General features: G+C 38.7%; 15 protein-coding genes and 1 pseudogene across 28 annotated transcripts; 7 read left to right on the top strand and 9 right to left on the bottom strand.

Annotated features, from left to right (window-relative positions):
- The first annotated feature begins 7181 nt into the window (after positions 1 to 7181).
- LOC116215535 (probable cinnamyl alcohol dehydrogenase 6) lies at positions 7182 to 9535 on the top strand. Its single transcript, XM_031551278.1, has 6 exons — positions 7182 to 7413; positions 7533 to 7646; positions 7760 to 7987; positions 8228 to 8516; positions 8620 to 8773; positions 8951 to 9535. The coding sequence occupies exons 1-6, from the start codon at positions 7319 to 7321 to the stop codon at positions 9148 to 9150; spliced, it is 1080 nt and encodes a 359-aa protein (XP_031407138.1). The 5' UTR covers positions 7182 to 7318; the 3' UTR covers positions 9151 to 9535.
- A 3160-nt stretch (positions 9536 to 12695) lies between these two features.
- Positions 12696 to 14909, top strand: LOC116215054 (UPF0496 protein At1g20180-like). Its single transcript, XM_031550617.1, has one exon. It carries the CDS (start codon positions 13472 to 13474, stop codon positions 14657 to 14659), a length of 1188 nt encoding a protein of 395 aa, XP_031406477.1. The 5' UTR covers positions 12696 to 13471; the 3' UTR covers positions 14660 to 14909.
- Positions 14910 to 20010: 5101 nt separating this feature from the next.
- LOC116215227 (UPF0496 protein At1g20180-like) lies at positions 20011 to 21458 on the top strand. Its single transcript, XM_031550862.1, has one exon. It carries the CDS (start codon positions 20035 to 20037, stop codon positions 21133 to 21135), a length of 1101 nt encoding a protein of 366 aa, XP_031406722.1. The 5' UTR covers positions 20011 to 20034; the 3' UTR covers positions 21136 to 21458.
- A 3641-nt stretch (positions 21459 to 25099) lies between these two features.
- LOC116213198 (probable cinnamyl alcohol dehydrogenase 6) lies at positions 25100 to 27468 on the top strand. Its single transcript, XM_031548045.1, has 6 exons — positions 25100 to 25368; positions 25488 to 25601; positions 25714 to 25941; positions 26184 to 26472; positions 26577 to 26730; positions 26908 to 27468. The coding sequence occupies exons 1-6, from the start codon at positions 25115 to 25117 to the stop codon at positions 27108 to 27110; spliced, it is 1242 nt and encodes a 413-aa protein (XP_031403905.1). The 5' UTR covers positions 25100 to 25114; the 3' UTR covers positions 27111 to 27468.
- A 3241-nt stretch (positions 27469 to 30709) lies between these two features.
- On the top strand, positions 30710 to 33015 carry LOC116213164 (UPF0496 protein At1g20180-like). 3 transcript variants are annotated; one of them, XM_031548009.1, is made up of 3 exons: positions 30710 to 30761; positions 30884 to 31135; positions 31352 to 33015. In XM_031548009.1, exon 3 carries the CDS (start codon positions 31387 to 31389, stop codon positions 32503 to 32505), a length of 1119 nt encoding a protein of 372 aa, XP_031403869.1. In that variant the 5' UTR covers positions 30710 to 30761; positions 30884 to 31135; positions 31352 to 31386; the 3' UTR covers positions 32506 to 33015. The 3 variants fall into 3 exon arrangements, with proteins under 3 accessions (XP_031403869.1, XP_031403867.1, XP_031403868.1); XM_031548007.1 differs by lacking the exon at positions 30710 to 30761 and having other exon boundaries at positions 30768 to 30990; positions 31085 to 31135; XM_031548008.1 differs by lacking the exon at positions 30710 to 30761 and having other exon boundaries at positions 30768 to 30990.
- A 3077-nt stretch (positions 33016 to 36092) lies between these two features.
- Positions 36093 to 38197, top strand: LOC116215082 (UPF0496 protein At1g20180-like). The gene is made up of 2 exons (XM_031550651.1): positions 36093 to 36388; positions 36730 to 38197. Exon 2 carries the CDS (start codon positions 36765 to 36767, stop codon positions 37662 to 37664), a length of 900 nt encoding a protein of 299 aa, XP_031406511.1. The 5' UTR covers positions 36093 to 36388; positions 36730 to 36764; the 3' UTR covers positions 37665 to 38197.
- Positions 38198 to 46847: 8650 nt separating this feature from the next.
- LOC116215043 (protein Abitram) lies at positions 46848 to 50144 on the bottom strand. Of its 4 annotated transcripts, none has more exons than XM_031550602.1 (6): positions 48927 to 50136; positions 48603 to 48651; positions 48340 to 48466; positions 47663 to 47754; positions 47490 to 47562; positions 46848 to 47362 (listed from the first exon to the last, which is right to left on the bottom strand). In XM_031550602.1, exons 1-6 carry the CDS (start codon positions 49141 to 49143, stop codon positions 47231 to 47233), a joined length of 690 nt encoding a protein of 229 aa, XP_031406462.1. In that variant the 5' UTR covers positions 49144 to 50136; the 3' UTR covers positions 46848 to 47230. The 4 variants fall into 4 exon arrangements, with proteins under 4 accessions (XP_031406462.1, XP_031406463.1, XP_031406465.1 ...); XM_031550603.1 differs by having other exon boundaries at positions 47663 to 47733; positions 48927 to 50132; XM_031550605.1 differs by lacking the exon at positions 48603 to 48651 and having other exon boundaries at positions 48340 to 48452; positions 48927 to 50144.
- Positions 50145 to 51297: 1153 nt separating this feature from the next.
- LOC116215672 lies at positions 51298 to 58772 on the bottom strand. 6 transcript variants are annotated; one of them, XR_004158517.1, is made up of 17 exons: positions 58270 to 58771; positions 57375 to 58066; positions 55574 to 56863; positions 54909 to 55316; positions 54749 to 54820; positions 54545 to 54625; positions 54398 to 54435; positions 54228 to 54315; positions 54016 to 54150; positions 53597 to 53785; positions 53436 to 53515; positions 53271 to 53343; positions 53080 to 53181; positions 52772 to 52877; positions 52508 to 52595; positions 52032 to 52257; positions 51298 to 51736 (listed from the first exon to the last, which is right to left on the bottom strand). XR_004158517.1 is itself a non-coding variant. In XM_031551479.1 (17 exons), the coding sequence occupies exons 1-16, from the start codon at positions 58670 to 58672 to the stop codon at positions 52083 to 52085; spliced, it is 4020 nt and encodes a 1339-aa protein (XP_031407339.1). In that variant the 5' UTR covers positions 58673 to 58771; the 3' UTR covers positions 51298 to 51736; positions 52049 to 52082. The 6 variants fall into 6 exon arrangements, 3 of the variants coding, with proteins under 3 accessions (XP_031407339.1, XP_031407338.1, XP_031407340.1); XR_004158518.1 differs by having other exon boundaries at positions 51298 to 51669; XM_031551479.1 differs by having other exon boundaries at positions 52049 to 52257.
- Positions 58773 to 73289: 14517 nt separating this feature from the next.
- On the bottom strand, positions 73290 to 75612 carry LOC116212723 (peroxidase 64). Its single transcript, XM_031547379.1, has 4 exons — positions 75238 to 75612; positions 74665 to 74853; positions 74362 to 74524; positions 73290 to 74010 (listed from the first exon to the last, which is right to left on the bottom strand). The coding sequence occupies exons 1-4, from the start codon at positions 75448 to 75450 to the stop codon at positions 73616 to 73618; spliced, it is 960 nt and encodes a 319-aa protein (XP_031403239.1). The 5' UTR covers positions 75451 to 75612; the 3' UTR covers positions 73290 to 73615.
- Positions 75613 to 77375: 1763 nt separating this feature from the next.
- Positions 77376 to 79083, bottom strand: LOC116213163 (expansin-A11-like). Its single transcript, XM_031548006.1, has 3 exons — positions 78741 to 79083; positions 78315 to 78636; positions 77376 to 78162 (listed from the first exon to the last, which is right to left on the bottom strand). The coding sequence occupies exons 1-3, from the start codon at positions 78880 to 78882 to the stop codon at positions 77853 to 77855; spliced, it is 774 nt and encodes a 257-aa protein (XP_031403866.1). The 5' UTR covers positions 78883 to 79083; the 3' UTR covers positions 77376 to 77852.
- A 1523-nt stretch (positions 79084 to 80606) lies between these two features.
- On the bottom strand, positions 80607 to 85088 carry LOC116214720 (probable 26S proteasome non-ATPase regulatory subunit 3). Its single transcript, XM_031550155.1, has 9 exons — positions 84929 to 85088; positions 84745 to 84833; positions 84465 to 84655; positions 83576 to 83713; positions 83336 to 83472; positions 83059 to 83113; positions 82863 to 82973; positions 81612 to 81851; positions 80607 to 81357 (listed from the first exon to the last, which is right to left on the bottom strand). Exons 2-9 carry the CDS (start codon positions 84821 to 84823, stop codon positions 80845 to 80847), a joined length of 1464 nt encoding a protein of 487 aa, XP_031406015.1. The 5' UTR covers positions 84824 to 84833; positions 84929 to 85088; the 3' UTR covers positions 80607 to 80844.
- A 3185-nt stretch (positions 85089 to 88273) lies between these two features.
- LOC116214958 (ribonuclease P protein subunit p25-like protein) lies at positions 88274 to 91905 on the bottom strand. 4 transcript variants are annotated; one of them, XM_031550490.1, is made up of 10 exons: positions 91748 to 91905; positions 91458 to 91587; positions 90726 to 90806; positions 90513 to 90601; positions 90340 to 90414; positions 89818 to 89879; positions 89659 to 89718; positions 89371 to 89571; positions 88720 to 88815; positions 88274 to 88620 (listed from the first exon to the last, which is right to left on the bottom strand). In XM_031550490.1, exons 2-9 carry the CDS (start codon positions 91578 to 91580, stop codon positions 88733 to 88735), a joined length of 774 nt encoding a protein of 257 aa, XP_031406350.1. In that variant the 5' UTR covers positions 91581 to 91587; positions 91748 to 91905; the 3' UTR covers positions 88274 to 88620; positions 88720 to 88732. The 4 variants fall into 4 exon arrangements, with proteins under 4 accessions (XP_031406350.1, XP_031406351.1, XP_031406349.1 ...); XM_031550491.1 differs by having other exon boundaries at positions 88729 to 88815; XM_031550489.1 differs by having other exon boundaries at positions 88274 to 88815.
- A 318-nt stretch (positions 91906 to 92223) lies between these two features.
- Positions 92224 to 92583, bottom strand: LOC116214484. The gene has a single exon (XM_031549886.1). It carries the CDS (start codon positions 92581 to 92583, stop codon positions 92224 to 92226), a length of 360 nt encoding a protein of 119 aa, XP_031405746.1.
- Positions 92584 to 97900: 5317 nt separating this feature from the next.
- Positions 97901 to 99658, bottom strand: LOC116215541. The gene is made up of 4 exons (XM_031551282.1): positions 99228 to 99658; positions 98716 to 98818; positions 98439 to 98591; positions 97901 to 98293 (listed from the first exon to the last, which is right to left on the bottom strand). Exons 1-4 carry the CDS (start codon positions 99473 to 99475, stop codon positions 98156 to 98158), a joined length of 642 nt encoding a protein of 213 aa, XP_031407142.1. The 5' UTR covers positions 99476 to 99658; the 3' UTR covers positions 97901 to 98155.
- A 16031-nt stretch (positions 99659 to 115689) lies between these two features.
- LOC116214859 (E3 ubiquitin-protein ligase ATL23) lies at positions 115690 to 116416 on the top strand. The gene has a single exon (XM_031550339.1). The coding sequence runs from the start codon at positions 115799 to 115801 to the stop codon at positions 116204 to 116206; it is 408 nt and encodes a 135-aa protein (XP_031406199.1). The 5' UTR covers positions 115690 to 115798; the 3' UTR covers positions 116207 to 116416.
- A 344-nt stretch (positions 116417 to 116760) lies between these two features.
- Positions 116761 to 119583, bottom strand: LOC116213216 (annotated as a pseudogene).
- Positions 119584 to 128881: the final 9298 nt, after the last annotated feature.

The following is a 128881-nucleotide window of genomic DNA, read 5'->3' as shown; positions in this document are numbered from 1 at the left end:
ACTATAAACCCATCTCTAACGTGGGAATATAGGCTGATCCAAAAGCTAAGGTATGTGACATAATGCTCTTAAATTCAAAACAGTGGAATATGCACCTCTTGTTGAATCTCTTTGACTATGCCACTGTCTTGAACATTTTGAAAATCCATCTTCCTCAAGAAGATTATAGGGACTCGATCATCTGGACCTCAACTACCCATCGATCATCTGGACCTCAACTACCCCTAGTGCTCACTTGGTTAAATCATTCTATGAACTTGATCAAAAGCATCGTTTCAGGTTTGCTTCAAACATTAATTAGAAAGCTTTATGGCAATTGAAGTTGCATGACCTCTTAAAAATCCATCTTTGGAGAATGGCAAGTGAATGCCTTCTCTAGTTCGCACAAAGCAATGCCCTATGCCCGCTTTATCAAACCAACTCCGATAATTATGCACTTTTTTGAGGATTGCATCTTTTATCGTGTTACTTGAAGGGAATCACCATAGAATATTTTGTCTAATATTGTTCCGTGCACATCTATTACTGATTTATTGAGTTTTATTGTGAATCCCCTATCCCTTTGGCTAGCTTGTTACATGATTGCGCCTTTTTTACTTTGTATGGTTCTATAATTCTTTGTGAACTTTGGAGACTTAGAAATGATGTTTTGGCCACAGGTAAAAGAGTTGATCTTACTTCTTCCATCTGTCGGATCAAGCGAGCTTTCAAGGAACACACCAACAAGCAGGTGTCTAACGAACTTCTTAATCCTCCACTCAGTCCAACTAACAACAATGGGTAAACCAGCAGCTCCGAATAGGAATGGATACACATAAACACTGACACTGTTTTGATGACAAACAAATCTTGCTTGGTAGGAACCATGCGCATTATGAATAAGCCAACATCCTACTCTTGTTCTCTCCGACTGAGGTTGCCTCCCCTATACAAGTTGAAGCGAAAGTTGTGTTGTTGGCTATCTTTTTAGCACTTGATTGTGAATGGAAGAAAATTTGGATACACACTGATGCCCTTTTGTTAGTTGATGCTATCCATAGTCTATTCTCCCAATGGAAATTAGGAGTATTGTCCCAGACATAATTAATTCTTTTCTTCTTTTCTTGGATTGGAAATGAAGTGGATATCACATTTCGATAACCCTCTTGCCCATGATTTAGACCAGTGTGGCGTCAAATCAGATTTTGACTCATTTGTATGCTCGGGGGTTATTCGGTTACAAATATATCTTTATTTTCGTCGCAATGTTATCTTAAAAAGATGAAAATGCATACTATCATAAGTAGTTGAAACAAAATGAGCTCTTTTGCATCTGTGTTAAATTTCATATACTAATAGAGTTGAACATATATATTAACATTCGTAAATGAACAGATATATGGAAAGCACCTCCAAAACACGTGCCATTACACTAGTTGAAATAACAATAATCCACATCATCACACCGGATCTGTGATGGGATCGAAGACCGATGAAAAGAATTATGGACAAAAATTACATTTTATATAATGAACGGACAAGATCGTGATTTTTCAAGAATTTTTTGAAATTTTACAACTTATAAAGATGGACTGTCTAGATTACATTGAGGGAAATCTAATAGCCCAAATTAGTTATTATATGGTGTATAAAAATCCAAAATATACACTGTAGAATTTGTAAAAAATATATGTGTTGTAGAATTTTTTTTATATACACTTTAATATCCGAATGCTCAATGGTTATCATCAAATTTGATGACTTATAAAAGGGTTGACGGAGTTTACTCGAATCATTCCCCAGTCTCCCGCACTGCTCTTTTTTTGAAGAAAGGGAAATTAAAAACCAGTCAAGGTGCTATGTGGCGACTTGAGATTTGAAGAGTATTAGCATAGGTCAACGTTGTTGACAAGTCCTTGCTAAATGCAGACCTCTTTAGAATTCAAAGCATATATCATTTGATCAAGGAGTCCGATTTGGTGTATTTTCTATGAAAATCTTGGACAATTGCATTCGCTAAATATCTTTTTTACAAAATTCCATGTGTGATTCACATTTCTAATTTTTCATATATGTTTGACATATGATCGACTTTTCTGTGTAATGTGATTAAAAAGGCAGGATCTCCCCGCAGAAAAGAAAAACAAAAGGTCGCGTGGTCCTTGGGGGTCAGGAGGTTGGTGGTCGACTCGTAATCTGATCATCGATTCAACTATATTCAGTCCACTCCCGGGCAGGATGGTGGAGGACATTCACGGCCTAGGTCGGGATTGGAAGGTGTTTTTGACTCATTGCTATCGGGAATTGCCAACCTTTACGCAGATTGGATGGCCCGTTGGATGCTGCACTTTTCTACTTGCTGATTGTATTGGGGCTTCCTTACCCTGTTTTGGTATTTGTTAGTTTCATGACGCTGTAATCTTATCAGACTAGCGTAGCCTCCCTTCGTCACCGACCAAAAAAAAAAAAAAAAAAGAACTTCCGTGGTCCCCTTTGTTTGACAGCAGAAGCCCATGGACTTATGATCTCTTTGGGCCCGACAGTTCCTCCTGGGAACGATAGTGTCAGTTAGAAGCCCAATGAATCGGGCCATCAGATGGGTCCAAAAGTAATCATTCAAACCAGTTAAAAATCAAAGCTCCTTATTTACCCAAAAAATAAAAAATAAAAAATAAAAAAGAAAATCAAAGCTCTTTCACAATGAAGGGAAGTACGACATTGTACACGCGTGAGATTAATTAGAATCGCGAGCTCTAACACCACAAGATTGGACGAACTGAGTGCAATGTTATGTCATATCTCATGATATACAAAACGTCCGGTTCAAGGAGTAATGTCACCAAAGTTGATAGCAAAAAATAACCATTATTATTTTTATTTCCTTACGTAAATTCATGGCCATACACATGTCTTATATTTTTTGAGTTTATGATTTACCCCTCATAATTTATTTATTGAGATTTTCTGTCACGCATCTTTTCGTCGACGATCGATCTCACCAGAAAATAAGGCGGATTCTCTTTGATATTAACTGAATCAAATCACATCGGTTCAACCAAATAAAAAACAAACAGTTTAATTATTTACAAAATTTAAAAACATAAACGAAAATAACAAAGAAACTCCTTTTTTAATGTTTTTCTTCTCCAATTGAACAAGTACCAATTGAAGTCTCGAAGAATCCCTAGATTAGGTCGCGAAAATTTCAATCTCGTCGACGCTCGGCACCAGCCTTTGACTGCCCGCCCTTCCTTGGCTCTTCCTCCAACTCCGAGCCCGACTCCTCCCCTTCCTCCCCCTTCCCTCCAATTGATTATTAGACAGAAAAATGACACCTGGACACTAATTATTCAATTCGGCCATGGACACGCACGGATATTCATCCATTTCATCAAATTAATCCAATTTATACCCTAATTCTAACATGGCCGTGTATAAAACTACTGTTCAAACTTGATTATTCCATTCTTAAGGCCAAGTAGGACAATTAATCAATTTGGACAGACATTCCTAAGGAGCCAAGAGCTGTACAGCCGGATTCAAGCAATTTTGGGGATAATCAACACTTAGACCTTCTCGGTTCTCTCCTAATTACACGACCCAAGAGCTAATCCTATAGATTCAAGAAAATTCGACTGGATCTAAGCAATCTATTCGGCCAAGACTATACCTACATCATAGAATGCAATTTTCAATTTTAGAGTCCAAGTCAACAATTAATCCACTTTAGAGTACTTAAATTGTTTTTTATTTGGTCGAATCAGTGCGTTTTAATTCGGTTTAATATTGAAGAGGACTCAGCTCGTTCTCGGACCAGACCGATCGTTGATGAGAAGATGCGTGGCTGAAAATATTGATAGATGAACTATCTATGGTGAATCTTCAACTAAAAAATTATAGGATATGCGTACAGCTAGAATCTTATATAAAGAGATCCAATTACCAAAAAAAAAAGAAAAAAGAAACAACCATGGTGGTTCTTTTGTTCGAACCGCTGTAGCATCTCCACCGGTTCAGGCAATGTCCTCATGATCTTAAAACATAAGAAGTCAGGAAAGGCTTAGCTAGAGCAATGAACGACATGTCATCATTTGAAATCACAATGGAATGAAATAATTTCCTTATTCATTCGCAGTAGAAAGACCTAGCTATTTCGCCCGTGCGTTGCGCGCGATTGCTTATCATAGTAAAAATTTGTATATTTTTATTATAAAATATCTTTAAAAATATTAATTAGCTTATAATTATAAAATTAACTCTTTGATAATTGTCAAACTAATCATAAATAAAATTGTTAAATTTATCATAACATTACTTTGATTAAAACTAAGGTAATAATTAAAACTTTTAGTTTCTAAAAAGAATCTTACTTTTCAATATCGATATCATAAAAAATATTTAAAATATATATCTTTTGTATAAAAATAAATCACTCGTAGTTCACTGAAAAATAAACCACTTATAGAATTTAAATGTTTCAACTTTAAGTAAATTTAATAAAAATGAAAACTAAATTTATTCAGTTCGTTTTAATAACTTCTAAAGAAATCAATTCTCTTAACCAATATAATTTGATTCAAGCGGTTCGATACTTGTTCTGTTTAAATAAGGTATCGAGTTTGAATCTTTATAAATGCAGAAAATTTACATTGGGGGAGCTTTACCCCATAGTGGGCCAACTTAACTTGACTGGATTAGTCGAGGCCCAATTGAGCTTTCGGATATTATGGTCAACACCAAAAATAAAGAAGTCAATTCTCATACAGAGTAATTCTATTTCAAATCTGCCTATGATGTTCTTCCATACAATTAGTGATTGCTTGAATTGAAGGTTATGGAGGGTTATGAGAGTTTCTATGCAAATTCTCTTCCATAATCCGTATACCCAAACAAGCTATTGGAGTTGCTATGCATGCGAAGAACGAGTGGTCCCTTACTATTGCTTTTAGACCGCAAAATTTGCATTTTTGCAACCAAGTGATGAATAATCTTTTTACAGATAACGTGATTATGGCTAGTGAGTTTCACCATTTGTTTGCCTCAATAATATTTTTACAAGTCCTAAAAAAGTTTTTTTTTTAAGAAAAAGAGCAAACTTTTAGGTTATCCCTACTTATTAAGAGCGAATAACTTACGTAATTTTAATCAATGGGTTTTAAAATTTCGAATGTTAACTAGTAAAGCAATTTCCTTTACTGTTATAAAAATATTTCCTTACAATGGCTGAGAATATCTGAGGATCTTTTTAGCATTACTCGAAATTGCAATAATACGTATTAATATTTTCAATTCAAAGGGTTTAGTACTTCAATTCAAGTGTAAAGTTACTTTTAATAATTGTGATTACTGCATCATTTATTACTTTAATGTTTAGTATTTTAGTTCAAATATCTAGTATTTGGTATAATTCATCATAAATAGTAAAGTACTAAACACTTGAATTGATATACTACTATGACTCGAAATCATGTTAAAATTTTCCTACCTTTTAAATATAATGAATTTTCGGGTCCATTTACCATATCTTATACAGTATTTTTAATAAGTCATCTCAAAAGAAAACCGCCAAAGACTTGTTAAGGATAAAATGAGATAAATCTCATATATGGTTTTATTATCACTATTTATGAGCTTGACCTTTTAAGTGAAATTGGGCCGAAACCCGCATGAATCCATTGGATTTTTAATATGGTATTGAGATAAGTTGTCCCACACGGAAAAATTGAGAAAGAAATTACAAGTTTATATAGGGATTGGATCTAACAACCTATCAGTTTAAATTTTTGGGTTGCAAATAGGTTCAAATTCGTGTAGGTCTAAGAGAAAATTTTACAAGATTAAGTAAAACATCGTGACATGTCTCCGAGCGACTTTTTTGCCTCCCATCACATTCGGATAAGCAAGCACATAGGATAGCTCGACCTGCAAACTAATCCTGATAGACGAGTGGCTTTTCTGCCTCCCGTCACATTCGGATAAGCAAACACATATGACAACTTGACCTACAAGCTGGTTCCGATGGACGTATCGTGTCCCATAGGACAAATTATTGATTTTTTAAGGCTTATGACCTAGTACAACAGGCGATCTCTCGGTCAAGAGGCGAGAGCGTGTCTCGTTATGCTACATCCTTTATTGTTGGACAACTTTGCTTTTGTAATGGAACAAGCATCGATAACTGATAGATGGGATCCACATCCCACTTGAAACACACCCGCTGCGAAAATACACGCAGGTCTCGTGGCAAGTGAACCAAATCATTTTTAATTTCGCTCGTTCCCATTGACCGGACGACGTCGTCGTCGTCGTTTCTTCACTGAAGCTGCTCTTCACTTGGACAGTAGTTGGGTGGACCAAGCCGAATGACCCGTCGTTGGGATGCGAGGATTCCCTGCGCCCGTTCCCGCCCACCGAATATCCACCGACAACTACGGATACCGCATCCCCTCCGTAGATTCTGCCACGTAGAGTGATCTCACTCGTGGAACACGTGGTTTCCCACTGTAGTGCGGGCACGCGATCATCCAATCACTCGTTCCTTGCATCCAGACGACTGCTTCCTCGACCCTGGCTCCCTGCATTTGGAAATTGTTGTTCTTATATTGAAAAGTTCAAAGGAGGAGGAACTACTAGGATTTTTTTATTTATTTATTGAAAACTTAAAAGAACGAGGAAATGATGCAGAACATGTGATTTATACTGCACGTTGAGCGGGCTTTATTTGGGTTGTAAGAGTTTGAAATTCACCGGAAATATCTCGTGAATAAAGCCGAATCAATTTTCGAATGATAATTAATTTTAAAATATAGACTGTTCACATGGAAAATATCTATGGTGCAATCTCACTTCAGATGGATTGCACTATACAATCATAATATATTATTTCAATCTGTAGTGAATTACTTGAAATGAAGTAAATGACATAGATTTGTCGGACTAATTTATAGAGATTTCGAAACAAATTAATACAAAGTTTGGAATCGTACATATCTCAAAGAGTTATACTTAGTGTTTTTTTTATTAAAATACTTGACTTTTACTTAATCTTTAGAAATTTATATTGTATGGAGTAACTGTTTTTTTTTTTTTTCATTGTATCATAAAAATTCCTGGCACATGCCATGTGTTTAAAATAAAAAGAAAATGAGAGCAACCAATAGTTAAAACAGTTCGACTCTTGTTTCCTTGGACGGTGAGTTAAGTGATTGAAGGCAGTTCTATAAGAAGCCAAGGGCGATGCCAGAAGGATAGACAGCATCATCAGTTCAAACGAGCCATCTTTTGTTCTTCTTTTTGGCTCTTTAAGACCTCAGGAAATAAGTTCGCTAAGCCTCCTCCAATGGCTCAAGAAACTCCTAACCATACCCAGACAGTTGCTGGCTGGGCAGCATACGATTCCTCCGGCAAGATTGACCCCTTCATCTTCAAGCGCAGGTTGTTAAATTTCACTAGTATATTCTTACTCGGAAAAATGTGATTTATCGGTTAGTTTCTCATATTAGTCCGCATCGGAGCTGTTCCCTGATGTTCAGAATGTTTTTGCGCTCTACCAGGGAAAATGGAGTGAACGATGTGACGATCGAGATACTGTACTGCGGGATATGCCACACCGATCTCCACTTTGCCACGAACGACTGGGGCATCACCATGTATCCTTGCGTACCCGGGTACGTGCTCTTGCAAATCTCATCTTTTTTTCAAAACTTTTGATGGATATATATGGTAGCCGGATGATCTCTTCCATGAGTCATGACCCGATCGAACGTATGTGAATTGACAGGCATGAGATCACGGGGGTGGTCGTGAAGGTGGGAAGCAATGTGAGGAAATTTAGTGTGGGAGACAGAGTGGGAATCGGGTACTTGGCCGCATCGTGCCTAAAGTGTGAGTATTGTGCCAGCTCCCAGGAGAACTACTGCGACCAGCTGCAGCCCACCTATAATGGCGTCTTCTGGGACGGCAGTATCACTTATGGCGGCTACTCCAAGATGATCGTAGCTGATCATAGGTACTCGTTGCTGTATCTCTTGAGTCTTAGCAGTCAGCATCGAACAATATGAATCAGATTTGAATGGACTGGTTCCTCGTAAGTTCGACCATGTTTGGTAAAATGGAGATGAAACAATGTGATCCCATTAAAATATGCTTCTGCTATTTCGGTCTGCAACATAAAAGCGGTTTGTTTAATTCGTTTGTTGTATCATCATTCTGAGTTTGGGAAAATATTGATTATTCGAATTGATTGAAGGTACGTGGTGCGGATACCTGATAGCCTGCCAATGGATTCAGCTGCCCCGCTGCTATGTGCCGGAATAACAGTGTTCACCCCATTCAAGGACAACCAACTTCTCAATTCTCCACGGAAGAAGATCGGGATAGTCGGTCTAGGAGGTCTTGGCCACGTAGCGGTCAAATTCGGTAAGGCGTTTGGCCACCACGTCACAGTCATCAGCACCTCTCTATCTAAAGAGGCTGAGGCAAAGCAGCGGCTCGGCGCAGATGAGTTCATCATCAGCACCAGCGCTGACCAGATGAAGGTCCGTTTCTCATACCCTGCCTAGTATATATGTAGTTGTCCGATTTTGGATCACTGACCTCGTGATAATGCTTATATTGGTATATGGCTTTACGAAAGTACAGGCAGCAAGGAGAAGCCTAGATTTCATACTGGATACTGTCTCGGCAAAGCACTCACTTGGACCAGTCTTAGAATTGCTCAAAGTGAACGGCATTTTGACGATCGTCGGTGCACCTGATGCGCCGCTCGACCTGCCTGCTTTACCCCTCATTCTCGGTAAGCTTTCATGTAGTTTCAAACTTGCAAGTCCCACTCACTAGAGAGTTGCTAAATCATCGACACATCACAGTTTCTTGATTTGTTATGATTGATCTGATTTAGTGAACACCGGTACGAGTTTAGGCATTGACATGATTGGCCTTTAATTTCCTCTATATCTATGGATCTGCGCAGGCAAGAGAACAGTGAAAGGGAGCACTACAGGGGGCATACTTGAGACACAGGAGATGATGGATCTGTGCGGAAAGCACAACATCACTTCTGATATCGAGACGGTCACCCCAGACCAGATTAACCATGCCATGGACCGACTCGCCAGGAACGATGTCCGATATCGGTTTGTCATAGATATTGCAGGCAAGACATCTAATTAATCTCTAAAAACGGGTTGTATGAATCGCTTCACACGCAAACAAAGACAAATAATCGAGTCAGATTCGATGATCACGGATTCAAATGAATTCCAATGCACCTTGGAAGTACAAGGAGATTTTCACTGATATTTATCTCTCGGCTCTTCACTTCAACACCAATAGGTACTAGCACTCCTATAGAGAAGGAAATTCACTTGTCGACTCGCTTGCTAGGGAGTCGATAGGAACCAAGCTTCATGGCTTGGCTGTAGTTTCTAGTTGTTCCCTCAATCTGTCCATTTCTGTTTTTTGTTTTTTTCCTTCTCTTTTTCAACTTTCTCCTTCTGTATTGCTCCCGTTCTCTCATAAACTCTATACAATGCGTTTGTTTTCGGAGTTAAAGTCACGAATTTGTGATTACGAATTTGTGATTGTGATTGTGATTGTAGAAGAATACAAAAATATATGGGGCCCACCAGTTTGACTTTTGAAATATGAAATGAATGGAAGGTATAGATAATTAATTATAATGAGATTGTATTTTAATAATATATGGGGCTCACCAATTTGACTTTTGAAATGTGTATTTTGTTGTGTAGTGTTTTGAGTTAAAGTTAAAGTTAAAATTTTAAATCACGACTTTGAAAACAAACGGAGCTGTTTAACTTCTAATGAAATCTCATGAAGTTATTAAAACTAAAATAAAGACAGATGACTTGGAAATCAATAAATCTTGGTCTCTTTACTTTGGGCCTAATTAATTGACCACTGCCGCAGAGGTTTCAGAATACTGACATGACATTATGAATTTGATTCTCACCCCATGAAGCGTTTTCTTTGATTTCGCTTTATTTTTTTATCCTCATTATGAATCTTCTTATGCGGAGAAAGAATTCAATGGCCACTGTATGCTTATAGGCTACTGTTCCAAGTCATGCGTCCCTTTATTAAAAAAAAAATTGGCTAAAAATAATCTCGTGTTTGGTGTTTTCTTTATTTCAAATAAACAAAAGAGAAATTATATGAATTTTTATGGAAATTTGTATTATAAATTCATATATATATATATATATGTTTTGGTTAGGTTTTATTGAGAATTTCGTATTGATACTTATGGATCGAATTATGATTCTCCCATCGTTTTGTGTGCATAATGTATGGGACAGTAATGACGTGTCCCACACATGACGACAAATATAAAATATCCCATCTGAGAGACTGAGACGGGGTATCGAACAAAAATCAAGTGATCACGCACCTCATATATATATATATATATATATAGTAAATTGACAATTTCATCCCTGACTTACTCAAATTGCATCATTTAGGTTCCTGAAAAAAATATTATATCGAATTCGTCCATGTTTACTTCGAAGTCGTCCCTGATCACATTTTTTTCAGGGACGAATTAAATGTAACATTTTTTTCAGGGACTCAGATGATGCAATTTGCGTAAATCAGGAACGAAATTACCGATTTAATATATATATATATATATATATCATATTGTACGAATAAGTAACTCATGCTTGCTTGCTGAGAAAAAATTGTAAGCATTTTTTGTTTTTGTTTTGTTTTGTTTTCAACCGATATCATCATGAATCATGTCTTTTTACACGATCCGAATCGATAAATCAATCAAATATATCAATCCGTATTTCTCAAATACTCTGAAGAATATCAATCGGGACTTAACAACTTCTAAGTTCCTAAAATGGATGCAATCTCTCTCGCGTACATGACGCATTCTATATATATATATATATATATATGAAGTCCTCTGTTATACGTCCCAAGATTGTTTGAAGGAAATGCCTAATCGATACTATTAAGGAAGAAATTTAACAGGAATATTCAACAATGGAATTCATAAGTATTCCTCTTGTCAATTGTCACGAGTCATGCATGAAGGAGTATGACAAGGGACGGGGGGGCCTGATGACGTGGAAATTCTAACAAGCTAGGCAAGCATATTGGGTGTCAAACACGGGGCAACATGCCATCTCATATTTAGGCTGTGTTCGCGGCCAAGCTCTCTCGCGTATATGATGCATCTACGTATATCAAGTCCTCTATTACGTCCCAACATAACTTCAGGGGAAATCTCGGATGTTTTTAAGGAAGAAAAGTTTAAGAGGTTCATCATTCTGTCCGGTTCTGATAACACTGGTTATAGGTGGACATCTTTTGCAATTATGGATAATACTGACCGTTGCCAAATATTTGCACGTCTAATTCACTTCATCCCCTTCTTGATGAAATTTTATTCGCTATGATTAAAATAATGGTAAAATCTTTTATTCAACATATGAAGATAAGACACCATTTGGGTGTTTCTTTTTCATGGTTTCTTCCAGTCCTTTTGGCCATTGTTATCAGAACCGGACCGGACCGGCCGGTTCGACCGGTCGGACCGGGAACCGGCACCAAGTCCGGTCCGGTTCGCCTAAAAACCGAAATGGCAGCTTTGAACCGCCGGACCCATTGAACCGGCCGGTTTTAAGTAAAATTTCATTAAACCGGCCGGTTCTATGGGTTTTTATGGGTTTCCTATTTAATGTAAAAATTGGTTGGTTGTGTAAAGATTTGAACTCATGACCTCTTACTTTTCATATTAGCATACTACCAACCAAGCCACCACCACTTTTTTGTTCTTTTAACTCTACTTTTAAGTACTTATTAAAATAAAATATTTATTTTGAAGTAAGAAATATTAAATATAGATACTTTCTTATACTATTGTTATATTTCTTTAAAATCATCATACTTTTATCTTAATTATCATAATTTTTTTAATAATATGAATATTTATTTTATTTTAAATAAACGAGCGGTCCGACCCATCGAACCCCCGGTTGGACCCATAAACCCATGACCCCGTACCCCTTCCGGTTCATCATCCGGTCCGGTTCTGATAACACTGCTTTTGGCCTCCCCTGACAGCCATTTTTATCTCTTTTCTATTTATCGAAACCTCATAAGTTACATAACAGTTGTATGAATCTCTTTAGCCCACAAACGCTCAAGGGGAATTTCAACACTCATCACCTCCTCCCTCCACTACCTTTTCTTCTCGTGTATAACCAACCACAACTCACTGGAAAGGCAAATTATATCGTTAGCCATTTATTATTTAATGCATAAATTATTATAATAACACGCAAAATTACAAGAACTCCATATCAATCAAAAGTACCTGATAATATATTTTCAGCATAATCAGGTCCCGATAATCAGGGATGGATCTAGGAAATTTGTCAGGGAACGAAGTTCAAAAGAATTTTGAATCATAAAGTAAAGGGGTAAAATACAATAATTTCATTAAAAAAAATTCAACAAAGTTAATAAGAAATTTTGTAACTTTTTGAGTTCAAGCGGGCCGACCGTCCCCTGCACTCTCCTAAATCCATCCTTAGGGATAATATCTGAAATCGTTCAAATATATATTATGAAAAAACTATATGAATTTCTCAGAACACGAAGTATAAGATTGAATGGATATATTATTTTTTGAAATTTCGAGAGTGTGAATTAAAACTTAATAACATATAGATATTTTTTGGGACATCATTATTTTTTTTTGTGTGAACAGGACATTATTAACTTTTACAAAAAGAGGAGGGAGGGGGGAGAGCACACCGTGTGAAGAAGGGTTGTCGTGCGAGGAAAGACATTGTAACCAAATTTGAAGCGGTGCTGCATCCTCATGTGCACATATATATATATAAGCATCTCCCACAGCTGGTTTCTTAATTCAATCTTCATCTCTCCCTTGGCTACACTCTCTTTCTGTTCTCCTCTCTTTAAGGCATTAAACTCCCTCATGGCTTGATGCTCACATCATCAAATCATTGGATCTTTTGGAGAAGATCACCATTGAAAGCTTTCCCATTTTCAGGTTTCAAACCTCCGGTCGCTCGTCGTTCTACAATAGCATATTATCATCAGGTGATGAAGCTTGGCTGGCGTCACAAGCTCAAGCCTCCATCTCTGGGGCACAGTTAGTGCCTCCCCCATTCTTGTTGTCTCCGTCAGCAATTCCGGTTACTTAAATTCTTCCGATTAGAATATGGAATTCGAATAATTGTTTGCAGTATTCTTGCCTGTAGCTAAAAGCACTAACGCTAAATGGATCTATGGATATGGTAAGGGCGAGTTTTTGATCAACATGACCATATATCGTGAATTGCGCATCAATATTTATGATCTCAAATATATGTGGACTGGCATGTCGCGAATGCATTTAGTTTAATCTTTGTAATGGTAGATCGTACTATTGCTTATGTGTGAATGATTATAGAATAAATTAGCGTTGCTTCGTGCGGACTAATGTTGTGATATGTTTCTTTTCTGGTCTGTAGGACGAGGATCTTCCCCAAGGGAACGTGGGAATAGCATGGCTCATAACCGGCCGTCAAGCGTTAGCCAAGAGTACAAGGCAGCCCTCAGAACAGATTCGTACGTAGAACTCTGGAATAAAGTCCAGTCCCAGTTCATGAGATCGACGAGCATCGGTCTCCTCACCTCGGTGTCCTCAAGAAACCTCTTCATAGACCACTTCTCCGATACCCTGCTCGAACCGGGCAGAGAAACTTTGGCAAGCATGATCAAGAACCTGCGCCTCCATCACCTCCTCGTGGATTACTTCGAGGCGAGCTCCGAAGGGTGTGACGTTTGTGAGCTCCTTTTCATCGGGGTTTACCAGACTAGAGTGAACTACGAGCGGATTAGGAAGGTCATCAGGCTGACTCGCAGTGCCTACGACTGCTCAAGTAATTATACCGACTGTCAGTGCAAAGTCATCTCCCGAGAACTTGGAGCATTCTCGTCGCTAAGGAATCCATTATCAGTTGTCAGCCCAGTGCAGTTCCATGATATGAATGAAAGCTACACAATCCTCTTCCATGAGCTCATCGAGAAACGTGAGAGGATCAAGAGGAAAGCGAAGCTGGCTAGATTCTGTGAGCAAACCGGAAGTTGCTGCCTGGTTGTCTTGTGCGAGGTAATGGGAATCGCATCATTCGTGCTTGCGGCCCACGGGGTGCTTGTGGCAGTGGCTGTCCCAGGGCTAATGTCTTCGTGCTTCGGCTTACGGCTCTTCCCTAATAATAAGGAGAAACCGATCAATGACAGCCCATTGTCAACATTTTCACGTCCTAACCCTAAGAAACAGAATAAGAATAAGAGCCCCAAAAACAAGAGGCTGAGCGCACAGCTCGATGTGGCAGCGAAAGGGCTTTACATACTGCTCAACGACATGGGCACAATGGGCAGCCTCCTGGGGAGGCTGCGAGATGAGATCGAGCACACCCGAGAGTGGGCCGACATGGGAGCTAAGAATTCAAAGAGCGATGAGATTCTCAAGGAAGTCGTGAGGGAACTCGACTTGAACTGTCTGTGCATCATGGAGCGACTAGAGGAGCTCGAGGAACTCATCTACCTGTGCCTCCTCACCATTAACAAATCCAGAAGGTCTCTCCTTCAAGAGATAATGCTGTCCTCTCCAAGGCAAGAAGATGGCAAATGACAATTGCGAACATTGATTGATGTTCGGGGTTGCGCTGATACAATCTGCTGATTCGTGATTCACCAAAATTTGACATCAATTCGTTCCATTTCCATTAACATATTAGGTTGATCATACTCAGAGTCAATATTCTTCTCTGTGATTTGCATTAAACCTGAAACAACCGCTTCTTGTATCTGCTTCTATTGCCATGACTTGGGATCGTCGAGTTTAATTAAGCGAGGGGGACTCGATTGGGTCTGATGATGAGTTGGCCATGATCATACTATTCAGAAGAATCATATATTGATTCTTTGGCTATTCGGTTCATTAGCGTTCATTTGTCTTTTTTTTTTTTTCATTTTCAATGCAAATTAAAACGTGCCTTGGATGCATTTCCATCATGCGCGTTTGTGTGAACTGTGACGTAATGCTGTCAGCAAAGAGATATTTTATTTTACTTTTTTAGAATCAATTGGAGTAGTGCTTTGGCATGGTAGATATCATATCAATCTTAAGCAAATTTTTATTTTCAATTATCGAAGTGGTCTGCACGAGCCCTAATTTGTAGGCAAAGTTCATGAAAAAGATTACTATTTATTTTTTTCAATTTTCCCCACTTGGTATATGAAAACTCAATGGATCTTGACTAATTTACGTTCGAGTTTGATTCTGAATTAGTCGAAACTCATTGAATTTTAGGACACCAAGCGGTGCAATAACAAAGTCACTATTTTTTTGAATGGAAATAGCAAAGTTAATTTAGAATGTAGATCAAAGTTAGAAGCTAGAAGCTGCTTCATTGCAATCAAATATAAAATGACTATATGAAGGTGGACATGATTCAGATTGAACACCATGCTAATTATTATAGTTAAAAAAAACTTTATTTGGGCCAATATAGAATGAAGAAAATAACTAAATAGGAAAGAAAGAATAATTGCATTTACATTATTAATAGAAGGATATAAGGGCGCGCTCGATTTTGGTTTTCATTTGATGCATTTCCTAACCCAAATAAAAAAATCGATCTTTTTCGATTTTAAGACTAGGAATTATAGGGAAAAGTAAAACCAACTAGCTGCCGAACAAAATATTAGGATTAGTTTTAGTGCCTTTTTTGGTTATCTGGATTTTTTTTTTCTGTTTTTGCAGTTTAAAAAATGATATCGAATATCACATAAAATATAGGTAAGTTTAGTAAAAATATGAAATTTCTTCATCATAATACTATATTATCCGCGTTAATGTAAATAACAATCCTGCTATTGACATAGTGAAAATTTAAGTGTCATACTTCAAGCCAAATAATAATAATAATAATAATAATAATAAGTGTCAAACATTTTTTGATAAAATAACGGAATAAGTTCCTATTAGATGTGATATATGATGATGATATCCTGAAAATGGAATTTATCACATACATAGATTGTCAGCATATGCTCCCTATGAAGAAATTTCTAAATATTTACTTCCTCTTTTTAAATATTGATAAAAATAAGGATAATTTATTTTAAAAAAAAGGATTCAACATTCAAGAAAATTTCATAGGGAAATCTGTGCATTGAGAAGCTACTACCTAACCAGCCCCAACTATCGCTCTCCTTCCATATAGATATATTAGGTTATTTTTTTGGATAAGATATATATCTGGTAAATTAGTGCATGTATAGGTAATTATACGCTCAAACTTAATAATTCTAAAATCATGTGAACTTACTTAATATTTAAGTTCTCTACTAGAAATGCAGGTGATTTATTCATTATTCAAGTACTTTAATTGGTTACAATTACAAAAGAGGTCCATGAATCATATTCTTTTACATGATGCGATTGGATATATTTTATCAAAAAATTCCAAATATTGCGAATAGTTAAGATCAATGGAATGAGATTTAATAGCTTCTAAGCATCTGGAAACCGATGCAATCTCTCCCGCGTACATGATGCATCCATGTATATATCAAGTCCTCTGTTACGTCCTCAGATTTTCTCGAGGAAATCTCCTATGCTTTTAATTGGGAAGAAATTTATAAGTATATAGCTTTTGTCAGTTGTTACGAGTCACGTATGAAGGAGCAAGACATGGGAGAAGGGATTTAATGACTTGGAAATCCTAACAACCTATGCGAGGTTATTGGATGTCAGACATCCCAGATTTAAGTCTCGAAACTAAATTTGTGGCCAATCGGAGAGGCAGTTATTAAGGAGTGGAAGCAAATAACTAACTAATATCGTCAGCTTTTAGATTTTTTTTCCCCCTTCTCAGGCCAATGAATTCATAGCTGAGAAGCAATATATTATAATACGAATCCATGATTGGTTTTGTTAAAGCTTCTTTAGACGATTATTTCATCTATATCGATTGATACAAAATATATATATATATATATATACACACACACTTGAAAATAAGAAAATTATTTAATATATAATATGCCTTTTAGATTAAAAATATAAAATAGAATTATCTTTTGTGATAATAAACATCATTTTGTTTTTTTTCCCTTACCAGGAAATATTAAGATATATCATCCGCGCTTGAATATAATTTTACTTTTAAATCATGTTTGGAAGGTATTGTACCCATCACCGAAAAGTTGGGTAAATTGTACTATGGTCCAAAAAGTTTTATAAATATTTCAATATAATACAAAAAGTTTTTTTTACTACTTGATCGTACAAAATATTTCAAAGTTATTTCAATATAGTACAAACCGTCATCTCGTCATTGACGCTGTCAAGCGACTCTGATGTGGCTCACTACGTGTCAGTTCTTTCTGACGTGGCCGAAACAGTAAACTGATGTGGTCATCCAAATCATTTTGTTTTCATTCGGATCACTAGATTGGGTCGAATTGGGTCGGGCGAAACACAAAATGATCCGGGTCGAGTTCGAATTTCATCTTCCTCACTCGAAATCTGCTACCCCTCCCCGAAAACCCTAGCAGCCTCTCCCTTTCACGGAAACTCGAGCTCCGCCATGCCCGTCGGTCACGGCCGCCTCACACGACGACGACGACCGCGCCGCCGTTGGCCGCTAGCCGCGAGTCGCCTGAATCGAAAAGTTGAAGGCTCGGGATCGAGACAAAGACATGAGAGACTGAGAGCGGGGAAGTGATTGACTGGGTCGAGGCTCACGCAGTCGCAGTTGCTAGCGAGTCGGGACCAATGCATGAGCCATGTTTGGCATTGTGGGTCATCAGGTCTAGACCTACAGAGGTGGAATCGTGGCCTTGAGCCTCGACCCAGTCGATCCCTTCCTCGCTCGTGATCTCTCCTATCTTTGTCTCAATCCCGAGCCTTCAACTTTTCGATTCAGGTCGCAGCCAGCGGCGGCACGATCATCGTCGTCGTGGAAGGCGGCCGTGACCGACGGGCATGGCGGTGCTCGAGTTTTCGTGAGAGGGAGAGGCTGCTAGGGTTTTTGGGGAGGGGTAGCAGATTTCGGGTGAGGAAGATGAAACTCGAATCCGACCCGGATCATTTTGTTTTCGCCTGACCCAATTTGACCCAATCAGCTTAGCTTGATCGCGTTAACGGCGAGATGACGGTTTGTATTATATTAAAATAATTTTGAAATATTTTGTACCATTAAGTAGGAAAAAAAAACTTTTTTGTACCATATTGAAATATTTATAAAACTTTTTGAACTACTAATGCAATTTATCCCGAAAAGTTATATGGGAGGCTACTTTGATATAGTATTCGAGACATTCTAATATATATATAATTCACTTGGTAATTAATTACTTAAAGAGTAGAATACATTCATATATTTAGAGCAATCACAATTTGTGGTAGGAAGTGCAAATTATACATGCTTGCTGAAAATCATATACACGTGCAAAGCATGCAGACATAATTGATTAGGCACACGCTTTTTTTAGCAATACGGATAATCAGAAGTGTTGCCAATGCCAAATATTTGCTCGGCTAAATCATTTCATCTCCTTCTTGTGGAGATTTTATTCTCTATGATTGAAAAAGTGGTAAAATCTTTTAATTAACAAATGAAGATGTTCTTCACAAATTAGGACACGGCACTTCGATTTTTTCATTTTCATAGTCTCTCCCTGTCCTTTTGGCCTTCCCAAACACATGACAGCAATTTTTATCTCTTTTCTATTTATGGAAATCTTTTTAAGTTACATAAAATTGTATGGATCTCTTAGCCCACAAACGCGTCCCCATCACCTTTTCTTCTCATCTATAACGAACCTCAACTCACTAGAAAGGCGGACTACATAGTTAGCCATTTATTATTAATTTAATCAATGAATTATTAACAAGACAACACGCAACACTCCAGGAACTCCGTCTCAATCAAAAGTACTATGTAATATGTTCAGTAGATCACATTGCGATGTTATTTGAACTGCGTCAAATATAAATTCTCGAATAAAATCCAATCAAATGAATTTCTCAACACGCGAGACACAGGACTATTGTATATTTTTCGATGAAATCTCGAGCACTTGAACCAGAACCTAATAATATATATATATATATATATATTTCTTTAGGGACATTATTAATTTTTACGAAGAGGAGGGTGGAGGGGGAGAACACACCGTGTGAGGGAGGGTTGTCGTGCGAGGAAAGACATTGCAACCAAATTTGAGGCGGTGCTGCGTCCTCATGGGCACATATATATTCATATATATATAGCTATATATAGCTATATATAAGCATCTCCCACAGCTGGTTTCTTAATTCAATCTTCATCTCTCCCTGGCCACACTCTCTCTCTTTCTGTTCTCTTCTCTTCAAGGCATTAAACTCCCTCATGGCTTGATGCTCACATCATCAAATCATTGGATCTTTGGAGAAGATCACCATTGAAAGCTTTCCCACTTTCTGGTTTCAATCCTTGGCCGATTGTTTGTCGTTCTACGATAGCATATTGCATTATCATCAGCCATGATAAAGCTTGGGTGGTGCCACAAGTTCAAGTCTCCGTCTCTGGAGCACGGTTAGTCCCTCCCCCATTCTTGTTGTCTCAGTCAGCAATTCAGGTTACCTGACTCTTCCAATTAGATGGATGTTATTGGGTTTGTTTATTAGATGTGTGGATTCGATATAATTAATTTTTGCTGTACTCTTGCCTCGCTAAAACCACTAATGGTTAATAGATCTATGGATATGGTAATGGCGAGTTTTTAATCATCACGGCCATATAGTGAATTGCTCATCAACATTTATAAGCTCAAACAGACGTGGACTGGCGCTCCGAGAATACATTTAGTGTAATATCTTATGGTAGATCATACTGTCGATGTGTGAATGATTATAGAATAAATTAGCGTTGCTTTATGCGGACTAATGTCGTGCTATGTTTCTTTTTTCGGTCTGTAGGACAAGGATCCTCTCCAAGGGACCGTGAGAATAGCATGGCTCTAAGCAGGTCTTCGAGCGTTAACCAAGAGTACAAGGTAGCCCTCAGAACAAACTCGTATGTGGAACTTTGGAGTAAAGTCCAGTCCCAGCTAATGAGATCGACAAGCTTCGGTCTCCTCACCTCGGTGTCCTCGAGAAATCTATTCATAGCCCATCTCTCCGAGACCCTGCTTGAGCCAGGCAGAGAAACCCTGGCAGGCATGATCAAGAACCTGCATCTTCATCACCTTGTCATAGAATACTTAGGGGCGAGCTCGGGAGCATGTGACATCTGTGAGCTTCTCCTTGTCGGGGTCCACCAGACTCAAGTGAACTACGGGCGGATTAGGAAGGTCATCAGGTTGACTCAGAGGGCCTATGACTGCTCTAGCAATTATACCAACCGCCAGTGCGAAATCATCTCCCGAGAACTTGGAGCATTCTCATCTCTCAGGAATCCATTATTAGTTGTCAGCCGAGTGCAGTTCCATGACATTAATGAAAGCTACACAATCCTCCTCCATGAGCTCGTCAAGAAACGCGATAGGATTAAGAGGAAAGCAAGGCTGGCTAGGTTGTGCGAGCGAACTGGAAGTTGCTGCCTTGTTGCCTCATGCGGGGTAATGGGGATGGCATCTTTTGTGCATGCGGCCCATGGGGCACTTGTGGCAGTGTCTGCCCCAAGGCTAATATATCGGTGCTTCGGCTTAGGGCTCTTCCCTAATAATAAGGAGAAACCAATCAATGACAGCCCATCTACAACATTTTCATGCCCTAACCCTAAGAAATCGAATAAGCATAAGAGTCGCAAAAACAAGAGGCTGAGCTCGCAGCTTGATGTGGCGGGGAAAGGGCTTTACATACTGATCAATGACATGGGCACGATGGGCAGCCTTGTTGGGCGACTGCAGGATGAGGTTGAGCACACTCGAGAGTGGGCCGACATGGGAGCTAAGAATTCGAAGAGAGATAAGATTCTCAAGGAAGTCGTGAGGGAACTCGACTTGAACAGCCTGTGCTTCATGGAGCTGCTAGAGGAGCTCGAGGAACACATCTACTTGTGCCTCCTTGCCATAAACAAATCCAGAAGGTCTCTCCTTCAAGAGATACTGTAATGTTGTCCTTGAAGCAAGAGGATGGAAATAAATGACCATCGGGAACATTGATATGGCCATGGTTGTAGCAATACGGTCCATTGATTCATGATTCTCGGGGACTATATTTCATTGATTCGTTCCCGTTAACATATTCTTAGGTTAATACTCAGTATTCTTGTCTGGGAATTGCATAGAAATCGGAAATGACCCCGTTTCTTATCAGCATCTATTGCCAATGACTTGGTATCCTCAAGTTTTATTAGGCGAGGGGGACTCGATCAGTTCGGACGATGAGCTGGGCCTGATCATATTATTCAGAAGAAACCTAGATTCTTTGGCTACTTTGTTCGTTATTGTTGGTTTGTCTTGTTATTCATTTTCAATGCAAAAAAGCTGCCTTTGGATGCGTTTCCATCAGGCGCGTTTATGTGATGCAATCCTATCAGAGAGATTTTTTTATTATTAATATTTTGGAATTTTTCTTTGGCATGGTAGATATTTCAATCTTCAGCTAGTTTTAATTTTCCTTTTATTTTCAAGGCAAACCGTGAAATAGTTTGTACGTTCCCTAATTTGTACCCAAAGTTCATGAAAAAGAATACTTTCTATTTTTCGGTTACAAACGAGGTGTAAGGTCTAATACAATGAAAGATAAATCATAAATAACTAATAAAAGACACAAATAATCCTATTAAATAACTAATGAAAGAGAAATCCTCAATTCAATTTTTCCTTTAAGTGTGCACCACTTGATATCCAAAAAACTCAAGAAGTCCCAACTTAACCATGTTCATGCTTATATTTTGCTCAATTACTTTTGTCTTCATCTCCTCAAATCAAACTAAATTAAATTAAATCAAATTTAAAATATTAATTAGCAATCACTCGCCCAAAAATCAAGACAAAAACGGCTTAAATCAAACCACATATATACTACCAAACAGATTTCTATGCAAATAAAAGTACGTCACCTTCCCCCCAAAAAAAAAATTCAATTAAACATCTTCTCTCAATTCTGAGGCCAAAAATATAAAACATCGATCTTAGTTTGTGACCATAAATTGAACCTCCAAGTCAATTGTTGTTGACTTGGGAGCGAGAATCATCGTCTTCACAATTTGGATAATGGAGTTGACCACGGCTGAAACTATATAGTTCTTTCTCTAGCTATTACAAAGTGCTATTTCAATCCACGCTTGTTATACAGAATGCGTCCGAAAGGGTTTCAGACGGTGTTGAGTCTCTTATCCTTCAATGAACGCACATAGCTCACCCTCACTTGACCAGCGTATGAGTAATTCTTGAATCTCGAATCTGCCTATGATGCTCTTCCATACAATTAGCAATAGCTTGAATTGAAGATTATGGAGGATTATGAGAGTTTCTATGCAAATTCTCTTCCATAATCCTTACACCCGAACAAGCTATTAGAGTCACTATGCAGGCGAAGAACGAGTGGTCCCTTACTATTGCTTTTAGATCGCAAAATTTACATTTCTGCTACTAAGAGATGAATAATCTTCTTATAGATCACGTGATTATGGCTAGTGAGTTTTCCACTTGTTTGCTTCAATAATACTCTTACAAGTCCTAAGAAAGGTTTTTTTTTTTTTTTTAAAAGAGCAAACTTTTAGGTTATTCCTACTTATTAAGAGCGAATAACACACGTAATTCTAATCAATAGGTTTTAAAATTTTCAATGTTAACAAGTAAAACAATTTCCTTTTCTATTATAAAAATATTTCCTTACAAAAGTCATTGAGAATATCTGAGGATCTTTCTAGCATGACTCGAAGTTAGAATAATAGTATTATTATTTTAAATTCAAATATTTAGTATTTCAGTTTAAGTGTCTAGTTATTTTTAGAGATTGTGATTACTACAAGAGTTTATTCATTTAATATTTAGTATTTTAGTTCAAATGTCTAGTATTTGGTATAATTCATTAGAAATAGTAAAATACTAAATACTTGAACTGATGTACCATTATGACTCGAAATCATGTTAGAATTTTCCTATCTTTTAACTGTAATGAAATTTGGTTTATCTTGACATTTATTATTAGGTAAATATAATTTTACATATTATCTTGCCCCCTAAAATGAATTTTCGGATCCATTTACCATATCGTATACAATATTTTTAATAAGTCATCTCATAAGAAATCGACCAAAGATTTGTTGAGGATAAAATGAGATAAATCCCATATATGACTTTGATACCACCACTTATGAGTTTGATCTTTTAAGTGAAAATTGGCTCAAGCTCATATGAACCCATTGGTTTTTCAATATGGTATTGAGATAAGTTGTCCCACATGGGCTCAAGTCCATGTACGTCGAATTAAATGGTATCAGAGCGGGTTATACTTTCGCGCGCAACCAGATTTAGTTTCAAGGCAGCCAAGAGGTGCATCTCATGTTAGTATGTTCTTTCCTCGCTAAAGCACGGAAAAGGATGGCTCGTGGTCAATTATTGAAGGCGGGTGTTTAAGGGCACGTGGCACATGCTGAATCACAAGCTATCACGTGAGGGCGAGTATTGAGATTTGTTTTCCCACGCGAAAAAATTGAAAAAGAAGCCACAAGCTTATATGAGACTTGGGTCCAGTAACTTATCAACTTAAGCTTTTTGTGTTGCAGATGTACTCAAGTCCGTGTATGCCCAAGTTGGATTTTTACATGCTATCATGGTGGGTTACGTTTTTTCTCACACCACGCCAGATTCAGTTTCGAGGCAGCTAAGAGGTTCGCCTCATGTTATTTTGTCTCCCTTCTCGCTCGAGCACGGAAGAGGATGTCCGGCTCGTGATCAATTGTTGAAGGCGGGTGTTTAAGGGCAAGTGGCACATGCTGAACCATACACTACCACGTGAGGACAAGGGTTGAGGTATGTTGTCTCGTATGGAAAAATTGATAAAGAAACCACAAGTTTATATGAAATTTAAGTCCAGTAACCTATCAGCTTAAGTTTTTGGATTGCAGATAAATTCAAGTCCGCATGGTCCAAATGATAATTTTACAAGATTAAGTAAAACATCGTGACACATCTCCAAGTGACTTTTCTGTATCCCATCTCATTCGAATAAGCAAGCACATAGGACAACTTGACCTACAAACTGATCCCGATGGACATATCGTGTCTCGTAGAACGATTTTGCTTCCCTCCAAGTTCGATCTATGATCTAATATAATGTAAGATAAATCCTAAATAACTAATAAAGGAGTACGGATAGTCAAATTAGACATCAAACCTGTGATCTTTAGATTAACAAGCAAGATCATGCACTATTATACTAGATCGTTTTTTCATGAACAACTTTGCTTTTGTAATGGAACAGGCATTGATAACTGACAGATGGGGCCCCCATCCCACTTCAAACACATTGCTGCGAAAATACACGCAGATCTCGCGGCTCATTTTTAATTTCGTTCGTTCCCGTTGACCGGACGACGGCGTCATCGTCGTTTCTTCACTGAAGCTGCTCTTCACTTGGACAGTAGTTGGGCGGGCCAAGCCAAAATGACCCGTCGTCCGGATGCGAGGATTCCCTGCGCCCGTTCCCACCTACCAAATATCCTCCGACGACTAACGATACCGCATCCCCTCCGTAGATTCTGCCACGTGGAGTGATCTCACTCGTGGAACACGAGACTTCCCGCTGTCGTGGGGGCACGTGACCATCCAATCACTCGTTCCTTCCTTGCATCCAGACGACTACTTCCTCGACTCTGTCTCCCTGCCTTTTGAAATTGTTGTTCTCATATTGAAAAGTTCAAGGGAGGACGAAATGCTACGATTTTTTTATTTATTGAAAATTTAAAAGAACAAGGAAATGACGGAGTACATATGATTTAAACTACAAGTTGAGCGGGTTTTATTTGCAGTGTAAGAGTTTGAAATTCATCGGAAATATTTCGTGAACAAAACTGGAGAGAACTTTAATTATTAGTGAGTCAATTTGACTCGAACTGTATTAGTTGATGAGACCAAGGACATGGCGGTCAACGGTGAGTTAAGTGATGAAGGCAGCTCTATAAGAAGCCAAGGGCGATGCCAGAAGCACAGACAGCATCCTCAGTTCAAACAAACCGTCTTTTGTTCTTCTTTTCGGCTCTTTAAGACCTCAGGAAATAAGTTCGCCAAGTCTCCTCCAATGGCTCAAGAAACTCCTAACCATACACAGAGAGTTGCTGGCTGGGCAGCCTACGATTCCTCCGGCAAGATTGACCCCTTCATCTTCAAGCGCAGGTTGTTAAATTTCACTAGTATATTCTTACTTGGAAAAATGTAATTTATCGGTTAGTTTCTCGTATTAGTCCGCATTGGAGCTGTTCCCTGATGTTCAGAATGTTTTTGCGCTCTACCAGGGAAAATGGAGTGAACGATGTGACGATCAAGATACTGTACTGCGGGATATGCCACACCGATCTCCACTTCGCCAAGAACGCCTGGGGCATCACCATGTATCCTTGCGTACCCGGGTACGTGCTCTTGCAAATCTCTTCTTTTTTCAAAACTTTTGACGGATATATATGGTAGCCAGATGATCTCTTCCATGAGTCATGACTCGATCGAACTTATGTGAATTGACAGGCATGAGATCACGGGGGTGGTCGTGACGGTGGGAAGCAATGTGAGGAAATTTAGTGTGGGAGACAGAGTGGGAATCGGGTATTTGGCCGCATCGTGCCTAGAGTGCGAGTACTGTGCCAGCTCCCAGGAGAACTACTGCGACCAGCTGCAGTCCACCTATAACGGCGTCTTCTGGGACGGCAGTATCACTTATGGCGGCTACTCCAAGATGATCGTAGCTGATCATAGGTACTCGTTGCTTTACCTCTTGAGTCTTAGCAGTCAGCATCGAACAATACGAATCAGATTTGAATGGACTGGTTCCTCATAAGATCGATCATGTTTGGTAAAATGGAGATGAAACAATGTGATCCCATTGAAATATGCTGCTGCTATTTCGTTCTTGTAACATAAAAGCGGTTTGTTTAATTCGTTTGTTGTATCATCATTCTGATTTTGGGGGGAATATTGATTAGTCGAATTGACTGAAGGTACGTGGTGCGGATACCCGATAGCCTGCCAATGGATTCAGCTGCCCCGCTGCTATGTGCCGGAATAACAGTGTTCACCCCATTCAAGGACAACCAACTTCTTGATTCTCCGCGGAAGAAGATCGGGATAGTCGGTCTAGGAGGTCTTGGCCACGTAGCAGTCAAATTTGGTAAGGCGTTTGGCCACCACGTCACAGTCATCAGCACCTCCCCGTCCAAAGAGGCTGAGGCAAAGCAGCGGCTCGGCGCAGATGAGTTCATCATCAGCACCAGCGCTGACCAGATGAAGGTCCGTTTCTCGTACCCTGCCTAGTATATATGTAGTTGTCCGATTTTGGATCACTGACCTCGTGATAATGCTTATATTTGGTATATGGCTTTACGAAAGTACAGGCAGCAAAGAGGAGCCTAGATTTCATACTGGATACTGTCTCGGCAAAGCACTCACTTGGACCAGTCTTAGAACTGCTCAAAGTGAACGGCACTTTGTCAATCGTCAGTGCACCTGATGCGCCGCTCGACCTGCCCGCTTTCCCCCTCATTTTCGGTAAGCTTTCGTGTAGTTTCAAACTTGCGAGTCCCACTCAATAGAGAGTTATTAAATCGTCGACACATCACAGTCTCTTGATTTGTTGCTATTGATCTAATCTGGTGAACACCGGTACGAGTTTAGGCATCGACATGATTGGCCTTTAATTTCCTCTATATCTATGGATCTGCGCAGGCAAGAGAACAGTGAAAGGGAGCATTATAGGGGGCATACTTGAGACACAGGAGATGATGGATCTGTGCGGAAAGCACAACATCACTTCCGATATCGAGACGGTCACCCCTGACCAGATTAACCACGCCATGGACCGACTCGCCAGGAACGATGTCCGATATCGGTTCGTCATAGATATTGCGGGCAAGACATCTAAGCTTTAAAAACGGGTAGTATGAATCGCTTCACACACAAAGAAAGACAAGAAAATCGAGTCAGATTACATGATCAGTATTTGATGGATTCAAATGAATTCCAATTCACCTTGGAAGTACAAGGAGATTTTCACCGATATTTATCTCTCTGCTCTTCACTTCAACATCATTAGGTACTAGCACTCCTATATAGAGAAGGAAACTCACTTGTCGACTTGGTTGCTAGGGGGTCGGTAGGAACCAAGCTTCATTGCTTGGCTGTAGTTTCTAGTTGTTCCCTCAATTTGTCCATTTCTATTTTATTTTTTTTTGTGTTTTTTCCATCTCTTTTTCAACTTTCTCCTTCTGTATTGCTCGCCTTCTCTCATACACCCTATATGTTTTGAGCTTTAACTTCTAATGAAATTTCATTAAGTTATTAAAAAAAAAAGAGGACAGATAATTTGGAAATCAATAAATCTTGGTCTCTTTACTTTGGGCCTAATTTATTGACCACTGTGGGACGGGTTTCGGAATAGTGACATGAGATTGTGAATTCGATCCTCGCCCGTGAGAGTTACATGTCTCTTTTAATTTCGCTTTATTTTTTTTTATCCTCATTAGACTCATGAATCTTCTTATGCAAAGAAAGAATTCAATGACCACTGAATACTACTGTTCCAAGTCATACGTCCCTTTTTAAAAAAATATAAAATTGGCTGAAAATAATCTCGTGTTTGGTGTTTCCTTTATTTCAAATAAACAAAAGAGAAATTATATGAATCTTTTATGGAAATTTGTTTTACAAATTCATATATATATATATATGTGTGTGTGTGTGTGTGTGTGTTTTGCTTAGGTTTTATTGAGAATTTCATACTGATACATATGGATCGAATTATGATTCTCCCATCGTTTTGTTTGCATAATGTATGGGACAGTAATGACGTGTCCCACACATGACGAAATATATAAAATATCCCATCAGAGAAGCTGAGACGGGGTATCGAACAAAAATCAAGTGATCGCGCACCTCATATATATATATATATATATATATATATATCATATTGTACGAATAAGTAACTCATGCTTGCTTGAGGAGAAAAAGATTGTAAGCATTTTTTGTTTTTTTGTTTTTTTTGTTTTCGACCGATATCCCCATGAATCATGTCTTTTTACACTATCTGAATTGATACATCAATCAAATATATCAATCCGCATTTCTCAAATACTCTGAAGACTATTAATCGGAACTTAATAACTTGTAAGTTCCTAAAATGGATGCAATCTCTCTCGCGTACATGAAGCATTCTATACACACACACACACACACACATATATATATATATATGAAGTCCTCTATTATGCGTCCTAAGATTGTTTCAAGGAAATCCCTAATCAATACTATTAAGGAAGAAATTTAACAGGAATATCCATAAATGAAATTGATAAGTATTCCTCTTGCCAGTTGTCACGAGCCATACATGAAGGAGTAAGACAAGGGGTGGGGGAGGCCTGATGAAGTGGAAATTCTAACTAGCTAGGCAAGCATATCGGGTGTCGAACACGTGGCAACATGCCATCTCATTTTTAGGTTGCGAAACTAAATTCGTTGCCAACCTCTCTCGCGTATATGATGCATCTACGTATATCAAGTCCTCTATTACGTCCCAACATAGCTTCAGGGGAAATCTCGGATGCTTTTAAGGAAGAAAAGTTTAAGAGGATCATCTATTAATGGAATTAATAAGTATTCCTCTTGTCAGTTGTCACGATCCATTCACCAAGGCTATTGGGTGTAGGACACGTGGCAACATGCCATCCCAGATTTAAGTCGCGAAACTAAATTTGTGGTCTATCATAGAGGGAGTTGTTAAGGAGTGGAAGCAAAGAAAGAAGTTCATTAATAGTGTCAGCTTTTAGATCTTTTTTTCCTTCTCGACCCGATTAATTCATAGCTGAGAAGCAATATATCATAACTCGTGTCCGTGATTTGATCCTGGTACAGCTTCTTAGATGACGACAACATCTATATCCAATTAACACACAGTAATATATTTGAAAATTAAAGAACATATAATAATATAATATGCCTCTTCGAATTAAAAAATATAAGTTATAATTACCTTTCATGATAATAGACAGCTTTTAATTTTTCTTTTCTTTTTCCCCTCCCGGGAAACATGTAAGTGTATATAGGCGCTTGAATAAAATTAAATAAAAAAACAAATCATTTTTGAAGATATTGTATATATCTTTCAGCAAAAAGTTTGATGGGCGGCTATATGTTCATATGGCAATCGAGCGATTTATGGTAGACAACATGTGCTATGTAGGCGTAAATGCATACAGAAGAAATTCCGGCATTTTTTTTTTCCAGTTAAAAAGGAGGCACAAAACTTAATACAATGAAAGATAAATCATAAAGAATTAATAAAGGAACACGGATAATCCCACTAAATATCAAACATGTGACATTTAGGTCGAGCGATGACGTGCGCCACTGTGCTACACTTTCTTTTGATAATGCTTTTTCTTTTTTTAAATTTGGATTATAGATGGACATCTTTTTAATTTATGAATAATACTGACCGTTGCCAAATATTTGCACGGTTAATTCACTTTTTCCCCTTCTTGATGAAATTTTATTCGCTACGATTAAAATAATGGCAAAATCTTTTAATCAACAATGAAAATAAGGTTTACAAATTAGGACACACCATTTGGGTGTTTCTTTTTCATGGTTTCTTCCAGTCCTTTTGGCCTTCCCAAACACATGACAGCCATTTTTATCTCTTTTCTACTTATCGAAACCTTATAAGTTGCATAAAAGTTGTATGGACCTCTTTAGCCCACAAATGCGTTAGGGGAATTTCAACACTCATCACCCCCTCCCTCCGCCACCTTTTCTTCTCGTCTATAACCAACCACAACTCACTGGAAAGGCAAATTACATCGTTAGCCATTTATTATTTAATGAATAAATTATTATAATAACACACAAAACTGCAAAAACTCCATATCAATCAAAAGTACCTGACAAAATATATTTTCAGCTCAATCACATAGCGATAATCAGGGATGAATCTAGAAATTTTGTTAAGGGTACAAAGCTCAGAAGGATTTTGAATCATAAAATAAAGGGGTAAAATATGATAATTTCATTAAAAATAAATTCAACAAAGTTAATAAGAAATTTTGTAACTTTTTTAAGTTCAAGTGGGTTGACCATCCCCCGCACTCTCCTAAATTCACCCTTCGGATAATATTTGAAATCAGTCAAATATATATTATGAAATAACTATATGAATTTCTCATAACACGAAACATAGGATTGAATGGATATATTATTTTCCGAAATTTCGAGGGTGTGAATTAAAACGTAATAACATATAGATATTTTTTGGGACATCATTATTTTTTTATTTTTTTTATTTTTTTGTGAACGGGACAATATTAATTTTTACAAAAAGAGGAGGGAGGAGAGAGGACACACCGTGTGAGGAATGGTTATCGTGCAAGGAAAGACATTGTAACCAAATTTGAGGCGGTACTGTGTCTTCATGTGCACATATATATCTATATATATATATATATATGTATGTATGTATGTATGTATATAGGTATATATAAGCATCTGTGTGGGAGATTCTTAATTCGATCTTCATCTCTCCCTTGGTACACTCTCTTTGTGTTCTCTTCTCTTTTAGGCATTAAACTCCCTCATGGCTTGATGCTCACATCATCAAATCATTGGATCTTTTGGAGAAGATCACCATTGAAAGCTTTCCCATTTTCAGGTTTCAAACCTCCGGTCGCTCGTCGTTCTACAATAGCATATTGCCTAATCATCGGGTGATGAAGCTTGGCTGGCGCCACAAGCTCAAGCCTCCATCTCTGGGGCACAGTTAGTGCCTCCCCCATTCTTGTTGTCTCAGTCAGCAATTCCGGTTACTTAAATTCTTCCAATTAGAATATGGAATTCGTATAATTGTTTGCAGTATTCTTGCCTGTAGCTAAAAGCACTAACGCTAAATGGATCTATGGATATGGTAAGTGCGAGTTTTTGATCAACACGACCATATATCGTGAATCGTGCATCAATATTTATGATCTCAAATATATGTGGACTGGCACGTCGCGAATGCATTTAGTTTAATCTTTGTAATGGTAGATCGTACTATTGCTTATGTGTGAATGATTATAGAATAAATTAGCGTTGCTTCGTGCGGACTAATGTTGTGATATATTTCTTTTCTGGTCTGTAGGACGAGGATCTTCCCCAAGGGAACGTGGGAATAGCATGGCTCATAACCGGCCATCAAGCGTTAGCCAAGAGTACAAGGCAGCCCTCAGAACAGATTCGTACGTGGAACTCTGGAATAAAGTCCAGTCCCAGCTCATGAGATCGACGAGCATCGGTCTCCTCACCTCGGTGTCCTCAAGAAACCTCTTCATAGACCACTTCTCCAATACCCTGCTTGAGCCAGGCAGAGAAACTTTGGCAGGCATGATCAAGAACCTGCGCCTCCATCACCTCCTTGTGGAGTACTTCGAGGCGAGCTCCGAAGCGTGTGACGTTTGTCAGCTCCTTCTCATCGGGGTTTACCAGACTAGAGTGAACTACAAGCGGATTAGGAAGGTCATCAAGCTGACTCGCAGGGCCAACGACTGCTCAAGTAATTATACCGACTGTCAGTGCAAAGTCATCTCCCGAGAACTTGGAGCATTCTCATCGCTAAGGAATCCATTATCAGTTGTCAGCCCAGTGCAGTTCCATGATATGAATGAAAGCTCCACAATCCTCCTCCATGAGCTCATTGAGAAGCGTGAGAGGATCAAGAGGAAAGCGAAGCTGGCTAGATTCTGTGAGCAAACCGGAAGTTGCTGCCTGGTTGTCTCGTGCGGGGTAATGGCAATCGCATCATTCGTGCTTGCGGCCCACGGTGTGCTTCTGGCAGTGGCTGTCCCAGGGCTAATATCTTCGTGCTTCGGCTTAGGGCTCTTCCCTACTAATAAAAAGAAAGCGATCAATGACAGCCCACTGTCAACATTTTCAACGAAATGGAATAAGAATAAGAGCCACAAAAACAAGAGGCTGAGAGTACAGCTCGATGTGGCAGCGAAAGGGCTTTACGTACTGCTCAACGACATGGGCACAATGGGCAGCCTCCTGGGGAGGCTGCAAGATGAGATCGAGCACACCCTAGAGTGGGCTGACATGGGAGCTAAGAATTCAAAGAGCGATAAGATTCTCAGGGAAGTCATCAGGGAACTCGACTTGAACTGTCTATGCTTCATGGAGCGGCTAGAGGAGCTCGAGGAACACATCTACCTGTGCCTCCTCACCATTAACAAATCCAGAAGGTCTCTCCTTCAAGAGATAATGATGTCCTCTCCAAGGCAAGAGGATGGCAAATGACTATCGGGAACATTGATCGATGTTCGGGATTGCCCTGATACAATCTACTGATTCGTGATTCACTAAAATTTGACATCAATTCGTTCCTTTTCCATTAACATATTAGGTTGACCATACTCAGAGTCAATATTATTCTCTGTGACTTTCATTAAACCTGAAACTACCGCGTCTTGTATCTGCTTCTATTGCCATGACTTGGGATCGTCGAGTTTAATTAAGCGAGGGGGACTAAATTGGGTCTGATGATGAGTTGGCCCTAATCATACTATTCAGAAGAATCATATATTGATTCTTTGGCTATTCGGTTCATTAGCGTTGATTTGTCTTTTTATTCATTTTCAACGCAAAAAACGTGCCTTGGATGCATTTACATCATGCGCGTTTCTATGAACTGTGATGTAATGCTATCAGCAGAGAGACATTTTATTTTACTTTTTTAGAATTAATTGGATTAGTGCTTTGGCATGTTAGATATCATATCAATCTTAAGCAAATTTTTATTTTCAATTATTGAAGTGGTTTGCACGTGCCCTAATTTGTAGACAAAGTTCATGAAAAAGATTACTATCTATTTTTTCCAATGTGCACCGCCCGATATATCAAAACTCAATGGATCTTGACTAATTTAGGTTCAAGTTGGATTCCGAATTAGCCGGGCCCCATTGAATTTGAGCACACCACGTGGTGCAATAACAAAGTTATTCTTTTTTTGATAGAAATTACAAAGTTAATTTAGAATGTAGATCAAAGTTAGAAGCTAGAAGCTGCTTCGTTACAATCAAATATAAAATGACTATATGAAGGTGGACATGATTGAGAGTCAATACCATGCTAATTATTATAGTTAAAAAACTTTTTTTGGGCCAATATAGAACGAAGAAAATAATTAAATAGGAAAGAAAGAATAATTGCATTTACACTATTAATAGAGGGATATAAGGGTGCTCGATTTTGGTTTTCATTTGATGCATGTCCTAACCCAAACAAAAAATTCGGTCTCTTTCGATTTTAAGACTAGGAATTTTAGGGAAAACCAACTAGCTGTCTAACAAAATATTCGGATTAGTTTTAGTGCCTTTTTTGGTTATCTGGATCTTTTTTTCTGCTTTTTGCATTTTGAAAAATGATATCGAATATCATCTAAAATATTGGGAAGTTTAGTAGAAATATGAAATTTCTTCATCATAATACTATATTATCCGCGTTCATGTAAATAAAAATCTTGCTATTGAGATAGTGAAAATTTAAGTGTCATACTTTAAGCAAAAACAAAGCAAAACAAAACAAAAAATAATAAGTGCCATACATTTTTTGATAAAATAACGGAAGAAGTTCCAATCAGATGTGATATATGATATATAAATATATATATATAATATATCCTAAAAATGAAATGTATCACAAACATAAATTGTCAGCATATGCTTCCAATGATCAAGAATTTATGAATATTTACTTCCTCTTTTTAAATATTGATAAAAAATAAGGATAATATATTTTAAAAAATAATTCAACATTTAAGAAAGTTTCATAGAGAAATCCGGGCATTGAGAAGTTACTACCAAACCAGCCCCAAGTATCGCTCTCCTTCTATATAGATATATTAAGTAAAAAAAAAATTGGATAAGATATATATCTGGTAAATTAGTCCATGTTTACGTAATTATACGCTCAAAGTTTAGGTAAATAACTGACGAGTGATTAACAATTCTAAAATCATGTTAACTTACTGACTATTTAAGTTCTCTACTTGAAATGCAGGTGATTTATTCATTATTCAAGTACTTTAATTGGTGACAATTACAAAGGAGGTCCATAAATTATATTCTTTTATACGACGCGATTAGATATATTTTATCAAAACATTCCATATATTTCAAATATTGTGAATAGTTAAGATTGATTGAATGGGATTTAATAGCTTCTAAGTATCTGGAACGGATGCAATCTCTCCCGCATACATGATGCATCAATATATATATCAAGTCCTTTGTTACGTCCCCAGATTTTCTCAAGGAAATCTCCTGTGCTTTTAATATGGAAGAAATTTATATATATATACCTCTTGTCAGTTGTTACGAGCAATCTATAAAGGAGCAAGACACGGGGAGAAGGGATTTAATGACGTGGAAATCCTGACTAGCTATCCCAGATTTAAGTCTCGAAACTAAATTTGTAGCTAATCGCAGAGGGAGTTGTTAAGGAGTGGAAGCAAATAACTAACTTTTGGATTTTTTTTCCCTTCTTGGCCCAATGAATTCATAGCTGAGAAGCAATATATCATAATTCGTATCCATGATTGGTTCTGGTAGAGCTTCTTAGACGACTACTTCATCGATATCGATTGATACAAAATATATATATACTTGAAAATAAAATAAAAAATTATATAATATAGAACATGTCTTTTAGATTAAAAACATAAAATAGAATTATCTTTCGTGTAATAGACATCTTTTTATTTTTCTTTTTTCTTTTTTCCCTTTGCAGGAAATATTAGGATATATCATCCGCACTTGAATATAATTTTTTTTAAAATCATATTTGGAAGGTATTGTATCCATCACCAAAAATTCGATGGGCGGCTACGTTCATATAATATTCGAGACATTCTATATATATATATATATATATATATTATTCCCACGGTAATTAATTACTGAAAGAGTAGAATACATTCATATATTTAGAGCAATCACAATTTGTAGTAGGCAGTGCAAATTATACATGCTGAAAATCATTTATACTTGCAAAGCATGCAGACGTAATCGACTACGCACGCGCTTTTTTTAGTTATAAGGATAATCAGAAGTGTTGCCAAATATTTGTTCGGCTAAATCATTTCATCTCCTTCTTGAGGAGATTTTATTCGCTATGATTGAAAAAGTGGCAAAATCTTTTAATTAACAAATGAATGTGCGATTCACAAATCAGGACACGGCACTTAGAATTTTCTTTTTCATAGTTTCTCCCTGTCCTTTTGGCCTTCCCAAACACACGACTGCAATTTTTATCTCTTTTCTATTTATCGAAATCTTTTTAAGTTACATAAAATTGTGTGGATATCTTAGCCCACGAACGCGTCCCCATCATGTTTATAACGAACCACAACTCACCAGAAAGGCGGACTACATAGTTAGCCATTTATTATTAATTTAATCAATGAATTATTTATAATACAACACGCAACACTCCAAGAACTCCGTCTCAATCAAAAATACTATGTAATATGTTCAGCAGATCACGTTGCGATCTAATTTGAGCTGAGTCAAATATAAATTCTCGAATAAAATCCAATCAAATGAATTTCTCAACACTCAAGACACCGGACTGTTGTATATTTTTAGATGAAATCTCGAGCATTTGAAGCAGAACCTAATAAATTTTTTTTTTCTTTAGGGACATTATTAATTTCTACGAAGAGGAGGGTGGAGGGGGAGAACACACCGTGTGAGGGAGGGTTGTCGTGCGAGGAAAGACATTGGAACCAAATTTGAGGCGGTGCTGCGTCCTCATGTGCACATATATTTTCATATATATATATATATATATATAAGCATCTCCCACAGCTAGTTTCTTAATTCAATCTTCATCTCTCCCTGGCCACACTCTCTTTCTTTCTGTTCTCTTCTCTTCAAGGCATTAAACTCCCTCGTGGCTTGATGCTCACATCATCAAATCATTGGATCTTTGGAGAAGATCACCATTGAAAGCTTTCCCACTTTCTGGTTTCAATTGTTGGCCGGTTGTTTGTCGTTCTACGATAGCATATCGCATTATCATCAGGCATGATGAAGCTCGGGTGGTGCCACAAGTTCAAGTCTCCGTCTCTGGAGCACAGTTAGTCCCTCCCCCATTCTTGTTGTCTCAGTCAGCAATTCAGGTTACCAGACTCTTTCAATTAGATGGATGTTATTGGGTTTGTTTATTAGATGTGTGGATTCGATATAATTAATTGTTTGCTGTACTCTTGCCTCGCTAAAACCACTAATGATTAATAGATCTATGGATATGGTAATGGCGAGTTTTTAATCATCGCGGCCATATTGTGAATCACTCATCAACATTTATAAGCTCAAATAGATGTGGACTGGCGCTCCGCGAATACATTTAGTTTAATATCTTATGGTAGATCATACTGTCGATGTGTGAATGATTATAGAATAAATTACCGTTGTTTTATGCGAACTAATGTCGTGCTATGTTTCTTCTTTCGGTCTGTAGGACAAGGATCCTCTCCAAGGGACCGTAAGAATAGCATGGCTCTAAGCAGGTCGTCGAGCGTTCAACAAGAGTACAAGGCAGCCCTCAGAACAAACTCGTATGTGAAACTTTGGAGTAAAGTCCAGTCCCAGCTAATGAGATCGACAAGCTTCGGTCTCCTCACCTCAGTGTCCTCGAGAAATCTATTCATAGCCCATCTCTCCGAGACCCTGCTTGAGCCAGGCAGAGAAACCCTGGCAGGCATGATCAAGAACCTGCGTCTCCATCACCTCGTCATGGAATACTTAGGGGCGAGCTCGGGAGCATGTGACATCTGTGAGCTTCTCCTTGTCGGGGTCCACCAGACTCAAGTGAACTACGGGCGGATTAGGAAGGTCATCAGGTTGACTCAGAGGGCCTATGACTGCTCTAGCAATTATACCAACCACCAGTGCGAAATCATCTCCCGAGAACTTGGAGCATTCTCATCTCTCAGGAATCCATTATTAGTTGTCAGCCGATTGCAGTTCCATGACATTAATGAAAGCTACACAATCCTCCTCCATGAGCTCGTCGAGAAACGCGAGAGGATTAAGAGGAAAGCAAGGCTGGCTAGATTGTGCGAGCGACCTGGAAGTTGCTGCCTTGTTGCCTCATGCAGGGTAATGGGGATGGCTTCTTTTGTGCATGCGGCCCATGGGGCACTTGTGGCAGTGTCTGCCCCAGGGCTAATATATCGGTGCTTCGGCTTAGGGCTCTTCCCTAATAATAAGGAGAAAACAATCAATGACAGCCCATCTACAACATTTTCATTCCCTAACCCTAAGAAATCGATGGCATGGGTACGATGGGCAGCCTTGTTGGGCGACTGCAGGATGAGGTTGAGCACACTCGAGAGTGGGCCGACATGGGAGCTAAGAATTCGAAGAGAGATAAGATTCTCAAGGAAGTCGTGAGGGAACTCGACTTGAACAGCTTGTGCTTCATGGAGCTGCTAGAGGAGCTCGAGGAACACATCTACTTGTGCCTCCTTGCCATAAACAAATCCAGAAGGTCTCTCCTTCAAGAGATACTGTAATGTTGTCCTTGAAGCAAGAGGATGGAAATAAATGACCATCGGGAACATTGATATGGCCATGGTTGCAGCAATACGGTCCACTGATTCATGATTCTCGGGGACTATATTTCATTGATTCGTTCCCGTTAACATATTCTTAGGTTAATACTCAGTATTCTTGTCTGGGAATTGCATAGAAATCGGAAATGACCCCGTTTCTTATCAGCATCTATTGCCAATGACTTGGTATCCTCAAGTTTTATTAGGCGAGGGGGCCTCAATCAGTTCGGGCAATGAGCTGGGCCTGATCATATTATTCAGAAGAAACCTAGATTCTTTGGCTACTTTGTTCGTTATTGTTGGTTTGTCTTGTTATTCATTTTCAATGCAAAAAAGGTGCCTTTGGATGCGTTTCCATCAGGCGCGTTTATGTGATGCAATCCTATCAGAGAGATTTTTTTTTTGAATTAATATTTTGGAATTTTTCTTTGGGATGGTAGATATATCAATCTTCAGCTAGTTTTAATTTTCCTTTTATTTTCAAGGCAAACCGTGAAATAGTCTGCACGTTCCCTAATTTGTACCCAAAGTTCATGAAAAGATTACTTTCTATTTTTCGGTTATAAAAAAGACTCAAGACCTAGTACAATAAAAGTGAAATCTTAAATAACTAATAAAGTGATACAAATAGTCCCACTAAATAATTAATGAAAGAGAAATCATAAATTATATTTTTCCTTTTAGGTGTGCACCACTTGATATCCATAAAGCTCAAGAACTCCCGACTTAACCATGTTCGAGCATGATCCTGATTTAGTTGGGACACATTGAACTTCCGAATACCGATGCAATAAAAAAATTGATTTAGATCTTCATTACGATCAAGTATGTAATAACTATATCAAGATGGACACGATTCAGATTGAACGCCATGCTAATTAATATAGTGAAAAAAAAGTTAGAACGAAGATTAAATCTAAAAAGGAACAAAGAAAGAATAGTTGCATTTACATTTACAAATATAAGAATAAGGGTTCTTCATTTTGGTTTGTGTTCAGTGTATGCCTTAACCCAAATTATAAACATTTAGTGTTTTTCGATTTTAAGACTTGAGAATCTAGGTAAAAACCAAACTTGGTGCTAAACAGAAATGTTTGTTATGGATGCAAGAGATTTCAGTTCGACATTCGTTGTGGAACTACCCCTAACCTTTTATTAGCTATTAAGATTTTTATTTTATTGTTATAAGTTTATGGATCTCTTTTAATCAAAAAAAAATAACATGGAATTTATTATTATAAAATAAAAAGAGATTTAGTGGACTAATCTTAGACATAATAGTGGCTTTATGCAAGAAAGACTTGACCATGTCCTTCTCAACTCTCAATGGCAAATTTCCTTTCCAAATGCGGAGGTTGTTCATCTCCCTAGGGTACACTCCCATCACTGTCCTATTAAGGTCGATCTCTTGTCGAATCCCAACAATGGTCTTAGTTGACCCTTTAGATTTGAAACAATCTGGTTTTCTAACACTGATTTCCCCAGCTTGGTTCATAACTCTTGGGTGGCTGCCGCTGATCACCTCATCCCAGCCATCTCCATTTCCCGTGATCGTGTCACTGACTGTAATAAGTCGGTATTTGGCATACCATTGCTAGTATTGCTGGTGTCCAACGGGCCCTCGCTTCTAATCCCGATGACTTTCTTATTGATCTCAATCGCTCCCTTAATCGTGAATATCAATACATTCTCATACAAGAGGAAGAAATTTGGGTTATGAAATCTCGAGCCGATAGACTCAGAGGGGGCTGGAACACTGCTGTTTTCCATGTTTCGACTTTTGTGCGTAGAAAGTAGAACAAAATATCTGCTCTTAAGAACTGTACCGAGACCTGGACTTATGTTGTTACTGAAATTCGGTAGATTGTTCATACTCACTTTTTGGAGCTTTGTACTTTTTGAGTGTGGGTCTTCTTCCTTGATACCCGTTGGCTTGACTCCTTGTCTATTGAGGAAGCATCCAATCTGCTCCAAACCCATTTCTATCAAGGAGATCAAGAATGTTGTCTGGTCCTTGCAGCCGTACAAGGCTCCAGGACCGGATGGTATGCATCCAATTTTCTTTCAGCGATGTTGGGATAGGATAAGCTTCCATGTTGCCCTCTTTGTTGAAAATGTCTTTAAACATCATGTTCTTCCACCAGGAGTTAACGACACCATCATTTCCCTTATCCCTAAATGTAGTGCTCCGGGATCGATTTCACTGTACCACCACCACATCAGTCTATGCAGCACTGCCTACAAAATCCTTGTTGGTAGAATTCGCCCACTGTTGAGTCGGATTATCTCTCCCTGCCAATCTAGTTTCATTTCAGGCCGTAGTGCCACTGATAATGTGGTTGTGCTTAGAGAAGTCCTTCACTCTACCAATAAGAAAAGTGGTAATTCAGGAATCATGGTGATAAAGATCGATTTGGAGAAAGCTTATGGTCGTCTTGAATGGTCATTCATCCGTGAGACTTTATCCCATTTTCAATGCTTGTGTTGTTATCGATGAAGCCATGGAGACTGGACAATGGAAAGATGTCAAAGCCTCTAGATCTGGTCCTGCCATGTCTCACCTGTTCTTTGCTGATGACCTACTCCTCTTTGGTAAGACAAGACTCCAATACTTGTGTCTGCATCCTCGAGACTATTGACAAGTTTTGCAACTGGTCTGGTCAAAAAGTTAATCTCGCCAAATCTAGGATCTCTGTTTCACCAAATGTATCCCGCAGTTAGGTTCCGTGTTGCATCCACTTTCCAAATCTCTCTCACGGATACAGTTTTCCTGTGAGCTCTAAGCGTGCGGATTTGGACTACTCCTTCATGGTAGAAAAAGTCAGAGATTGTGTTGCGGGTTGGAAAGCCAATACCCTGTCTATGGCTGTTAGACTTACCCTGCTTAATTCGGTTAACTCATCCATTCCTTATTACGTAATGCAGTGCATGGTCATTCCTAAGAAAGTTACTAACACTCTTGATAAAATCAATAGAGACTTTCCTTGGGGGTCAATGAAGGATAAGGGGAAAATCCATTTTGTTAATTGGGACACTGTCACTAAACCGAAATGGGAGAGGTCTGGGCATTAAAATTTCTAAAGCCCGTAATAAGGCTCTTGTCAGTAAATTTGCTTGGCGGTTTCAACATGGGGGTAATAGGCTCTGAGCTACCATGCTTCGAGAAAAATACTTTGATAGAAACCATCAGCCTAGAAATCCTCAATCTGGTTCCGAAAATTAGAAAGCCATTTCCATTGGGCGTCAAATATGTGCAGAGGGTATTCAAAGTGTTGTTCGTGATGGTTCGAGTACTCTTTTTTGTTTCGATGACTGGACTGGTGATGGTCCCTTACGTACTGCCATTGCCAGCCCTCTTTGTCGTGATGAAGAGGACCTACTGGTGTGTATGGGATCTGGCTTGTGGAATCTGAGTAGCCTTTCGATGCTTCTTCCCGAGCATTTTCGCTGATCAGATTCACAATCACATTGTCCAGATCAATAGCTCCGAGAAGAACTGTTTGGCCTGGAAGTTTTCAAAGATCGGACAGTTTAGTCCGGGTTCTGCTTATGACATTGCTATGGGTTGGGATCCCAGTCGTACTCGCAACCATGAGTGGGATTGGATTTGGAAAACCAATTGTATTCATATGATCAAAACCTTTGTTTGGCAGTGCAATCACAACAAGATTGCATCTGCTGAAAATTTTTTGAGGCGTGGCCTTTCCATAAATCCCATTTGTAGACAATGCCAACTTAAACCCGAAACCGTCATCCATGTTCTGCGCGATCGCCCAGAGGCTAAGACTTTTTGGACAAATCTAGGCTGCCCTTCTTCCAAGCGTACCACATTCAATACCCCTTTATCATCTTGGCTTTGTGTTAATTGCCAAGCTTACAAAATCCATACACTCTCCATCCGTTAGTATGTTATTTTCTCGCTTGCTCTCTGGCATTTTTGGTTAAATATGAACTCTTTGTTGTTTAGAGGTCGCCTGATCCATAACAGTCTCACAAGATTTACTCTGGAAAGAGCTGTTGAATAGCTAACTAATACATGGCAGGCCTGCTCGGATGAATCTTTTCAGTTGGATTCTTGTATTTGGCAGAAATGCCAACCAGAAGATGTTTCCATGATATCCTTTCATGGAAATGGCAAATGAATGCTCTACTTTTGTAAGAATGATGCAAGTGTTTGTAAATGAGCAATGAGTAATGGAATCTTATTGTTGTTCTTCACATTGTTCAATGAATACTCTTCTGTCTAATATTGCTCCTTGTAGTAATCAGAGAGCCCATAAAAAAGAAAAAGTAACCAAATAAGCCGTTAAAATATATATTCATGTTCATAATTCATGACAATTGATTCTTAAGTGACCTTACAAACCATGACAATATCCATACATTAGCAAAGATTTCACAATACCAACCACCATCATACTCAAACAAAAACTACCAAAAGTCATACTAGCAACCACCATTATAGACCAAAAAACTTCACCATAAACTAACAAACCACCACCACTAATCCTATTACTGGTTTCTTTGCTTCTTGTTTGTGCCCTTATCTACAGGCTGCATCTGTTATTCCCGGAGTCTTTGTGCATTTGTCCTCACTCTTGGCTCAACCCTTTGGTGATGACACCCTTGTTGTTGTCGTCGTTACTCTCCTTGGACTCCACTTGTGAACTGGTCTCCATCTCTGCCATTGTAAATAGTCTTTACTGGTTGTCCTAGCATATTTACATAAGTCATTCCAGCTTCACTTGTCATGATCCCAACACCTTCGGAAGCTTGTTGAAATTCCATATACATAAGTTGTCTCATGTTTTTGTTTCTCTTGGCATTGTTGGTGCTTGGTTTGTTCCCCCAACACCCCCCTCCCCCCCCTCAATCAGGTTTGTGATTGCTACTACTTGGTCTGTTTGTAATTTCCTTGGGCTCGGTGACACCCTTGTTGCTGGTGTTGCTGTTGTTTGCTCTATCCCAACTTCCATGGGGTTGCTGCTGCTTGGTGTATCCCCAGTTTGTCTTGTGATAATTCTCCAAACCTATTATTAACAAGTGTATGATAACTTAACAAATTTTTAAACTAGACAAGATATTGAGCCGACAACAAACACAATAAACTTACTGGTAACTTTGGTCTATTGGCACAATTAGACATTTTCCCCTAGACTGTGCTCCTCTAAGACCCCATCAGTGTGTTCCTCACTATGTCCATGATTGTATTGGTCCGAGTTTCCATCACAGTACTCCCATGAGGCTCCATGACTGTGCTCCCCTGAGGCTCCATCATAGTTGAGGTCCTAGAAGGCTCCTCATTAACTGATTCTTTCTAGGTCTTTTTCTCTTTTTAGGCTACACAGGTAGATATAAAGCAATCACTTATTAAAATATAGTCAATTCATAAAGTACATGAATCAATTGGGTTAGAAACACTTACTTGAAAAACTGACTCAAGTGTTGAGCCTATTTGGGCTCATTTTCTAATGTTATGATCATATTGATTGCATCTTGAACACTCCATTCTTAGTCCCTTCCTTGTATGAACATTTGGATTATGATCTTTTTCAGTTTTGTCCTTTCTTCTACCTATCAAAGGCTTTGTCCTAGCTTCCAATATAATCATTAAAGAACTCGGACAACTTATTATCAACTACCCCACACTTATGTTGATGAAAGGGCTACAGAACTTGGTGCAATCAATGTTGGTGAAAGCTTCTTCTGCCTCAGGGGAAGCTATTCTCATCTCAGACAGTGCCCCTTTGAATGCAGTTTCAATGATGCTCTTAACTGCTTTCCAAAACAGAGCCTTCAAGCAAGGCCACTATGACATTTCTTCTAATTGGCATATGAATGCCTAGCACAATTGCGATACTCAGCATAAAGTAGGAGTGACTTTAGTGCATTTTCTAGACCCTACAAAAATCATATAAATTCATTATTTATAATGCTTCAAAATTGAAACAACTAAAATACATGGAATAGAGAAGCATTTATTACCTTTTGCTAATCACATATAATGGTCCATCCATATCCTTCCATAATGTTCAAATTTACCATTAGATGTTGCACAAACCATTTCTCTAAAGACTCATTCTCCCCCTCTATAACAGCCCAAGCAAATGGAATCATCTGGTTATTCCCATCACAGCCTACAGCACTCAATAGTTGCCCTCCCAAATGGGCCTTCAAAAAACAATCCAATCCTATCACAGGTCGCATCCTTCTAGAAACCATTTTCTTAATCCTTCAAAACAGCGGTAGAATCTCTTAAACTTTGGTTTGAAACAAGAGTATCTCTATGGAGGACCATGTCAAAGTTATTGTCTCTATTAACCTTTTTTCAACTCAACAAGGTATGAGGGCAACAACTTGTAATTGTCTTCCAGAGTTCCCAATATCAACTTTCGAGCGTTGGCCTTGCTTTATAACAAGTGTTTTTGCTAACTTTGATTGCAAAATCATGATTAATTTATTTCATCATCTCCTTGATATTCCAATTGAGGTTCATTTTAAATCTCTCCAAATAATGACTAGTTATCCAATCATAGGTATCTTGACTATTCTTTGCTGGCCTGTTGCACTTGTGCTCATCATTGAAAACCTTGATAGCAAATGCTTCTTTATCCTGCAATCAACCGGCATGAATCTTCCATGGGCAACCTAGGGTACATGAAGCCTCTGACCTCTTGTCACCACTTCTCTTCCATTCTATATCAAACTCTTTAAAGATAGCATAATTCTTAACAGCTTGTTTGAACTGTCTTGTTGACTGAAATCTCATGCCTTCAATGAATTTGGGATTAGTCATGTCATATTTGGGATTAAACACTCTGTACTTCATCCTTCTATTGTTGTCACCCTCATCTTAAGGGCTCACAGGGGTGACAACCTCCTCATCTGAGTCTACATCACTCACATGATCAAAACCACCAAGGATAGGTTCCTCAACTATTCCTCCTTGTGACTCCCCTTGCCTCATTTATTTATCAGCAGCGCTTTGCCTCCTCAAAGTTCTCCTTTTCTAACTTCCAACTGCATATTCATCATTATCTTCCCCACTTTCTAGCTCTCCATCAATGGAATCTACATACTCAAATTCTTCAACAAGCAAATAATCAATATCATCATCAGAATCAACATCCTTTGCTCCATGATCATCAATGTGCCAATGTGTATCCTCTCCTTCGTGCTCATCAATATGCCATGTTTCATGCCCATCACTATGCCATGTTTCATCCGTCTTATTAGTCTCAACATAAATATCTATAATGCCATGTTTCACCCCTAACAGAACCATTTCCCATACTTCATGATCCGTATTCATCTCAACCAATCCAATACTTAAACTTAACTTTGGTCTAACATACCACATAAAACGTGGACTCTTGTAGCCTATCTCACCAAGCAAATCCCTAAGCTCTGCCCACAACATTTTCTGAGGGTCCTCTATTGAAATACTGAACTTACCTCCAACATACTTTACTCGAGGTCTGATCGTCATATATTCCCCATGATGCAACCTCAAATCAAATTCTCCTCCTCTTGTCATTCTATAGTAGGAAATGCATGTGAATCATCAATATACAAAGAACCCCAAATAATGAAAACAAATAAGAAGAAAAGAAATCATATTTGTTTAACTAACCTTTTCAGTTAGACTCCGACACTTGGGACCACGATCTCGACTGAAATTCCGACAGCTAGGGGCCACAAAGCAACCGATATACCAAATGGGACCATAAGCTCGCCACAAAGCAACCAAGATTCCAAATGGGTCCACAAGCCGCAAGTTGATCACTCCTCTCAACGTATGATCTCAGCTGCGATTTCTCCTATGACTATATTTTCCGACCAAACCCTAAACACCTTAAACATACAAACCCTCACTTAAATCTATGTCATTTGATACTCGGAGAGAACATGAAGAACAGGGGAGAGGAAGAGTTCTTGGAGGGAAAAGGGAAATGGACCCCTCCACACATTCTATTGGACTACACATGGCATTTAACGATCACGTAGACAAGAATTGATGGCCACATAAGTATTTGACGAAGGAGGATGGATGGAAGCTAATGGCATGTTAGATTAGGGAAAGATTTGAAACCTTGTGCTTTTCTAGGCTAATTTTAAAGTATGTGATAGACTATAAAATTTTTGAATAGTTAGTGCCTTTTTAGGGAAAAAAATCCAAAATAAAATGCCCCGCATGCATATATTGTCGGCATATGCTCGCTATGAGGAAGAATTTGGAATATTTACTTCCTCTTTTTAATTATTGATAATTAATTATTGATAATAAAAAATGACAACTTATTAAAAATATAATTCAAGAAAATTGCATAAAAAAATCCGTGCATTGAGAAGCTACTACCAAACCAGCCCCCACTATGGCTCTTCTTCCTCGTATTTATACGTACACTCGAAATTTAGAATACACTCGAAATTTAGGTAAATAACTATCACGTGATATTCTCATGATCATGTTAATTTACTGGATATTTTTAAGGTCTGTACTCGAAATAGAGCTGACGTATTTGTTATTTAAATTATTTATTCAGAGTATGCAATTTCGTTTTTCGTATTAATGTTAATTGGCATATTAAAAACAAACACGCAAGAAAAGTCCACACTAGTGACGATCGAAATCAAAATATTTTGCTCCGGATGCAAAAGCGACTGATTCTAAATAAAAAATGACATCACTGTATCAAATTTCCTTTCTCGAATATGTAATTTATTTTGAAGGAACCGTATTGCGGTTGAAATGCCCTTGATCTTTTGAATATTTATAAGAAAAGGGGTTTGATGGATGTAATTAACGAATTAGAACCAAGAGGTCATGTATCTAGTAGATCATTTTGAAAAATAAAAAAGACCAACTTCAGCGGTTCGTGAAAATCGAAAATGATCCTATGAGGATGTTAGAGCTAATGGATACATTTGTGACGCACCACAACTAAGAGAAGCTTAACATGGCAGACGAGCTCCAACCCTCCCAAGGAAGATTGGTGTTCGAACTTAAGAATGCTAGAGATTAGAGGGATTTAGTATTATAGAACCTCATACTAGATCATATCAGTACCAAAATAGGGCGATCAACGCAAGTCGTCGCGATGGATACAATGGTTCAGGTCGTAAAAACATAAATTAACCAACCAGCAAAGGCATTGGCTCTGTTCCTATACCTAGACAAATTAAAATACAAGCTGGGCTCTTCTGGTAAGCAGTTGCTGTACCTTTCTCAAACACGGATGCTCAACTTTATTAAGTTTATTCAAGACACGATGCAAAGACAAGTCGAGACATCAAAGGCATTGTAAGAGTTGATGAAGCAGTCACCTTGTCCTTGGTCTCTTATATCGATTGAGGCACGACCATCAGAGACAATTGTAATGATATTTATTGCGTGTTTGTGAATTAAATGGTTTCTGTCGTTCTGTTCGGCTCTCTCAGTCTCTTGTACTCTTCGAGGCTCAGCAATGAACCTTTGATCTTAACCCAATCCTGGGCTTTTGGCATAATTATTGCGATGTATCCTTCTCGATCAGCCTGTATTTCAGCAAGTCATCAAAAAACAGACAGATAATCAGGAGCATCATCCATCCGATACAGATATTCCAAAAGAAGAAACAAGAAGACTAGATAGAACGAAAAGTTGCAAAGGAACGGTTCTTACTGATGAATTGAGCAGTGCTGGTTGTTTTATTAGCTTATCATTCACTTCCAACAAAGAGCCTTTTACACAACACCTGCCCAAAGTCACCAAGAATAGTTCAAAGGCAGGCACTAGACAGAAACTTGAGAATGAGATAGAATCGAACAAGAAGGGAAACTGACAAACTTGTTTACCTCACTATATAAGAATCTTTATTGGTGCTAACTTTGCACAAAGCTGTATTAGACTCAAAGTGCTGCGCGTTCTGAAAGTTAAAAAGAGATCTCTAAACTTCAGTTGCAGCTGAAGAACAGACTAATAGACAAAGAAATGGAGACAGAAGCATACAAAGACGTTGGAAAATGTTATTTAAAACATGATGAACATCTAAGCATTTTGTCAAAAATTGTATTAATCTTATATACTCAGCCAGTCAGCCTCTCCAATCCAGAAGATAGCGTATACTAAGAAGTATTGAAGCTATATAAGTTAATGGGCACCAAAACGAACTAATTGACCACAGTTGAGAACATATTGTTTAAGAGCAAACAGACGAAATTGAATCTTATTTTGTGAAACAAGATACCGCTAACGAACATCTACTCTCAAAAAATGACGTCTAGGTTATTACCATGAAGTGTAGACAAATATTAACAAATAAGCTATCCTCCGACACACTCATGTCTTGACTGACCACTCATAACTCACCCCTAGTTTGCTAAAATAAAAGCAAATCATTAGAAGTAGATTGCATAAAATCGTACTGCCTGAATGACAAAAGAGAAATCCTCAAGCCCCTCAAATTTAATGGAACAGAAATAATAAAGAATGCAAAGAAGCATGATAAGCAACAGAGAGCTTAGCAGAATACCCTCTTGCGCTTCCCTGTGACCTTCTTTTGGCTCCTATCAAACTTGCCGACATTGAAATCAACGGCTGTGATACCACCTTCACCCTTAAAAGCCAGATGCGTCGGAGCCAAACCTATTACGCACAAGCTTCTCTTCACCAAAACAATCCCGATACAAACGGTTCAATAGATCACCTTCAGTTCCTTCAAACTTCAGCAAGTTTTATACAAAAACAGCACAAAATCGAAAGCACTATCAGAGCTGGAGTGGTCAGCTATCCTACCCGTTCGGATGGCGGTACACATACTGATCATGCCCCGGCTTAATAAAATCTGTCAAATCCCACAGCAAAGAAAAAGTTCAATTTTTCATAGACAAGCCCTGCAATCTCATTCAACTCATACATTCCAGTCGAACATACCCCTTTCTCTTTTGCACCTTATACGAATAAATTCAACACGGAAACATGGCCTTTGGATTAAAATTCAAGAACTTGGCTCCGACATGAATTTACTATGATGAACAAACAATGTCGGCCAACACGGGAAGCGCAAACGCAGGGCTCCGACAGAAGGGGAATTGGGAATAAAGATCATAGCTTTCATACCTGGAGCGAAGTAGACGTCGAAATTGAATTCGACGGAGGAGGGCGGAGTGATGGGGAGAGTGCTCACATCAGGAACCAGTAGCTTCCGCAGCTCATCGTCACCATCCCCGACCTCCTCGCGTTCATCCAACGTCACCGCTTCTCGAAGCTCCGGCCCTTCGATGCTCTGAACCCGCGTCTCGTCAACCCCCGAGTCCCCGAGAGTTCCATCATTCATCGAGCCGGAGGGAGTCTTCTGCCGGGCACCTTTCACTCTCTGTCGCTGCGAACTCTGTCGGGTCGAGGAGTCCTTTAAAATACAAGATCCTTTTTTTCCTTTTTTTCTTTTTTTTTTTCTTTTTTAATCAGAAAGAATCCGAACTGGGTCAATACTTCAATAGGCGGCGAAGCAAAACCCTATCTTTTGATACTTATTAGGAAATGGCCGAAACAAAAACTTCGGGCATGTTTGGTTCGCAAGAATTCGGGTTCCATTCCCCGTGTATTAATACTAATTCCCTAGTTTGAAAAATCACTTATCCGGAATAGGAATTTCGGGTCGGGCTCCTCGTTAGGCATGGATGCTGAATATGCATTCATCACATGGACATATTGAATGACCATTCTCGATAGAATCCTCAAAAAAAAATAGATGCGAAATTCCATAAATGCCCTCCTCCATTATTCGAATTTTCGAAGTGTGCAATCCGCTCGTACTGTTCATCGTCTTCCTCATCTGCCCTTCTCTCTCCTCCAATCTGATCGATTCTTTCTGTGGCTCTTCCCTCTTCTGCAACTACTCTCCCTCACTACCCGAACCCCCTTCGATCAGCAAGGCGAAGACGTAACGATGACACAGCCAAGATGGGCGGGCTGCGGCGGGTACAAAGATAATGAAATTTCTAAAAATCGAAATAACCTTCCAAAGCCTAGTTTCCGATTTGAAGTCGCTGGAGATTGCTCTTCGCAGCGGCGGCAGGGCGGTCCCCTCTCCCTCTGCAGTGACGGCAGCCGGCTCTGTCATCTCCCGATAGGTTCGTCGGCTTTGGGTGGCCTTAGCTCAGGGGTCCCGAGCACAGGTTAGGCGAGCCCAAGGCTAAGAAAGCATTGAGCTAATGAGGCCTAGCCTGGGTTCGCCCAAATCAAGGGATCTGATCCGTGGTCTAAGGTTCACATTGCAAGGGCCGATCCATCCGTGGGGTTCGTGAACCCTCTTGCATCTAAAACCATGGAACAATCGGGGTTTGACTTTGCAAATGTTACTGTTCATTTTTTTGGCACAAATAAGAAGATGAACAGTAACTTATTATTAAAAAAATTAATTTCCTTATCTCTATTTTTATATCCATATTAAACAGTTAAACTAGGGGTATATATCACTTTTGATTTTGCAACATATTGTATTCCCTTTACATTCAGATCAACCAAATATAAAATTTTAATTCTCGATTTTATTACTTCCTTCAATCAAACAAATAAAATTTCATCAAAATTTCAATTATATTCCTTATCAATTCTAATCCTTGTCCATTATATTATGTATCAATTTCATTCCGACAAACCAAACGTACTCATTGGGAACAAATCTCCAATGAGAAATTATCTTTCCTCCCAATGCCACTCAAGTGCAAATTGCCCCCCTTTTTCAATAATTACAAAATTGCCATTTGTGCGACATTCCGTAAAACCGAATTTGAAATGTGTAGCACAACTCATCTCCAATATTTATCAAAGGTCAATGTTATTTTCGCCCATATGCCATAGGCTGAAAAGTCGAGTCCATCTAATAAAATGGCATGACGATATTTATGAGAAAAAATAATGACGCCTTTTTAGTAGAAAGACTCATCATCATAAACCAAATGGACAGCAAAACTTTTTTGTTTATCGAATCCAATAATAATAATAATAATAATAATATAAAGAAGAAACTCTATTTCAACAAAAAAAAAGACAAAAAAACGTCTAGAAAGGGTCTGCTTGTGGTTCATGGAAATGATGAGATGCTTACCCAGTAAATCCTTAAGAGTTAAAGAGTGTTGAAAAAAAGGAAGCAATCACATTATTTATTCTAATATAAATTACAATTCGACCAGAGTATTAATTAATTAACTTACAATATCCTCCTCGTACAATGTTTCTGGATTTTGTCGAGATTGTGTTCTGAATGTGCTCGATTTTGGTGTTACAAAGAAAAAGTTTCATTATCCCTTATTTTATTAATGCTTTTAATGGCAGGCAAACTTTTAATGGCTTTGGTAAATATATATATATTACTTTTACCATCAACACCTATACGTATGAAAGTACGTATCGTTGTCGTCGTTGTTTCAAAACATTTATAACGTTAAACTTTTCTGCTTAGCCCTATCTCATCACGGGACGGACGGGATGGGAGAGGCGCGACTGCAGATTTCAACTCAACACAGCCTCACCTACCAACATTACTAAATTGACCCGTTCCTTTTTCAGCGCAAAGAACTGGTAGAACAAAGGAGGAGAATAAGTGGATTTGGTGAGGGCAAATCCGAATTTGTGACCTATCACATGGGAAGTCATCTGCAACATAACGTCTTACATCCAATGACTCGTGGATTTGCACACAGGAGATGTGCACATAGCATTCGATATTAAGGTTCGATCTGCACTAAGACATTTAACTTACATAGAGACGTCTCTCAGTTTGCTCCAAGCGTCCCTCGAGAGTTGAAGATGCAACAGTAAACTGTTGTGATGAGCTGTGCAGCAGATCTCAGGCAAAATCCTGACAAGCATATGTAGTTTGTCAATTGCAGTTTGCTTCAGCGACTCTTCATTGAATCATTGCCTACCTAGAAAAAGGCAGGGAATTTAAAAAGGTTGCTCCGGCAAAACATGAACATTAATTTCCGAGATTCTCGTTGAGAAGATATGTTTGCTACGGAGGAAGATAAAATTCTTAGGAACTGAATACTGATACGAATTTGAGACCACTTGCCCTAGTTCATCTCGAATGTGCCTACAACCATGCAGGCGTGACAGAACTTAGTAATGCATAGAAGAAAACTAGTGTCCTGTAAAAGTGGTTTCATTCCATTGCCTATTCATTCTAATAGGCCAAAAGTTATCTTATGTCTACATACTGACCTTCACAATGGACTCACCTGTTGAGATCCTTCTTCTGTTGCTTGACATGGTTCAACTGGTTGAACTTTCCACCAATTTGGAGACACACCTGCTCAGTCTCATGATTCTCTGGTGTCCAAAAGGAAGAGACCTAGCTGCAGCTCTAATTTCCATCCCAAGGGATTGAGGCATCCTGTTCGTGCATACCTTTGTATGATCTGGAAGGACTTCATAAGGGTAAATCCCTCTGAAAGATAATAGCACAATGAACATATATTCAAAAATCTTTACCAGATAGCCAGCAAACAGAAAGGAAAGAGAGAAGGAAGAAATGATTTTCAGATAATACAGAAACCACTTCTACCATTGTCGGCAAAAATTAGCTTTTCATCAAAGGGGTATATATTTCTCTGGCTGCCCATGTTATCATATTTAAAGAACAAATCTCATTAGGAATCTAATGGTCGTAAACTGTAAGAGATGATACAGGGATTTACCGATTCAAACATGTCATGTCCAGGGTTACTGTCACCTTCTGGTCGCTGTTGAAATCGAGGAAAGAAAGTAGCAAATCAAGATGCCCCCCTGTAGAACAGTAAAATGAGTTCCTGAAATTTCCTGTCTCAATGGCGACTTCCATTATGAACTTCTGAGCAGCACGAAGACTGAGGAATGATCTTTTCAATTACATTGCACATTGCATGATGCTAACACTGAAAGTGAAGGTTAATAGAAATAACTGAGAAGTTATTCAGAATTACCACTTGAAGAATGAAAAGTAGTGCATATCAAATTCTTTATCTCTAGCCTAGCCTGTTGTACTTCCTCAACCACCTCCAAAAGATTTCGAAGAAGAAAATGGGTTGTCTGCAATATAGGTAAGGTTATCTTGTCAGAGAGAGGGGTGCAGCCTAATTAAAAGGAAATCGCATAATAAGCAGGAAATAGATTTATAATTTGAATATCCAACGCGCTATCACATGAGAAATACTTCTGCAGCTACTGACAAAATTCAAGTATATAATAAACACAAGAACAAACTTATTTTCCCCACATAAGAGTTACTCACCTGTGTTTTATGGGCCAATCTTCTGGAACTGATCGTTTCCTTAGTTGCCTCACCACTGAAAACATAAGCAAATGCTTTGGAAGCATCCATGTTTGGAAATGCCTGAGCAAGATAATAATGCTCGCTCAAGTTAATGAGTAAGAAAAGAGGTCTTAAATCAAATGAACCAAGAAAATCCAGTATACAACTACCCTTTCGATCATTGTATCTTCCAATTCATTTGAAACAGTGAAACTAGGAACAGGATATGCAGTTACCGAGACGCTGTATGAAAGGAAAGTATCATGTGAGCTATCAAAGGACTAAAAAGTGAAAGTTAGCAATTATCATCCTGACTGAGCTAGCAAGGCACTGACCTCTGGCAAATAAACCCAAGATAGTCCAGGCTGATATTGTGGTGGTTGCTGCTACTCCCAAACTCAGCGATCTCCCAGGGCTGATTAGAAAATGACAGTAAATATCTTGGATATAAAAGACATTGTCTCATAGGATGAATCCATGGAATGAAAGTAAAGACCTGCAAATTTTGGCGCACTAATCTGCTATACATCCTTTTTCTCAGGGAGTCCTCAAGTGACGCCATATCATTGGTGCTGCTCCCATCTTTGATTTTGCAATATGCAAGTAATGAATTGCTTAAGCTCCTAACTTTTTCATCTAACACATCACACTCTTGTCTCATTGATGTAACGGCATAATATGCATCCTGGGAAGGTCAAAGAGAGCAATGTTTGAGTTAAAATATGAATAAACACACTGCACCTTTTTGCCTAATACAGTAGATATGTGATTGAGTTATCCTTAAAAAAAAACAATTAGAACTATAAAATCCAGTGGATTTTCCTTTACAGTCGTAATTCAAATCAACTTCATCAATCAACTGCCAATGCTTTGAGCTCATAGAGAATTTATTTGCATGTTAGATACAATGCTTACTTTGTTCTTGAGCTTGGAGTTGGTTGAGCAGAGATGACAATCATGGTCAGGTTGATCGCCTTTCTCAACAGGCATGTAAATTCGTCTTAGATTTTGTGATTCCTCGACCCCTGCACTCAATTTTTTTGCCACTTCCTGCACTTAGACAATGCAAAGCAGTTAGAGACAAAACAAATAATCTGTGAGGCAAGCTCATATGAGGCAGACTATACCTGCAATCTATCCTGCCTCACCATACATAACTGCAACCTTGCCTTCTCATACACTAACTTCTGCAACAACAGTAATGTTTCTGCTGATCTACAACGACAACAAAAGTTCAAATATGTCAAGCTATGAAAAGTTCAAATCGATGAGACCAGTCATAGAAGAAGGGGCATACCTTCTCTGCGAAGCATTGCTAAACTGATCAGGTAATCCCTAAGAAAGTAAATGAAAATGCATTTAGTGAAGTGGCATATCAAGTTTTAATTTACTATTTAATGTGGAAACGTACTAACAAGAGAAGTGTTTCTTTACTCCAGTTTACCTGAGACTGTATATCAGAGCTCAGGATATCGTAGTTTCTGACTTTCTGAAGGTAATCCAGTGTCTCTTCAAACATGCCAATCTGCATGACAAAGTATAACTAGATATTGCCAAAATATTATCCAGCCACAAGATTAAACAGCAGGAAGTTACTGCAATACAAGGTTGGGGACTCATTGCAAAAGGACAATCAAAAGGTCCATACTGCTCTTAAAGCTAGTCGATCATGTGATGGACTCAGCATTTTTTCTGTGTCTTGTGAGAACTTTGTCAAAACCTAAGAAAAAAGCTTCATAAGTTAAAAAAGAAGCATTAAAAATAAATGCCCTTCCAAAAAGTGCTCTAAGGAAAAAAATGGTACATACATCTTTCCTGTCCCTTGGTGGAACATCTGATGCAAGCTTTTTTCTCTCATTTGAAGGTTTTATGTAGCCATTGGTATCATGTCTATTGCTTTTTCCACCCTCGAAACTCCTCGTTGTTCTAGAAATCTTACTTGTATGGCATTCATCGCCAGGAACTACTTCCTCACTCCTCCTTTTCCTACTGGAGGATTCTTTACAATCATCTGCAGCAAATGGTCTTTCAGAATAACATGACTCCTTCTGGCAGTCTATCATACCAATGCAATTTAATTTTGATGGGGAAGATGCTATCTCTTCCCTAGGATGGGACTGGACATCAGCAGGCAGAGAATGTAAAAGCTCTCTCAAGGAAGGACTTTGAGTCAATTTTATCTTCCTAGGACTCTGCGCTGGTTTCTTCGGAGGGCTCTGCCAAAAAAAAAAATGTGTTCTCTTCGTTAAAATCTTTTAAGAAAAACCTCAGTATGTTTCACCAGAAAATAAACAATTGACATTTTCTATGAGACCTACTGCATGGACAGGCACATGACCATAGTTTGAAAAATTCATATCAGAATATATAAGCCCAGCCTCATAAACTTTATTTTCAGATATATGTCTTTTCTTATTGAGAAATGGGAAAACAGGATGAGAATTTAATGCAGGATCTTTGCCTTGAGTATAACCTTCTCGAATGGTGATTCTTCTGTTCGTCCATGAGGACACAGTGAAGTTGACACCACAGAGTCATCTCCAGCCAGCACGGTCCCTTGAATGTCTGCTCCATTGTTTTCACTTGGGAGATCTTTAAGAGCGCTTACAGGCAATAAATCCAAATTCTCTTGGTCTTCAGTTCTCAGTCCAGAAGAAAACAACTGCAACTTGTCAGTACTTGGAGTCGAACATCCAGCTGAGGTAAAAATTTCTCGAGAAGTTTGGTTTTCTTCAGAGTTAACACCAGTTAAATCATTCAGTTGATGCTGCTGATTTAACTGTGCGCTTATGCCCCCATGGTAGAACTTTACCATTGATGGCTTCTGATTGGTTTCTTTCATTGGAGAAATCAAGAGCTCAGAGGATACACTAGCATCTCCATCATCTTTTCTGTGATCAAGTGCTACATTCATCAACGATGAACCAACTTCAGAAGCACGCAATGCTATATTCGGAAACTTATCAGAGATTGGACCTGACCAAGAAACTTTACTGGGCGATGAAATCATCACTGGAACATCTTTAGCAATGTCATTGCTGGAAGAAATACTTGTATAGAGATCAACATGAGGTTCTCCAGGTTCCATAGCTAATGTGATCTCTCGATTTTGTTCCAAATTACCAAATGTCTCGATGTTATGTGGGCCCGCAATTCCATTGCTACCGGCAAAGAACATTCTTTTATAGTCTACTTCCTTTGCATCATCAGGAGCATGTGCACCCTCGCTCGGCACTTCTATGCTATTTTCAAGACGAGCTGTGTTGTGGGGAGAATTTGCTGACAAGTAATTTGATATCTGGAGTTTCAATGTTTCAATCCCATTCTTAACAGCAGACGTACTTGGAGAAGTATCCAGATTTCTAAACCTGGAAATGCTCTTCTGAATTGATGACAAACTTAAACCATGCTTTGCACTTTCCTTACTTGTGGATGATGCTGACTGTGCTGGTAAAGCCGTCAAATTTGAAAACTTTGCTGGTGAAGTGGCTGCATATGAAAAAATTTCACGTCGTTTAGCAGATATCGAGGATATAGACCCTGAGAATGGAGATTCGGTCATTCGATCAGACTTATCAACTCTCAGAATTCTATTCCCAGGGAAGTTTTCTTTTGGGTATTCTTCAGATGATCTGCCATATGCTGATCCCTGTGGAGCAGTGACATCTAACTCAAGAAATCTACTGACATTACTTTGCGGCGTGCCTCTACTGACATTAGTTAGTCCATCCATTTCAACTTCGGTCTCAATTAGCCTATGGCCCTGCAAATGAAGCAAAATGTGACTCTCCTAAACAACTCAAACATTCCATAAACATTTGACAATTATGAAATGCCTTGAATTGCATGAAATGAATCAGTAAAAAGTAGATATTTGGCATCCCTGATTTGAACACATAAATATCCATACCACAGACCACTGCCATAGTTATGTACTCTACAGCTTAGAGTGCTTCATACACCTTAAGAAGCACTGTTCAATGCTACCAATTGACAGAGATCGCATCAATAAATGTAAGTGAACACCAGAAAGATACCTTAATAAGTAAATAAAAATTGGTTCAAACTATAACCCCTAGGTAAGGATCTGCTAAATGTTTTTTTTCCCCCCTTAAAATGTATTTGCATCTATAAGGTTGTAGCTTCTACAACTGAGCATACATATTCCAGTTACAATAAGTAACAAATCAAAGAGTCGCATGACTTGTAAATCTATTGACTAAAAACATATCCTTGAAACTTATCTTTACTTCGAAAAATAAGGAATTTCTTACCTTTATCAGCTGTTCTGGAGTGCTGATGGACTTATATTCAGGCATACTGGCTGACCAGTCATTTCTGTTGGAGACATCTTTCATAACCTGTTGAATAGGATTAGCTTCCTGTACCTCCACATCAGCTGCAGAAATCACCTCATCGGTATCATGAGTACTTCCGACAATTGCTTCATCTCCAAAGTCTATCAAATCCTTTTCGCTACTTCGGTTTTCATCAAAACCAGATAATGAGTTGAGGTCAGCAAGAAGTGAAACAGAAGCCCAATGCAAATCCTCATTGCCTCCTGCCAAGAGGGCATCCAAAGAGGGAGAAAGCCTCCCATAGTCATATCTATGCTGGTTTTCTCCGACAAGGCTCATTTCGTTCGAATCATTTCCACCACTCCTAAATTTATCGAGAGGAAGGGAAGACTCTTGATTCAATTTCCTGGCATTTGTCATGACCATCAAACTTCCCTGGTTTGTCTCTTCTGCCGCATCCTGGGTCAGGGTCTTCTCCTCGAAACCAAGACCAGCCCTTGATGGCGTCTTCAAATCTCCTCCAGATTCAGATCTTGCAAGGCTTCGGAAGTGCATCGAGAATGCAGTAGAATCCATAGTAACATCGTGATTTTCATCCGACGCGGCAGAATCAGATAACCTTCCAGGTCTGATAAAGCTCGCTGACACAGGTCCGAAGAAATTGTCTTCTGCTCAAACAGAATGACCAATGGTCAGCAAATTCCCAAATACAAAGCAAGCAGCTCAACTAAAGAAGACATCAGACAACACGAGTCCTCTTAATTGCTCTATCAGTCAAGTCCTCAGACATAGTCGAGCACGAAAACCTACAATTACGCCGACATTTTGCTCGACATAAGAATTTAAACATATAAATAACTAAATTTTTTACCATCGTTAGAAACGGCAGAGCCGACAGTACTGCTCCCAGGGGACGGCGACTCGATCGGCCTGAAGAAGGAACCCCTACCGACCGCCTCTTCCTCGCTGTCGTCCTGCTCCTCGTCCTCCCTTTCATGGTTGAGCTCCTTGGAGTCGTCGCTGTGGTCTCCCAAATCCCTAAAGAGCCCCAGCCCGTCACCCACAGTCAGCCTCCCCGCCCCGTCGTCGGGCTTGGGGTCGTAAGGAGGGGTGGAGTCGGAGTAGTCCTCATCCCGCTTGAAAATGTGGACGGACGTTATCTCCACGTCCGCGAAGCTCACGCGCCGCAACCGCTTCCTCCTTGCCGCCACAATGGTCTCGTCCCCCGTCCCCGTGCTCGTTGGATCATGCTCCGGGTTCTCCTTCGACGCCATTACCGTCCTCTCTTCACTCCCTCTCCCTCTCTCTATCTCTCTCTCTCTCTCTCTCTCGATTCTGAAATGAGTCGCAGAGCTGAACTGAGAAGTGGCCTGTGCGGGAAATTTTGGGTCTTTGTGATTTGAACGGGTAATTGCTGTTCGACCCTTGTTTTTTCTATATCATCTCAAATTTTCCTTCAAGTTTATGATTTTTCAAATTGAGTTCCCGATGTGTTGCTAAGTTTTCATATTTGGACCAAACGGCTAATGCCCACACACACGTTCATCGCATAAACTTGGCAACAGGATTGGGTTTTGTGAGGGGAATCCTCCATAATTCTCAAGGTATCATATTTCCATTTTCCATTTCATCTTAGGCTGTTCAAGCCATATAGTACACGAAAACAAGAAAAAAATTATACCCATTCAATGAACTTTTATCGAGTACCGCTCTCCGTTGACCCCATTGATCATCATAATTGAACCCCATCCACTTTAATCTTGACAAGATCAATTGAGATGCTCCTCATCTCTATTAAAAAGGAGAATAATTAGTTAGTATCCAGAAGATGTTAACTGTCTCGAAGCCACTTCCTAAGGTTAAGTGCATGGGGCTCGCACTGAATTGTCCAACTTTGTAAGTCAAAAGCATAGGAGCGAATGACAATACAATATAAATGAGCTAATGAAACGGCATAATATGTCTCTATCGGCCATTTATTTGCCTCTATAACCTTTAAAGCAACCTAGTTCTCTTCCTAAGTTTTGGACAAATTTCTTGTCCTGCCTACTATAAATCAAATACTTTCTCCGCTGAACATCAGATGCAACCACTTAAAGAGTACTCTTATAAATCAATTCAACTATACTGGGATGACCGTTCACTTAATTTTAACTTTTACCCTGCACCACTACATCTATTTGTGGATGACATATATGAGCCTGCAATAAAAGAAAGAAAATTTTAGTTGATTAACTCTACAAAAAAAACATATATATTTTATTAATAATAAATAAAGTAATTAGGAACAAAAACTCACAGCTTCCCCAGTAAGATCTCGTCCCTTTTATGGAGTCGACATTGGAAATATGCCACAAAATACGGGTAATGGTCCAAGATGGTGAAGGAAATATCATCTCGCCAGAAACATCTTACGTTGTTCAAGCCGTATAATACACCAAAATAAGAAGAAAATTATAAAATCAACTATCAAAGAATTAGTAAGTGGTGTACTTACTTTTTGCACCAGCTCATCTACCAAATGTACGACTACATTCGGCAAGAACCATAAGAGGTCCAAAGGGCTGCCGGTTTTGTATCTTGGATTCTTGTAATTGTAAGCCAAATATAAAATATATGTTGTCCAGTGCTCTTTGTACCAATTTTGATAATTCAACTGCTTAATTTCTTCCGCCATACATATGCTCGAGAATTTTATGAAGGCAATTGCAGTCGTTGCTTTTAGCTTGCTCCTCTTGAGTTGCACCATCGGACAGCTTATAGAGTTGTTTATTGATAAATCTTGCTTCACCCTCGATGACCACCACGTTACCCATGGTGAACTACCTCGCATATAGCTTTTTCTCTTCGTGGATAAATACAAAGAGACACAACAGTCCCTTTATGCTAATCTTTATATCGTCATGAACGTACAAAACATTAAGGTGAAGATGCAATTATCGATTACTAGTATCAAGCAGATGTTGATTGTCTCAAAACTACTACTTGAAGGTAACTGCATTAGGCTCGCACAGAACCGTTCAACTTCCTAGGTCAAAGACGTAAGAGCGAATGAGATTCTTGTGAGTAACACTGTGGGTCTCCACCAACTCTCCCACGTCATAGTTTTGATTATACCCATTCAATGAAACTTTTGTCGAGTACCGCTCTCCGTTGACCCCATTGATCATCACAATTAAAGCCCGCTCCCCTTTAGTCTTAACAAGATCAATTGGGACGCTCACCATCTCTATTATGAAGGAGAATAATTAGTTAGTATCCAGCAAATGCTGGATGTCTTGAAGTCATTGCTTGAGAGTAATTACATTGGGCATGCACAGAATTGTCCGACTTCATAGGTCAAAGACGTGAGAGCGAATGAGAGCGAATGAGATTCTTGTGAGTGACACCGTGGGTCTCCACTAACTCTCCCACGTCATAGTTTTGATCCTACCCATTTAATGAAACTTTTGTCGAGTATCGCTCTCCGTTGACCCCATTGGTAATCACAATTGAAGCACCCTTCTCTTTAGTCATGACAAGATCAATTGGGATGCTCTCCATCTCTATTAAAGAGGTGAATAATTAGTTTGTATCCCGAAAGATGCTATTTGTCTCGAAGCCATAGCCTGAGGGTAAGTGCATTGGGCTAGCATAGAAATGTCCGACTTTATAAGTCAAAAGCATAGGAGCTAATGACACTACAATATAAATAAGCTATTGAAACGGCATGATATGTCTTTATAGGTCATTTATTTGCCTCTATGACCTTTAAAGCAGTAACATTCTTCATACAATTGTTTCTAGTTCTCTTCCTAAGTTTTGTAATATTCCAAATCAAATACTTTCTCCTCTAAACATCAAATGCAACCACTTAAAGAATAATCTTATAAATCAAATTCAACTACACAGTCTATTTGAACCCAAATGAGGCTAAAATAAAAATAAAACCAGGATGACCATCCACTTAATTTTAACTTTTACCTTGTACCACTATATCTATCTGTGGATTAAATATATGAGCCTGCACTAAAATAAAGGAAAATTTTAGTTGATTAATTCTACAAAACAAAACATATATATTTTATTAATGAAAAATAAAGTAATTAGGAATAGAAACTCACAGCTTACCAAGTAAGTTCTCGTCCCTTTCATGGAGTCAACGTTAGAAATATGCCACAAAATCCTGGCAATGGTCCAAGATGGTGAGGGAAATATCATCCCGCACGAAAAATCTTATGCTATTCAAGCCATATAGTACACGAAAATAAGACAAAATTATAAAATCAACTATCAAAGAATTAGTAAGTGGTGTACTAACTTTTTGCACCAGCTCATCTACCAAATGTACGACTACCTTCTCCAAAAACCTTAAGAGGTCCAAAGGGCAGCTGGTTTTGTATCTTGGATTTTTGTAATTATAAGTCAAATACAAGATATATGTTGTCCAGTACTCTTTGTACCAATTTTGATAATTAAATTGCCTAATTTCTTCCTCCATACATATGCCCGAGAATTTTATGAAGGCAATTGAGGTCATTGCTTTTAGCTTGCTCCTCTTGAGTTACACCATCGGGCAACTTATAGAGTTTCAGATTGACAAATTTTTCTTCACCCTCGATCACCACCACGTTATCCATGGTAAACTTCCTCGCACATAGTTTTTTTCTCTTCGTGGATAAATACAAGAAGACACAACAGTCCATTTATAATTTTCTTTATGTCGTTATGAACGTATAAAACAGTACGGTGATGATGCCATTATTGATTACTCGTATCTAGCAAATGTTGATTGTCTCGAAGCTACTACTTGAAGGTAATTACATCAGGCTCGCACAGAACCGTCCGACTTCCTAGGTCAAAAACGTACGAGCAAATGAGATTCTTGTGAGTAACACTGTGGGTCTCCACCAACTCTCCCACGTCATAGTTTTGATCATACTCATTCAATGAAACTTTTCTCAAATTACCGCTCTCCGTTGACCCTATTGATCATCACAATTGAAGCCCTATCCTCTTTAGTCTTAACAAGATCAATTGGGATGCTCACCATCTCCATTAAGAAGGAGAATAATTAGTTAGTATCCAACAGATACTGGATGTCTTGAAGCCATTGCTTGAGAGTAATTGCACTGGGCATGCACAGAGCTATTCGATGTAGGAGCAAATGAGATTTTTGTGAGTGACACCGTGGATCTCCACCAACTCTCTCACGTCATAGTTTTGATCCTACCCATTTAATGAAACGTTTGTCGAGTATCGCTCTCCGTTGACCCCATTGGTCATCACAATTGAAGCCCCCTCCTCTTCAGTCATGACAACATCAGCTGTGATGCTCTCAATCTCTATTAAGGAGTTGAATAATTAGGTTGTATCCTGAAGATGTTGTTTGTCTCGAAGCGATAGCCTGAAGGTAAGTGCATTGGGCTTGCACAGTTTATAAGTCAAAAGCGTAGGAGCGAATGCCACTACAATATAAATAAGCTATTGAAACGGCATGATATGTCTCTATAGGCCATTTATTTACATTTATAACATTTAAAACAGCAACATTCTTCATACAATTGGTTCTAGTTCTCTTCTTAAGTTTTGGTCATATTCCTAATCAAATACTTTCTCTTACGAACATCAGATGCAACCACTTAAAGAGTAATCTTATAAATCAAATTCAACAACACTATCTATTTGAACCCAGACAAGCCTCAAGCAAAAGTAAAACTGTGATGACCATTCACTTAATTTTAAGTTTTACCATGTACCACTGCATCTATTTGTGGATGACATAAATGAGCTTGTACTAAAATAGAGGAAAATTTTAGTTGATTAATTCTACAAAACAAAACATATATATTTTATTAATGATAAATCGAGTTATTAGGAATAGAAACTCGCAACTTGCCAAGTAAGCTCTCGTCCCTTTCATGGAGTCGACATTGGAAATATGCCACATAATTCGGGTAATGGTCCAAGATGGCGAGGGAAATATCATCTCACACGAAACTTCTTACGCTGCTCAAGCCATATAGTACACGAATATAAGAAGAAAATTACAAAATCAATTAACAAAGATTTAGTAAGTGGTGTACTTACTTTTTGCACAAGCTCATCTATCAAATGTACGACTACGTTAATCAAGAACCTTAAGAGGTCCAAAGGGCAGCGAGTTTTGTATCTTGGATTTTTGTAATTGTCGGTCAAATGCAAGATATCTGTTGTCCAGTACTCTTTGTACAAATTTTGATAATTCAACTGCATAATTTCTTCCTCCAAGTATATGCCCGAGATTTTTTTTTATGAAGGCAATTAAAGTCAATGCTTTTAGTTTGCTCCTCTTGAGTTGCACCATCGAACAGCTTATAGAGTTGCAAATTGACAAATTTTGTTTCACCCTCGATGACCACCACGTTATTCATGGTGAACTTCCTCGCGCATAGCTTTTTCTCTTCGTGGATAAAGACAAGGAGGCACAGCAGTCCCTTTATAATTGTCTTTATATTGTCATGAACGTACAAAACCGTACGGTGATAATGCCATTATCGATTCCTTGTATCTAGTAGATGTTGATTGTCTTGAAGTTACTACTTGAAGGTAATTGCATTGAACTCACACGGAACTCTCCGACTTCCTAGGTCAAAGACGTACGAGCGAATAAGATTCTTGTGAGTAACACTGTGGGTCTCCACCAACTCTCTCACGTCATAGTTTTGATCATACCCATTCAATGAAACTTTACTCGAATTACCGCTCTCCATTGACCCCATTGATCATTACAATTGAAGCCCTCTCCTCTTTAGTCTTAACAAGATCAATTAAGAAGCTCACCATCTCTATTAAAAAGGAGAATAATTAGTTAGTATCCAGCATATGCTGGATGTCTTGGCCATTGCTTGAGAGTAATTGCATTGGCACGCACAGAGCTGTCTGACTTCATCGGTCAAGACGTAGGAGCGAATGAGATTCTTATGAGTGACATTGTGGTTCTCCACCAACTCTCCCACGTCATAGTTTTGATCATACCCATTTAATGAAACTTTTATCGAGTATCGCTCTCCGTTGACCCCACTGGTCATCATAATTGAAGCCCCCTTCTCTTTCGTCATGACAAGATCAACATGGATGCTCTCCATCTCTATTAAGGAGGAGAATAATTAGTTTGAATCCCGAAAGATGCTATTTGTCTCAAAGCCATAGCCTAAGGGTAAGTGCATGGGGCTAACACAGAACTGTCGGACTTTATAAGTCAAAAGCGTAGGAGCGAATGACACTACAATATAAATAAGCTATTGATACGGCGTGATATGTCTCTATAGACCATTTATTTGCCTCTATAACCTTTAAAGCAGCAACATTCTTCATACAATTGTTTCTAGTTCTCTTCCTAAGTTTTGGTCATATTCCTAATCAAATACTTTCTCCTCCGAACATCAAATGCAACCACTTAAAGAGTAATCTTATAAATCAAATTCAACTACATTGTCTATATGAACCTAAATGAGGCTAAAACAAAAGTAAAACCGCAATGACCATTCACTTAATTTCAACTTTTACCCAGCACCACTGCATCCATTTGTGGATGACATATTGTTAGTGAATTGTGAGCTATTATTGTTATTTTTACTGATGTTTTTGTGTTGGTTTTGTTCAGTTTACTGAGGTCATAGTCTTTAGGGGAAACTAGGCGTTGTGGCTACATTTTAGGATGTTAGTTGCTTTACTTTCTGATCAAGTAGATTGTTAGTAAATTGTCTTGTTTTTAGGAATTCAGTTGGAAGTTACTTGTATTTATTCTGCACTTGTTGATCAATAAAATTATCCCAGTTAGCTCCAAATTCTCAGTTTGTTCTCTCAGATCAAAACACGAGCAAAATCAATTTGCTGCATACTGCAGAAACTGTAAACAAAAATTGCAAACATAACAACACATATATGAGCCTGCACTAAAAGAAAGGAAAATTTTAGTGGATTAATTCTCCAAAACAAAACATATATATTTTATTAATGATAAATAAAGTAATTAGGAATAGAAACTCACAGCTTGCCAAGTAAGCTCTCGTCCCTTTCATGGAGTCGACGTTGGAAATATGACACAAAATCCGGGTAACAGTCCAAGATGGTGAGGGAAATATCATGCCGCACGAAAGTTCTTACGCTGCTCAAGCCATATAGTACACGAAAATAAGAAGAAAATTATAAAATCAACTATCAAAGATTTAGTAAATGGTGTACTTACTTTTTGCACCAGCTCATCTACGAAATGTATGACTACGTTCATCAAGAACCTTAAGAGGTCCAAATGGCAGCTAGTTTTGTATCTTGGATTTTTTTAGTTGTAAGTCAAATGCAAGATATATGTTGTCCAGTATTCTTTGTACCAATTTTGATAATTCAACTGCCTAATTTCTTCCTCCAAACATATGCCCGAGAATTTTATGAAGGAAATTGAAGTTGTTGCTTTTAGCTTGCTCCTCTTGAGTTGCACCATCGGGCAGCTGATAGAGTCGTAGATTGACAAATTTTGTTTCACCCTCGATGACCACCGCGTTATCCATGGTGAACTCCCTCGCACATAAGTTTTTCTCTTCGTGGATAAAGACAATGAGATATAGCATTCCCTTTATAATTGTCTTTATATCGTCATGAACGTACAAAACAGTACGGTATTAATGCCATTATCGATTCCTCGCATCTAGCAGATGTTGATTGTCTCGAAGCTACTACTTGAAGGTAATTGCATTGGACTCGCACAGAACTGTCCGACTTCCTAGGTCAAAGACGTACGAGCGAATAAGATTCTTGTGAGTAACACTGTGAGTCCACACCAACTCTCCCACGTCATTGTTTTTATCATACCCATTCAATGAAACTTTTGTCGAATTACCGTTCTCTGTTGACCCCACTAATCCTTACAATTGAAGCCCTCTACTCTTTAGTCTTAACAAGATCAATTGGGACGCTCACCATCTCTATCAAAGAAGGAGAATAATTAGTTAGTATCCAGCAGATGTTGGATGTCTTGAAACCATTGCTTGAGAGTAATTGCATTGAGCACACACAGAGCTGTCCGACTTCATCGGTCAAGACGTAGGAGCGAATGAGATTCTTATGAGTGACACAGTGGGTCTCCACCAACTCTCCCACGTCATAGTTTTGATCATACCCATTTAATGAAACTTTTGTCGAGTATCGCTCTCTGTTGCCCCATTGGTCCTCACAATGGAAGCCCCTCCTTTTTAGTCAAGACAAGATCAACAGGGATGCTCTCCATCTCTATTAAGGAGGAGAATAATTAGTTTGTATCCCAAAGATGCTATTTGTCTCGAAGCCATAACTTGAGGGTAAGAGCTTCGGGCTCGCACATAACTGTCCGACTTTATAAGGCAAAAGCGTAGGAGCGAATAACATTATAATATAAATAAGCTATTAAAACGGCATGATATGTCTCTATAGGTCATTTATTTGCCTATATAACCTTTAAAGCAACAACATTCTTCATACAATTGTTTCTAGTTCTCTTCCTAAGTTTTGGTCTTATTCCTAATCAAATGCTTTCTCCTCCAAACATTAGATGCAATCACTTAAAGAGTAATCTTATAAATCAAATTCAACTACACTGTCTATGTGAACCTAAATGAGGCTAAAACAAAAGTAAAATCGCGATGACCATTCACTTAATTTTAACTTTTACCCTTCACCATTGTATCTATTTGTGGATGACATATATGAGCCTGCACTAAAAGAAATGAAAATTTTAGTTGATTAATTCTACAAAACAAAACATATATATTTTATTAATGATAAATAAAGTAATTATGAATAGAAACTCACAGCTTGCCAAGTAAGCTCTCGTCCCTTTCTTGGAGTCGACGTTGGAAATATGCCACAAAATCCGGGTGATGGTCCAAGATGGTGAGGGAAATATCATCCCGCATGAAAGTTCTTATGCTGCTCAAGCCATATAGTACACGAAAATAAGAAGAATATTATAAAATCAATTATCAAAGATTTAGTAAGTGGTGTACTTACTTTTTTCACAAGCTCATCTACCAAATGTACGACTACGTTCATCAAGAACCTTAAGAGGTCCAAAGGGCAGCTGGTTTTGTATCTTGGATTTTTGTCATTGTAAGTCAAATGCAAGATATCTGTTGTCCAGTACTCTTTGTACTAATTTTGATAACTCAACTGCATAATTTCTTCCCCCAAGGATATGCCCGAGAATTTTTTTTATGAAGTTGAAGTCATTGCTTTTAGCTTGCTCCTCTTGAGTTGCACCATCGGGCAGCTTATAGAGTTGCAAATTGATAAATTTGGCTTCACCCTCGATGACCACCACGTTATTCATGGTGAATTTCCTCGCACATAGCTTTTTCTCTTGGTGGATAAAGACAAGGAGACACAACAGTCCCTTTATAATTGTCTTTATATCGTCATGAACGTACAAAACCGTACGGTGATAATGCCATTATCGATTCATCGTATCTAGTAGATGTTGATTGTCTTGAAGCTACTACTTGAAGTTAATTGCATTGGACTCGCACAGAACTGTCTAACTTCCTAGGTCAAAGATGTACGAGCGAATGAGATTCATGTGAGTAACACTAGGGGTTTCTGCCAACTCTCTCATGTCATAGTTTTGATCATACCCATTCAATGAAACTTTTCTCGAATTACCGATCTCCGTTGACCGCATTGATCATTACAAATGAAGCCCTCTACTCTTTAGTCTTAACAAGATCAATTGAGATGCTCACCATCTCTATTAAGAAGGAGAATAATTAGTTAGTATCCAGCAGATGTTGGATGTCTTGAAGCCATTGCTTGAGAGTAATTGCATTGGGCACACACAGAGCTGTCCGACTTCACAAGTCAAGACGTAAGAGCGAATGAGATTCTTGTGAGAGACACCGTGGGTCTCCACCAACTCTCTCACGTTATAGTTTTGATCCTACCCATTTAATGAACTTGTATCGAGTATCGCTCTCTGTTGACCCCATTGGTTATCACAATTGAAGCCCCCTCCTCTTTAGTCTTGATCAGATCAATTATGATGCTTCCCATCTGTATTAAGAAGGAGAATAATTACTTGGTATCCAGCGGATGTTAATTGTGTCGAAGCCACTACCTGAAGGTAATTGCATTGGGCTCGCATAGAACTGTCCGACTTTATATGTCAAAGTTGTAAGAGCGAATGAAATTCTTGTGAGTGACACTGTGGGACTCTATCAACTGTCCCACGTCATAATTTTAATCATACTCATTCAATGAAACTTCTATCAAGTACAGCTCCGCGTTGGCCCCATTGATCATCACAATTGAAACCCCCTCTCTTTAGTCTTGACAAGATCAATTGGGATGCTCTCTATCTTTATTAAGAAGAGACTAATGAAAGCTGTATATGATGCAAAATTCAGGAAACTCGACTTAAATTTAGTAACAACTAGACTATGGAACTATAAACAAGAGATTATTATACAAAAGAAATACAAGTCCGTCCTTGGTACACGTTGATGCATACATGAAATAAACAAAAATAAAAATAAAAAAAGGAAAAGAAGAAGAAGAAATGAACTATCTACCTACCAATTAGTATAAGCGAGAGGGAACAGTAGAAAAGATATTTTCTGAGTAGGGAACACTTCAGAAGCCCATTGAGAACCCTGGCATGAAACATCTCAGCATATAGAATAGTTCCGGCATCGTGGCGGGTGGATACATCTGGCCCAGCCCAGCACGGTTTCTTTTCGTGCAGGGCCAGGCACGGGCCGTTAAGCCCTGGCTTGGTAGGCTGCTGCCCAGCACGATCTTATTGTGCTGTGCTTTCGGGCCGGCCGAAAATTGCATGCTTGGGAAGGCCCGAACCCGGCACGATATGGCCAGTCTTGGGCCGTGGCATATCGGGCCAAGGCTTATGGGGCAATAGTTAACTATTTGTGTTAACTACTGTACATGCAAATTAACAATAATTAATTATTATTCCAGGCACTTTAAAGTACATACGTCAATTAACTGTGACTAGGTATATTTTAACTAAGTGCATGTTTGGTATTACGGTACGAAAAGGAATGACCATGCTGTCGAGTTCAATCCATTTCATTGTACACAACATAACCTAAGTTCATTGATTTAATTTTCTCTGATTGACCATATTCTCTTCACTGCCTATCCTATTGGTTATTGTTGATCAATTCGAATAGTATACCAGGTAGAACTCGGACAATTAGTGCTTCATTCTGTTAAATTTAGTTTTGCCGTCATGGCCTGAGCTCAACTGTCTCTTGATTGAGATAAGTCTTGATTTCATGATTGGAAGTGACTTCAACTATGAAAATAATGGTTCAAATTGGATCGCTAGTAAAATTCGATGATTGTTAGAAATTATTGCTTTTCCAATGTGGGGATCTATCAACAACTGTCCGGCATTAATTATGTGGCAACTTGAGATCTTTTCACGCTTATCCTTCCCGTACAATACGTCCCAAAATACCCACACTCAAAAAAAAAAAAAAAGCACCCCGCACCCAACGACCGATACCAATATATTTGAGCAAAATTTGGCTGAGACACTCTTCGGTCAACTGACCATGAAGTGGACCTTTTTGGCACTCTCGAAAGGGTGGGCTAACATTGCACGCATTCTTGCAGCACTCAACTATAATCCTTAGCATGCTAATCTCTCATGCAGGAATACTTAATATTGTTCTCCTCCTATTAATTGACATTGGTTTTCCTCATTAAATAATATTAGACCCCATTTGGTGCACTAGAATGGAATGGAAAGAAATTGAATGTAATTTTGTATAGTGAATGTAATTATATTGAGAGAAATTTATTATATAGGACAATTGCAATTGCCTCTATAAAACTTTTCCAAAATAAATTATGGTAATTATATATGACTATTATCTCTCTCATGTATTTAATTGTGACTTGAACCCGACTCGAACCCTTGACCTTTAGCATAGTATTTTTTATTCTCGCGCCTTTATCATTTCACCACCAATGCATCTTTGAATTGAAATGCATTTAATTTATATGTAATATTTTTGTCAAGACTCAATAAATATGTAAAAAATTTATTTATATAATTATTTAAAATTAAGAAAATAATTAATATGAATATGATATTAAATCAAACATTATGCATATATATATCGTTAATTCTCAGGTGGTAAGTTGAAGATTGTTAAATTATCCAAAGAATTATGTAATAAATCATATATAAGCACAGTAGATGAAGTAAAATACATAAAAAGAATGCTAATGTACTATTAATTCAAAATCTACATAATGTAATTCAAATCCATAAATAAATAAAATATATTTTCAACTAGAGTAATTTGAATATCCTTTAATTCATGGTGAATATATTATTTATCTTAGGTAAAAGTATTCCATCAAACTTTTAACATTTTATCTACTTACTATGTAGGTAAAATTTCATAAGTTTGAGGCCAATGAGAATTAGATTTAGAGAAAATTGTATTTTACCTCTAAAAAAATATATTATGGACAAATTAAATTGGATTTAGAAGCAATTAAATCTTTTATATTCTAAAAAAGTATTTAGTGACAAATTTTCTATATGCCTCAACTAATATGTTTCTAAAAGTTATTCTTTTGAGGCAAAATACTTATTTATTGCTAATAATTGTGTTATAGAATTGTAATTTTAGAGGCAAATAAAATTCACTTAAGAGACATATATTGTATTTGTCTCAAAATAATAATTAAAGAGACTGATATTATAATTTTCTCTCATTATTTGTCTCTAATAAGATTTTTCTTGTAGTGGTTGCTAAGTAAAGTCTATCCACGTCCAATTTATATCGTTCAATGAATGCATGTAATTTCAACTTCTATAAGCGAAATGGCAACACAATAAAGAGACATTTGTCACATCTTTATTCATAGAAATTCGAAAGGCCATGCAATAAGAGACTTGCTTTATCCTAAATGATATGTTCGTAACATTCGTTTTAGCTCTACTTTTTTTTTTTGGGTGAATGTTGATACTATAATTTCACTCAAATCTTGCGAAATTTTTAGAACTGTTCAAACGTACAAACAAACCGACGACCCCATGCGCAGATGGAAATTACAGAAGTTCCATCTGTCGAAATGAATTCAAAAGAGAAATCTCAAAGCCAAACATTCGTCTCAACTTTTATGTATTGCATATCGATATAAATTGGTTACACCGACAAATTGACGGCTCTTAATTTTCCTAATTAATAATCTATGGTTAATCAAAATATTAGTAGGGCTCATACTTTGCCTGGACTATAAATTGTTTGCTCTTATGGAGATCTTTTGGCCCTTTTATGCTTGACAGTGAATCTCTTACTCGAGACAGTTGATTTTCAGCTTGACGTCCTCTATGAGTATGCTAAGGTTTAGAGGGTCGAAGATGTTCATAGGCAAGCTTACTTTCGCTGCAGAAAACTGAAGATCTGTGTACTGCCGAGAATCGCTCAAGCACTTACCGATCCCTTTAACAAGTCCTCTCTTGCATATCGTCGGCGGTCAGGCAAATCATTTAGCTGGTTTTCTTGTGGATCTCTCTTGCTAATCATTATAGCACAAGTTCTAAATGATCAAATAACAATATTCTGTGGGTAGAGTCTTTGGGTTTTGTTTTTTTTTAAGTAGGCGGAGTCTACACGTTTTGTTTTTTCAGTTGGATATATATGAGATTTTAGCCGGACATGAATTGTTTAACTTCAACATATTTTACAATAGCTCGGAATGGCATCACGTCGTATAAGCGTGATCCTTCTCATACCAGACGTCGGTATCAAGAGGGCAGTGATGTGCCAACAACCAGCTAGAAGTGTACCGACGCTGCTCATGGATTTAACGCCTTCCATTCTGAAAATCATCATGTAATTAAATATGCTTGTTTAAAAGAAAGATGGAAACCTTAGATGTGATATTTTTTTCGGTTACAATAGGAGGTTCATGATTTAGTACAAGGAAATGAAAATGAAATATAAATAAAAGGGCACAGGTAGTCTCACTGTTGAGAATCAAACCCGGAACCTCTACATTATCAGGTAAGGGTGTTATCCACTGCACTACACCTTCTTTCTCTAAATGTGATATTTTTTATTATATATTATTTTATGTTAAAACAATCAGGTGCGATATCCTAATCTGCTTACAACTCTAAATAAAAAAAAAAGTTCGCAATAATTGGATATATCTTTATTTTTTATCTTCAATATTATATATTGTCAGGTAGCTCATAATTGCGCCTCTTTTTTGTCCAAATACGAAAACCTTCAATAATAATTCCGTGCCAACTCATGAGAAGGAAAAGGATAAATTTAAACCTACTACGACTCTCTTTATTTTCTCCCCCTTTTAGTTTTTATATCTTCGTCTTTTTTTCTTTTTTTCTATTTTCGGTCTCCATATAAGCGACGAATTTCCCCTCGACCCTTTATGCACATCTAATAATGTCCGTCCTAATTTAATTTTGACTACATTAGTTACATGAATAACCTCTCATTTAAAACATTTCCAATCCAACTTGTGAAGTTGCAACATAAAAATACGAAAAAAAATTTAGCTAATAGATTAATGGATTTTTATTAGCATATTAATAGTAAACCATGAATTTATATAATGAAAAAAAATTATATTTTTCGATTATAAAAAAGGCTCATGGTTTAACATAAAAAAATTGAAAGTTAACTAAATAGGTATCAGTAGTTTCACTGGTGAAAATCAAATTAAAAATTTTTAATTCTTTAGCACATACTACATTGCATCACATTTTATTTTTCTTTATTAGTTAATCATCAAAATGTCATTATAAGAAAAAGACCATTTAGGAATACTGACCATTTCTTTAATGTGATTTTGGAAGCTATATTTCCTTGGCTTCAATTGGTTCGTATCACCAACATATGCTCTGTATAACCATCGGAATACGAATTTATGAGACTGAAAACATTACATAAATTTAACAAATGAGAAATTCAAATACAAGCATGCCAGACATCCCCAATATCAGGACCGGACTCCTTTTTTCTAGTGGCTCATGTTGTTCACCATTCTTCAACAGTGTCACAACCCAACATTAATTAAAAGGAAAAAAAAAGGGAAAAAAAGAAAGAAAGAAAGAAAGAAAGACATTCGCACGCAATTGCCCCTTCATGGCTGAAATTTCTCAACCCCTAGCAAACAAATTAATAAAGCAATGGAATTGAAATATGTTTTTGACTCGATTTGAATCAACGAACGACTCTGCAGTTGAGCCTGATTTCCTGACCACCGGTCAGGCTGCTCATCTTGATCATCGAATTGATGAACGCCTTCTCAAACGCCTGCCGGGAGGTGGCGAACTTGGAGACGAGCGCCTTGGTCCTCGGGGACGTGAGGAGGGCTTGGTCTGAGGAGAAGATGCTCCTTTCCTGCAGGAGCATCTTGTAGTACACGTTGTCGAACACAGTCGTGGTCGAGTCCAGGGTGGACCCGGCATTCTTGAGCGCGTTGTGCTCTGGGCACACGCTCCGGAGGCTCGCCGCGAAGGACGAGCTCAGGGTGGGGTCCACTTCTCGGGTGGGGCTGAATTTGTGGATCCTATTTTGAAACGACGAACAGTGGGCAAATCCAAGAGTATGACCTCCTGCATATGCATTTTAGTAATAGTGATCAGATAAATATACAATTCAAAAGTTTAAGCCGTAATTAATTAAATAAAAAGTTAATTATATTTATGTTTTTTCGGTGTGTATACTGATATTCAAAAGTTTAAAGAGTTCCGACTAGTCTAGTTCAAGCCAGGTCAGCACATTAAAGAATAAAGCTATGTCAATGTGGATTCTCTCCATTCACAAAACTCGAATCTGAAACTTTGTTTAAGGAGAACATACGCCGAACCACTTGAGCTAACTCACGTCGATAATTATATTTATATTTTTACATATAAACTATATATGAAATAATCAAATTAAATCAAATTAAATTAAAAAATTACCTGAAAGAGCCACTAAATCATCAAGGGAAAGGCCTCTCTGGGAGAAGCTCTGCTGGAGTTGAGAGAGGTTGAAGGTGGGAGCTGGCAATTGTCTGGTGTCACTTGCCTTTGATACTCTCCCATCTAATCTCCCCTTTGGCACTTCCCATGTAGGCCCACCCGACTATATATCACATCATCATCATCATCCAATTATTAATTTATTGAGAAAATAAATTGAGTCAATAATTATCATTACATTCATATTCCAATATATGATGAAGACTTGACTAGGTGATGTAAATTAGAACAAGTACACATTACCAGAGCAACTGCATCGCGAGCGGCAAGAGCTAATATATCGGCGCAGGATACGATGCCTGGACATGCAGCTTCAATGGCCTTCTTAGCGTTGTCGATGACGTAAAACGCGTGCAGTGAAATGTTGGGAGGGCCGTCCTTCTCCGCCGTGTGCTTTGCCGTGGAGTTCAAGAGCACGGAACCATCACAACCCTGCAGCAATTATAAGTGGGCGCCAGAGATATAGATTAACAATCATGCATGCACACGCCTAACAAAATTCCTACGTGCACGAGGATCGTTATTTTATACGCGTAACATTTGAGCCAGTCACACTGAAGGATTCAGGTGAGCCAATTATGTAGGTTACGACTCTTGAAGGATGCAATAGGCATGCATGATGCATACACACCGTATACATGTTTAGCTTATAAACCTAAGATTGAACATGTTATTTGCATGGATTGGACCTCGGCACAACAGTCGTCACGTCAAAATAGGAAATTGACCTGTACACCCACACACATACATATATATGTGTGTGTGCATAAACTTGTGATCAAAATTTGCTATAAGCTGGTGGATGAGTATCATTACTCGAATGAAGCAGTCGTGGAAGTGCATCCGGAGAAGTGCAGCCGGGACAGTGTTGTCGTTCTTCATTGCCTTCTTGACAGCATTTGTGACCAGAGACTCGAGCTGCGGGCACGAATGGTCGTAGTACTTCGTGGATAACGCAGCCACCGAAGAAGGAAAGACTTGAATCACCACAAGAAGACCCAAGAACACTGCTAGTGCTACAGCTCTCATGGCTGATAATGATTTGAACTTCTCTCTCTCTCCCTCTGCTGCTGCTACTAATTTAATTGATTTTCTTGTGATGGGATGCACGGCAAGAAGAAGATGAAGGGTATTTATAATATCGGGGGTGAAGAGAAAAGGCAAAGACAAGGGTTGCCAGTAGTTGTCAGTAAAAGGGGAGTGTTCGTTAGCAAATTTGGTGATCAAGAACACCGTTAGATAGATAGTGGAGTAGTGTGCTCCTTAAGCAAAGCTCATCATAGAAGACGACAATCTTGCATGTTGTCACTCCTCATCTAATCAACTTCTCCCCGTACTTTTACTTTCTTCTTTATTTTTAAAGTGAAATTCCAAAGTGTTCGGCTAATCATTTTTCAAATATTTGATCATATTATTGAGATACTTTTAATGAATTTTGAATCTCTGCATTATAAATAAAGCCGCTCGTATAAAACGTAATTTGTCAATCAGATCAAGCTGTAGTGATTTTTTCCTATACAAAGGTTGCTAAATTATTATCTTATAATTGATTCAATAATATATGATATATTGATGCCAAATGAAAGGCGGAGGGGTTTCTCCAAAGGAGCATTTGCATTCCTGGATTATACCGTACGTTCTACTATAGACTTACGGTTTAAAAATATAATTTACGAGTTATGCCACTATGGAATTGATCAGTTTTTTTTTTAAATGATGTAATAATGGTTACGATTAATGTTAATGAAGACTTATATCTAATAAATAGACACGGATAGTCTCACTATAAGAATTGAACCTGTAATCTTTCGGTTGATAGATGAGTATGTGCGTCATTGCATTACACCTTCTTTATCATTTTATTGGTGAAAATTCTCAATAATATAAAACTATGACTTTATGGTTTTTGCGCAATTATTCGATGCTCTGCGAGTAAAAGCGTTCTATATATCTTGCAAGACGTACGGTTCCAATTAAAGTCCAAAACATTATCATAATTAACTTTTTCTTTCTTTAAATTTTTTATAAAAAAATATGTTTATTAGGTTTTTGATTGGAGATTAAGTATAGACATGAAGCCAAGTTCGTTAGCAGAATTGGGCCCTACAAAGCCCTTTATTATCAGACAAAGAATGATGTTCGGTGGATTAGAGTTCAACTACTAAAGGTTTTCTTATAATAGAATAAGCTTAGCCCAGGTCAAACGATTCCATCCTCAACTAGCTATAGGAGCACACATATATTTCCTGTAGCCAAAAGAAATAAAACTGAAAATAGTAAGGATAATGAAATTGCCACTCTAATAGATCGAATCGACTTGAGACTCGAGAGAATTGATCGTCCACGATGCCTCGCAGTCGAATTGGTCGTATATGAGAAGAGGGAGAGGCCCGTATAATCGCGATCCGTATTAGAAACAATTCTCTACCTCTTCTGCATTCGTGTTTGATCGTGTGCACGCAGTACATGCCCTGCAATCGAATTGGTTGTAATAAGTTAACTGTTGTTCACGTTTTTGCACCGCGTAGATACATCCATGTGAATGGTTCTCTAATTTTTATTTTTTTTTGGTTACAAGGGAAACTTATCTATCCAGTATAAGAAAATAAAAACCTAATAAAAATGCAAAAATAGCCCCAGCATGAGAATCGAATACGAAATTTCTAAATTATCAGGTGTCATCTCCAATATTTTCTCGGTGTGCAATGTCAGTTCGGTCGAAGCAAAGTTGGGATGGGCCCCCTGGGTAAAGGCCCTATTAAACGGCCCAGGTTAATTTCCATGGGCCCAACTAGCCCATTCATAACCGCAGCAATTCCGTACATACCGCAAGTAATCATCGAATAATGGAAATTGATCAAGGAAAAAGATCTAAAATAGTGAAAATACAGTTATTCAATGCTCGATCTCCCGACTGGATCAGTCAAACTCTATTGAGTTTTTGGATACCAAGGTACACATAAAAAAAAAGTTATTTTATATTCCATTTCATTTATTCTCTTCATTATCAATGTTGAGCTACATATGACATGTATCATCTTATTAGTATATGAAAATCCTCACGACCCTTCACAAATGCAAACAGTGTTTTTAGTAAATCACCTTAGGAATACATCAATTTTTCTGTAACTTTAGGAGCCTCGAGTTCCAGGAGCTTTGAGCTGCGAACTACATGAGCCACTTGACCGGGTTAAACCAAACCAGATCAGACCACATCAAAGGGAAAAGAGCAAAAGACAGTTCCCTCCGGACCTCAAAAAATGCGGCGGTGGCGGGCTGCTCTAACTAAAACGATAGGCACGCCTCAGCCATTTGAGTTCTTGAAGTACTATGTATCAAGTCAAGGTCGACAAGACCCGCATGACCTTATAAACCGGACACCACTTATCCAAAAGCATCCTAGAACATTGGGAGGCTCCTAGAAATGGGTACTAGAATTGCAGAGAGCTGGAGAAGGTCTGCCCGAACTTCCAGTTGGACGGCACAATGTTCGGGAAGATCTTGGTGACGCCGTCGGAGGTGGTCACCTTAAAGGACAGGGACTGCCCATTGAGGTATTTGTTAGACTGCCAGTTCGCCCCCCAGTTCCTGGACATGGATGCCCACGTCCCGGTCTTTGAGCCCTTTACAGATACGGACTGGATGGACCCTGCATTCGCTATGTTGGAAATAAGCACGAGCTCGAAGTAGTCCCTCCCGTTAATGGTGAACCTCACCCCGTGCTTCTTCTTGCATGGGACCCTGCAAGAATCAAATGCTCGGATTAGCTCGTGGTCAGGACTCAGGACCTTCGATCCGATTCATCAATTCACATTTCATCTGTTCGATCAAGTACTCGAAATTAATACGAATGAGAATGATTTGCGATAGGATCCCAGTTGATGAAACTGAACCTTTGATAAATGACGGGAATGATCCCTCCGGCATAGATGCCAATCTTCTCCCAAGCTGGCTGGGCCATATCGAAATGCTGAAGTGGAGAATTGCACCACCCGCCGTTGTTGTTTGGCAAAGCATAGTTCGGCGGGCAGAAGTTGGTCGCGGTGATAGTCACAGAAACTCCCTTCTTGCACCATCTCGGGTCGGTTTTATAGTCACACATGATCTTATAGCACTGCCCGCACACCTTCCCGTCATTGAACAGGGCAGTGCTAAGGGCTGCGGTCCTCGTCCCGTATCCCGTCTGGTAAAGGTTCCCGTACCCACAAGCTCCCCCTGCACCAGACCATCAACACATTTAAAAAATGCAATCTAAACGTATTCGCTGCAAACAAATCTATCATCCCAGCACCAAGGAAGGGACGGTTTATCGACATTACCCATGGTCCCGGAAGCATCGCTGCCGCCATAGAAGGTGGCGTGGGCCTTAGACCACCCTGAGGCAGTGAAGCCATTGGCAGTCTTGAAGTTGAGATTGCCAAGCAACAGCACCAATGCAACAATGGAGGCTGCCATTTTCATCCCTCTCAGAAGCCCAACAGAACAGAAACAGAGGATGGAGAGGAAAGCGTTGATGAAAATCTGAGATGAGCTGCCACTATAAATAAGGAATCACATCCCCATGTGAATGTATGATCCCTCTCCCTCTCTGTCTCTCTTGCAAGTAGAGAAAATTGATGAAATACATTAATTGAGCTTAATTATATTATTTCTAGTTGGGTTATACAATTCCACATTTGCATTTCATACCATATGCCTTCACCAGTCCACATGCACTTCCCCAATTTAAAAGCCGAGAACATTTCACCCTCAACTTCCCCACCAATCAAATAATTTCATTCTCCGACCACGAGCTGCGGCACAATTGACAAGTTACGTACGTATTCACTAAGTAGCGGTTTTCGCCTGTAACGTAATGCGCAGTGTAGGAGTTGAAGAACCTATCAGAAGCATTTCTTGGCCATGACAGAATGATACCAAACATGAATCAATTTTAACGAATAGACTGAGAACAATCCGTAGTCTCGTTAAGAAATTATTGCATTTTCTTGATTAATTTGTTTTTATTGTATTTCTGCCACCTTTTGCTGAAAGTCTTCGGTTGTTGTTTTATGAAGAATGCAGCGGTTATAATATTCAACAAAACTATACATGTATATATACATATTTTAAGTTCGTGTTTGATACTATATATTTGCTCGGAAACCCTTCACATGGTAAGTTTGTAACCCTTTTGACCCATACAATATACAATTCGAGCTCCCCACATATTTCGCGTCTTATGCGCATGAGCCATCTTGACATTTCGATGGGCGACGAATAATAAATTGTCACTATCATTAGATCGGATAACATGTTGATTGATTTTTCGTACTTCCGTAGTGAGAAAGGGTATTGTATCAATATGTTATTCACCGAACTCACTTAAGCACAAGCGTAGATCAGCTGGACTAATTAATGGGACTCGGATACATTTGAGGGATCAATAATTAATATGACCCATGTGATGGAAAAAATATAAAATTAACTTCCTCACGACTAAATAAATACAGACGATAAGAAATTGAAACTAAAATAAGAGTTGACTTGAAAGGACATATGCATATGATAATCTTCGACTGAAATTGCACAAATAGTTCGAGCAAGAGGAATCTTCCCTATTGAGTTTCACTCTTTATGTTCATAATTTTGTGTAGTAACTTTAATTTCCATCAGTTTCTGCAAATAGTCGGACAATTCGCGCTCAACTCAGAGACGTCAAAGAGTCCATCGTCCCCTTCTACATAATCGGATGCACAAACTTTTATTGACAATGGAGTGTTGATGGGATTCAAGAACATCTGAACAAAACGAATATATATATATATATGTGTGTGTGTGTGTGTAATATTATATAATTATTTTATCGGTCCACTTGGGTCATAAATATAGTTCACGCTCGTTGCTTCTGAACTTGTCATCCTGAATAAATGGGCTCACAATGTGTCTATCACATTCCTGCACATGATTTTACGAGCGTGAGAGCAAAACTGCAAAGATATATTAGCTGATTGTAGAAGTAACCTTACATTAGATCGATAAACAATTGCCCACTTGAAGAAATCAGAAACCCGAGATTCGCTCCTGCCGAAACACTATAATCATCGCACTGTCCGGTTTGGTGGTACAATGTACATGTACCCGAACGAATCTTAATCACAACTTACCTCGACCTAATCCATATATACCAAAACACATGATGAAGATCCAGAGAAGATCTGCATATGCAGAAGACTTACTTTATCTGAAAATTCGATGTTTCGGAGGTTAAATCTCGGCTATAAAAAGAAATCCAATGTTTCAGATATCCTTCACACCTAATGTAAATAAATCAAAAACATAAAATGGGGGGGTAATTCCCATAATCCGAAGAGAAATGTAATATGCATTTAAGACGCATAAATGTAAAGAAGCGAGTTCACAAACTTCAAAAGCACTGGGAAATTAGAAATCGTCATCGTCCTCCTCAGCGATATGTTTTGCTAGCTCCTGCTCCTGCTGCTGCCTCTCCCGCCTCTTCTCGGCGCTCTCCTTCTCCTTGTGGGTGTTGGGCGGGAATCTCAGGGCTCGAACAGCCTCATTGTGCATGTTGAGGCAGAAGGCAATCCTTGAGTTGAACGCAGCCTGAGGCTCGTTCGTTGAATAGATGTCCCCAGTCTCCTTCGAGAGCATACACCCCTTGGCATGGTCTAGGGTGGCATCTATTGCCCCATCCCGGATTGCCTTCGCCACGATGCTCTCAGCATCGGCCACTGGGTTGGAGGAGTCAAGCCTCAGCTTCTTAGCCACATCAGCGAGTGAGATCCGAGAGTAGGAGATGCTGATGTTCCTCAAGCCTGTCCTGATAACATTGTGACGGAGGCGAACTATGAGGTTGTGGGTCCGGTCTGTGTTGAAAGTGCTGGCAAACTTCTCAGCAACTGATTTAAACAGCTCCAGATCACCGATCCTAACAGCCTGAACAAAGCAACGATAGATAGGTGTATTAATAATGAAGTTTCTGCGCAGCTGAATAGGACATTTTAGTTCAAGCTTCGTAGCTATGCAGAAGGAGAAGAGCCAATAAGATTGGATCAAATGACGAGATGGCCAAATTGCATGTGGGCAACCTACAGGATCTGCTTAGTTATTTCTTATGACAAAACTTGGAGGAATGATCATTTAAAGATCCTTCTCTAAAATGAAAACATCAAACAGTAGCTGATACTCACATTGGTGAGTTCAAAATATGGTCTCAAAGCCTTCTCCATGCCTTTCTGCATGAAGATAGTCCTCTCAGGGATTTCTCCAAGCAAAAGACGGACAATTATGGCCCACTTGTTGCACTGGATTCGGAATCCCCGAGCTGCAATTGGGGCTTTTCGGGCAGCCTGCAGGAGAGATTCTTTTGCATCGGTGTACTCCAACTGAATCGTCCGGATTTTGCCGAGGTAAAATAGATACCGGGAAAACTGCAGTGAAGAAAGATTTACATAAAGTTTCAGGACATCTTGTGACAATGAATACACGAAGATATACAGTACAAAATTTAATGAACATAGTGGGACATTCTAGCAAGACTCGACATGGACGCATACAGATCGAAATCCAACTGAAACGAAATAAGACAGCTAATGGTAAGTCTAACGTACTTGAATAAAACCCCCAAAGTGCAAGGCCTCTAACCCAAACAGTAATACAGCAAGGCACCGATTCAGTAAGTTGCTGCTCAGAAGCAGTAGGAAGGATATTCTTATTCTCATGAACAGAGCTTCCCCACTATGCAGGTCATATTCGAGATTTAAGCCAAAACGAGCATTGGAGATACTCTCCAATTGGTGCATCATATCTTTGTTTTAGGACATGATATCCAAAAAAAAAAAATTTGAAAGGATGGAAATGGGCCCAACCCAGGTAGCAGGATGGGCAATCGCGAAACTACAGTTCCGATTACTCAACCTAAACCAAAGTTGAGTAAATAGTCTCCCATCAGAAGAGCTGTCACACTTCCCATCGCCCCAATAAATCAAAATCTCTTAAATCCATTAGACAGTTTTCTGAGGAGAAAATTATAGATGAAAATGATGTATCACTCAGAAATAAGACTGGAGACTATGCTGAAAGTAGTCAAAACTATTATTTTCATACTCCAGCAATTTGTGAGATATTAATAATAGGAGATAACGTACTATATGGTCTCGATTCTTCTTAACCAAAATATAGAGAATGTAAGAACAATTTTACCCGGCAGATTTGACTGAAACTAAATGCATTGCTAGTGTACTATTCTTTCAACAGTCCACCAAGGCACAACTACAGAGGCTGCCAAAGCATTATTTTAAAGCCACAACTACTCAAAACTATTTCGCAGGCATAGTTTCAACGAAAGCATTGCAGAATATGTACTACTTGCAATTCTTAGGATGAAATGAAATTCAGTAGCCTTAAACTATGAAATTCAATAGGCTGTAATATTGTCCTACCTGCTGGTTTGAATGTGCTTCAAAGCGGGGTGCCTTAGATCGCAGCTTCTCTGCCTGATCATATAGATTATAGTGGAGATAGTTACGAAGCAACAAGTTCAGAAGTGTTTCCTGCATCACAAAATGCATTGTGTCTCAGCTCCTACATCTCCAACATTAGCAATATCTTAATTACGATTAATGTTAGAAAAGAAACCTGGCTGAGCTCATCATGGCGCAATGTGGCAATGCGATGCAAAGCAAGAAGGTTCCTGTAGTAAAAGTAAGAGCAAGTAAGAAAAGACAGAAATACAGGATAGCAAAAAAGATATTGATATTAACTGCTGAAGCAAAAAGATATGCTAGAAACGCTGATCATCCATAAATGTACCTAAAACATGTCAAAATTTTCAAGTATGTGAATTTCTGGTCTTATATAGATTCAGGTGAAATGATGTCCAGCAAAAGTAGGTACCACTACTACTATGTCTTACCCTCGAATTTCTGCAAGATTACCCGTCAGCTCGTAGCTGTATGAGTAATAGAAATATAACCTTGATGCTAGAACATCAATGGTTCTTCTGTTGAGGTTCTTGAGACGAACAATGCTAGCTGAGGAACAAGCCTTCGCCTATAAGATAGACAAGAAAACAACTTTACAGTATCAACGAGCTTGTTCAGTCACAACTTACAAGACAGAAGACATGAAGTGCATAAGCTTATAAGAACCAGACCTCATCGTAACGCTTCTGATCAATCAAATACAGAAGCACAAGCAGGTAGCAGTAAATTTCAAGCTCTGGCAACACATGCTTTGCTGGAGCCTGACTACCAGAGGTTGCAGTATCAACTTCCATGTCATGCTCATCATCCTACAAACAATGTGATGAAGGCTGTGAGCTGATAAAGAAGATTATATACAGAAACAAAAGCACAGCTAAAACAGATACAAATCTCCTGATGATGTTATGCAGTAAAATCATATTCTCGTTCATAATTCACAAAGATAAATGTTATTATAGAACCAAGCTTCTTCACTTCTTTTTCTTAAACCTACCAACTCTGACAGCATAATTGGCACATTGCTTCCTCTTTTTCCCCCCCCTCAATTTTCCAGAGGCCCTTCATACCTTATTATTCATACAGATAATTAACGTAACTTTAGGCTACTTCTATTCAAGATACGGGGTAAGATAGAGAACCAAAACCACAAGATATCTATTTTATAGACAGGCATCAAATCCATTGTCATCAAGAATCCAAACCTCACTGGAAGGTCCCAGGAATGGGTCACTTACAGTTATTCAGAGAGCAGCAAGAAGCAGACAATCATTGTGTCATCACATCATGCACTTACCCTTTTAGCCACAAAAATTCTTCACCGTCAATCATACTAATTACCATGGATGATAATCCAATCATCTTCACATTGACCTAATATAAGATAAGCTGCAAAATCTGTCTACGTTCTCCATAACGTCCCCCAAAACCATTAACGGTCCCAATTTTAATCCCATACTCACCTCCGGCCACCCCTCTCATACTCAGTTCAGCCCCTCCACTACCCTCTGTACCAGAAACTTCCACACATACTGCAACAGTAGAGTAAAAGAAAACCGTTACCTTGGGGAGATAAACCGAGAGCCGACCGTAGGCCTCGGACCCCTGCCCGAGCGAATGATCGAGAAATGAGGAAATCACAGGGGCAGTCAGCTTCTTGCGCAAGGCAATCGTGAGGCGGACGGCGCGGGCAATACGCCGGACCTCCTTGCTGTAGGATCCGGTCTCAATCAGCAAGGCAATCTCCTTCAAATCTGCACAAATCGAAAAAATCAGCAACCCCCAACAAGCCCTAGAATCAGAAATTGGGCAAACCAGAGACGACCCAGCTGAATCAACTTACGCTGCAGCGTGGTGGGCACCGCAGAGGAGACGGAGTGAGAGGGGGTGGGGTGATCTTTCATCTCCACGTCCTGCGTCATCGTTGCGGAGCTGCGGCCAAATCGAGCTCCGATTGAATACTGGGAAAGCGAAGGAGAAACCAAAGGGCAAGATTACGAGCTAAGGGGAGAATGCTGAGAGCTTACGACTCTGCAAGCGACGAGGTTTTGGTTGGAGGGTTTGCTCTTCTGCTCACAGTCCTACTGTCGTCGCTGCTGCTTCTGTTGTTCGTTTCTTTCTCTGCAAGTCGGGAAGGGAAGAGGATGGTATGGCGTGGTACACTTCAAGGGAGTAAGGGCAGACAGTAAATACCGGAGGACAGAGGGGTAAAAGTGGAAATCGACTTTTTTTCTTTTTTTTCACTTTCCCTTTCTAATTTGAAGAGGGAAAAAGAGACAAAAAAAAAAGGACAAAAGGATATAAAAATCTGATATTGGTTTAATCCGTTAAAATAACTCGACGATATTGGCTAGCTAGTTCAAAATTTATCCCAAGTTCAAAAGGCTCAATATTTGTTTTTCCAGTGAAATACAAGGTTAGAGTCGAATAGATCTAAAAAGATTATAATATACAGCGTCGAGACATAAAAGAATTTCGATAATATTTTCATGCATGACAAAGTTCGGCCCAAAAGATTAAAAAAGACAAAATTTTTGAATAATTTGAAGATCATTATATATTTTTAAAATATGATGTACGGTCTCGTATTTTTCAAATATGAATTTTCCTTTGATTTTTTGTGTTCAGATTTTTTAGGGGTTAGGATTCAAGATATATATCAGCCCGATACCACCATCTACTAAGGTGATTGTTGAAGTCTAAAATCTCTAGCAACCTCGTTATAGAGCAAGTTGGTCAATAATGAGTCAGCCTACTGATATATAAAATTGGGTAAATTACAAAAAGAAAAATACAAGTTCTACTTTTTGTCTCAATTTTAATATAACTTTTCATTTTTATTATAAAAAATCACAATGTTTTGATTTTGACTCAATTATAGCATGCCATCCATCGGCTATTACGGAAACCGTCTAACTGCTTACGTGGAGGATAACGGTGCTACGTGGACTCCCAAAATACCAATACGAAAGCAACACATGTTTTATAATATTTTAAAAGTAAAAAATGAGCCCTCAATTTTTTTTATTTTACAAAATCACTCAAAGACTCTCCTCCCTCTTCGCCTCTTCTCTCTCTTCTATATCTCTCTCTCTCCTCCCTCTACCTTATCTCTGGCAGCCTCCTTCTACAGCCACCAACTCCACCACCATCACCACCACCTCTTCCTTCTATTCCATTTGATTCTTCATTATCACTTTAGTCTCATACTCGGATACGAACTTGGAAAAGAGATTAATGCGAAAATGAAGAATCAAATGGAACATAAGGGAGATGTGGTGGTGATGGTGGTGGAGTTAGTGGCTGTGGAAGGAGGCTGTCGGGAGAGAAGGTAGAGGGAGGAGGGAGAGAGATACATAAGAGAGAGAAAGGGATAGGGAGGAGAGGGTTGGGCGATTTTGTAAGATAAAAAACTTTGGGGCTCTTTTTTTACTTTTAAAAGATTATAGAACATGTGTCGCTTTTCTATTGGCGGTTTGGGGGTCCATGTAATGTCGTTATTCTCCACGTAAGCAATTAGACAATTTCCGTAACAGCCGATGGATGAGAAGCTATAATTGAGACAAAATCAAATCGTTGTGATTTTTTATAGCAAAAATGAAAAGTTGTGTTAAAATTGAGACAAAAAGTAAAAGTTGTGTTTGTTTGTGTGATTTACTCTATAAAATTTGATATAATATTTACATTGAGCATTCACTAATCCAAACCCCATTTTCAACTAAAAATATCGAAAGTAAAAGGATAAGATGAAATGATAATTAAGTCTATTTTTTAACCAGAAATAGATGATGAGACGCAATATAATTTGGCCCCTGAAAGATTGGAGAGCCAATATGTTAGTCTCTAAATGAATTTTGCCAACAATACATGATCCCATTAACCCAAGGGCCCCACGCGAACCCACAAATGGGGAGCCCATGGCTCTCGAGCTACCCCTGGGGCTGGCGAACCCTAGGTAGCTCAGGAGTAATGGTAAGGAGCCTCACGAGCCTCTCGATTCATCATCCTAGCCAAGTCGGGATCTAGCTTTGAGGGCTCCCTGCTGGCAACCACCCCCACTAGTTAGGTCTCCAAGGGCTCCTGAGCCTCCACCAAGATCGCCAATTGGGGAGGTCGCCGGCGGAGATCCCCACTCGAGCTCCTACCCTCCTATTTCTTTCATTTTTTTATTGAATTTTCTAAAAATATCGTCGTTTTGTCATGTCGAAAGATTGGCGAGCCAACCAACATATTGGTCCCTAAAAGAATTTTACCAACGATACGATCCCATGAACCCAACCAAGCGTGAAGCCATCCATGGGGCCCTCACGGCTCTTGAGCTACCCAAGGGCCCCTTGCGAACCCTAGGTGGCTTAGGAGGAGGCTCACAAGCCTCTTGACTCATCATCCTAGATGAGTTGGGATCTGACTCGGGGGCTCCTCGCTAGCGACTTCCCCCACCAGTTAGGTCTCCAAAGGCTCCTAAGCCTCCGACGGAGTCGCCGGTTGGAGAGGCCAATTGGAGAGGTCGCCGGCAAAGATCATCAAGCTCTTGCCCTCCCATTTCCATCATCTCTCTCTGTTTTTTTTTTATTTGTCTAAAAATGTCGTCGTTTCGTCACATGTTAGTCCAAGTGCATGTCCATGTCAGTTTTCCATTGCCTCCCTTAATGACTGCACAAAATTGATAGACGGAATCACCTTTCAAGGCAATGAACAAATGGTAAACAAAATCATCTTCTCAGGATCGAATCGTTTAAGAGACTAACGTGTTAACTCACCAAAATTTCAGGGACCAAATGAATAGTAAACTCAATAACAAACTTGGTTCAAGTTTTAGTTTTTCTGCCGATACGAGGCCTCGAGTGTTCAACTGCTTCAATCGACAAGGCCGGTATTTAGCAGAAGCCCAAGCTGCATCAATGAAGAGCTCCAAAGAGGGCACTGACATCATCGTCAGCTTCAATCTGCCACGCTTCCAGGCAATAACCTAAAGAAAGCAGCTTCAATCTGCCAAGCTTCCAGGCAACGACCTAAGGTCCGTACTCATTTGGGGCTCAGGCAATAACCTAAGGGGGGGCTCTGGCAATAACCTGAAGGAAGCATCGTACTCATTCAGGGCTTCAACCTGAGCCGGAGATTGCATTAGAGGGTCCATACAAGTTACAATGCAGTCAAAGCCCTTCAAAAGTTGTGGCATTACCGAATTACCCGCTCCCAGGCTTCTCCTTGATTCATGATCCATCCAAAACTATTTCATTTCGTATAAAATCATGTACGGTAACTCGGCTCGGAATGGAGATTCAGTATGAAATATTATCCCAAACCACGCCACCAAACTCACCATCGGTCTCCATAGCTCAATTAACTTATCGAGCAGGCGATAATTTTGGTAAAAAGATTCAACTCCCGACCAGTCCATGAGCTGTTATTTCTGTTTCATAAAGTATGATCTGCAAATCCAAACTATGTAATAACTATTGGAAATAGAGAACAAGGACTAACTCTCCAAACAAAAATTGAAATGAATAAATAGGGCAAATCTAAAGAGTCAAAAAAACTAGACAATGAGAGTCAATTCGGCTCCGACTTTTCCTTATCAAAACCTATTTCACTACAAACATGGTGGGGGAAAAAGAAAGGAAAGAATAGCCCAAGGAGGAGTTCAAGAACAAACTATCCTCCCATCATCATATGTCTATGAAAAGATAGATCGACCCATCGGTTACACGATAACTCCCTATAGGTTAAAAAGAAAAGAGACATTAGTCGCAAAGGGAAACCACTGAAACGATGCAAAGGATGACAAGCAACCAACTAGAGAGCAGAGCATTCCTACTTTAAGCACCTCATCATGCAGCAGGCTGCATCGGTCCATTTGATCTGTACCCACCACGTCCTCTTCCACGAGGTCCTCCCCTGCCACGACCACGGCCTACAAGAGATCATTCATGCCATTAGTCAAAGACTTGTCTAGGCAAGTTACACACAAAGTGATAGGGACAGCCGCCACAGTTTGCTTCCATCTCTAGTAGTGATCCTTAACAGCCAGTTCTACCATTTTGAAACTGTTAGACAGATATTTTGCTTTGAATTCCACTTTGCGAATGAACTCACTTATATTCTTAAGTAAATGCAATTTGCTCAGAAAGTTTGTTTAGTAATTCAACCAGTTTGGGCATAAGATCAAACAGAAAACTGACAGCGCAATATTTTGAAAAAACCCATAGTAAGAACATCTTTTAGAAGTTTGTTTAGTAATCCAACCAGTTTGGGCCTGAGATCAAACAGAAAACTGACAGCACAATATTTTGAAAACCCATAGCAAGAACATCTTTTAGGACCTTTACTGGAAAAGCATTTTACAAATGATTTCAAATCCGACACAATTCCTCAAACAAAAAGCCCTTTATGAGGTTGTTCTCGACCCACATTCATTTTATGTACTATCCCATCAAATTCATTTGTATAGAAGGAACAGAAGTATTACCACGGCCCTGAGCAGGCGGCTCATAATTGTAGCCTCTGTCCTGATGAGCATCAGGCTGTGGCCCGTTGTATCCTCCCCTGCCACGGCCACGGAAACCACGCCCTCTTCCACGGCCCCTTCCTCTAGCATAGCCTTTGTTGCGGTCATAGCCTCCATCATCATACTCAGCATTCCCATACCCAGCATTCATATATCCATTCCCTGAATCATTGATGTTAAGTCGTTAAAGCAAACTCTAAATTTACCATTCAGCAAGAATTAAGGTGTCAGGAAGACTAGTGGGCATACCTCTAGGCCTCAGCCTTCCTCTTCCGCCACGGCCCCTGCCTCGGCGACTTGGTGAACCTTCTAAGGGGCGAAAAGTTCAAAAAGAAAAATTAAGAATCATCCTGAGTATGAGAAAGCACAAATTCTTTATCAATGTATCAGAGCAATAGAACTACATACCTCCTTCATATTCAAGCTCAGGAGAGGCTTTCACCTGATCCGCAGGTAATGGAGGCTGGTACCTGAGTCAGAAAACCATTCATCAGTTTTGTCGCATACAGACGGGGAAAAAGAACTTTATCTTCAATTTTTCATATCCAAATGAACAAATAACTTCCAGGACAAAAGCCTCCCATTAAATATAGACCGCCAATTATTAGGATGTCAAAGAACACTGTCCTTAATAAAAATAACTTTCATGATTCATGGTACAAGAATATTCAATTCTAGATTGACATAGAATATTCTAATCAGCGAGAACAGCTCCTAACCAATAAAATCACAACTAAAAAAGGGAAACCATAAAGTTCTCACTTAATGTCTTCTTTTTTGATGAGTGCATAAATATATCTTATGTTTTGCCCCTTCTGTCATTCATTACATTCCTAGTATTCCAACACAGTCGAATTAAATTAAGTTGATCCTTACATATGAATACTAAAGCTCAGATCTCTATTGAGGACAAAACAAGCTACCACCTACCCAGGAGCTGCCTTGTCCAGTTGGTTCTTTGACAGGGTAATTGTGATCATTGACACATGCCTTGTGGTCTCCAGGCTGTGAGAACAAGAAAATCAACAAAACATAAATACAAAATGACAAAACCAACGACCATCATTTAAAACAATTAGAAACGACATTAGGTCTGTGCTCACGTAACAAGACCCTCCTCCAGGGGCTCCCATGTATCAGTTATGTCTATGGATCCAATGGAAGTTATCTGGTGGAGACCCACAATTCTTCTCTGCATGCACATGCAACCAATAAATTTCAGCTCCTAAACTGAGGGAAAGTAAAGAAGGAGTGGTGCGGAAGAAGAGATGCCGCCAAAATAAGGTGACATGCGAGTGGATTCCTAAAAAAAGTACCTTGATAAGTTCCACAATAGTGACCGTCTTGTTGATAGCTCTTCCCATGGCCTTGAACACAATCTCGTCCGATCCTTTCTCCTACGTAACACCATAGCAAGATGAACTCTGAGATGAGGAATTCAGCAAAGAAAAGGACCGCAAAGCAGGAAAGTTTCACCATCTAATGCAAGGTTATAAGTTTGCCAGTGCAACGCCAGTGCAACAAAGAGAAAGCAAACGTCAGTATACTCTGCTTCTAAGAGAAGTCAATAGCAATACTTGGGCACTCAAAAACTCTCTCTCAAATACACAGTTCCTTCAAAAGTATACAATACACATTCACGTCAAGAAAAAGGGATGAACACGACTGCAGAAAGCAATGTTGTATGCCCATTTATAATGAGATAATAAGTCATGGGTTGCTCGTCAGCGTCCATTGAAAGATTATTTCAGACATGCCAATTCCATATTGGAGTAAAAACAAAAACTTCTGTTTTTTTTACGCTCCTACAGAGCGGAGTACTTCCAATGAACATACATATAGAACTGTTCAAAGAATCAGAGCTTTTCAGAAGCACCCTGCTTAATCTAACAGCCACTGTCCGAATATTCAACTCAACAGCAACAAAGGCCCGACTGCTAAATACGTCTTTCCCTCCGCAGTGGCATGCTGAACGACCCAGCAACAGAGTCACAACAAATCACCAGAGAAAACAAACCCTAATCTGAAACGGAAGCAAAGGAGCAAACCTGAAGCAGACTCATGGCGTAGGTGATGTAGCTGCGCATCCTCCCCTGGCTGGTAATCCTTATCTCATTCTCGTCTATTGGGGTCTCCTCCCTCGGCTTCTCGACCCTCTGGTAACGATCCATGTTCTCCCTGCCAGAAACAAAACCACATCACAAAAACAGCTGACCTATCCAGCACCCAAAAAAAACAGAAAAACACTCAACCTCGTCCCGAGCCCGACAATCTCGGGGCGCCGACCAATCGAGGTGGGGAATTAGGGTTAGGGCTCGAAAGGGATCGACTGCTGTACCTTTTCCGTGGGGGGGTTTGATCTTCTCCGGTTGTCTTCCCGATATGATGAAGTTTCGCGCTCCACAGAACAGAGACTGGAGCCCTCTTCTACGGCTTCGTATCTTCTTTTACGCCCAAATCCCGCAGTTAGGGTTCCCTCGAGGTTTATATACCCCCTCGCGAGAAAACTGCCCTAACCAACTTCCTTTATCCGGTCCGGCCGGACATTCCCCCCACGAAGCGGTTCGCATCGGTTTTTGCCTTCGACCAGGATAAGACCGGTCTTGCTTCTTGAGGGGGAGGGGTTGCGATTGTCGTTTTGTGGCATGCAATGAACACGTGGATGATTCATTCTTTTTATTTTATTTTTTTGGTAAATAGAGATTTTCATTAACAAGGTTAATCGGCCATGCGCAAAGCGCTTACAGATCTAGAAGAGGCGGCCCCCTCCAAATCTTCAAACAAAAAACTACTAATGGACAGGGGATGAACAAATTAAGTAACAGAATATTCATTCATATTAGTTCCAACGTTGGCCAGATGATTTGTACACTTGTTAGCTTCTCTATAAGCATGCTTGGGAAGGACTGCTTCAAACTCTTGGCAAAGCATCCCATGGTTGACAATCAGGTTCGTTATAGCAACATTTGGGGAGTTGCCCCACACCCAACCAATGATAAGTTTTGCATCAAGTTCCACAATAAGCCTCTGCATATGACAGTCACGAGCAAGGATAAGTCCCTGTTGAAGGGCTTTTAACTCCGCAATAAGACTGGTCTTGATCCCGAGATTCATTCTGTAGCCCTTAATCCATCTACCCAAAGAGTCTTGGATAAGATCACCCGCACCAGTCATGCTTGGGTTTCCTCTTGAGCATCCATCCGAGTTAAGCTTGTAGAAACCATCCGGGGGAGGCTCCCAACGGACTTGGATGATAGAGGTGGGTCTAGAGGAGGTAGAGTTTGTTGAGGCAAAGAACTCAGCTGCACTTTGAATGGTATACTCTGTTGAGATACGTTATCACACATGGAAAAATTGAGAACCACAAACTTATATGAGACTTGGGTCCAGCAACCTATCGGCTTAAACTTTTAGGTTGCAGATGGGTTCAAGTTTGTGTAGGCCCAAATGGGTATTTTACATAGTATTAAAATGGGTTATGCTTCTGCGCGCTCATGTGAGCTCACACCACGTCATATTCAATTTCGAGACAGCCAAGAGTGCGCCTTATGTTAATCGGGCCCAAGGGTGACCTAGTCCAGTTCCGAGGTAGTTAAAAGGTACACTTCTAGTTAGGTCCGAGTGGGGAGCTCGAGGCTAATTTGATATTTGTCCCTCCTTACACGAGCACGGAAGAAGATGTCCGGCTCGTGATCAGTTGTTAAGGGCGGGTGTTTAAGGGCACGTGGCATGTGTTGGACCATACGTTGCCACGTGAGGGCGGGTGTTAAGATACGTTATCCCACATGGAAAAATTGAGAAAAAAACCATAAACTTATGTGAGATTTGGATCCACCAACCTATCAGCTTAAGCTTTTGGGTTGCAGATAGATTCAAGTCTGTGTAGGCCTAAATAAGTATTTTACATACTCTACCAAATTTCTATGGAGCGGTTTTGAGGAAAAGACAATGGAGTTGCGATTTTTCTATAGGTGCCATATTGCAAAAGCACAAATCACACTCCAAGGAGTTTGCAAATGGGAGGCTTACTTTGAGAAATGTTAAAATGGATCTAGTCTTTAACAGGAGCAGAGAAGGATGCCCTTTTAGCATTGAGAATCAGAAGATTCTACCAGAAGATTTGTGGATGATTCATTCACATATTAAAATTTTCATTACTAACCGGTTGATAAAATATCAGGTGAGATTAACGCATTTATTGTGCTATGTGACTCTCCATTCGGTATTGGACATATTTTCTTATGAAGCTCGCAACACTTATTTTCGTTCATAATTTTATAGGTAATAACACTACACAACACAAAAAAATTTCGATTTTCACTCCGAAAACCCAGTGGCAGGAATCCTCAAATTAAGGGGTTAGCCGGTGACCCCAATCGAGGGGTAAATGACCGGCAAGGGAGCCCCTACCCCCTTCCCAATCCTAGCCAACCTTTCTTTAATAAGTTTATATTATTTTTTAATTAATTTTAGGTCCTTCAAGTTGCCTTTGTGTGAAGTACACCAAAAAAACCCGCCAAGTTAGCATTTGGCCTTCTTTTTTTGTACGAAATAACGACTACATGTTGTGCGGTGAAATAAAAACTCGTGTTGTATCGTGAAATTATTTGAATTGTGCTGCAGTGTGAAAATTGGAAAAAGTTTGTGTTGTGTGGTGTTATTTCTATATTTAAATTTTCAAGAGCAATGGGGCAAGAAAATACTACATGAGACTAACGCATATATTGTGGTATGCACGCGGATCTATGTGTTGAGAGTGGGGTCAATTGACCCTACTTAAGTTTGAATATTTTTTATTGTGTCCTACTAATTGCATGTATTTTCAATTTAGTCATATTATTGTCCAAAAAATATCAAAGAATTGTGGTGCAAAATATAAAATGACCCACTTTTATCTCTTCCTCTCTCTCAGACATGTAGAAAGAATTCAAATTATGGGGTCAATTGTAGAATAATATCCCACAAATCTTTCTCTTCATGTGAAAATTGCATTTTTTTCCTTTCTCCAAATCAAATGTTTCCATACTAAGAGAATGTCCAACAATTCTCTCACAATCCAACTCGTGCATTATGCGGATAAGTATCATTCATATTTTGACCTGTTTTTTATTTCTTACTATAATATTAATTTCAATTGATATTTATTACTGCTGTCTTGTCCATCTAGAATGAACATACAATTATTGTCTCAAAGAGGGAAATAGTAGGGTTTAACAATATATTATAATTTATAGTTATTTCAAGTTTTTAATTATTATATAATCTTATATTATATTTTTTTATGCTACAATTTTAAGGCCCTAACTAATCCAGTTCGAGTCGAGTTAATCCAATAAGGAGTAAAACTCTTCCAACATAAATTTTCTCCATTCACATAACTCGAACAATAGATTTTACTTAAGGAAACAAGTGCCAAATTACTTGAATTAACCAACATTGGTTCATTCGATGATTTAATTATCTGATGTGTCTATTGCTAATTATCTGGCATAAATATTATATCCTTTTTAGGAAATGGCTTTCTTTGCAAGAGATGTTGCATTAGATGTAGTTTTTTAGACCCGTTTGTGTTGTATTTGTCGTGCTTATGGAATATAATAGAAAATAATCATTTTCTTGGAGTTGTTTTGTATTAAATTAGTCTGTGATAATTAATGTCATGTTGTATAAATTATTTTTATGTTGTGTGGGTTTATAGTTATTGGAAAATGAAAATTTCCAACCTTTAGGCTCCGAAAAAACCGAACCACTAATGGCCGATTTTTTCCCACTTCTAATTGTTTTCGGGTGGTTTTTCAAGGCTTGAAAAAATTTTCCTTGGAAAAAGTTAGGGCAAAAAAGTATATATATTTTAAAAAAAAAATCCGACCCGATTAAGTTATCATTTTCCTCAGAAAGATAATTACTTTCTCTCTTCTGTTGACATTCATAATTACACCCATTAGCCATAGGGTCCTCGATCCAACCCTGATGGTATGCAACTATAAATTAAATGTCAGATATATTGTCTTATAGAGCTCACAACAATTATTTCTTTCATAATTTGATAAGCAATTGATTGAAACTAACACGTCACCATAGTGTATTAGTCTCACTTAATATTTTCTCCTAGCAAGACTTACGTGTCAAGAAATCGTAATGATCCCACTTTACAACTAATGAGGATTGCCTATCACGACGGCTTTGATCAATCCTCCTTAAATACGACAGTCGAGTTCTTCGATCAATCCTCCTCGATGCAATAGACGAGCTCTGGTCATCTTAAATCACAAAGGGGAAAATTTATCTTCCAAAACTTGAATCAGTAGCTCTTCAAAAACGAGTAGTGAGGAAGGGGATTTAGTGCAATAGTACATGTTACTGTCGGGAATCATGAAGTCTCGGATTCAATCCTCATTAGTGGGAGTTTCATACTCCTTATTTAACTTTACTATTTCTATTCTTATACTAGGCTATAAGTGTTCCTTATAACCGAAAAGAGAAGAGAGAGCATTTGTAGAAAATATTGAAGGGAAAGTGCAAAGAGAGAAGAGAGCTTATCTGGGTGGAGTCGGAATAGGTGAGTCTCGAGTGACTTCTTTCTTGTACTGGACTAAATTATGAAATATTTTCATAAAATTTCTAAAGATTTTACTATTGCTCCCTAATGAGCTCATCATTTTGTTCAAAGAAAAAAAGAATTATAGTATTAACTGTAAACGATAGAGATGAAATTGACTAAGAATGATTGTAGTGAATGACCATGAATTTCTCTTGATTAGAGCTAGTAAGAAGTTGTCAAATTACAAAGAAATAACACGAGACGAGGAAGCAATTTCATGGTCGTTTCCTTCTATAAGAAGTTTACTAAAAACGAAAATAATAAGAAGTCACGTCCTATTACAATAATTTTACATGGACTTAGGTAAAATTGGAAAGAAGGATCCTCAGTTCGCTCCATAAATTCTACTTCGTGGTATTAAGAGGGAGCCACAAAAGAGTAGAGCGGGGGTTTTACGCCGATATCCGAATGTAGGAGTCCTCCTTAGCACCACTCCAAATAGATCAAGTCACGATCAAACCACTATCAACCTGGTAATAAAAAAGCAGAGAAGGGAGATGCCAGAAGCATCATCCTCTTCGAGAGCGGTCGAAGGGACTCGAGAACTTGCAACAGGAGAAGGGCGAGTTGTTGCCACTGATGCAACCACGAAGGGGAGTTGTCACCCGAGTTCATATCCATGCTATGCAAGAGCTTATATATTCTTCTAAAATTTTTATTCATAATAATAAAATATATAATGTAAGATAATAGCCGTTTTATTTTATTTGGTATAAATAAGTGTTGATTTTTTTCGATTACAGGGGAGGATCATGAGCCTATCATATTGAAATAGAAATCTTAAATATCTAATATGGGCGTACAGATAGTCCCACTGGATATTGAAATTTGGACATCTTGGTTACCAGATGAGAGGTACGCCACTGCGCTATATCCTCTCTTGATAGTTAGTGGTGATTTTTAAGTAAATAATAAAATGCAAAAAATGAATAAATAAAAAATAAAAAGATAAATGTAGCGCAATTGCGCATATTTTTATCTGGTAATCAAAAGGTTATGGGTTAGATACTCATTATGAGACTATATATTACCATTTTATTAGTTATTATAATTATAATTTTATTATATTAGATCTATAGGCCTCTCTTGTAATTGAAAATAAGAAGAAGAAAAAGGTGGGTTGGTTTTACAACTTTATACTTAGTCCTTTTTTCAGATAAAAGGTCTTAGAAGTATTTTAAGAATGTCTGACAAGCGAGGTGGAGAGAAATTCTATAGGGGTAAAGTCGGAAATAGAAGCAAGACCAATAATTCCTGGTAACTTTATATACCAGCATGGATAATAATATTAAAAATTTTGGATCAAATTTAAATTAATAAAAAACATCGTACGTCAAGAGAGTTAGTCACGTCGTAGATGTAAAACTATCAGAGTGTATGCAGTTATATATGTAATCACTGATTTTATATAAAAGTGAATCTCTCGGCGTTCCACATGGAAAATGACATAATTGAGTTACTCATAGTTGCCTTATCGCAGAGGATGAATCACATCTTGAATCGCAGTCTTATTGATACATCATTGCCCTCGTTATATATGTTTGGTTATATCCTCAGCCTACTGGTTTTGATTAATTTCGTTTGAGTGTCAGCGCAGCTCCAGGAGTCAATTCACTAAGTTTCTAACACTTATCCTACGAGTAAAATCCATTCACTAAGAATTCAATTTAGTTTCATATTACATCTCATGTTTATGTTTATTCATATAATAACGTTGAATAAAGTTATTGCTTTTTATATATATATATATAATTTATCAATTCATAATTCTTACTAAAATTATAGCTTTTAATTTTTACAAAAGAAGCTTTACATACATTTGAAAACTTTTAACACATTATTTTATTTAGAAAGTTGTGTTAGTTAATATAATAAAGTCGAAAACTTATAAAAGTCGAGTAATCGATCTAGTTTTACAAAAACGGAAAAGTAAAAGGCTACCAAGTACCAAATGCCGTCTGGTTCGCATTTACAAGTTAAACCAAATTGGATCAACAAACCACAAGAAGATACTTATTCATCAACACCCACCGTGGTTGCGTGCATAGGCATGTCACCTTCCATGATCAAATAGTAAACACGACTACGATTATCGTAAACAACGGTAGTCTGATCATCAAGGAAAACGTGTATCAATATAATTGCTCAAGCCTCCCTCGATGAAAGAAGCGGGTCGATGAGGTGTCTCCAACCGTTGTAATCTATCGTTGAGCCGTTGTCAGGCACAAGGAACCCATTGAGGAAGAACGTCGGAGTACCGTAAACTCCTCTCGAAGCACTATACTGCTCAACAAAAGGAGAGTCCCCCGGGTCAGTGGATTTGCACGAGCAAGATATAGAATAAGGATACTTCCGACAAATTAATCACGAGATTTTGTCTCGGATTGAAGTTTCCTGTGTTGGTGTTCGGTTTTGGCAATCAAATTACCTTGAAGGACACCCTTGTCCTGAGATCGGTTTGCCTGTCGTTGAAACCCGCCTCGACTCCCGAGCAATCAGCTACTTTGGATGCCAACCTCTGTATGTCTTTTATGACGGAGGCCCTCGTCTTGTTGATGGTTTGGGCGCCATAGAATCTCTCCTGTTTGATCACATTTGAAACATTCAATTTGCAGAAAGAGCAAAAGGAAAAGGAAAAAAGGAAAGAACAATCATGGGATCAAAGTCGAATTAATCTCGAACATTGTATGGAGATCGGTACGGACCTGGTGCTTGAAGAATAGCTCCAGCAAGGGGAACGTACCCGAGCTATTGAGCTTATTGACGATGTGCAATGCACGAGATGCTGCATATGCATTGTCATGGTAACTGCGCGAGTATCGGACAAGATATGTTACTGACTTCAGATAAACGGCAAGAGTGGCAGAGTAGTTCGAGCAGTGCCATCAGATGCAGCAATCAGATTTTCAATCCCGTAGGAGCAATTGGTCCGATCACAACGATTTTGATTAACTAGACCAAATTGAACAAAATTTTATACTGAAAAATATCATAAAGTTCCTATCGTAACGGGCAAAATTTCGTACGACCTAGCAGGATCATGTTTCCCAAAGTATTTTTGTGAAATAACTTTTGACATCGAAGTACCAGGAATTACTAAACAAAATGAAAATAATGCGTCCAATTGGATGCTTCTGCTATTCACCAGATCCCCCAGCCAAGCAAGAGAATTTCTCAGAAAATCAATCGGAGATCAGTTGTTATATAAGTTACTGACGGTAAGGGGAGGAGGTGGACGATGAGCCAGACGCGGCGGCCATAGTGGGCCACGGTCTTCTTCAGCGACGGCCAGGAGTCCCTGCTGTAGGGGCAGAGCGGGTCCAGGAACGCCTCGATAGCAACCGGATCCGGATCGACCCGACCCTTAGTGTACACGAACCCATCATACTTCGCCGGCGGCAAGGACTGGGATCGGACCACAGCAAGGAGGAAGAGAAGGGAAAGAGCTGATCGGAGCAACATCATCACCTAACGGAGAAATGTGTATAGTCTCCTTTTCCTTCTTCTGGCTTTATATGATATGGAAGACAGCCCAAGAGTGGAATATATCAAGATAAAGATCATTAAGAAAAAAACACCACACCAGTGGACAAAGAATAAGAATTGTCCAGATTCATCATGGTCCCGATCGAACGAAAATTGTTTCCTAAATTAATAGTTGCCTGGAAATGGGGATTTATATCGTGTGTACGCGGTTCCGAGGAATTAGAGGAACGAATTTGATGTTGATTGTGATGGGGATGTCGATGTCGGAAGAGAAGGAAGACTTAAAAAATGGACCAAGAGAAATCGAAAACACGACTCGATTTATCGTAGGAGTCCACCCGAGATATATTAAAGCCAAGATAAAAGATAGAGAACTCGATCCCGAGCTGAAACTGTACAATATGCCAGGTAGGAGTTTACCAATGCCCGGAAAAGCAGTGAAGGCCAACCGAATATTGCCTTCTCGATTTGTGCTGTACAGTCTGGGAGAGTAACATGGCAATAACTTCCTCCGGAAGACTCTAATTTTGGCGAAAATTTTAGATGATGTTACCTCAAATGGCGTGATAAGAAAAAATCTATAAGGATTCTTTAATAAAAAATAATTATAATAATTATTCGAGTGATTAATATTAAATTTTTAATTTTATATAATTTGATTGATGTTTTTTCACGTGATGTGACGGAAATTATTCAATAACTTCCCCTAATTTATGCACGGTTTGTTAGACTGGAAACTAGATTTCCACGACTTTTTAACAGATATTTAATGCACCAATAGACTTCCAAATGAAGCTATCACTTGACCATTTATTTTCTGTCAGCTAACTGCAACTCTAATTTATATATATATATATATATATATATATCACTTCTACGAAGAAAAACTAATGTCCCGTTTGGATTCAAAGATTCTTGATTTTAACTTTAATTTTAACTTTAATTCAACACACTACATAACAAAAGTATACATTTCTCAATTCAAAAATTTTAACTTTAACTTTAACTCAACACACTACACAACAAAAACACACGTTTCTCAAGTCAAATTTATAATCACATCTCATTTGTCCTTTTTCACAATCAATATCAAAATCAAAATAACTTTAACTCTGAATTCAAACGACCCTTAAAACTCTTAAGATTATTATTAGAACACTACATTAAATGGAAATCATATAAAAAAAATGAAGGCCGTCGAATTTTTATAGCTCAATTATAAGAATATAAAAGCTGAGCAGCAACATCGTGAAGCTGTCAATGACGGGTTCTCAACTCTCCATGCAAATGATTTTTCACTTCTTTTATAGAAATGTTACCTCGTTTTTCTTGACATTTGATTCAATGTATATTCTTTTAAGTATCTACGTTTTACATGTCAACTGACTGAAAGCCATTCATTGCTACTTCCACCCTCTTCTTGAGGAAGCATCATGCCATAGCCACCAGTGTCGTTCATGCCCTCTCTTCGAGGAATTAGGATCACACCAAATTCGGTATTTGCCCTTTCATTATTCTACCGCTGTGAGTTCATGCCACGAACATTACGGCTGCCAACTGCATCTCCGTAGGATGGCTTCATGCCCATGGCCAGTAGCGGTATTGGGGAAGAAATATTTTCCTCACTTATCTAACCCTTAACTCTCTAAATAGGTCCGTCGATTTTTAAATTATTTTATTCTTAGAATAATCATCAAATTCGATTATTCTATCAAAAATTGCGAACAAATTTCAATTATATATTCTTAAAATATAAAAAAATTTCTTAGTTCGTGGATAAATATTAAATAATTTATCGAAAGTTACAGAGATTTTTTTAGTAGATTAACCATTTTCTTGATAACACATATTACGCTGCAGGGACCTCTACCTAGTTATATATATATATATATATGTATATATATATTATGGACCTTAAAAAAATATATTGAATCCATAGCTGGTTATTAATTCTCGTGGTGTGATTGCTTTTTTCTCAAATTGTGATGTGATTTCTTACTTTAGCGAATACAGATTGCATATAACTCTAATGATAAAGCATGACATCCATATTGGCTCCTTTTATATCGAGTGAATATCGTTTTAATGTCGTCTTCTGGGCTTGGCAGCTAATATCATGTAATTTGAAAAACTTTTTTTATAAGAAAAAAAAAAATTGAAAACTAAAGAAAAGTCGGTGCAAAAAATTACACATGAAGGCATGGAGGGACCTAAAATTTGGATCAAGACTCTTGAAGCGCGAATAGGAAGATGAATTGTTTTAGTTTGAGGGGAATAGAATATAAGAAATTAATTTCATTTAAAATTGATTTTTAAAAAATTTTCAACTTTACTCAACTCAACTTATCAACACAATCATTATTTTTTCATTTTTTTAACCATTCAATTCAATTTTTAATACTAAATTCTCTCAACTATTCATTACTTTTTTTACAATTCAACAACACAATCATTACTTAATCATTACTTTCTCTCAACTATTAATTATTTTTTCACACTTTTTCTCATAATTCAATAGTACAATCATTACAAACCAATTAAAATTAAAATTCAACTCAACTCAACTCAACTCAAAAACCAAACACATTCCTAATTTTTCATTGTCAAAATTTTAGGAAAGTCAACCGCTCTTTTTTACATCCTGTTTGGTTCGTCCCAGTATTGAGGTAACTAATGTGAGGTGCTAAATTTTATCAAAATGCCACACAACGAATGCCGACGCACACCGAGCAACAATTGATATATGAATCATGAATAATTTGCATTTATATTCAGGGACGGATGCAGATTTTGATCGGGAGGGCAAGCCATTGGGGTGGACAAAAGGAAAAGTAACTTTACCGAATTATGAAGTAAATATAAGTAATTTCACTAAAAATGAAAGTTAAGCTTACAATTTTTCATATAATATCAAAATTTTAGGCAGCAACTGCGACCCTCATGACTCCCTTATCCATCCCAGATTATATTTATATCCTAATACATCTATGTACATAAATTAAAAGAAGAGTTTCAGAGTTCTTTTGCTTGGCATGTGCCACTAACTCATTAGCTACTTCTATTTTTTTTTATATTTTATCTAAAATTTTCCATATATTTCTTCATAAAAGTTTTTTTAACTTTCCTTTAAATATTTCTTTTTCCCGAAAATTGCCTATAACTTTGTGAAAATGACAAAAGAACTTATAATATTCCGCTCGACAAGTTATTATACTTTTATGCAAAAACAAGCTATATTGGTTTGAATGCTCTACATTTCTATAGTTTCTCTAAGTTTGTATTTACTTTACAGAAATATTTTTACTTCATTTGAGATCATATTCAAACACCCTAATACAGTTCATTAGTTTGATATGATTTGAATTATACAGAGGAGAAATAGGCGAGGATCATGCTAGGAAATAATGAGATAAAGAATATATAGAAAATATAAATAACTTTAAATTTAGTATAAATTGAATGGATTTGAGAATAATATTATCTTGAAAATAATCCGTGACAACGCGCGAACATTTTCTTTTCTATGAAGTAATAATTCTGTTGGCACGAGTGCATAACAATGCTTTTTTTTTTTTTAAGATTACAATGGAGGTCCATAGGCCGACTAGAGAGAAATAGAAATCATAGTATCTAATACTTTCTTTTTTCTCCCTTTTTTGGTAGGTGAAACTACACCCACTACGTATGATTATATGATATAACATATATAGATATGTAGATAAGTGTGTGTATGCACTTCATCCAACTTTCTTTTGCAATTAATAATTTCATATACGACTCGAGTTTTCTTTATGGGCCAATCCTGAATTTTTTGCCCCTGAGCGACCCAGCCCCTCTGAGCAAGCCCATAACAGTCCAGGGACTGTATGAGAGTGAATATTCTTGATCTACTCACTGATATGCTTCCTTGCCTCCAACGTACCACTTGACTCGCAGATTCCCACTTGCGCTGTCAGATAATCATTATCAAATGTAAGAGCGACCTTATGCTGCTGTCTCCTGCATCGACTCTTCCAATTTACAGGTTGCGTTCCTTCTGTGGTTTGTGGGAATTCTATGTTAGGTCAAGATACTGAAGTAGTAAATCGGGTGCCTTCTGTTTTTAGCTGATGGTCCAATAACATGTTTCCGGCGATAAACTCTCTGGCTTTGCCGATAATTTTGAGCGGTCTCTTGGGAGCACTTTAAGGACCCTTAGGCTGATAAGTGATAAATGATTTATCATCTCAATGAGCTGTGAGAACTTCTCTCGAGAGCACTTTAAGGGACCATGGGACCGATGCATGATTCATCCTCTCGAACAGCTATTGGAGTCCCGACTATGGAGCACGGCGGTTGCCCGGGCAATTCTTGGATCAGAGATGATTGTGAAGAGACAATGCAAAACTTTGAGGATATTCAATATATTCAATCAGCAGATTTAATGAATATCACCCAGAAATCAGTCCACATGTGCCCGCAAATAAGCTAGCGTGTATTACTTGAAGCATATCGCAGCCCATTTTCCACCAGCGCCCCATGTATATAGCCCATTCGAGAAATCTGTGATAGAGCAGAGTCGGTCAAATGACCTGAAGACTTTGGAGCTCAGCTTCTTAAGGAAGAAGATGAAGCTGAAAGAGGCAGAGCTTGCCCTAACATAAGATGAAAACCACTTGGAGAGGTCGAAACTTGGAATGGGCATATCGAAGGATTGTCTCAAGACGTGCGTGGATTGTCTTGCGGCGGGTTTGTTCTTCATGTCAATGGCACTTGCAGGTGGGGCCTATGCTTTTTCATACAAGAGGATCCCTGGAGCTACCGCATCACGTGCTCCTCCAAATGTTCTCTCTATTCATGGTGTAACTGGGGATTTTGGCTTTCCTCGTAGTTCATATTCATCATAGACTGATATTGAATGTTCGACCAATTCTTAGGGCTGTTTGATGTTGAAGAAATGGGATTGAAATATATATACTGTTTTTCCTTTTCCAAATATTTAAAGAAGACGCGAAGAAATGACAAGTTCTACGCTTTTATCGCGACATATTTTGGAAGTGCATTCCCTAATGGTTTTTCCTTATCGAGGAAGACATAACGGGAAAGAGCTTTGAAAGCACCTCTTCTTTGTTTTCTTAGAAAAGGCAGATGAATGTATTTCTCATAAAGAATGTCAGACTTTCTGAACTCAAACATAGCCTGAGAATAGTCTATAATGTTGCCTATGGTTCCTGATAATTCATTATTTTCTCCTTCCTCAGGAGTCCAAATCTTGGTGGGTACCAGAGCCAGTGGCATCATTCGGAGTGTAGAAGACTCGCCATGTTATTTACCATCAATCACGTGAGCGCCGTTAAATATCCACATCAGAGGAATCTATCAAAACTCACCGTGGGGGTCACCGCGTGCTAGATGTGATACAAAACCAAAAGTTTGTGCTCTTTTTTTTTTTGTAATTTCTAAAAGTTCGTGCTACAAAGGATACAAACTACAAAGTTGGTACTTTTTTTGGGAATCTCCGAAAATTCGTACTAGAAAGGATACAAACTGCAAAGTTTGTGCCTTTTTTTTTTTTTGGTGGGTGAGGGAATTAACCGTAATAACAATAGTGAATCTAAATATGAGCCATTCTCTATGAATAATTTAGCAACAGACCAGACAGTATAGTAGGGCCGGCAATTCGTATCGTGTCGTGTTTATACGTGTCGTGTCTAAACGGGTTTGTGTTATCGAAGTCATAACTCGTACACGACACGATTATTAAACGGGTCAGGTTTTGAAAACCCGTACACGACACAGTTATATTCGTGTCAACCCGTACACGACACGTTTAAACCCGTTTATCGAAATGTGTCATAATAGGTACACGAATACACGATACGATTATAACCGGTACCCGGACACGTTTACACGACCCGTTTATCCGATAAACCCGATTACCCGTATACGTTTACACGACCCGTTTATCCGATAAACCCATTTAACCGGACACGTTTACACGACCCATTTACCCGTTCAATCCGGTTACCCGGACACGTTATACGACCCGTTTATCCGGACACGTTATACGACCCGTTTATCCGTTTATTTCCTCCATGCATTGCACAGTTGCACTGCAGCTCAACAAAATTTCAAACAATACAATTCAGATCTTACCAATACAATTAGCTCCGGAATTATGCAAACACGACATGTTCATTGACAATTCCACTGGCAACTTAATCATTAAGGAGTTCCGCCATCAATGTCAAAGAACGAGACTCAAAAATGAATTCATCAGTTCATAAATTCAACCCAGTAAATGAACTGTCTTGCTTACGACATCAAATGAAAAGCTGTAATGAACGAGACTAAAAAATGAACTGTCTTCTGATTCTCCTTCAGACTCTTCATCCGACACTTTTTCCTCTTCATCGTATGGAACGTCAGTTTCCTCCAGGAGATGGTCAATTGAATCACGCCTCTCACCTTCACCGTTGCTCTCGCTCTTGTACATCTGGATATAAACAACTGGACACTCAGTATCTGAATACATAAATGCTCAATATCAGGGACAAACCGTTCTCTTTTCAGCAGATAAGTCAACAAAATCTTTTCAATAGTACAATGTAGATGCTTATAGCATTCTCACAGGATTAAGCCCCCGAAGATTTACATATGGGTTCAACAGAGACGATTCCCAGTGCACAAGTTTCATAATGCATGAGGAAGGAGGAAGGGAGGGAGAGAGAGACAATACTAGAAAGATATTTTGAGCTGTCAAACAGTTAGGTGTTACCAAACACAATCGTAAACTGAACGAACAAAAAGGAACACAAAAGCAAGTCTATGTTTAGGCTCACTGCAGAAAATTCCTTTCAACTTAAAGAAGAAAGAGGATTTGGTGTCTAACAAAGGCCCCGCCCAACCAAGGCCAACAAGACAAAAAGAGTTTAATACAGACAGAAGTAGCGACTCTGTAACTCGAGGGGCATCCACTATATAAAGATGGGCTACTTGCAGGCATAAGTCTACAATGCAAAAGCCTCCAGAAAAAGCAGAACAAATAGCTCAAGAATTATCAAATAACCAAGCAATACTTTCCCAAGCTCCATATACACGAAGAATAGCCCAGCAATAACCAAGCACTTTTGCCGGTCACATGTTCTAAAACTCAAAAAGCTTCATAAACTCTAAGGAGCAACGGCAGCGCAAACACAATTTTTTTTGTCTTACGTGAGATCACTCGCACCAAGTCCTCACCTAACCAAACTCTAGTCCCAGATAAGGAAATGCAATTTTACAGTATTTATAGGGAATATCTACACAAATCGCCGAAGTTATATTTTTAATGGATCTCTATTTGGCCAGTCAATAACAGCCAGAAATGGATGTATCTTTAGGCAATGAATAGTAACACATCTCATCTAAGAAACCAATTATTTAACTATTTCAGAAGGTGGAAAAAAATCCATCATACCAAGAATCCAACAGCCTGCCTGAGGTTGTTAGATGACCAAAGTAGCTCATTTATGAATTCATCAGTTCATAAACAACTGCAAAAGATAATAGAATCCAACCCAAGTCAAACAACTGTGAATACAAAAGCGATAGAGTTCTATAACTCTTACCAAAAGATATTCCATTTCATAGACCTGTTGATGTTCCCAATAGCTAATCTCTCCTTTAATTAACCACAGTATTGGACCTTTGAGTTGATGGCTCCTCGCTAATATTTAAGTTCATCACATCCTCTGTGAGTTGATCCACGGAAATTCCACAACCATCTACATTCAAAAAAGAGAAAGATCAACAAAAGAACTGTACAAATCAGATCTGAAAAGTAAACTTATCGACTAATCCATAAAGCCAATCTCGAGAGCACATGAGTGCTTCCACAAGGTCAAGTTTTAAAGAACTCCGATACTGATCAAGAACACGACCTCCACAGCTGAATGCTGCCTCGGAGGCAACCGTGGATATAGGAATGCTCAAAATATCACGAGCCATCCTTGCAACTGTCGGATATCGTTGAGAGTTAATCTTCCAATACTCAAGAATGTCCAAGTCTGTCTTTCTATCGCTCCTCGTTTCATCTAAGTACTTTTCTAACTCGGACTTTTTCGAAGATGCTGAATACACATTATCAGCATAATCATCGAACTCCTGATAAAAAATTAAAAATAATAAGGAAAGACCAATGATAAAAGTATTCCAAGTGCAATTGACAACATGAAAATGAAAATATATGGGGAGAACAAAACAAATATTGACAAAGTAACACATAACATCATTAAAAATTTTACCTCCAGCATATCTACGGATTCGAACTCTTGATCAGGATCCGGCACTACCTTCTCTTTTGATGCAAATGTTCGATTCTCCTTCTCATGTGCTGTATATTCTTCATAAAATGAGAATAATTTGTCTCGAACAGTCTGAAATTCCGAAGATTGACTACCATACAACTTTCTGTAACTCCAATCCACAAACTCAAGTTTATACCTAGGGTCCAATATCACCGCAATCGATAAAATCACTGAAAATTTAGACCAATATTTTTCAAATTTCATAAGCATCCTCAATGACATTGGTCTCAAATATTCATCTATCCCATCACCATACTCCTTGAGCATCATATATGCTTTGAAAGTGGAAGGAAAGAATAGATTTGCAGTTGGATACTTACTCCCAGAAAACAAGTTCGTGATCTCAAAAAAAAAACCCCAAGAACTTCTTTATCTTCTCAATCTTCTACCACTACAATGGGGTAGGACAATTTGTATAATTGGAATCACTTAACTCTAGGTAGCAAAATGCACGACGATAATAGAAGGCACTTTCAAGCATCAGATATGTTGAATTCCAACGAGTAGGGACATCTTGCCTCAAGCCTTTCTTTGAATTCAAAGAGAAGAGTTTCACACATTCAATAAACTTTTCTTTTCTAACTTGAGATCCCTTAACATACTTGACACTCTCCCGCACTTTGTCTACCGCAACATCAATCTCTTTTAGTCCATCTTGTACAATTAAATTAATGATATGGACACAACATCGTTGATGAAAGAATTCACCTTTGGCTAGGAGTGCATCATTCAAATTTAAATGCGATCTCAACAAGCTCACGAAAGTGTCATTGGCAGAGGCATTATCCAAAGTAATAGAAAACAATCTCCCCTCAATACCCCACTCAGCCAACAAAGAGGTAATCTTGTTACTTAATGCCACACCGGTATGTGGAGGTGGCATCGGTGAGAAATTCAGAATCCTCTTTTGCAAAATCCAATTTTTATCAATAAAATGTGCGGTCAAAGAGAGATACCCATCAGTAGCAATTGAGGTCCACAAATCAGATGTCAAACAAATCCTACCACTTGCTTCCTCAAGCAAGCCCTTAACCCGTGCCTTTTCCTTTTTATAAACTTTCAGTACATCAACCCTTACAGTGTTCCGAGATATAACAGGCACATTCTCACGCAAATATGAGAATATAGATCTAATTGCAGCATATTCCACAAAGCCAAGAGGCAGATCATGCATAATAATGGCAGCAATCAACAGCTCACGAAAGCGCTCGGGATCAAATGCATCACTTCTCAAAGACATATCATGATTCATAAGCAGCTGACCAACATCTCATGTATCCTTACGAATGCATCTTTCACTATGTTTTTTCAGATTTCCTGTCCCATATTGACTATCACAAAGAAAAATAGCGCCACACTTCTTGCACTTACAGCGGCTCTTACCATCAATAGACTTTTCTGCCAACTTCTCAAAGAATTGCCACACAGGTGAGGTCAATCTTCTTTTTCGCTTGCCTTTCGATGTCCCCGTTTGAGTTCCTGTTGCAGTGTCTTGGATCTCGTCTACATCGAGCTCTACTATATCATCATCTTCTCGTGGCCATGGGTTTTTCCTTCTCAGAGGATTCCAAGTTCACCTCCAAATTATTTTCTGAACTCATTATCCCTAAATAAAATAGACAATGAGAAACTGGTTAATGCAAATGGAAAAAGAACATGCAAATGGAAAGGCACTCAAACAAGTTGTCCCCATACAACTTCCCTCATCTGGAACATCGGTGAGTTTTTCTCTTCTTTTCCTACTAGATCATAGATCGTTTTTTATTGCATGAGTCTCGATGTATATAGCATTGAGCATTCTATATAGTGCATTGTGTAAGTACGATCTAGTCTGATCTCTCAGCGATCAGATTTACATACCTCACCGAGACCTGTGCTTGTATAATAGTTGAACACATGCATATTTTAAGCTAGACGATCCAAAGTAAAAACATTAGATTGTACCATAAGGTGAAGTCCCCGTACATTAATACATGATAGTATTTCCCTAGCTATCTTTAAATTTGCATACAACATAATTACTTTGTTGTGCACCATCATTTCTCCCGTGTTTGACCTCAGAGACTTGTCGGACAACGATCTCTGTGGACCCGTACCTAGTTCCATCAAATCAAGCAACGACTACAGACTGTAAGTTCCGATAACACATGCTTCTCCGAATACAGAATCACTCCTCAAATAGTCATATTCTTTCTATACATTTTGTATAGGCAACAGGGGAATCCAAATCTTGGCAAGTCATGTTCCCCAGCAGAACATAAAAAATAAAAAATAAAAATCCATTGATCTTTAGTAAGCATGAACATACGATTGTCTGAGGTACTCGTAATTAATGTCCTGCATATTGAAGTAAATGCGAATCATGACAATACTTTCAGCTTATCTATATAGTATATACAGAATGTGTTCCAAAATCGATGCTAGTACTCAAAGAATGTTGAACTTTGGAAGACGAACTCATCAGAACTAGTCTCATATAATTTCCTCAAGAGGAAGAAATAGCTAGCAGCCAAGTAAAAATATCTTCCAATCGAGTTCTCCTCCAAGCCGCCTCACCTAATTCCTCTCCGGCAACAGAAACAGTGACGAGAATCAGCAAGCATACCTGATACTAGAAGGTGGACGTGAAGAGGAGTATGTTGATGATGAGGAACGTGACGGAGAGGATCAGAGCGGAAACCGTGTCCGATCAAGATCCAATCGAAGCTCCGGCGACGAAAGGGGAAGGATACTTCCAGTGAGGTTCTCCTCCGGCCAAAAGGCAACGAAGACGAGAGATCTTTGACTGGACTGTGAAGACGATCAAAGTCGTCCTTGATTCAGGTGGAGGCTGGATCTGCAAGAATTCAACTCAAGGATCCAAATTTCGAAGGAAATCGGGTGGAACCGTGGAAGCAGGAGGGAAATCGACTTCGACTTGTGAAGATGAAGGATGAAGGGGGCGTGTGAAAGACTGAAGTTGAAATCGGGTACTGCGGCTACTGCCAATGGAAATTTCGAAATTAGGGTTAACCTAAGGATATTTTCGTAAATTCAGTTAGATAAACGGGTTAATGGGTTACACGATTACAGTAACACAATTAAACACGGTTAAATAAACAGGTTTAATCGTGTATAATCGGGTTACACGGGTTCAACCCGCTAAGACACGTTTATTAATCGTGTCTAAACGGGTTGGACCCGTTTAACCCGAATATCAAAAATACCCAACCCAAACCCGTTTAACTCCGTGTTGTGTAATCGTGTCATATCAAATATTGCCGGCCCTACAGTATACATAGTTAAGAGCATGGGCTACACGGGTCGTCCGACTTTTCGAGGCCTCTTGAGCTGCTGATTCGACCTGCATTTTCTCCCACCTTGCCATATAAAAAGACTCCGGATAACCTTTAACATCAGTTTTAAAAGTAGAATTAATTTAAAGGAACACAGAAAAATGCAAAAATTTAGTGCTTCTGTATGCAATTTTAAGCTACCCGATTTGGGCCGAGCCGAATGCCAGGCCCGCTCACTTATGACAAGGCCGGCCTATGGACGAGGTTGTTGCCAAGGGCCTATATATAGGGTCGGGCGTGGGAGATAAGTAGGCCCCTTACTCTCCGCCATGAAAGCTTTGCTACGTCGTTTGGATACAAGAATTAGGACATAATCCATCTATATGTAATATATAATATATAATGCTTGGGCAATCGGCGAAAGCCGCCATATATACATTTGGCGAAATAGAAACTTTTTATGCGTTTGTAACAGTTCACGTTAATTATTACATGTTGTGATCTATATATAATATATAATATTTGGGGCAACCGGTATATCTGCATATTATGCAAGACAATAGTTTCTCATGCGTTTGTAACCATTCACATTAATTAATAATATGCATTTATTACCCACTGTGAATGACATAATTTTATGATATAAATATTCAATATCACAATTAAAAAGCAACACAGTATCAAAAAATGAATTTTGAAATAATTTTAAGTGATATATGCTTTACTATTTTATATATGTAAAAATATATCTAATTTGAACTTAGTATATTAAAGTAAAATAATTAAAAATTTAAGTTAAACTCAAAATAAACATGAATATTCAATATTATAATTAAAAATAAACTAATTAATAAAAAATCGTGAATTCTGAAATAATTTATAGTCATATATTTTACTATCGTATGTATATAAAAGATATATCAAACTTTAATTTAGCAGATTAGTTTGAAATAATTTATAAATTTAAGTTAAAACTCAAAATATACAGAAACATTCAATAATATAACTAAAATAAATCAAGTATCCAAATATCGTGATTTGAAATAATTTAACATGATATACTTTACTATGTTATGTAGGTAGAGATATATCGAACTTTAACTTGGTATATTAGATTGAGATATTTACAAATTTAAATTAAAACTCAAAATAAGCACGACTATTCAATATTATAATTAAAATGAAACTAATTATTAAAAAATTGGGAGTTTTCAAATATATAAAATTATATATAAAAATATATGAAATTTTAAATTTGTATATTATAGTGAAATAATTATAAATTTAAGTTAAAACTAAAAATAAACATAAATATTCATTACATAATTAAAAAGAAAGTAATTATTCAAAAATCATAAATTTTGAAACAATGTAAAGTTATATCAATTTTTAACTTAGCATATTAAAGTGAAATACTTTACAAATTAAGTTAAAACTAAAAATAAATTTTCACCGCTAATTACTTGCTCGAAATGTAAAGAGATTTTTAGAAAATTTAATAACATTTTCAATTTTCATGTATAAACTGAATAGATCGAGAAATTAACAAGTCTTATTATTAAAAAGTAACTAATTTTAATTTAAATTCTAAGTTAGTTAATTTCTTAGTTCAAATATTAAATTATATAATTGATTTATTATCATTTAGAAGATGTAAGATCTAGAAATCAAAATGACTTTTACAATCTTGATCTTGATGTTAAAACTTTGAATTTTTTTAAAAAACTAAAAATCTAATTATTTACCTTAATTCGAATTAAAATAAACTTACTAATGAGATTACATTAATTTATTTATAAAATATATAAATGTAGTTATTGAAGTATTTTAATTAGATCATGTAATTATGATCTAATTAAAATTTTATAATCAAATTTGATGTTAGAATACATTAAAATCCGTCACAAATAACAATTTCGCATAAAGTACGGATGCATTGACCGGTTGGCTGTCACTGTTGGGTCCCTCTATGTCCTTATTAGATTGGGACAAGAGTGAACAATTTGGTCGAGTTTTTTTTTTTTTCAGCTATAAGAAAGGGTTTATGAACCAAATAAGGGACAGTAAAAAAAATCAAAGAGATCACGCGGATTGAGTATTCAAGCCGACAGCTGAAAACCATCTCTTGCATGCCATGCAAAGTTATTTTTTGCAACCACGGAAAATTTTGAAGAAATTTCCATGCAAAGCTTCGTAGGCAGTAAGTTTTTTAAACACGTGTTCCTACGGATCGTCCCGTGACGCCCAACAAATCCGATCTTGTTTTGCCTCTTCCATGCCAAATTTCCGGAGGGAAGAAAACAAGGAAATGTCGTTTTATCGAGTTTTATAACAAACCCGTGGTAACTGGGAAGTTTGTTTACTCATAAATAATTAATAAAGATATCTTCGTAATAAAGTTTACGACGTACTAGAAAATAAAGAAAGGAAAAATTAAGGGAGAACAGGAAGCCCAACTGTCGAATTTATCATCTTCTCCTTTCAAGTCAAAGGCCAACACTGCTGCACTGAATCATCTTCTTCAAATGGATCTTTCTACGGACTCTAGAGAGTTAAATCAAAGGCTACCGGAAAAAAAGAAGAAGAAGAAGAGTTAAATCAAAAGCATGCGTCCAATGATGCTTGTGCTAACGGTAAAACTTCAACCACAAGGACAAGTAAAGCTATAGGCACGGAGTCCACTTGCCACGAACAGTATTATTAGAAGATCCCGTGGGCAGGCCGGTCTTTGTTTCCCAGCTTCCAACCACCCACGGTTCTTGCCAAAATTTAAGCCGCTTTTAGCCATTCCATTACAGCTTATATATATATATATATACAAATCCCTTATAAAACGTCATAACCATTCATAACCCTTAATTCAAATAAGCACTTAAAATCATCCATATTCATGCCCATGCTATGTATGAAATCACACATATATATATATATATATTATTCATATAAAATTATCATTAATCATTATTATCAAAATAACAATAATTAAAATATATAATGTGATTATGAATTAGATAAAATTCATTTTATTTTATTTGGTATAAATAAGTGGTGAGTTTTGAAGTAATTAACTAAAATAAATAAATGGACCAACATTATTTAATTGAAGCGCTTATGTTCTTATTCCCCTTAAATAAGTTCATGGGTTCGAATCGTGTCAAAGGAAAAAATTACATTGGGAGAGTTTTACCATTTAATGGGTCGATCTGTTTCGATTGTATTAGTCGAAACTCATTGGTGTTGGAAGTATTTAAAGAAAGTTTGAGGAGAGAGGGAGAGAATATCGAATGGTCAATTTTGTTCCTCTTTCTTTTTTTCCTTTCCTAGGGGGTAATGGTGGAGAGCGAGACTGAAACCAGCCCCCCAAAAGAAAAAAAAAACTAACTTTATATAATAGCATAGTGGTAATTTAGATAATATTGGCTCAAATTTAAATTAATAAAATTATCACACGTCAAAGGAAGGGGTCCTAAAACTGTCGCCAATGCGAAATTAAGAGGTCTTGGGTCCAATCCTTATTAGTGTACGTCCATTTATTTCTTTTTATTTCCTATCCTTGCGCTAGACTCACCGGTCTTCCTTATGACCGGAAAAGTATCATCGTCGAGAAAGTTAAAGCCGTCTCGTAGTCCTAAAACTGTCAGAGTGCATGCAGTTACACGTGTAATCACTGATTTTATATGGCCATAAAAGTGAATCTCTCAACGTTCCACGTGGAAAGTCACATGCTAAATTGAGTTACTCGTAATTTCCTCATTGCAGTGGATGAATCACATCTCGAACCGCAATCCAATCGGTACATAAATTTCCTTTTTTCTTTTTTTTGGTGGCGAGTGGTATCCTTAGCATATTTATTTTGACTATTTTTCTTTTTTAGCATTGGCTTTACCCATCGAATTATTTCAATGAATTTCTAAAACTTATTGTCAAACTTCGGTTGAGCTGATGAAGCCAAATCCCATTAATCAATAATACAAGGAACAGATGCAAAACAATGAACGTATGCTAGAAGAAAGAATCCCTAGAAATTAGCAATTTAAGCAGGAAGGCTATTATACATAATAGCTTAAATTACAAGGGAAATATCCCATAAAATATGCAATTATCCCGTAATACTTATTCCACAGGGAAAAACCCATCGAGTAAAAATTCAACTATATTCTCATGCTTATTAGTATCCTTATTTAAAAGCTTTTGGAGCTACCTATCCGCACAAGCCATATGAGCAATACCACTTAACCGGGGTCTAAAAATGAGACATGACACGATTATATTTAGTCCGGGTAGTTTCGATATTCCGTATGTGTTGACAAGATACTACCCAAATCATGAGATTTCGCTCGAATTAAATGGGTACAACTAATTATAGATGAGCCCACCAGCAAAGCAAAAGATCAATCACCACTATAATTAATTGAGTACACGTCTGCAAATTTATTTCAGGTGACATAGATTTTGCACAATTATTCTGTTTCCTTGCCAACCACGGAAACGTAGCTAAGTTGTCCATGACAAAGACCAATCTGATCGCTCACTCCCTTCTGGCACCTCCCACTTATAGCCGTTACATTAACCTTCTCAGCTCCCCCATCACATTTAAAACCCCTCGCCACTCAATTCCTCAACCGCTTCTACTGTAAAACCCCTAAACCGAATCGGGGTGCCGCTATGGTGCGCATCGTGCCAACACTCCGCCGCCTTGTATGAAGATGCTCTTCTCAGTCTTCTTGGCGCTGTTCCTCCCGTTTGCTGGCATGACGGTCGTGATCGTCATCTACCTCTGCCTCTTTTGGTACTCTGCCACCAACAGCCACCTGCCTGCTATGCCAGTCCACATGGAGAAGAAGGCCGGCGTGAAAGGGCTGTCGGCTGAGCAGCTGAGCAGCCTGCCAAAGGTGGCAGGGAGGGACCTGGCGCCAGGGCGGGCTGAGTGTGCGGTGTGCCTCGATGACATCGAGGCGGAGCAGCCAGCCCGTTTGGTTCCCGGTTGCAACCACAGTTTCCATGTGGAGTGTGCAGACACTTGGCTGTCCAAGCATCCGGTGTGCCCCGTCTGTCGGGCCGTGCTCCGCCCCGAATTCTTTGTATGCGTGGACCAGAGTCCATCCTAATTGAGTCGAATTCTGATACCGATGAATCAAAGGCTCTTAGGATCTTCTATGTATAGACGGTATTAGGTGCTTCTAGGTTGGTAGTTTTGGGCCTTGCGAAGGTTTTGGGACATTAGTTTGGCTGTAACAGAGATGTATTTCGGATGGCTTAGACATTTTGATTGATCAAAATCGTTGATGCTCAGCAGAAGATATGATCTTGAGAGTTCATCTTTTTTCTGTTTGAACTAAAAACAATGCGAAATCCGTAAATGGTTGAAGGACAAGGAGATCATTAGTGCTGTCGACGACGACGACCCTATGATGGCTGAGGTGTCATCGACACTAAAGAAAACCCATGTAGGACTGGAATGAAATTTTGAGCTTATCGGAGCAAATCCCACATCATGTCTTGCCTCATTAAGTATCGGCTTGGGCTCCTCCATCATGATTTAGGTCTCATCAGTTAGTACTTTCATCTGTAGTCGAACTCAAGATATTCATATCGGAAATGAACTGTAATCTTGTTGCGGTTATTAGGCCTAATATCACCTTGAATTCCAAAAAAGCGCCTTTAATTATAGATAAAGCCGTATAGACTAACACCCAAAAGATTAGTGCAAATGGATAAGACAAGCATAAGCTTCTTCCTAGTACACGATATCGTCATAACCACAAAATGCATAAGGTTAACCTAGGATCAATGTCATTTGCATCATCAAAGCTAACAAAAGACTAAAACCGCAGCAAGTCTTTGTTTTCATAACTCGGCTGGCTGCCACAAAATGCCGGAACTAGAATGGTTGCGAAATATCAAAGGACTTGCTTATGAAAGGACAACCACAATTCAATCCAACAACTGAATACTGGTGCCCGGCAGTAGAACAGCTCCTCATCCTTGGAGTCCTGTTGCCCCCCTGGATTCCGACTAAGAGTGAGAATGCATGGATATATGCCCAATTTTTCGGTTACAATAGGAGGCTCATGGCCTAGTACAAGGAAATGAAAAGAAAATCTAAATAAAAGGGCACGGGTAGTCTCACTGATGAGAATCGAACCCGAAACCTCTAGATTACCAAGTGAGGGTGTTAACCACTGCACTACACTCCTTTCTCGATATATGCCCAATTTGATCATGGAAAATGAAATTTCATTTACCAATTTAAAAGGAGCGATATTGAATAAAACTTAGAAAATCCCTTGTGCAAGCTGAACAATGGAATTCCTAGTTTACCTCTTATCTCTGAACCACTTCATTTCCAGGCGAAACGAGACTCTCGACATAAGTAGCAAGTCGGTAAACCTCCATCTCCTTATCAAACTCGAACATCTTAATTGCATTTTCCTCTGGATCATATCTGCACAATTGAGTTCCACATCTAACCATCACAATTTTGCCGTCTCTCGTGAAGTAGAGAGGACGCACATAGTACTTAGCAAAGGGCGAATACTCATCAACCAACACACTACACAACTTAGTCCAGGACGATTCTTTGCCGTCCCATTTCATCACCCAAGCCTCAAAATTGGGCCCAGATTGGCAGCCCCGGCATACAAACAGACTTTCTCCACTAACACCTATGCCTTCCAAGCGATCATTCTCGTACTCATCGATTCCGGTCAAGTGTACCGTCTCATGAAATTTCTCCCCCGAAACGTCGAACGAGGTCAGTCTGTCGCCCATTAGCCAATGCAAAGATCCACTCGCATAAACTCCAAAGTAAGCAGAAGTCGATCGAAAAAACACCCCCTCAAGGACGATCATCCTCCAGGAATTCGATACCAGCGAAAGGATCTCAATGGTACTAGTGCCATAACAACATGATCCATGTCTATGTGCCACAAGACGTCCCCTGACTAACTTGTAGTCGCGAGTCTGAGAATCATAACCTAGTCCATAGAAAAACCGAACATCCGAGTGAGCCACCTCGGGGCTCGGCAGCTCCCTACATTCCCTGGTGGTCGGATTCAACAAGAAGAAACGACTCTAAAAAGAGCAGTATAATTCTACAAGCACGCAGACCAGGCCGTTACAGGAGCCCACGGCATTGATACTTGATACCTTCTCTTCCGAGATTTTCATCGGAAATCCTAGAACTGTAGTCGGAATGGCTTCGATCCTGGTATCATCGTTGAGCAATTCGGTGCTTATGGATCGAAACGGCTTGCCAAGGACGAGGACTTTCGTGCAGGAGAACGGGTCTCGTATCATCGCCATTTGGAGATGGGATAGGATGAATTGGGGGTCCGAGATCAGGGTACGCCATCATTTGCTCACGCACTTGAACCGGGCCAAGGACTTGGCGGGCAGTCTCAAAAGGATGTCGGTGAGGATATCTTCGGATAATCCCGCCAGCGCCATTGGAGGTCGGATCCTGCTAGATTTGCTTGCTGGTCGATTGGATGTTTGAGAGATGCAGTGAAGACGAAGAAGAACAAGGATGCCGAGTTTGCTCCGTCACTGTCGGTGAAGTTCGAGAAACTCCTCGAGGAGAGGAGAGGGGTCTACTATTTTTGCCATTTTTGTTCATTTTCGTACCTAAACTGCAGCTTGTACATAAATTTTTGCTGAATGAGTTAAAAGTGGATTTCATTGCATGAATGAGTTAAAATCCACTGCAACAGCGAATATGAAAGAAAATTCCTAATCAAAATATTACAAGAGTGGAATAAACATATTCACTAACAAATGATAAAAGGAAAATAAGTGAATAAAATCACTTAAAAAATGTTAGATACAATTGTCATTCGTTATCTTAAAACCGTTAATTCCAGTAACAACCTTCTAGCTGCCGGACCCCAATAGTAACCGGGAAGGGAAATAAACTTGTTCTTAATTCACGACGAATTTCTACTCCGCTGTAGGAATTTCACGACAAAGTAGAGTAGACGGGGATATATTGGGTCGGCATCCATACGAAAGATCCCTTCCCCAATCGTATCCTTTGGACCAAAAACCGATTCATCAGTCCTAAACGGCCCGAAACCAAAGATAATCAAACCAAAGCAGCCATGGCCTCCACTTGGCGCCACGGATCTGACCAGAGAGGGAGAAGGCGCGACCACTGGAGGAGAGCAGAAGACCACCACCACGGAAGAGCGCCCACTACAACCACCGAGACGCCGTCAAACACCGTCTCCGCCTCAAATATGAGAATGGAAATGTCGGAGACAGCGGGCGATTCCTACTGTGAGCCGTGGTCGATGTCGGAGACGGGCTTCAGTTGCCCTCTTGATCGGAGCAGAGGAGTTCACCGCCGTTGATTGCCGCAGGGAAGCTCATCGAGCTGATATCCACCGTGGTCCGCAAAATGAATGACTATGATCCTCGTATCACATGATACGAAATCGTGCAAGACCTTCCGTGGAAATAAAAGAGGGAGGTCAAGACAGTAGGGGGCATTTCTTTCCTGTGGTCTTACTGTTCTAGCTTTAATTAATCAAACTACTGAAATGGCCACGACTTCGTTGATTTTGTATTTTTATTGTTTTAAACATATAAAATATTAATAATTAAATAATCAATGAATAAAATCGATAAATTTAAATATATATAAGTATGTAAGATATTGTGAAAAAGTATGATGTTAAGTTATTAAATTATGCATCTAATGTTCCATTATATAACATGATTATATGACTTTCAACAAAAAATACTTATCTTTTGTGTTAGTGTAAGATTTGTTGATTGTTAAGCAAAACTTCAGTTGTTCCATCTATTTTGTTTGCAACTAATATCAACACGATAGATGTTCATGCTTTATCATTTCACCTAGATATATGATACTTATTTGCAAAAAATAAAATTTATATTTCGTGTTTTTCCAAAGAATAAAAGGTCATCAATAGTAATTAATTAAGGATATTTAAAACTAAATGCAATAAAGCAAAATAAGAAAGAGAAGGATGATAAATAAAGATAAGAATTAAGAAGAAAAGGTACAAAAAGGAGTTTTGTTATTTTGTTGAATACCAAAACAAAAAGGAGTTCAGAAGTCTTGAATCTGGATTGTGAGGAATTTTAACTAGGCTTACCTTACCATCTCAGCTAGGGGTGCAATGAAAATCCCAAAAAATCGAAACCGAAAAGCCTAAAAGCTTTTATGGGTGGTTTCTAAGGGCATGAAAAATCCACCCAAAAATAACAGGGACCGACCGAAAATCTCGATGGTATCCGTATCCACCCGAAAATTCATATATATACATGTTTACATATATTTCTAACAAAATCGTTAATAGAATGTTCAATTTTTTTGTGAAATAACTAAGTTGTAGTGTTATTATACATGTTAATCCATTTGTATGAAAAATGAGAGAAAAATGTCAATCTATTTTTTCATGATTCTTGGTCGTTAAATTTCTTCAATTGATCTCACAATTTTTCCACTTTCGGTCCCGAAAAAACCATCCGAAAAACCAAAAGCATGGATGGGCGGTTTTCCATGCTCCCAAATGATTTTAGGCGGTTGTTTTATTCTAAAAAGCTAGGTCCGAACTAAAGGGAGATGGGAATATTTTTTTTAAAATCACCCGAACCCACCCGTTTTCACTCCTAATCCCAGCTGGTAAATATAATGCACTCTAATTTGTCCTTTATTATATATGATTAAAGTAGCCTCCTACGAACAATAACCTTATGTTCGTTGAGAGTTACACCGAGCTTACTCTCGCGGTGTAACGTCCATTTGTGTTCCCTATACATACATCGACGAAGCAAATTTTTAAGAATTTTCGTGTAAATAGTCAAACTGCAACAAGCAGCATACCCAAAAGAAGAATTAATAATATTAAAACAATTAATAAATGCAATATGAAGAAAATTTTATGAGAAGAAAATATGGATGAATCTGAATAATGATGGAGGACAACGTACTGAGACTGAGACAACGGGGACCGCTACTAAATGCAAGGGGATGCCGGATCTTGAGTGCTTTATATGGAGGATGGAAAGTTGAAAAGCGTTCTAAAAAGCTCGTGGTTAGAGATGCCCAGAGCACCTGCTCACCCCAGGGACATTTCCTCTGATGAATTATCTGCGCCCGCGGGCAAAGTCAATCTGTTGAGGTTGATGGAAGAAGCTTCATGGGATCAGGTGATGGAGATTCAAAACATACTACATCCGATACATTACTCGTTTTGATTTCGCGTGTTCGGGAAAAATGAGTAGCTTAATAGAGAGGTTTTCATGGAGTGGGTAAGGCATGCAGTGCTGAGGGCCTATCAGTGACAGGTGAGAGAATATGATCATAGCTCTCTAGTCCTGGGAATGGTCTGACCTCGCGATCCTAAAATTTTCCAAATCCGATCCCTAAGCAGCTTTTATCAGTTTAATCGAAATTATTACTCAATGAAACTTTTGTATATAAATGTTGCAGGTAAGCAACATTCAGGTAGCTTACTATAATTGTATCAAGACGATTCCTCTAAACAGATTCAGGTCTAGCAATGTGGTCTCCAGTCGAGTTTGCTGCTGAATCTTCTTACAAGTGGATAACCGGAAACTCAAACTCATGTTCCCTTCCTTGGTTTCGTAAAATATCGGGAATAATAAATAGACGGTCCTGAATTATGTTTATTAGGATTTCGAGGAAGGAGAGACAAAGAGGAGGCTTCCCAAATAAGCGCACTTCTTCCATATGATTTGCTTAGATTCATGGCTAAACAGAAAGGGCTCTTGCCCCATTTGCAGAGATCATATTTGTGATGAGTATGAAGAGTATGCAGACAATTGTGTCGATCGGATTAATTCGCGAAATCAAAGAGTATATCTTCTTCTGGCCAGGGATATTTTTTGGTAACAAATGTCTTCAGGAGAAAAATCATTGTAGTATGCCTTGGAGAATCCTTTTTCCAATATTTCTTCATCTTCTTGTATCATTTCTTAAATATCGATAAAATCCTCGCTACCGAAATATCATCATGTGATACTAGCAGCTGCAAAGGCTCGCAAGGTGTAGTGTCCCAGCTACATGTAAGTAACACCTTCAGCTTCGGCACAACAGAGAAATAGGAGGCCTCTGAACCCAACATTCTTTTTCCTTTTTTCCATTGGACTGTTCGAGAGTGGTTTTGCATTGGGCAATATTGAGATGGACAACCAAAATGGGCATGAATATTAGAGAGTGTTTTGGTGGAAAAAATGGGCGTAGAAATCACACAAGCTGCTCACATATTTTTACCGAAATGGGACGAACAATGTTCATTTTAAGAGATCACTCGTTCTGGGGAGCAAACTTATTGGTTGAACTGATTCTGCATATTTGGTTCTGCTGTTTGCGTAGCAAAATCAGTTATTCTCGTTTGTGAGGCTTATTGAAAGGACTTAAATAGCGTGTCACATTCAAAGTATTTCAACTTTCCATTTGTTATATGTCCCCTGAATACTTGTTTCATTGGGAGTACTCTCTCTGGGTTAAAAGGAGCAGTGAAAATCAATAACCTTATTCCCAAGCCATCAAGACAACCAACAACATGTTGTTCATATCTGGTGTGTTCTCGGTCTTATTCCAGAGGTCAGTTGATGATTGAGATACTTTTCCTTGCAGAAATTTGTCGAAAACAACACCAAACATGGTGGTCAGGAAAATATGAACAATTCAGGTGCTACAAATGCATTTGAGCAAGCAAATGTGTGTCCTGATGCTGAAGCTCTTATGTAAAAGAGACTGCAGCAGTATCTTCTGCGAGAACAAAGATGGATGTTGATGAGAGTAATCGCTGTGTTGATGGTGCTGCTGTTCCTGATCATCAAGTATCTGCTGCTGAACCTCGAATTTGAGATGGTTGAGGTTCCTAAAACTGTTAAAGATAATAGTTTCAGTTCCTATGCTGCAAAGAATACTCCTGATAACAAACCGGTTTCCAAGAAGCTTGATGGTTTAGATAATTCCCTTTCGTCGAAGGAAATTGGTTCAACTGCTAGGAATTCTTGATGCATTAGACATAGCTCGTCGAGTAGGTAAAGAGAGAAGTGACGGATTACAAAGAACCATTTTGTAGCACTTCTTTGAGAATTGGAGAGCCCATGACCCACGGCGCCTGGTTACCCAGTGACACTTTCTCTGATGGAATTATCACCAAGGCAAAGTCAATTTGCTGAGGGTGGTGGAAGAAGGTCCATGGGATCGGGTGATGGAGATTCAAAAACTAAAGCCTCCATGGAGGATGTGCAAGTCCTCTCAGATGACTGAAGTAAGCAAAACTGATAAGAGTTTTGAATTGAACGAAAAAGTCTGATCAGATGATGGTGGCAGTAAAGCTCGATTGAATTGTTGAAAAGTAATTTGAAATTAGGATATAATTACTACATGGCGAAGAAAACTTAACCTGAAAGCCTTGTCACCGCCTTTGAGAAGAGAAGTTCACGTTGAACTTTATTATACCAAGTTGTTATCTAAGTGGATTGAAGAGAAATCCAACTTGAACTCTAAGATGCGTAGTTTGCATCCTAGTGGATAAGAAAAGAAAATCCAATTTGTCAAAAATGAGCAAAAAAAGACATACAAATTGAACTAGTTATGCAAGTTGTCATTGTACCTGAGACAACTAGTATATCTATAGAGAAAACTATCAAAATGGTCATTGAAAGATTTCAAAACTAACAAATTACTACTTGAAATATATTTTGAAACAAAATGATCATTTAAAGACCAGAATCCATAATATTTTGGTACTTCCGTCAAAATTTCATTAGTGCCGTTACGAGAAAATGACATGGATGCTTATGTGGCATCTAGTAGCCAAACGACGCCGATTGACGGTGCACATCAGCCCGTACGACGTCGTTTATGGCCTGAAGTTAAAAAAAAAAAAGAAATCTAGGCGAAACGACGCCGTCTTGCTGCCTCTCCCTCCCACAACCGAACGGCGTCGTTGCTACCTATCATCTCCCTCCCGCCATCTGCAATCAAAATTAGGTCAACCCGACAAATTTCCATCGAACCCGACGTCCTTCCTATCTCATCTCCCCATCGAACTCGACGTGGCCCCCCCCGGCGTCGTCCTTCCTATCTTCGACGCAGTCCCCCATTGAACCCGACGGACGCGGCTAGTTAAACCCAAACCAATTGAACCCAATGCAGCCCCTCATCATAAGAGTCATCGTCGAGCTTGAGTTCAAGCATTCATCATCGTCGGCCAGTTAAACCCAGACCAGTTTGACACACAGACTCGTCGAGTCTGCTTTTTGTTCGACGACCGCAGGGGCACTGCAGCAGCAACTCTGAGTGTGATAGCGGACTGAAATAAAGAAGGGAGAAGTTTGAGGAAGGGAGAGTAGAGAGACGACAAATCGAACTTAAGGCTGGCAAATCAGACTCCAATCGAACTTCAATCGGACAATTTATAGTTGAGAGACACTTCCCATACTTACCAATTAGCTCTATTAGCTCCTGCGATTAAATCCACCTCATTGAGACCGTCGAAGATGGAGACTCGGTACAAAGTTGCTGGCGGAGTCGAACTCAAGCTCGACGAGTCCGTGTGTCCACGACCTTTGGGGTGACGACACCGGTGGCGAGAGGAGATGGGAAGGATGATGCGGGGGGGGCCATGTCGGGTTCGATGGGGGGAGGAGATAGGAAGGACGTCGGGCGATGGAGGTTTGTCGGGTTGACGTAATTTTGATTGTAGATGACGGGAGGGAGGGGATAGGTAGCAACGACGCTGTTCGGTTGGGGGAGAGAGAGGCAGCAAGATGACGTCGTTTCGCCCATTTTTTTTTTTTAAACTTCAGGTCATAAACGACGTCGTACGTGCTGATGTGCACTGTCAATCGACGCCGTTTGGCTACTAGATGCCACATAAGAATCCATGTCATTTTCCCGTAACGACACTAACGGAATTTTGATGGAAATACCAAAATGTTATGGATTTTGGTCTTTCAATGATCATTTTGTTTCAAAATATCTTTCAACTAGTAATTTGTTAGTTTTGAAATCTTTCAATGACCATTTTGATAGTTTTCTCATATCTATATATATGCATACCATAGATGCTAGAGGTACGCTAGTATATGCTAGTTAGGCTAGAAAATTCAAGAGTGCTAGAGTGTGTGAACACCCATGTAATTGCATACATGTGTTTGTTCTTATAAGAGAGTACATTTCTATTTCTTCTATCCTCCAAATATTTCCTCATTGCCTCCATCGTTCAATAAACACACATCACCTACTAGCATCAAAGCACCCGAAATTTCCATTACCTTAAAATCAGAGCTAGATCCCCCTTCAAAAGCTCCAACAACTTTGATTGCCATGGCCTTGACAAGCAATGACATAGCCTTCAACTACTCCCAACAAAGTATCCCAATCTTTGTTGGAGATGTCAGCACCCCATTTTGGTCTACCGGCTCTAGGATATGACATCAACAAGGCTTCTGACTAGGGTTCCACAACTCTAACAAAAAAATGACGAGGGCAACATATGGAATTTTGCAGCATACACAATTGATCCCGAAGAGTAAGGCACGAATTATCAATATTCAAACCGAAGGCAATGAATAAAGGGGAAATCACGTCTCTGTATCATTTTCTTCGATGAGAACGACTATCTTCGTGGATCCTAGAACTAAGTTCGATATTTTTAGATCAAGGTTTGGTGAGTTAGGGACATTTCAATGCAAAAATCACATCGAGAGCCCTTTCGAGTAAAAAGATAAAATTTGTGGGAGCTGGGGTGCCCAAACAGTGAATACAACAGCTCGAGCATGGGATTCGATGGATCATATCACGGTCAATCCTGTACCTAAAAGGGTGAATTCCATATGCTTGACCTAGGAAATCGAGTTAGGTTCGATTTGACGGGTCGTTCATTCCAAGATTCAATACGGAGAGAGAGTTATGAATTTTTGAGCGCACCATGCCCGAAACTGTTAAATCGGGACAGACTCTGTCAGTTGAGAGAGAAAAATCCATAAAAAATTCAATTCTTCGTATTTTCAAGTATGGCCAACGTCATTGGATTCATAATTCACTGAAGATTCAGAAAATAAAAAGAAATATGAGATATTTTTGGCTAGATTAGTACGAAATCGAATATATTCTCACAGATCATAACCAAACTCCCGGTTCGGGCCAGCTGTCAAAGAAAAATTGTTTCAGGAACTTCCCGAGGTCGAACGATCTTCAAATTTTACGAGGATGTGCCAAACTCATGGGGAGATCAAGGAAAAATATCAGATAGACCGAAAAGTTCATGAGAAATTCAGTAAAATTCGGAATATTCAGATCAGATCAGGGACTGTTGGTGACAGCTAGCACAGTACCCTGATTTCTCTCCTCCAATTGCCTCCTTTCCTAAAAAGGCTGACCTCCTCGGAAAAAAACCCTAGCCGCAGCAACACGGAGAGCTCCCTCTCACTCACGTTCTCTCTTGGCCCGACTCCTTCTCGGTTCCCTCTTTCTCCGCGCAAAACACCCCATCAACGTGATCATCAGCATCACCTCAAGTTCTTTCTTTTCTCCTTGGCATCCACCAGCAATATCATCATCTCTCATCGATCATCTTCAGCCCATCATCGACTCCACAAGATCAGCTTCTTCATGTTTCTCTCGGTGAAAACAGAACAGCGGACAGCTCAGAAGCCAACCCCCTTTCAATCGGCTCTCACTCTCGGCCGGCCTCCTCTCCTGCACACCTCCATCGGATCACAAACCTCTCGAGTTTATCAGCTCACGGCCGAGCTGGCCTCCTTTACTCCGAGCTAAGTCTCGTGCATCGCCTCTCTTTCCCGTGCTCACTCCTTTTGTTTTCTTTCTCGGTTACTTAGATTTTTGTTCTGCCTCTTTATTTCTTTCTTGCAGTACAACGAGCATTTTGCCCAACATTTTTGAGCCGTATTGCTCCTCGCCTTCCTCTCCATCGCTGTTGCTCCTCGCTGCCCCGCTTAGTCCTGAGCTCGAGTCTTCCCCCCATAAATCAACCATGAGTGAAAGAGAGGTAAAGATGAGTTGTCTTCCTCCTAAAGTTCACCCGTGAAAGCTGAGTCGAATCATTGGACGTTCTTCCCTAGCTTGAGTGTGATTTAGCTCGACTCAAACAGTCCAAGTTTAGGTTCAGTGTGTGGTTGAGACATACGATACTTCTTTGCTGGGTTTAAGAAGTTTTAGCTCGATTATGATGGTTTAATCTCGAGTTTATGGTGCGAACTGAATTGTACATTGAATGCTTTGATAGATGTGAGCATGCTTTACGCAAATTCCGGGATTAGAATTAGTGTTTATTGGGATGGCTGAATTATGTGATGGCTTATTCATGGAATCAAGGTCGTTTATTGTGATTTTTGACAATTAGCATCTAATTTTTTTGGAATGTGGCTGAGTTACATAGCATTACCCGAATGATTAGCCTTATTTTGATTTGAAAAGATTAGAGCTTATGTTGGATTGCATGGCCGACTTGGGTGATGTTCTGTTTGGTCGATAAATTTTAATTTGACCTCATAAATTATGAGCATGAGCTAGAATCGATGCTAGATGCCTCTAGAGGTACGACACCTAGAGTCTTGATGTTCTACGCGTGGTGTGAAATGCCCCCTAGTGCTGGTCACTTTCGATTGATGAAATCGATCACTTGTCTAGGCCATTCTTACGCTATAAAGTGAATTATTTTAATGTCTAGGCACCTTGGGGTTACTTGCCTTTGTGTTTCATGCCGTTTTGATCCGCGTGAGGTCAATTTTGGGTACCATTAAATTCTGTACAGAGTTGGTTTCAGAGCTTTATGAGGCTCCTCTCGATAGATGTGGTGAAATGGGAGCCTGGAGGCGTTTGGATCGCTTAGGATGCTCTCTGTTTTGTCTCGTGGCGATCACGAAATGCGATTCGTGAATACATGATAATATCCGAGAAGATTCAATTGATTTCATGAACAAAGAATGAATGAAATGGACCCTATTTCGGATATGGTTGTTCATGTGGGCTCAAGTGTTTCTTTTTTTTTTTTTTGGAGTTGTACTTTTTTCCTTTCCTCCTTCTCCCCGTTTCTTCGTTGTTTCCTTTGCATGTCATCTCGAGCTTGCGTGGAGAAGAAAAGGGACGAGAAGACCGATGCTAGATCGGCTCGAAGACGACGTGGAGACCTACCTAGGCCTAGGTTGAGTCCCGACTTGAAGACCGCCTCGGTCCGCGGCAGTCATGGATCTTCCGAGCCAACTCATCCCAGAACCTCTTGGGATTAGGTAAAAATCTCTATCTTAGTATCATGAGATAGGTCTTTCGATTGGTGATGAGTGGAATAATTTCTAAACCCAATTTTATAAACTTTTCCAATCATTCCATGGAACTTTTCAATCTGTTTTAGTTCAGTTCCTGTGACATTTTTTATTTTTTCAGATCTGTCCCGAATTTTAAAATTATTTTCAGTTAAGTCTCGGCCATTTTTAATATTTCACAATTAGTCCTTGAATTTTTCAGAATTTTTCAAACATCCCAAGAAACTTTTCAAGTTGTTTCAGTTTAGTCCCAGGAACATTTTTCGCCCTTTTCATATCTGCCCCAAGTTTTAAAATTCTTTTCAGTCAAGTCCCAGTCATTTTAATATTTTCCAATCAGTCCTTGAATTTTTCATAATTCTTCAAACATCTCAAGGAACTTTTCAAGTTGTTTCAGTTTAGTCCTGGGGCCATTTTTTTGCTTTTTAGATCAGCCCGAACTTTCAAATTCGTTTCAAAAAAAGTCTTGGGACACTTTCAGCAAT

The sequence above is a fragment of the Punica granatum genome, chromosome 7, assembly GCF_007655135.1.
Source record: "Punica granatum isolate Tunisia-2019 chromosome 7, ASM765513v2, whole genome shotgun sequence".
Taxonomy (NCBI): Eukaryota; Viridiplantae; Streptophyta; class Magnoliopsida; order Myrtales; family Lythraceae; genus Punica; species Punica granatum.
The sequence above is the reverse complement of the archived record's forward strand: the minus strand, read 5'-3'. Positions and strand labels throughout refer to the sequence as shown.

Excerpts from the sequence above, each read along its gene's own strand:
- LOC116213164 (XM_031548007.1), top strand. The coding sequence starts at position 30,942 with ATGAAGCTTGGCTGGCGCCACAAGCTCAAGCCTCCATCTCTGGGGCAC. Across the intron at positions 30,991-31,084 it reads GCCTCCATCTCTGGGGCACA|TATTCTTGCCTGTAGCTAAA; the intron begins GTTAGTGCCTCC and ends AATTGTTTGCAG. Across the intron at positions 31,136-31,351 it reads TAAATGGATCTATGGATATG|GACGAGGATCTTCCCCAAGG; the intron begins GTAAGTGCGAGT and ends TCTGGTCTGTAG.
- LOC116213163 (XM_031548006.1), bottom strand. The coding sequence starts at position 78,882 with ATGAAAATGGCAGCCTCCATTGTTGCATTGGTGCTGTTGCTTGGCAAT. Across the intron at positions 78,637-78,740 it reads CGATGCTTCCGGGACCATGG|GGGGAGCTTGTGGGTACGGG; the intron begins GTAATGTCGATA and ends GGTCTGGTGCAG. Across the intron at positions 78,163-78,314 it reads ATTCCCGTCATTTATCAAAG|GGTCCCATGCAAGAAGAAGC; the intron begins GTTCAGTTTCAT and ends TGATTCTTGCAG.
- LOC116214484 (XM_031549886.1), bottom strand. The coding sequence starts at position 92,583 with ATGACTGGTGCGGGTGATCTTATCCAAGACTCTTTGGGTAGATGGATT.
- LOC116215082 (XM_031550651.1), top strand. The coding sequence starts at position 36,765 with ATGGCTCTAAGCAGGTCGTCGAGCGTTCAACAAGAGTACAAGGCAGCC.
- LOC116214720 (XM_031550155.1), bottom strand. The coding sequence starts at position 84,823 with ATGACGCAGGACGTGGAGATGAAAGATCACCCCACCCCCTCTCACTCC. Across the intron at positions 84,656-84,744 it reads GGTGCCCACCACGCTGCAGC|ATTTGAAGGAGATTGCCTTG; the intron begins GTAAGTTGATTC and ends CGATTTGTGCAG. Across the intron at positions 81,852-82,862 it reads AAGCACATTCAAACCAGCAG|TTTTCCCGGTATCTATTTTA; the intron begins GTAGGACAATAT and ends TCTTCACTGCAG.
- LOC116215541 (XM_031551282.1), bottom strand. The coding sequence starts at position 99,475 with ATGATGTTGCTCCGATCAGCTCTTTCCCTTCTCTTCCTCCTTGCTGTG. Across the intron at positions 98,819-99,227 it reads GTCCACCTCCTCCCCTTACC|TTACCATGACAATGCATATG; the intron begins GTCAGTAACTTA and ends ATACTCGCGCAG. Across the intron at positions 98,592-98,715 it reads AGCTATTCTTCAAGCACCAG|GAGAGATTCTATGGCGCCCA; the intron begins GTCCGTACCGAT and ends GTGATCAAACAG.
- LOC116215227 (XM_031550862.1), top strand. The coding sequence starts at position 20,035 with ATGGCTCTAAGCAGGTCTTCGAGCGTTAACCAAGAGTACAAGGTAGCC.
- LOC116212723 (XM_031547379.1), bottom strand. The coding sequence starts at position 75,450 with ATGAGAGCTGTAGCACTAGCAGTGTTCTTGGGTCTTCTTGTGGTGATT. Across the intron at positions 74,854-75,237 it reads TCCACGACTGCTTCATTCGA|GGTTGTGATGGTTCCGTGCT; the intron begins GTAATGATACTC and ends TAATTGCTGCAG. Across the intron at positions 74,011-74,361 it reads TGATTTAGTGGCTCTTTCAG|GAGGTCATACTCTTGGATTT; the intron begins GTAATTTTTTAA and ends ATGCATATGCAG.
- LOC116214859 (XM_031550339.1), top strand. The coding sequence starts at position 115,799 with ATGAAGATGCTCTTCTCAGTCTTCTTGGCGCTGTTCCTCCCGTTTGCT.
- LOC116215054 (XM_031550617.1), top strand. The coding sequence starts at position 13,472 with ATGTTTCTTTTCTGGTCTGTAGGACGAGGATCTTCCCCAAGGGAACGT.
- LOC116215535 (XM_031551278.1), top strand. The coding sequence starts at position 7,319 with ATGGCTCAAGAAACTCCTAACCATACCCAGACAGTTGCTGGCTGGGCA. Across the intron at positions 7,414-7,532 it reads CCCTTCATCTTCAAGCGCAG|GGAAAATGGAGTGAACGATG; the intron begins GTTGTTAAATTT and ends GCGCTCTACCAG. Across the intron at positions 8,774-8,950 it reads TGCTTTACCCCTCATTCTCG|GCAAGAGAACAGTGAAAGGG; the intron begins GTAAGCTTTCAT and ends GGATCTGCGCAG.
- LOC116213198 (XM_031548045.1), top strand. The coding sequence starts at position 25,115 with ATGGCGGTCAACGGTGAGTTAAGTGATGAAGGCAGCTCTATAAGAAGC. Across the intron at positions 25,369-25,487 it reads CCCTTCATCTTCAAGCGCAG|GGAAAATGGAGTGAACGATG; the intron begins GTTGTTAAATTT and ends GCGCTCTACCAG. Across the intron at positions 25,602-25,713 it reads ATGTATCCTTGCGTACCCGG|GCATGAGATCACGGGGGTGG; the intron begins GTACGTGCTCTT and ends GTGAATTGACAG.
- LOC116215672 (XM_031551479.1), bottom strand. The coding sequence starts at position 58,672 with ATGGCGTCGAAGGAGAACCCGGAGCATGATCCAACGAGCACGGGGACG. Across the intron at positions 54,436-54,544 it reads GCTCTGATATACAGTCTCAG|GGATTACCTGATCAGTTTAG; the intron begins GTAAACTGGAGT and ends TTACTTTCTTAG. Across the intron at positions 52,596-52,771 it reads TACTTTTCATTCTTCAAGTG|GGGGGCATCTTGATTTGCTA; the intron begins GTAATTCTGAAT and ends ACTGTTCTACAG.
- LOC116214958 (XM_031550489.1), bottom strand. The coding sequence starts at position 91,580 with ATGGATCGTTACCAGAGGGTCGAGAAGCCGAGGGAGGAGACCCCAATA. Across the intron at positions 90,807-91,457 it reads ACGCCATGAGTCTGCTTCAG|GAGAAAGGATCGGACGAGAT; the intron begins GTTTGCTCCTTT and ends GGTGTTACGTAG. Across the intron at positions 90,415-90,512 it reads CTGGAGGAGGGTCTTGTTAC|CCTGGAGACCACAAGGCATG; the intron begins GTGAGCACAGAC and ends TTGTTCTCACAG.
- LOC116215043 (XM_031550602.1), bottom strand. The coding sequence starts at position 49,143 with ATGAATGATGGAACTCTCGGGGACTCGGGGGTTGACGAGACGCGGGTT. Across the intron at positions 47,755-48,339 it reads TCACAGGGAAGCGCAAGAGG|AGATCTCTTTTTAACTTTCA; the intron begins GTATTCTGCTAA and ends ACTGAAGTTTAG. Across the intron at positions 47,563-47,662 it reads AAAGATTCTTATATAGTGAG|GTGTTGTGTAAAAGGCTCTT; the intron begins GTAAACAAGTTT and ends GACTTTGGGCAG.